Here is a 120,647-nt window from a genome sequence, read left to right as displayed (position 1 = left end):
CGTGCCTGATTAGTACGTTCAAGGATTTGAGACCCATCGTTTCCACTGGGCACAGTGGCATATACCTGTAACCCTAACACTCAAGTCTCAGAAAGACTGCCGTGAGTTTGATGCCAGCCAGGCTGCACAGGTAGACCTTATCCCCGGGACATTAATCAAAGACAGCTGCTCACCCCCCAACCCCGTGCTCTGTCCCCCAGCATTTGACCCACCGGTGCCTACTCCTTCCAGCTAAACTCTTTCACTGTTCATCCTCATGAACAATCTGCATGTGCTCCTCTGCACCTTGCTCTCCCCATTTAACATAACTTAGAGATTGCTCCATTATATGTAGGGTACACAACTCACATGATTGTCGAGTAGCCTGCTGTATGCTATTACATTGCTATATAAAGCAATTTAATCAATTCACTGTAGGTGGTCATTTTAGGTTGTCGGTGACCTTTTGTCAACCTAAGCAAAGATATAAAGAATATTCTACACATTCCGATTTTCCCTTTATGCAAACGTGTAGAATAAATTCCTGAATATGAAAATCATAGTGCAAAGCTAGGCACAGTTAAGCACACCTTTAATCCCAGCACTCTGGAGACAGACGCAGGCAGATCTCTGTGACTTCAAGGCCAGCCTGGCCTACAGAGTGAGCTCCAGGACAGCCAGGGCTACACAGAATCCTCATCTCGAAAATACCAAAAGAAAATAAATCAGACCATATGAGGATCTGGGCCAGCTAGGAACTCTATAATCCCAGGAACTCAGGAAGCTGGGTCAGGAAAATTACACGTTTATGGCCTTTCTAGACTACAGAGTAAATTAAAGGTCAGCCTGGGAAACCCAGCAAGACCCGATGTATCAGGCTGAAAAAGTAAAATACATCGAAAAGATGGTGATATAACTCACTGGTAGAGAGCCTGCCTAGCTCTGATGGGCTCTAGATTCAGCCCTCGTTTTGAGATAAGGATTTAACAAATCTGGAAAACAAAAACAAAAAGAAAAACAAAACAAAACAAAAAACAAATCCTAAACCAAATGGGCTTGTGATTTTGAGGGGTAGTCCCAAATTGCTATCTCTGGGTTGCTGCCAAGATTGCTTCCCACCAGCAAACAGGTAAGACAGGTTTCCCCACATCTCCAATATGCTAGGAAACTTTGGGCATTTTACTATGTTGGGGCTACAGAGCTGGCTCAGGGGCTGTGCCTGCTGTTCTGCTGGAGGACCCAGGCTGGGTCTCCAGTCCCTACCAACCCAAACTCACAACTTCTATCACCAGCTCCAGAGGATTCAGCGCCCCCTCTGACCTGCTCAGGCATCAGCACATGTGTCCTGCTTGGTCACACAGAGATAAATACAAACCAATCTAAAAATAAATTAACTACACGCAATTTTCATTCCTTTCATGATGGATAACATGAGGCCTCTTCATATGTGTAATAGTTCTTTTAACTCCTAACCTGTGAAATGCCTATAAAATTATTGTATGATTGTAAGTTGTTTGTACTTTTCCTCCAGACTTACAGATCTTTTGTGTCAACATTAACTTTTTCTCTACAAAATGATCTACAAATACTTTCTCAAAATATCGCCTTTTGCTTCCTTTTGTCTGTTTTTTACTATGCATACGTTTTGTTATTCGTTTGCTTGTTTTTATCGACAAGTGTCACCTAGTCACTGGCTTCAAACTTAAATCCTCCTGCTTCACCCTCCTGAGTGAGCAGCATGTGCCACCATCCCTAACTACTGAGGTCTTGTGCTAAAGCTTAAACTCAGAACCTAGTGTGTTCTAGGCAAACACTACCTCCGTGGGGTACCCCATCCCAGCACTCATCACAGACGGTTAAATGTGCCAGTATTCCTCTAAGGCTTCCATGTTTCTTGTCATAAATATAAGTTATATATTTATACGCAAATATATAATCTACTCAAAATCTATTTTAAAAACTACCCAGGGGTTTGGGGATTTAGCTCAGTGGTAGAGCGCTTGCCTAGGAAGCGAAAGGCCCTGGGTTCGGTCCCCAGCTCCAAAAAAAAAAAACAAAAAAAAAAAAAAAAAAAAAACAAAAACAAAACTACCCAGACTTGAGTATGGCAGCACACACCTGTAATCTCAGCTATTCAGGAGGCTGGGAGATTGCTTTAGCTTGCTTTCTGTTTCTGTGATAAAACGCTGACTAAAACCAGCCTGTGAAGAAAGAGTTTATTACAGTTTACTGCTTCAGGTCATTACTGAAGAAAACCAAGGTAGGAGGAATTCAAGGTAAGATCTGAAGCAGAGACCATGAGGACGACAGAGCCCCTGCCTGTTGGTTCGCTTCCTGTCATGCTCAGACAGGACTCTTACACAGCCTGTGTTCGTGTGCACATGGGTGGCGCTGCCCACAGTGGGCTGGTGCTCCTGTGTCAGTTAGCAATGAAGGAAATGCCACCCAGACGTGCCCAGAGGCCCACAGGCCAATCTGATGGAGGTGACTCTTTCCAGTTGAATTTTCCTCTCCAGGAGACTCTAGACTTAGGTTAACAGCTGAAGTTAGCTCTGACACGGATCACAGCCTAGGCTACAGAGCAAAATCCTGTTTCAAAGAAACAAAGACAATTCTAAGGGCTAGAGAGATGGCTCGGCAGTAGTTCCTAGCACCCACGTCTGGCAGTTCCCAAGCACTGGTAACTCCAGCTCCAGGACATCCGATGCCTTTGGCCTCTGTGGGCACCTGCACCCACGTGTACACACACATACGAAGATGCATACACATAATTAAAAATAAAGCTTGAAAATAAAGAACTAGGTCAGGTAGGGCAGTGGTGGTACACGCCTTTAATCCCAGCATTTGAAAGGCAGAGGCAGGTAGGTCTATGAATTCAAGGCCAGCCTGGTTTACAGATCAAGTTCCAAGCCAGCCAAAGATAGTGGTAAGACCCTGTCTCAAAAGAAAAAGTCCGAAGGGGAATTAGAAAAGCGCAGAAGAACCCTTTTAGAGCAACTGGACGATGATCAATAAATTATACCAAATATATAAAAAAAAAGAAAGAAAGAAAAAGTCCATAGCCCTTTGAATATTTGGTTTTGAGGAAGGGTTTCCCTATGAAACTCACGCTGGTCTTGAACCTGGCATCCTCTGACCTCAGCCTCCCGAGTTCTACTGAGAAAAAAAAAAGCTTGCTCTCTATAGTAGTGAGAAGGGCCCCCTGTGAAAGCTGCCAAGTTGCTCTGATATGTAGCATGACAACAGAAGCCGGAGTTAAAACTTAACTTGGCAGTGTTGGGAACACAGAGACAGGTAGATAAAAGGATTTGCAGCTGGCTGCTCGAAACTACTCTACACAGGTAGGACGACCAGACTCCAGAGGGCAGGGCAGCTGTCCCTCCCTGCCACAGAGCATTGAGGAAATTATGTAAGACACTATCGAACTTCCATTCACCCTTACGTCTAATGCAACTGTTGTTTTGGTTTTTTGAGACAGGGGTCCCCTGTGTAGTCCAGGCTGTCCTGAAACTCTCTCAGTAGACGAGGTTGGCCCCCAACTCTGAGATCTGCTTCCTCTGCCTCCCAAGTGCTGGGATCAAAGGCATGTGCCTCCTCTACTCAGTTTGATGCAGCTAATTGTAGCAGGCTAAAACTTAGAGATGTCTTCTGAGAAGCTTCCACTGAGGAAACCACCTCAGGTTGCCTTACAAACAAGGAGCTAAGTATGAGGTAACTAAAAAAGACTGCAGCCACACCCTGGTGACCGGGATAGCACTCTTTGCTGCAGTAAAGTTACAAGCAGATCATGTGGATACAAGAACAAAGACAGCACAGTATAATTAACAGCACTTGCAACACCCGCAGGGTCAGAGGGTAGGAATCCTGGCCAAGTGACTGTCAGCCAGCAGAGAGTCCAGGTCAAAGTTGGAGTGAGAGGTGGTTCTCTCCTTCCACGATGTGGGTCCCTGGTGAACAGGAAAGCGCTTCTCTACACCAAGTCATATCACCAGCTCTGAGGCAGGAGAACTGAAAGGTCCCTGCCAAGTTGGTTATATAGCTGGGCTGTGTCGGAAGAACAATAAAGTCAGTTCTTGGGGATGGGGAAATAGAAAAAGAATTGTCTAAAATTTAGGACTGGGACAAAGAAAGGGCAAAGTGAGGTAAGGAGGAAGGGTGGGGTGCAGACAGAAGGACCCATGAGTCTGAAAGAAGATAGAAAGTTCATTGTTTTTCTCATTTCAACTCTGTCACAGGGTTTTAGTTTTTGTTTGATTTTGATTTCACGTGGATACGTGAGTTCAGCTCTGGGTATTAAAGTAACAAGAACCAGTTCCTCATCCCCAGAGAACCCAACCTGTGCTCTTCCTTTGAGGCAGTGACTGTGAGCCCAGCTTTCCTAGTCCCACTGAGCATGGTGTGCTAGGATTAGACGTGACTGGAGGCTGGATGTTTTGGTCACACTGACACACTTTGAAAGAGGGATCATCTTACTTCAGAATTTGTTTTGGGGGGAAGGGTTCTTGTAACCTGAAGTTTCCCCTCTTTTTTATTCTGTTTAAAACTCTATTAAAGCATTATAGTATAGGTTATTTAATATGCAAATTATTGTTACTCATAAAACAAGAGTATTTTTTTTCGGAGCTGGGGACTGAACCCACAAGAGTATTTTTATTTAAAAAACTCAATTCATTGTGTTCAACCAGGGTTAGTCAGCATTCTCTGTTGTTTTTGTTTGTTTGTTTATCTGTCTGTCTGTTTTTTCCTGACTGAACCCAGGGCCTTGCGCTCGCTAGGCAAGCGCTCTACTGCTGAGCTAAATCCCCAACCCCTTTTCCTGTTTTTTTAAGACAGGGTTTCTCTGTGTACCCTGGCTGTTCTGGAACTAGCTTTGTGGTACAGATCTGCCTGACTCTGCCTTCCAATTGCTGGGATAAAGGGGGTGCACCATCATGCCCTGACAGCTTTCTCTTGCAAGGACAAGGTGTCTGAGGTGTATAGAAGAAAGGGTTATTTTTACTTAAGAGGTTTGAATCCGTGCTCACTTGGCCTGGTTGCCTGGGGCCTGTGACAGCAAAGTAGATCACGTCTGCTGCGTGCACAGAAGTGGAAGCTGGCGTATGAATATCCCCTCAAGGATGCGTTCCCTGTGACATCATTTCTAAGTTACTCCCTCTAGTCTCCACCTCCTGAGGGCTCCCAGTGGAGCCACAGGCTCATGCCCAAGGCTTTAGTGCCCAGCTTTATTATTGCTGCTGCTGGTGCTGCTGCTGGTGGTGGTTTTTCAAGACAGGGTTTCTCTGTGTAGGCCTGTCTGTCCTGGACTCACTTTTTAGATCAGGCTGGCTTCGAACTCAGAGATCTGCCTGCCTCTGCTTCCTGAGTGCTGGGATTAAAGGCGTGTGTCACCACCACCACCTGGCCTCAGGTTTGTTGTTGTTGTTGTTGTTGATGATGATGAAGAGGAGGAGAAAATGGAGGAGGAGGAGGAGGGAAAGGGGGAGGAAGGGGAGGAGGAGGAAACAGGGTCTCCTATAACCCAGGCTGGCTTCAGACTGCCTATGCAGTAGAAGATTACTCTGATCCTCTCGCTTCCATCTCGAATGTTCTGGGATTACCAACAGTTAGGACCACCATGCCTATTTTAACTAAAAAAAAATATTATTGGTGAATGGAGATGACTCAGTGGTTTAGAGCACTTGCTGTTCTATCAAGAGACTCAAACTGGATTCCCAGCACCCATGCTGGGTGGCTCATAAGTGCTTATAACTCCTGCTAAATAGACCCAATGTCTCTGACCTATGAGAGCATCTCCACTCAAGTGCACACATGCAAACACATACAAATAATTACAATTAATAAAAACAAATGTTTAAAGTTATTATTTTCTTGTATGTGGGCATACATGTGTATGTTTGAGGTTTGAGACATGGTTTCAGTCTGTACTCTAGGCTGGTCTTGAACTCAAGTAATCCTCCTGCCTCAGCTCCAGAGCACTGGGATTAGAGGTTTAAGGCAGCAGAGCAACCTCATGGGGTAGATATATTTCAAAAGTCCCAGAGACCATGTGTTAAAGCAGGGCTTCCTAAACACTAATCAAGCATTTCCAGATAATCAAAAATCAATGATCAGAGTCACATATGATCATGTATCAAAAGCAATACACTTTTTCTTTTTGTTTTTTCAAGACAAGGTTTCTCTGTATAGCCCTGGCTGCCCTAGATCTTGCTCTGTAGACCAGGCTGGCCTCAAACTCACAGAGATCCATCTGCCTCTGCCTCCTGAGTGCTGGGATTAAAGATGTGTGCCATCCACTTCCACACCTGGCTCCAACTTGTTTGTTTGTTTTTTCACTCCGGATTTTATTCCACTCCCAGTCCACCCCCTTCCCAGGGTAACCACATCCCATACCTCCTCCCCGCACCCCCTGCACTCCCTACCCCCCCAAACTCCCACCCTGTCTCCATAAGGATGTCCCCACCTCACCCACCCCACCAGACCTCTAAACTTCCTGGGGTCTCCAGTCTCTAGAGGATTAGGTGCATCTTCTCTGACTGAACCCAGACCCGGGAGTCCTCTGCTGTGTATGTGTTGGGAGCCTCATCTCGCTCATGAATGCTGCCTGGTTGGTGACCCAGTGAATGCTGCCTGGTTGGTTACCCAGTGTCTGAGAGATCTCGGGAGTCCGGGTTAATTGAGACTGCTGGTCCTCCTACAGGGTTGCCCTCCTCCTCAGCTTCCTCCAGCTTTTCCCTAATTCAACCAGAGGGATCAGTAGCTTCTGCCAATGTTTTTTAAAATAACATCCTTAGTATCCACTAAATCCTACTTATTTAGTTCTCTTTCTAGATTTTGGTGTATGTTGCATTCGCCTGTTTAATCATGAAATTGTACTTCACTGTATTTTGGGGTTTTTCTTTTATACTTTTATTGCATTTGTCACATTTTATTTATGCATTTGTGTGTGGATGCATCATTGCACACATCCAACAATACATGTGGGGGTCAGAGGTCAGACCTGGTCCACTCCTTCCTGCTGGGTTTTAGACCCAACAGGAAAGGACAAGCCAGTTGAGGTGCATATTTTGTATACCAAAGAAGACCTGGCCTCAAAGTTCTCCCAGCATCCCTCGGTCCCTACCTGTTACAGGGCACGGCTGGCATATCCTGACCTCCTCCTTGGACTTTTCAGCCCAGCGGTTCCCCAGAGTCTCTTCACTATATAACCCCGGTGTTTTGCCCCCCACCTCTGCATTTCTCTCTCCCTACATGCACATGCTTCATCCCCCCCCCCCATTTCTCTGTCTGCATGGCAACTTCCCTGACCCATCCTTGGGACATGTGAACCCTCCTGAGAAATCTGCCTTTATATTTTAGTTTGGCTTGAATTGGCTTATTTCATTGGTGGAAAAATCCTATCACTTTCTTTATGTGGGTCCTAGCAATTAAACTCAGGTCATCAGGCTTGGCTGAAGGTGCCTTTAACCACTGAGTCATTTTACCAGCCCCTACCTGCTTTTTATGTTTTAAAAATGTCTGTCTATCTATCTGTCTGTCTATCTACCTACCTACCTACCTACTTACCTATCTTATTTTTGAGACAGGGTTTCTTTATGTAACCAGCTGTCCTAGAGCTTGCTATGCAGACCAGGATGGTCTTCCAACTCTCAGAGACCTTCCTGCCTTTGCCTCCTGAGTACTGGGACTAAAGGCGTGTGTTAACATTTCTGGTCATTCTTTTTTTTTTTTTTTTTTTTTTCAGAGCTGAGGACTGAACCCAGGGCCTTGCGCTTCCCTAGGTAAGCGCTCTACCACTGAGCTAAGTCCCCAGCCCCTCATTCTTATTTTTTTAAACTATGAGTTTCTCTCTCTCTCTCTCTCTGTCTCTCTCTCTGTCTCTGTCTCTCTCTCTGTCTCTCTGTCTCTCTCTGTCTCTCTGTCTCTGTCTCTGTCTCTGTCTCTCTCTGTGTGTGTGTGTGTGTGTGTGTGTGTGTGTGTGTGTGTGTGTGTGTGTATGCCCACAGTGCTGGTGCCCATGGAGGCCAGAGGTAACATGTCCCCCTATAGCTGGAGTCATAGGTTGTTTTGAGCTGCATAATGTGGGTACTGGACCCCAGAACCTGGGTCCTCTGCAAGGGCTGCACCAGCCTTTGCCCTCTGAGCCATTTTCTAGTGCACGTCTTCCTCACTGTTTTAACCAGTTTATTTCATAGCATTTTTTAAAATCAGAGTCTGTGGCGGTTTGAATAGGGATGGCCCCCACAGACTCATGTATGTGAATGTTTGGTCCATAGGAAGTGGTACAATTAGGAGGTGTGGCCCTGTTGGAGGAAGTGTGTCATGGTGGGGGTGGGCTTTGAGGTCTTAGAAAGTCAAGTCTGGCCAGTGTATCTCAGTCTCCTTTTGCTGCCTGAGGATCAAAATGTAGACCTCTCAGCTCTCTCTCCAACATCATATCTGCCAGCATGCACTGTGCTTTTCACTATATCAATTGCACTAAACCTATGAATCTGTATCCCAGCCCCAGTGAAATGTTTTCCTTTTTTAAGAGTTGCCCGTGGCTTCTCCATGAGATAGGAATAAAATATCACTCATAGCAAGAAAAAAAAAAAAAAAAAAAAAAAAGAGTTGCCCGTGGTCATGGTGTCTCTTCACAACAGTAAAACCCTTAGACAGAGCCTAAGTTTCTCTTTCCCAAATATGCAGCACAAGTCCTGGCTTGCCAAGGTTTATGGTTGAATTAATCACTGGAGCAGGGAAGATAGGATGCTGTTATTGGTCAGGTTTAGGCTGTCTGGCTACCCTTGAGGAAACAAGAAAATGAGGAGATGGGGGTGTGCCAGCCTCTTACTAGGACAAGCATGGATGCTGAAGAGGGGAAAACAGAACATGCCCCATGATCCGTGTCAACTCGCTGGCAAAGGTCCTAAGGAGATGTCAGAGAGCTGGGATTCTGGTCCCTCTACCCCTTCCCCATGAGGACCATCTCAGTCTTCCTTAAAATGCCACCAGAGTGTCTGTGAGCTGACATTAACCAGTTTGGCCCTTTCATAGGTGGCTGTAGCACTCTTCCACACCCCATAAAGTATTTATTACTGAGAAGTAGCAAGTTCAACAGAAGCCAGACAGCTGCTTCTCAAGCTGCGTGATGCCCAACCCCCAGCCTCACAGGAAACACACCCACAACAGACTTAACACCCGCACTGAAGGTGCCAGACAACTACAGATCTAGAATAAAATGGCAGGAGAGAGAACCCTCAGGACTCGAGCCTTAGAGCCGCTTTTGAGTGCCCTGAGGTCTATAGCTGGGCATGCTGGCACACATCTTTAGTCTAGCAAGCAGGAGGCAGAAGCCAGCAGAGCTGTTGAGTTCAAGGCCAGCCAAGTCTATATAGCAAGTTCTGGGACAGCCATCGATCCTTAACAGAGAGATCCTGACAAGTAGTCCTCAGGTAGAAAGTCACTAACGTCACAGCAAATGAAAGTCTTTGTCAGATGCTAACTGATAGGTCCTCTGGTGTTGAGTTGTAGATAGCTGATGTTTGCAAGTATAAATGAGGGGGCTGAGGCAGAAGGAGGGTGACTGACTTTTGGTGGCAGGGCAATGTCTGAGTTCAGAACTGCTGCTCCACAGTTATAGGAAAAACAAAAGCATCTAGTTGGTGTTTGAGGACTACAGAGGTGACTGGGGATGGGAGGCTAAGAATACACTTCAGTTGGGAGAATGCTTGCCTAGTACGCACTTGACCTTAAGTTTCATCCCCAACACCACAAAAGCTGAGGGTGGTTAAACAATCCTCCACATAACTCCAATGCTTGGGAGTCAGAGATCGGAGGATCAGATGTTCAAAGTCATCTCCGCTATACAGCTAGATCAGGCAGTTCGGGATACATGAGATCTTGTATTAAAGCAAAAAGAAAAGAAGGGGTGGACTGCTGGTGGTAGTGGGACTGGAAATGCTATGAAGTCTTGAGTTTGATCCTCAGTCCTGCCAGAGGAGGAGAAGGAGGAGGAAGAGGAAGAGGAGGACAAGGAGAGGAAGAAGAGGACAAGGAGACAGTAATCACCAACATAAACAAGCCGAGAAGAGAGCTAAAGCCACACAAGTGACTCTGGGTTTGGGTACAAAAAGTGGTCGGTAATGGGAATTTTCTTGGAATGGTTACAGGTATGCCTCTGGGAAAGTACACGCTTATGTATATAAGTTTATTATATATTTTAGTGCACAATAGAAATAATAGGGGTTGGGGATTTAGCTCAGTGGTAGAGTGCTTGCCTAGGAAGCGCAAGGCCCTGGGTTCGGTCCCCAGCTCCAAAAAAAAGAACCAAAAAAAAAAAAAGAAATAATAGTATATTCTTCCTATGGGCGGCAGTACCTGGGAGCAACCCTATGGTCATGCTAGTTAAACGACTATAGCTGAGCTGTAACTCCAACCCTACAATATTCTTATTTTATTTTTATTATTTTACATGTATGAGTTATTTGCCTGAATGCATATCTGTGCTCCCAGTAAGTGCCAAGTGTCATGGTGAACAGAACAGGGCATTGGATCCCCTGGAACAGGAGTAAGCTGCCGTGTAGGTGCTGGGATTTGAACCTGGATCCTCATAACAATTGGACTATCTCTCCAGCCTTCTATAAGATTCTTTAGTGTAAATTCTATGTTTTTGTTTCACTGTGCAGTCCTAGCTATCCTAGACTGGCCATGCTGTAGAACAGGCTGGCCTCAAATTCAAAGATCCACCTGCCTCTGCCTCCTGAGTGTGACAAATCTCTTTAAAATTCTATGAAATTCTGTGGTGATTTTTGGCACACATCTTTAACCTCAGCACTTGTGAGGCAGAGGCAGGTGGGTTTCTGAAAGTTTGAGGCCACGCTGGTCTATAGAACTAGTTCCAGGACAGCCAAGATTACACAGCGAATCCCTGTCTTGAAAAACAGAACAAAAAGTTCTATGAAATTATTGGCCACTTTTGTGTATTTGTATGAATAAGACACAAACCATGAAGGTAGAGGTTTCTGGGTTACCTGAATGACTTCTTGTTGAGTGGATTATGCTGATTTCAATGTAACACAGTTCCAACAATCTTAGGACTAATCCACACTGATGTAACCTTTGCCTGATCGTCTCTTTCTTTCTTCCTTTCTTTTCTCTTTTTGAAAAAGAGCCATGCTGGGATTAAAGATGTGCGATATCCTTCCAGACTTCTATTACCTTTTTAAATTTTTTACTTATTTTATTTTTTTAGGGCAGCCAGCTCATGTTTAATTGTGAATTTTTTTTTTTTTTTTTTTTTTTTTTTTTTTTTGAGCTGGGGACTGAACCCAGGGCCTTGCGCTTGCTAGGCAAGCGCTCTACCACTGAGCTAAATCCCCAACCCCTAATTGTGATATTTTTAATTGTCCAAGTTTTAGACATCTACCTTCCCACCACATGTGTATGTAGTGTCTTTAAATTACAGGAACATGTCACTGAAAGGTAAGGAATGCTTGAGGAATGTATCGCCCTTGCACAGAGGCCACCGGAACCCTCTGTGTCCTCCAGTTTTGGTATCTGTGCTGCTGAAGTGAGCCTGTATGTGTATATAAAGCCATACAGCCCGTGTACATATAACCTTGGGAAACAGAAGCCAGTGACATTTCCGAGGTAGATGAGATGGACTGACAACCAGGAGACGGTTATAAGGAAGCTTTGTACAGGCTTCGCACTCAGCTCTCTTAAATTCACTGCTTATAAAAGTGTTTTGAGAAAGCTTTGAGAGATTTGCCTACAAAAAGGAGCAGATGTTCTGGGGTCAAAGGGATCTGTACTTGACAATCCGGTTAACAGAGGATAGTGCTCAGCATTCGGCTGACAGAACTGCTTCAAGTCTGCAGCTGCTTGGGGAATTTCTCAGGTTGGGCTCAGCCTCCATCCTGAGCTGCTCAACTACCGCCCTCTTCACAGCGTTGATGCTGGAGGAATGCAGCGGGGGACTTCAAGAGCTGGGCCAATTTGTCCATCCTTACAAGGGGCAGCAAGGTCCTCTTGCTTTGTTGGGGGGAAGGGGTCTTACTCTGCAGCCCTGGCTGGCTGGAATTCACTCTATAGGCCAGGCTGGCCTTGAACTTGTGGTGCTCCTGCCTCTGCCATGCTGAGTGCTGAGATTGTGGACATGATCACCGTTCCTGGCTTCTTTAAGTTTTTAATGCTGAGGATTTTACCGAGGGCCTCAAGGCACAGCAAGTATGCACTGACTGGTGAGCTAGCTGTGTCTCCAGTGTAAATATAACCTGCTTAATCGCAAGTTCACACTGCTTAATTTAAATAAGAGTTATGTTTGGCAACCTGTCAGTAAAGCTCCCGGAAAAAGTAATTTTTTCCAAGTTCAGTAAAACACATGCAAGGGTGTGGGGGTGGGCTTCTCACAGAGCTGTACTTAAGTTTCTGAGCAATAGCTGAGACATATGTAACATTTTGGTGGCTCTCAAGTTACAACTTCAAGCTTTGCTACGAAACTCCTAAAATCTTTCTTTTGGGGGGGGGGTGGTGGTGGAGGGGAGGTAGCATGTACCACAATTTACAGGATTAAACAAGTCTGGGAATGCTGGGAAACGTCTCTATATGCCCAAAGCTGAGTATAGGTCATATCGCATCTATTTTCTCAGTATTGTTTTTTTTTTTTTTTCTCAGTATTGTTAATAGGGCTTTGCCTACGGTAAGGAGGTCATTGAATTGAAATGTGGGTATGAAGGCAAGAGACGCTTTAGGTCATAGGGTTAAGGCCTCATCAGAAAGTATCTCCTGGTAGACATGAGGAGGGGCCAAGGTTGCTTTCCCCACACTGAGCCTAGAGTGCTTTCTAGAAGCCGGGCAAACAATCAGCAGCAAGGCACTTGTTCCCATAGAAATAAGGTCTGAGCAATCAGTCAGTCATATACACAATTACTAAAAGCACCTTAAAGCCATGGCTCTGACCAGTGTTAGGAGAAATTTCAGAAGCACAGGATAAAGTTCCTAAAGTCTATCAGTCAGCACATGCGAAATAAATATGATCGTCAGAGAATCAGATAGGAGCAATCAGGATGTTGTCAGGTCCTGATTACACGGAAATGCTAATCAGCAGATCATGCAAGCTCCAATCATCATTTTCTATCTGCCCTCCGAGAGGAGGAACAGGTAAGGATTAACCTCCTGACGATAAGGGACAAAGGGAGCCCATTCCTAATTAAGTAAAGACATTCCCTATTAAAGAAAGGGTGAGAATATGGCAATTTAGCACGAACCCAATGACCTATAGTTATTGCAACTCAAGAGCAATATCTATTTGCAAGTCGCCTGAAATATTTTATTTTTCCATTCAGCGCAGAAAGAGAGAAACAAAGTTCTCCCATAATGCTCTGCTCACATACAGCAAATTAGAAGCCCTATGTGAGGTTCTTATTTACATATTCCCGCCCACTCACTTCCGCCTATTTTGTACCGTAAAAATCCAAATAGAAGCCTAAGCTACTAGCTCACGTACAGAAGGCTAGAAAAAAGCCTTTATTTACATCAGCCTTTTGATTTACCCAATGGTCTTCTGACAAATAGTCTAAGCCTTGCTCTTATTATAAAATGAATTTTATTACAAAACTCTAATAAAATTATAACCCAAGATTTGTGAGATCTTATCCCAACATTGCCATTTTCTGTTTAGACGCAGTTGGGAGGAGCAAAAGACTAGGGCGAGAGAAAACTGAAGCCTCTCCCTTTCTTCTTCCAGCAATGGGAGGGAGTTCATCACGTTTCCGGCTTTGGTCCCTTCATCGGGTTGTGATCAGAAGGGTTTCTTTTTCAGCCCAAAGACAGCGATGAATAACGCAGTTTCAGTGACAGCTGGAAAAGCGCTGTGGAAGTAGGGGGTGGGTTTAGAGCCCCTTCCGACCCAAACACTCAAACCTCCAAGCCTTATATGTGAGTGGGTTAGCGGATGGGTACGACTCTTCAAAACTCTACCAATTTCACATGTGCAGGAAAGGTCTAGGTGGGGGAAACCTTCAGATTTGGGATAGACTTTCCACCACCCTCCATTCCAGAATAACCTGCAGAAGGCAAAAATGTACCAGTACGTGGTACATTCCCATCGCTCGAATATGAAGAAAGATAGGGCCACAGACGCGCTACAGTGGGCTGCAATGGCTTAAAAATACAGCAGAGTCAAGGAAAATAATAGGTAAGTGATGGGTCCCTTTAGTACTCGGACTTGGGCTCAGCTTGTTCCCTTCCCTTAAGACAAACGCCAGAGTTGGCAGCCATGCCTTCTGAATTTGTGGACACTTATGTGTAAGAGGCCAGAGCTGAGTTTGTTTTGATAGGACCTCTCCCTGTACACTTTTGGGAGTTAATGTCACATATGCCCTAGGCCTCACAAGAATACCTACAGGTCTGATAACTGTGGGGATTTCTCCAGTGCTCTGGTCCTCCTTGTCCACAACTCAGAGTCAACGGCTATCTTTTTTTTTTTTTTTTTAAACAGGGTCTCTCTATGTAGCCCTGGCTGATTTGGAGCTCACTATGTAGGCCAAACTGGCTTCGAACTTAGAGATTCACCTGCTCCTGCCTCCCTCGTGCTAGGATTAAAGGTTTGCAGCATCACATCCGGGTATCGAGAACCTTCCTATGTGTTTCATTTTCTTGGTCCCTTTTGAGTTCCCACAATGGTTTGTATTTTGCACACTCCTACAGCATACTGTTTAATCACACTGATTTACAGATGTTTATCCATCTCTTCCTCAAACAGGATAAAGTGGTTTTACTCCCATTCATGGATCGCCAGAACCTGGCTCACATCAGGGTTTAAGGTTTGAAGTCTATTAATTCCCCAAAACTGTCTAAAACCTCTCTCTCACCTAGAGAGATTCGCTTTGCCACGTAGGGCAGAGACTTGTGCCCAAAAGGCCTACAGAAGTGAGTGAGTGGTGATGATGTCGCATGGGGACGCTGGCCAGGCAGAAAGGATACAGAGGAGGCTCTGGGTGCTATTAAACATGGAGACTCCTGAGAGGAAGCCAGCCAGCTCCACTGCAAAGAGGCCCAGGGTGAGGCAGAGCGCTGCTACCAGTCTGCAGAGAGAAAGGGTGATGGACCAGGGTTTCCGGATTGCGTAGAAGACCCTGGCACTCTCACCCCGCCCCAAGAGCTCACTGGTTGTCCTGCTTCTCATATTCCTCCGGGGTGAACTTGAGAGGCAGGCAAGCCTGGATGTTGCTTTCCTGGTGAGCCGGGCAGAAAGAAAGAAAGAAATGTCAAAAGAGGGGTGGGGTTGCGGGGGACGGGAGCAACGGACCCAGTGTGGGTCTGTGGGAGTGGACTGAGCTGAGCTGGGTCCACTCTAAGGCGAGAATGGGAGGGACAAGAGGACACGCGCGCGCGTGCCCTGTCCGCGTCTTACCCGGGACCAGAACAAAGTGATGACAATCACCAGATGAGCCAAGAGCGTCAGGAATCGAGAGGGCACGAGCCCGGAGATCCGACCCATGGCCTCGGGGGCCCAAAGCGGAGGCCGTAGAAGTCTGAGGAGGGTCACTCATCAAGTCTCCCAGAGCAAGCAGGCCAGACCTCTCTACTTAAGCCTCCTTCCCGCGTGCTCAGGCGCCGCCCGGTTGCCATGGTAACTGCGTCCTCAGGCGCCATGCAGCTGCCTCCGGAAGTCTCGCGATAGTGCTGCGCCCTCTGCAGATGTCCATAGGCCGGGTACCCGAGCCGATGCTCACCTCCTGGTGCTTGTGGTATGAATCCGGGAGGATGCACCCGTAACCACCAAACCCTCCCTTTTCCTGTGCTTCCCACTCACTGCCTTGGGCGCCAGGAGATGAGGGAACGAAGGAGGAGAGCTTCAGCACCGAGCTTTGTCCCACAGTCTCGCCAAGCCCCCCCCCCCCAGCCCCTGGTTGTCAGAGGGCTCCTTCTCCCACCCAAGACCAAACCTTTGCCGATGAACGACTCTAATTTCTCCCTAAATAACTTGTATCGGTTTCATGAAAGATTTGCCGAGTGCAGAAATGAGCAACCTTGGAATGGGTAGAATAGGATGTGGGTGGATGAGGTGACTGCCTCCTCGGGATCCCAGGGGATCTGAAAGGGTGAAGAATGGAGTGGGGGACTAGAACAGCTTGTGCACCCCTGGGAGGCTTAAACCAGGCTGATTCACCACCGATTTCACTCTCGCTTTGAGTTGCCAGGCCCCGGACATTGCTCAGTTACAGACCCAGAACCTCTTCTTAGGGTGATGTGACTGATTTGGGGCTCCGGATGAAATCCCTGCGATCGGAAAGTTCTCACTACCATCCCAGTTCACAATCAAGTCCCATTGACAATGGACCTCTTCCTTTTGCACCCCCTCTTCTCTCATTTCTCTCTGTGTGTGTGTGTGCCTCTAAACCAGCCTAAAAGACAAGACCCAGAGGGATTTCATTCATTCAACAAATATTTGATATCTCCCAGATGCCAGGCACTGTGCTTGACTCAGAATACATCGATAAAGTCCCTCCAGTTTATATTCTAGGCAGAGAGACTGATAACAAAACAAACAAACAAAACAAAACAAACAAATACACACACACACACACACACACACACACACACAAAACCCCAACAAAACCCTGCAAGGTAATGTATGCTGTAAATTTAAAAACTTTAAAGGGTAACACTAGAATAATATCAAAGGAAAGTTTTGAAATAGATAATTCCTAAATTTTTGTTACAAGGAATTGGGGGGAGGGAGAGAGAGAGAGAGAGGAAATGTTTCTGTCTCCCTAAAGTAATACATGGGGTCCCCTTACCTAAACCAGTGAGTAAAAACATTTAGAATGCAGAGTCAGCGTTTTTTACTTAAAGGTCATGAAAGACAGGCTGGAGTTCTTCCCACTGAGTGGGGGATAAACCTAACCTAACATGAGATCCCAAACCAGACAAAAGACACCCCCACACACACACACTCACACTTTCATTATAAAAGACTGGTGGAATGTTTGACAAACAGTATAGTGTTTGTAACTTAAATAACAACATCGTAGATTTTTTTTAATTATTTATTTATTATATATGAATACACTTTAGCTGTCCTCAGACACACCAGAAGAGGGCATCAGATCCCATTATAGATGGTTGTGAGCCACCATGTGGTTGCTGTGAACTCAGAACCTCTGGAAGAGCAGTCAGTGCTCTTAACTGCTGAGCCATCTCTCCAGCCCCCATGTCCTGATTCTTTTCTTCAGTATTGGAGATAAGCTTTTGCATATAGGTAATAGGTAAGCACCCTCCACTGAGCTATACTTCCACTTTCCCTTCTGAGTCTTATAGTATATCTTCATCAATGCATAGAGTGGCGTTCTAAGTCATTTGTAGCATTGAATGTTCTTATTTATTGAAATTCCCCCTTCATATTGCACTGGGAATCAAATGCAGAGTCTGGACCACATGAAACAACTGCTTTCCTACCGAGCTCCACTCAAGCTACTACATGGTGAAATTTTATAGTAACTTTTTCATATAAATATGAATCTTAAGCTGGATAAGGGGAAAACACCTACAGTCCCAACACTTGGGAGGTAGAGGAAAGAGGGTCAGAAATTGGAGATCATGCTCAGTTAGTCGGTTCAATAAAACAAAAAACTAAAATGACTTTACAAACAAACTGTAGAGGTGGCTCAGTGGTTATCCCAGCACCAGGTGTTAATCCCAGCACTCAGGAGGCAGAGGCAGTCAGATCTCTGTGTTCGAGGCGAGCCTGCTCTACAAAGCAGAACAGCCAAGGCTACACAGAGAAATCCTCTGTTGAAACAAAGATCACAGAACACTCTTGTTAAATTCAGTTCCCAGCACCCGTATTGTGTTGCTTACAACCTCTTGTAACTCTAGAGATTCGGTGCCCGCTTTTGGAAGCTGCACACAAACACACACAACACACTCACAACACACACTCAATGCATACACACACTCATACACACATACATATGGACTCACACTCAATGCACAAACACACTCAACACACACACACAGACTCACATTCAATGCACACACATACACATGGGCTCACACTCAATGCACACACACACTCATATACATACACACACGAACTCACACTCAATGCACACACACTCATACACACACAACACACTCATACACACACGCATGCATACACACACACAGACTCACACTCAATGCACACAAACACACACACCACACTCAACACACACACACGGACTCACACTCAATGCACACACACATATTCATACATACACACACGTTCATACATACACAAACACACACACACACACACGGACTCACACTCAATGCACACACACATTCATACACACACACACAGACTCACACTCAATGCACACACTTATACACAATTTTAAAAAGAAATTGTCAGGGGTTGGGGATTTAGCTCAGTGGTAGAGCGCTTGCCTAGGAAGCGCAAGGCCCTGGGTTCGGTCCCCAGCTCCGAAAAAAAAACCAAAAAAAAAAAAAAAAAAAAGAAATTGTCAGGCCTGGTGGCTCATAGCTTTAGTCCCAGCACTCAGGAGGCAGAGGCAGACAGGTCTGTAAGGTACATAGTAAGGGGGTTGGGGATTTAGCTTAGTGGTAGAGCGCTTGCCTAGCAAGCGCAAGGCCCTGGGTTCGGTCCCCAGCTCCGAAAAAAAAAAGGTACATAGTGAGATCCTGTCTCAAAAAAAAGTCTTTAAAGATACGTCAGTTAATTAGTTTAATCAAGTCACCTCTTAGCTCCATATGGTGGCACACTGAAGACAGCCAGGGCTAACAAACATTGTTGGTTTGGTTTTGAGACATAGTCTCATATATAGCTCCATCTTTCCTAGAATCCACTATGCAGATCAGGCTGGTCCGCCCAAGAACTCACAGAGACCCTCCTGCCTCTGGGTTCAAAAGTGTTCATCACCATTCCTAGCTACATTTATTTCCTTTTTTTTTTTTTTTTTTTTTTTTTTTTTTCTCCATCATAGAAGTCAGGGTGCTGTAAAATATGCCACTGAGCTTAGGGCACAGACAAAATGAAGGAACGGAATAGTTCGAGTCTTTTCCCTGCCTCTGACTTGTGAGGCTGAGCTCGGTGACGACGTAGCTGGCGACTATCTCCAGGCAAAAGAAGCTGTGTCAGAGGACTGAGTGAGGAAAGGCTCGGGCTTGCGTTGGAGGATTTCTAAAGATCTAAGGGCAGGAGCCGGCCGCTTGGAGATCTGCGGAAACAGCATTCCAGACGAGGGAGGAGCCAGGCCTAGATAAGCCTGTGTGTTTGCCAGACAGAAAGGAAGCCAGGGATTCTGAAGCCTAAGGAAGCAGGAGAAGAGATCAGATCGATGTTGGAGAGGTGGACGAGAGCTAAGCTTCCTCAGCTTCTACAGATACAGAGAGAGGCATAGTCAGATTTGTCCTCTAGACTCTGGTTGCAACATGGAAAACATTTTAAGGAGAAGATGAATGAGGAAGATGGGAAAGAAACGTGTAGAAGGGGTAGATTGGGGCTTGAATCAGGATCGACTCGAGCAGGTGGGCTGGAGTAAGGGAATCAAGAGATCAAGAAATACTGACTTTTTACATTTAAAGACAGGGCCTCACTCTGTGGTTCTGACTGGCCTGAAGTTCACTGTGTGCTGTAGGATGGCCTTCTACTTGTGGCAGCTCTTCTGTCTCAGCCTCCCAAGTTCTAGGATCTCTGGAATGTGCCGTGAGGCCTCTCTCTGAGAGATATTTAGAGGAAAAAAAGTCAACCTGGCTGTGGGATTCAGGGTTAGATCTAGCGTTTGGAAGTTTGGGGTTTTCTGCTTATAGTAGGCTTCCAGTCTAAGAGGCCTCCTAGACGGTAGAAACTAGGTAGTCACACTTCATGTTATACGGTAGTGAAATTAAGTGAGCTTTGTATGTTGGTCCCGACTTTTTCCAAGACCTTGGGTCTCAGAAGCCTGCCCTAGAAAAACTGTTTCTGAGTTTCAGTGCCACCCTGTGGCAATAGGAAGTACTACAGGTGACCCGTGTTCTAGAAAGACTCAGAGAGGGGAGGGAGGGAGATGAGTATCTAGGATTATAAAGACAGAAATCAAGAAAGTGACCCCAAATATTATCTGATAGTTCAAATTTCCCCTGTTGGGAGGGAACAAAAGAGTATAAATCACTGAATGTGGAGCGATGCCAGTGCCTGGGAACCTATGTTTCCTTCTCAGACAGTGGCTGTGGAGTTCAGGTACAGGCATTCCATTCAGCACATGCTGGTAGTGTGTTGGCAACACATGTTGGGCACCAGCTTCAGTCTGGGTTTAGTGGGTTGGTCCCCAGATCCGTTGCTAGGCACGGATTCACTTTGGCAGCCTGTCCTAGAGCAGCCAAACATCACTGTGGAGGCTTACGCAAGCAACAACTCCAGGAAGACCTGTGCCACTGTGAATGACCCGGTCTACCTGGTCAGAGACTTCCCGTGCCGCGCTGTACTTGTGTATGTTTCCACCTAGGTTGTCTTCCTGCTTTGGCCCGCTTGTCCACTACTGCTCCAGTGGTGGTGGCAGCGACCCACAGTAGGTGTTCCTGTACCTCCTCTGCTTCCTCTAGGCTCAGGGGTGCTGAGGACCAACACACAGGGTAGGGTAGAGCTGGCGGTTCAAGAGGGACTGCCCACAGAGATCGGCATGAGCTGCTAGCACATCATGGGGCTGTCTGCAAACTGGCACGCGGTCTGAGTCAGGTGCGTGCTTCCAGTCTGCCATCTTGACTTTTCAATGTCATTTTCTAGTGCTATTAAACGTGTACATGGTTCCTAAAGCAACGTTTACAAGGTAGCGTCATCTAGAGATCTCTGTGCCTCTCCTTTATTGCACGTGAATCATTTTATTAGTTTTTGATTTACTCCTCCATCAAAAACAAGCAACCTGGTCCCAAGCTTGAAGTATAACCCAGGCTAGCCTTGAAGTATAGCCAAGGCTAGCCTTGAAGAAATGATCTTGACCGTAATATTGGTATACCGCCACCACAACAGGAGTTTTGTTTGTTTGTTTTTGTTTTTGTTTTTCTCCAGACAGTGTCTCACTAAATAACCCAGGTTGTCCTTGAGTTTGAGATTATCCCCCTCACTTTTCCCTGATGCTGGCTTTACAAATCTTACCACCACACCCAGGATTTTAGTCTTCACTCACTATTATTGTAACAGAAAAGAAAAGGTTGTTTTTTTGTGTTGTTTTAAGACCAAGTCTTACAATATGGCCCTTGGAACTCATTGTATATGTATGTAGACCAGGCTGGCCCCAGGCTCAAAGAAATCCCTGTATCTGCCTCCTGAGTGCTGGGATTAGAACATGGACCAAGGGCTGTTTCTTCCAAAACAAAAACAATTTATCAATAAAGTCTAAATGATCATAGTTTGGGAGATAAAGGTGTTAGTAGTCATATGGTTTTCATTATAGGGAAAAGAGCTGTGCTGCTGTCTTCTAAGAAAAGATTTTATTATCTCTCTATATTTTTTGAGATGAGTCCTTAGTCTGTGAACTTCTGACTCTGCCCAAGTACTAGTGGTGCAGGTGTGAGCTACTTCACTCAGCTCGCGCTCTCTCTCTCTCTCTCTCTCTCTCTCTCTCTCTCTCTCTCTCTCTCTCTCTCTCCCCACTCCCTCCCTCCCTCCCACCCTCTCTTCTCTTCCCCTTCCCCCTTGACAGAGGATCTCATGTCTCATGTGGTTCAGGCTGGTCCCAGACAACTAAAATGTAGCCTTTCTAGCAGGGCCTGATGGCTCAGGCCTGTAATCCCAGCTCCCAGAGCAGAGAGCAAGAGAACTTCAAGTCCAAGGCCTGCTTGGACTACAAAACAGATTTAGAGCTAGCCTGGGCAATTTAGCAAGAATCTCAGCACCTGAGAGCATGAGGCAGCAGGATTGTCAAGAGATCTAGGCCAGTGGGCCACAGAGGGAGACCCTCCTCAAAAGAACACAAGGAGTATTTTAAATGCCACTGTGGGCTCAAGGGGGAAAGGCACCGCATGTGGGGAGGAAAGCTGCTGGGAACTGACTCCTGAGTAGTATGTGAGGGTCAAACAATGAAGAAAAAAAGAAAAGAAAAGAAAAAAAAAAACAAAACAAAAAACAGAAGAAGAAGAAGGATTTTGAAAGACCAAGCAATACCATAGTCCATGGCACACAGACATTTGGGGGTTTAGGCATTTGAAAAATGGATCAGCAGATGCTAGGGGTGTAGCTCAATGGCCTAGAGTGGCACCTAGTTCACTCTAGAACAGAAGAGGGGAAGGAAAGGGAGCGGGAGGGGAGGGGGGAGAAAGGGAGGGGAGGGGGAGGAGGAAGGATGGAGCACAGGAGGGAGATAGAAATTAAAGACAAATACATAAACTGGTAGTACATGCTTGTATTCCCAGCAATTGGAGGCTGAGGCAGGAGGATTGCTGAAAATCAAGGCCATTCCTACATAGAGAGTTCATGCCAGTCAGAGCTATAGAGTAATATATATATGTATGTATATATATATGTATATATATATATATATGTATATATCCTGTCTCAAAAAACAAATACAAAAAACAAAAACCAAAACAACAAAAACCCCAAAACCCAGAAAGCAACCAGGACTTTAAAGTTAGTTTTAGTTCTGTATTCCTGTACTTCTAGCACGGGGAAAACGGAAGCCAAAGGAATCCAAGTCCATTGCCACCTTGACCATTGTGAGACTCTGTATACAAAACCAAAAAGTCAGTAGGAGTTGGAGAGATGGCCCAGTGGTTAAGAGCACATATTGCTCTTCCTGAGAACCTGAGTTTGGTTCCCAACACCCACATCAGATAGCTTACAACTGCCTGTAACCACAGGGGATCTCCTACCTCTGACCTCTGGTGGGCACTTGCATTCATATGCCCCTCCCATTAAAATAATACAAACAAATATTTATTAAAAGTAAAAATTACATAAATGTAACTAGCCTGTGTGAATCTTACACGAAGAGCCCACACGCGTTAACAACTTAACTTCTTGGCCCTGGGGACCCATCCATGAAGGTAAGGGTTGATCTGACGTCCAAAGCGTCTTTGATTTCAAGCCAGTGAGCGGTGGAGGAACTTCTATGGCAAGCCAGCACTGGAGGCTGAGAAAGGAACGTTCGTGGCATTGGCAGGGTTCCTGAGGGAATGGATCGGGCGGGACTGGGGAGCTGGAAAAGAAATGTGAGGGAGAAGAGAGTCCAGAATGAGTCTCCCTTTTCAGTTTGGCCTGACATGGCAGATGCAGAAGACCTAGGAAGAAGAAATGACTAGTCTAGGGGACAGGAGCAAGCATCTGGGGCAGAAACTATGAGGATGATTCAGGAGCCCACAGGTACAGTTGAGGGAACCTGGGCAGCCGAAGGAGAGAAGATTCACCCGATAAAACACTTTTAAGAGACTGATGGAGGGAGAAGACCAACAGATTGATGCCCTTCTGGATCCAGTTAAGACAAGGCTTTAACAGTATGATCGTGGAATAAGACCGGTGCTTGCCCTTGGAGCGAGAGAAGTATCTTTGATCTCCTACCACTTGGCCTTGCACAGGACTCCAGGGACAGAGTGGGAGGCCTTGGAGCAAGAGGTGTGAGCTGCTCGCTCTGAGGAGTTTAATCTGAGGGTCTTCCTTCCGGGGAGAAGTTTCGTTCTGTGGGTTTCCAGGAGCATTAAATCACTGAGGACCGGTGAGTGGATGGGGTGGCTAATGTAGTAGTCATGAGGTGCCCTGTCTACAGCCGTGGCCGGCCGGCCTCGTGGCGCAACGGTAGCGCGTCTGACTCCAGATCAGAAGGTTGCGTGTTCAAATCACGTCGGGGTCAGCTCCCTTTTGTTATTTTCAGAATTTTATCTTTTATTTTTGCCCCAATGATCAAAGAAGAAACAGTTCTTAAAAGAACAAGAACGGGAAACCTCAGGAGCCAAGTCTTGATGCCTCCCTGTCAGTATATCTCGCAAGTATTTTTTCTTTTTTTTTTTTTTTTTTGCGGTAATCAAAGTAATTCTGGGCAGAGAACAGGACTCTCAAGGCCAGCCAGCCGCCATTGGAGCATTCAGTGTCCCTGGCCGCTGGGAGATAGATCAACACTATTCTGAGTTCACTCCGCTGTTGTGAACTGAGTTCATTCTACAAACGCAAGAAGGCCCAGCCCAGCAGGAGTAGGATTTGAGGTCTCAGAGAAGTCAAACTAAACTGAGGAGGCATGGACGAGGTGGCCGAGTGGTTAAGGCGATGGACTGCTAATCCATTGTGCTCTGCACGCGTGGGTTCGAATCCCATCCTCGTCGTGTGTAGCATGTGATGTCTACATTCAGTTTTGTACTTTAGAAACAAACAAGGGTTTCTGTCATCAGATACAATTTCAGGTTTACTAGTCAGATTCCTCTACCTTCCTCTTCATTCGTTTGTTCGTTCATTCTTTTCCAGCAATGCCAAGAAATACCTCCATTGTTCATGTGCCCTGAAATTGACCTGGCCAAGTAGTGAAGGCGTCATAATGTCACGTAGGCGCCGTGGCTTAGTTGGTTAAAGCGCCTGTCTAGTAAACAGGAGATCCTGGGTTCGAATCCCAGCGGTGCCTCATGGCCTTTATTTTATGGAAAATAGAAACGTAAAGACACTTCTCGAAACTCTGGATCTCATGTTATATCACGTCCATCCACTCACTGCTCAGTCTCTGGCGTCTTGTGACTTCGTATTTGAGAGTGACTACTAGAACATTTTATCCAGTCTTGAATATCATATTTGCGCTGCGACCAACAGTCAAATGCCAAAATCTCATCTCTTGGGCTTTATCAGAATTTCTGCTTGATTGCTCACTTGGGCACTTCATTTGATTAGTTTGGGTGTTTTATTTTTTTCATTTTACAAAATGAGTTTCCTGGGCAAAGCGGGTATGCATATATATTTACATGGCTTTAGAAGAAGGCATTCTTCACATCTGGCCGGTTAGCTCAGTTGGTTAGAGCGTGGTGCTAATAACGCCAAGGTCGCGGGTTCGATCCCCGTACGGGCCAGTATCCTTACTTTTAAATAAAAAGCTCTATATGATTTTAAATTGGAAGTTCTATGTGATTGCTTTTTCCTTAGCTACTATGATAGAAGTATCGAATTCGCTCAGTTTTGATTTACTCATGCTCACCTCTTAGCAAGGTGGCCTTGCCAGCTTTAATCATATTCTCAAAAGGAGACCTTTCTAATACTGAAACAATTCGAACTAAACTAATGTCCTGGAACGCTGTAAAAATGTGGGAATGTCTTGGAGTGTGGGAATCGTTACTTTTGTGATCTTGGATATTTTGTGATCATAACATATAGTTCCTGAATGTACTATGTAAATTGTAAGAAGACAGCCTTTGCGACTGGGACACAATTGTCTCTGTGCTAATCAGCACAGAGAGGTCAGGAGTTTATATTTCCTCCATAACCAAGACAACCAATCTGTCCAGTGTCTACCTGTGCATCGGGAGCAGAGAAGCCCTTTCCCCTCAAGACCCTTGCTTGTGTTTGTGCTGTAGTGGCTCTTTGAGCCCTTTATGAAATTATCTTCCTCAGCTCTGACACATATCCTTCTCCATCTAGCTTGATTCTTCCTCCCCCACACTTCCCGTTCCCACTCCGGGAGCCACAGGGGTCTTCATTCCCGATCCTTTGGCTTCTCAACCCATCCGACCCGCACAAAAACAGGCTCAGCCTCAGCAGCAGCAGCAGCAGCAGTAGCACTTTAATTCCACAAAAACTCAGAAAGCCAAAATTGATTAGAATACTCCACAACAGGTGGGCTTCAAACCCGGTAACAATTCTACCTGAACCCTGAGAGCAGTGAGACACTCCCCCCACCACCTCTCTCCCTCCATCCTGAAATGTGCTCCCGTTAGCTCCACCCCGTGGCATTTTAGGGGACCAGAGGGAAGAAGCAGGAGGTTATGCAGATGTGTACCCTCGCCCTCGCATGGTTGTGGACAGGGATCATTCAAGTTCCTAAAGCCCCCCGGCACTTGAGGTATGACCATTGGAATCCGGATGGCCGCAGCGGGGCTGGGGTCTCCTCTGTTCTCTTCTGATCACACATTAGGGTCTGCCCCACCCTCCAGCAGAGATCTAAGGGCCTGTATTCCCGTGGACGGCGTTCTAGCTTAGGGAGAAGAGTCAGGAAGAACAGGGTAGCTACGGATGGCCAACTGAATAAAAGCAGAGCTACATCCTTTCCCACCAGGAAAATCCTCAGAACTTCCCCACTCACACTCCTTAGGCTTAGAATGGGCACAGGCCCCCTAAATGCTTGTGGAAGAACCTGTAACGCATAGGCCTCCCCTCTGCAGGCAGTTTCCACCAGGGCTCTTTGACGAATCCTGAGGGTCCTGTTGGACCACGTTCTGGCCAGGTTAGGCATGGCCTCTCCTCTATGCTCCTGGTCACTTGCATAGGGCCTCCAACACCTCCAGAGTGCGTCGGATATCTCGGACTTGGCGTGCCAGCCCCTGAACCGGTTGCAAAGCCCGTTCCAGCTCCTCGCAGCGCGCAAGCAAGGTGTACATGCCCTTGATGCTCATGTCCACGGCTTCACCTAAGGAGTCCACCGCGTCGCGGTAGGTCTGGATGCAGCCCACGCTCAATGCCGTCAGCTCCTGCACCGCACCACCCAGCCCGCAGAGCAGACGGTCCACCCTGCCGCCCAGCTCGCGACTCAGCCGCTCCAGATCCCTCAGTACGTCCGGGTCGATGGGAGGGATAGTGGGGGTGGGTGCGGGCGTTAGGCAGGGTCTCCCAGAGGCAGGAGGAACGGGTGATGGGGCGCCACTCAGTCGGATCTTGAGTTGTAGGTTGTTGGCGACAAAGTGAGTAAGGTCGCCGTGGCGGCTCACCGTGCCCTCCAGCTCTAGTGGGCTGGAGATGGTGGCGCGACGTCCTCCGCCCGCGCCGGCCTCGCCACTGGAAGAAGATCCCCCTCCGCCGCACGCCCCACTCAGTCCGTCCAGGCTGCGGCTGTCCTGAAGGCGGCTGGGAAACGAGTGGCCAGCCCTACCCGCCGCCGCCGCCTCCTCGTCGTCGCCGTCGTCGTTGTCGTCACCCTCTTGCTGAGGCAGCTCCACATTCATCTCAACGCCTCCGGGGCTCCCTCGACGGCAGACCGTCAGAGCGGAGGGCTGATCCTCGCTGGGCTCGGGCTCCGGGTACCAGGAGGACGGGGGCGGGGTGTGCTCGGAACCTGACGTCCCCCGGCTGCCCCGGGCCCCTGACGGCGTCGCCCGGGCGCTTGGCTTGTCCTCCCAAATGTCCAGCTCCGGCCGATGGGCGATGCTGCCGCTCGAAGTCTTCGGGGACGGTCGGGGGTGACGGCTCGCGACCCCAACGCTCTCAGCCTCTTCCTCCCCGGACAGCGTCCAGGCTGAGGGCGGTTTCGAGAGCGTTCGGGACGGCCTGCCGCTGAAAGTCACAGCCTGGTGGTCCGCTCCGGTCGAAAGGTCCTGCTCCGGCCCGAGCCGCCCCCGGGCGGCCTCCATACTGAGGGTGGGGGCCGGAACCGCGAGTCGTCCGCCCGGCTCCCCGGCAGCGGCGGCACCTTTAAGGGGCGTTGGCGGAGGCGCGCCGATTGGCAGCCGGATGATAATGGTTGGGACAGGAAGGACTCTGTGATTGGTCGTCACCCCAGGAAGTTCCGGAAGGAGAGCTGTTATTGACCTGCAGAACACACGTGAAAGCCAGTCGGGTGGCGGCTCCGAGGTGACAGCTGTGCGCGGGGCTCCGCCTTTTCGTAGAGTCGAGGGGGCAGATCTTAAAAGACCCGAGCCCTGAACCTCCCGAGTCCCACAGGGGCGGAGCTTAGGCTCTACTTCCCCAGTGGTGTCTTCCTGAATCACCGCCTAACAATCACACACAACCCGGGATCATTCTTAGGATTTCTAGAGGTTCTTGGATGCTCAGGGTTGGACTGAGCCTAGCTAGATGACCGAGAAAGAAAAACAGCACCAAGGGAGAGAAAGCCAGAATTCCCCGGCTGTCCTGGCACTAGCACTGGCCTCGAACTCACAGAGAGCCTTCTGCCTCTGCCTCCCAAGTGCTGGGGTTAAAGGTAGAATGACACACCATGCCAGACTTGTTCCCTGTTTTTGAAACTGAATCCTGTGTGGAAAGTATGTACAATTACTGTGGATAGTAACTGCAGAATCTTCCCGTTTTCGCTAGCACTAACCATGACTTTTGCAGTCCCCTCCACCCTTTATTTTATTCTTGTGTTCCTTGCTCATGCCTTGAGGTCTTTTTCCTTTGAAAGAAGCAAGTCTTTTGTCTTCTACTACTATTACTACTGCTACTAATATTACTACTGCTACTACTATTACTACTGCTACTACTACTATTACCTAATCCTCTTCCTCTTCATGCCAAAGGTATGCCTTGCCACCACCAAAATGGATTTTAAAATTTTAAAAATAGGGGTTGGGGATTTGGCTCAGTGGTAGAGTGCTTGCCTAGCAAGCACAAGGCCCTGGGTTTGGTCCCCAGCTCTGAAAAAAAAAAAAAAAGAAAGAAAGAAAAAAAAGAAAACCTCATAAAAATTTTTTTTTTAAAAAATAAAGATGACGGGGCTGGAGAGATGGCTCAGCAGTTAAGAGCACTGACTGCTCTTCCTGAGGTCCTGAGTTCAAATCCCAGCACCCACATGGTGGCTCACAACCATCTATAATGAGCTCTGATACCTTCTTCTGGTGTGTCTGAAGACAGCTATGGTGTACTTATACATAAAATAAATAAATTAATATTTTTTTAAAAAAAAAATAAAGATGACCTTTAGTGACAATGGTGGTTTTACTTGGTGGCATAAGGTTTAGTTGGAACATTGTCTTCCCTACTGTTTGGTGACTCCATTTAAATTCCTTTCATATATGTACATATTTTAGGAAACTTCTTCAGTAGGTTTCCATTTTATTTTCAGATGATGTGAGATTTATTACTGAACATGATTTGGTAGGGTAGAGGAGAGCACTGTGGAACATCAGGAATGCAGGGCTCTCCACTTGTCCAGAGGACCACGATTGGGGACACACTTGACACCACAGCCATCACAGCCATCAGGAATGAGCCACTTCTCAGCAACCATGTCTTCAGATTCATCTGCATTAAACTTGGAGAAGCCCCACTTCTCTGAGATGTGGATCTTCTGGCAGTCAGGGGACTTGAACTTGGCTCTGTGCAGAGCCTCAGTCACAATGTCCCCTATTCTGCAGCTTGGTGCAGATGGACATGATGACCTGGCCAACGTAAACCGGGGCCAGTGGCCCTGGGGCTTCCCAAAGGCACCGTGCATACCTGTCTGGAGCCTAGATCAGGGACAGCATTGTGATCAGAGACTTGATTATGGTTCCTTGAAGCCACCCATGTAGACAATGGGCTACATACACTACTGTTTGCAGCCATTGCACACCAAAGTCCCCACAGGGGTCCATAGATTTTTAAGCTATTTAATCCTCCTAGTTTCCCCTTTGTCTCTCCATAACAATATATTCTATTTCTCTGTCTAGGTACCTGTCTTAGTTTGAGTTTCATTTGCTATAAAGAGGCACCAGGACCACAGCAACTCTTTTTTAATGTGAATACTGTTGCTGTTTTCAGACACACCAGAAGAGGGCATCAGATCCCATTACAGATGGTTGTGAGCCACCATGTGGTTGCTGGGAATTGAACTCAGGACCTCTGGAAGAGCAGTTGGTGCTCTTGACCACTGAGCCATCTCTCTAGCCCAACTTTTTTTTTTTTTAATGCTCTTTTCTCCTGTCTTCTCAGTCACTACCAGCCCTTATTATACTTTCAAACCCAAGCTGTTTAAAAAAAAAAAAAAAAAAAGATCCAATTTATGTATATCAGTACCCTGTAGCTGTCTTCATACACACCAGAAGATCCCATTACAAATGATTGTGCGCCACCACCAAACCACTGAACTCAGGACCACTGGAAGAACACTCAGGGCTCTTAACTGCAAAGCCACCTCTACAGCCCCCTCATGGCAGTTCTTATTTAATTTAAATTAAATATTTAATTGGGGCTGGCTTACAGTTGAGAAGTGTAGTCCATTATCATCATATCAAAAGCGTGACGGTGCGCAGGCAGACCTGGTGCTGGAGGAGTAGCATCACCATGCCACTTCTGATCGTAATGCACGCATGAACGCTTAAAAGCTAACATCCACAAATAAAAGGAAACGCATGATCTTTGTCTTTTGGGGCCTGGGTTATCTCATACAGGGTGATTTTTTTTTTCCTAGCTGTATCCATTTACCTGCCGTGTCAAAATCTTTTTTCTTAACAATTGAATTTATATTCCACTGTGGAAATTGACCACACTTTCAGTGTCCATTCATTGATCGATGGCTACTTTCAATTCTGTTATGGATGAACATGGATGAGCGCCTGTCTCTGTAGTAAGATGCATGGTTCTTTGGTTATATGTCCAAGAGTGGTATAGGTGGATCTTGAAGTACTTCGATTTCCAGCTTCCTGAGAAAGGATCGCACCGACTTCCACAATGGCTTCACCAGTCTGCACACCCACCAGCAATGAGTGTTTCCCTTTCCCCATCCTCAATGGCATGTTGTCATTCCTTTCATTGATCTTGTTGGCTAGTTTTTCACCAGTTTGTTCCACATACCATTGCCTTCCCAGGGTGGTGGAATCTGGTGCCTTTGTGCTAGCCTGAACCACATCTTAGAATCTCCTGCTTACTCTCCCTGTCCCCTTTAGCAATTCCCAAACATGAAAACTCAAACCGGTTAAACAACTGCCTTTCTACGCTCACTTTCCCATTCTCCCCTTCTTCTAAGCAGTATAGCTAAGCCTTGTGGCCCATGCTCATACACTCTAGGTTGGCCTTGACTCAAGATCTTTCTGCCTCAGCCTCCCTAGTGCTAGGATTCAGGCATGAGCCATCATGCTTCCTCTTGCCTTTGTGTGTATGTGTGTGTGTGTGTGTGCGTTCAGAGCAGAGGAACAAATAGTTTTTTACCCTTAAGACACAGCTGATTGTGAGATGTAGATTAGCCCAACAATCGGAGTTTAATCCCCAGGGCCCACATGGTGGAAGGCAAGAACTTGCCCTTTGACCCCTGCGTATGAGTCACGGTGTGAGCAAACATGGACACACTCTCAAAAGAAATGAATACATTGTGTGTGTGTGTGTGTGTGTGTGTGTGTTTGTTTTTTAAAGAGTTGACTCTCTGCTCCTCCCTGCTCTGTGTCCTCATAGTTCCACCTTGACTCTGAAAGGTCAGAATGCATGGGTCTGGCTGTTTGGAGCACCTGTTCACCAAGGTTGTCTCCCACTTTAAAGGTATCGCTAACCTCAACTCCACAGTCTATAGGTTCCAATATGATGCCATCCATGGCAAGTCCCACAACAAAGGCAAGGCTAAAAGTGAGAAACGTGTCATCAACAAGAGTCCGTCGCCAGTCTCCATCTTCCAGTAGCTAGCTCCTGCCAGCATCGGAAGCTGCCAAGTCTGTTGCTTTGCCTGCTTCCGTCTCCACCACCACAGAGAAGGCTGGGGCCCACTTCAGGGGTAGAGCCAAAAAGGTAATATCTGTACCTCATCTGCTCCCGCCATCATGGTTGTGATGGGCAAGAGCCATGAGAAGTACGATAACTCAGAACTGTCAGCCGTGCCTCCTGTGCCACTGTCTTAGTCAGTGTTCTGTTGCTGTGAAGAGACACCAGGACTACGACAACTTTTTTTTTTTCGAGACAGGGTTTCTCTCTGTAGCCTGTAGCAGGCTCAAACCTTGATGGTGTTGCAGTCACTGCTACTTATGGTTATTAAGAGGTATTAGATCCTACAACACAGAATATGATAAAACAATTTTGCTGCTATTGAAGAGAGGAGTGGGCCAGCTCCACCAAACTCAAGTAGCTGCAACACAAAGAAAAGTAGCTGAGGGGATGACCACAGTGTCTATTCCATCAGGGTCAGAAGCTGTGTCTCACAAGTTGGACCAGCTTATGTGGTTCAATTATGTGACCTGACCTTTTTTTTTTTTTTGGTCATGGTTTATCCGTGCAGCTCTGGCATATATACACACCAAGCTGGCTTCAAACCCACACAAAAAACTGTCTGCTTCCCCCTACCAGAAGCTGGGATTAAAAGCAGGTGCCAGCACCACTTGTCTCAGTAAACTGGAAACCAATAACAGCTTGGTAAGTGTCCTGTCCTATAACCTACCCTTCCCTACCCCAATCACATACAATTATGAAGTTCCCTTGTTTGTTCTAAAAATATAATTGTATTCTGGAGTGAGCTTTCTTACTGAGGGCATCACATACACTCCTCCAGCAGAGAGATATGGGGTAAAATGGCACAGACTGGGCGATAGTGGTGCACACCTTCAGTCCCAGCCTTTGGGAGGCAGAAGCAGGAGGATCTCTAAGTTTGAGGCCAGTCTGGACTACAAAGTGAGTGCCAGAACAGCCAGGCCTACACAGAGAAACCCTGTCTTGAAAGAAGAACTGCATGATGTATGTACATGGTATACTTCCACATATGCAGGTAAAAAAATTTTTTTAACAAAGAACAGCATAGTAATTCATCGGAAGGTGTTATGGCTTGAATTTTTGTTGTCCCCAGATTCATGTTCTGGGTTTTTGATTGGGTCCTGACCAAATGGTGGGATAGATTTAATTGTGGCATTTTCAAACCTATTGTGATGTTTTGGTCTTTAAATTTTTTTATTCATGTGCATGGGTAGAAGCCACAAAAAGGTGTCAGAGCTCACAGAGGAGTTGCAGTTGGTTGTGAACTGCCTACCAAGGGTTCTTAACTGCTGAGCCACCTATCCAGACCCATCATGCTTTGCTCTTATACGATCCACCCCACCCTCCAGACCCCTCCCTCGCCGCAAACAGCTCTCCCTTCTGCTTTCAAGGCACATACGTTCCACGCCCTTTTCTTCCTCTTTAGACCCTTTCTTCCCATTTCACATTCTACACACACACACACACACACACACACACACACACACACACACACACACACACACACACACACACACACACACACACACACACACAGGTGTGTATGTGGAAGCAAGAGGAGAATAAACTCTTAGCAAGGAATCCATTCCCTTCTCCCAGCAACCATATGAATCCCAGCTTCATCTCAGCCACAGACCTCAGGGGTCAGTCACTTGGTGTTAACCTGTACTGGCTGGCTTTGTGTGTCAACGTGACACGAGCTGGAATTATCACAGAAGAAGCCTCAGTTGAGGAAATGCCTCCATGAGATCCAGCTATCTAACGCATTTTCTCAACTAGTGATCAAGGCGGGAGGGCCCAGCCCATTGTGGGTGGTGCTGTGCCTGGGCTGGTAGTCTTGGGTTCTATAAGAGAGCAAGCTGAACAAGCCAGGGGAAGCAAGCCAGTAAGTGACATCCCTCCATGGCCTCTGCATCAGCTCCTGCTTCCTGCACTGTTGAGTTCCAGTCCTGACTTCCTCTGGTGATGAACAGCAATGTGGAAGTGTAAGCTGAATAAACCCTTTCCTTCTCGGCTTGCTTCTTGGTCATGATGCTTATGCAGGAATAGAAACCCTGACTAAGACAGCACCTCCAACTCACAGTCCTCAAAGGCACTTTTTTTTTTTTTCGTTTTTTGAGACAGGGGTTCTCTGTGTAGCTTGGGCTGTCTTGGAACTCCCTCTGTAAATCAGGCTGGCCTTAAACTCAGCGACCCACCTGCCTCTGCCTCCCAAGTGGTAAAGGCGTGCACCACCATTGCCCAGCTTACTATGCAGATTTTTATAATTTTGATCTCACTCTGTGGCCTAGGCTGGCTTGGATCTCACCATGTACACCAGGCTGGCTTGGCTCTCATGACAGTCCTGTTGCTTCTATTTCTCAAAGGCTGAGATTAAAGGACCACTGCCCTGGGCTTGACATGACCAGGACATGAGTGGTTTTCCTGTATCTTATGTCTGTGACTGGTGCCCTCCAAGGCCAGGATACCATGGAGCTGAACTTGCAGATAGTTGTGCCCTGCCAGAGAGTCTTTAGAGGGGCAGTTATGCCTCACACCCCTTAACATTTTATTTTTGTTTTTTGGACAGAATCTCACTCTGTGGTCTTGGCCAGTCTAGAACTTACCATATAGACCAGGATGACTCAGATTTGCCTGCTTCTGCCTCCTGAGCACTAGGATTAAAGGTCTGTGTCACACTGACTGGCCATATTTGACTTTTTTTTTAAATAATAATTTTCTTTAATTGAAAGAGATTATTTGGGCTGGAGAGATGACTCAGAAGTTAAGAGCACTTGACTGCTCTTCCAGAGGTCCCAAGTTCAATTCCCAGCAACCACATGGTGGCTCACAACCATCTGTAATGGGATCTGATGCCCTCTTCTGGTGTGTCTGAAAACAGCTACAGTGTACTCGTATAAATAAAATAACTAAATCTTTTTTTTTTTTTAAAGAGATATTATTTTCTCACACAATATATCCTATTATAGCTTCCCCTCCCTCTACTCCTCCCAGGTTGTCCCCACCTCTCTTCACCTCTGGATCCACTCCATTTCTGTCTCTCTTTTTTTTTTTTTTTGGCTCTTTTTTTCTTCGGAGCTGGGGATCGAACCCAGGGCCTTGCGCTTCCTAGGCAAGCGCTCTACCACTGAGCTAAATCCCCAACCCCTCCATTTCTGTCTCTTATGAGAAAAGAGCATTCGCAAGGCTTTGCTTGCATAGCTGTGGTACCTGAGTTTGCTATGTAGACCGCACTGTCCTTAAACTTGTGGCGATTATTCTGAGTACCATGCACTGACATGCCAAACTAACTTGGTTTTTGGCTTCAAAAATACCCCAGACAGGGTTTCTCTATGTCTCTGGCTGTCCTGGAACCTCGATCTGTAGACCAACCTGACCTAGAACTCAGAGGTCCACCTGCCTCTACTTCCCAAGTGCTGGGATTAAAATCGTGGATTACCACCACCATAGCTTCCCAATGTTGACACAACTGTACTAACAATCTTTCACTTTCAATACAGTATTTGTTTTAGCTATGGTTTCCACTGCTGTAAAGAGACACCATGACCACAAGGCAACTTTTATAAAGGATAACATTTAATTGGGGCTGGCTTACTGGTTCTGGGGTTCAGTCCATTCTCATCATGGCAGGAAGCATGACAGTGTCCAGGAAGGCATGGCACTGGAGGATCTGGGAGTTCTGCATCTTGTCCCAAAGGCGAACAGAAGACTGAATCCCATGTGGCTAGGAGGAAGGTCTCAAAGCCCAACCCCACAGTGACACACTTCCTCCAGGGCCACACCTCCTAATAGTGCCACTCCCTGGTCCAAGCATATTTAAACCATCACATTCCACTCCCTGGACCTATAGGCTTGTTCAAATACATCAGTCTATGGGGGTTATACTTAGGCATAGCATAACGCAAAATACATTTAGTCCAACTTCAAAAGTCCCCATAGTCTATAGCAGTCTCAACAATGTTAAAAGTCCAAAGTTCAAAGTCTCTCTTGAGTCATGTAATCTCTTAAATGTAATCCCTTAGGAAGCTAAAATCAAAAAGCAGGTCACATACTTCCAACATTGGGGGATATACATCACCATTCCAAAAAACATCATGGTGAGGAAATACTGGACCAAAGCAAGACAGAAAACTGGCTGGGCAAACTCCATGTCTCCCATGTCAAACCGTTCTTCAGGTCTCCAAATCCTTTCACCCTTGTTGATGGCTGTTGGCAGATCTGGCATTCAGCAGCAACAAACCTCATTCTCTTTTTTTTTTTTTTTTTTTTTTTTTTTTTTTTGGTTTTTTTTTTTGGAGCTGGGGACCAACCCAGGGCCTTTGCTTTAGGCAAGGGCTCTACCACTGAGCTAAATCCCCAACCCCTATTCTCTTAAGCTGGTTCCACTCCCTGTTAGCAGCTTTTCTTGGTAGGTATCCCATGGCTCTGACATCTCTAATGTCTTGGCATATCCAAGGCAACTTGTGTTACAGCTTCTTGTTCCAATGTCTGGGATCCACACATGATCTTCTGGGCTCCTCCAAAGGGCTGTCATCGCTTCTCCAGCTCTCTGTAGCACTCTAGGCTCTGGTTCACAGCACTCCACTGCTGCTGCTGTTCTTGGTGGTCATCCCATGATATTGGCATCTCCAATACGCAGGGGACTTCCAGTGCGACTAGGCTTTACGAACGGCCTCTCATAGGTTCCCTTCACGGTGCCACGGCTCTTTGCATGACCCCTTCAGTCCTGGGCAGTCACCTGCAACTGAGGCTGCACCTTCACCAATGGCCTTCCATGGCCTCTCACAGTGCCAAGCCTCCATGACCCCTTCATGCCTTCAAAACCAGTACCACCTGGGTGACTCTTACACATTACCAAGTCCAGCTGCAGCACAAGGTAAAACTTTGGTGATCTCGAACACAGCTTCTTTGTGCTCTCAGAAAATACTTTCCAGATTTCACCTCAGTGATGCAATGTCTTTCTTAGCTCCAGCTAACCAGCACCAATTGTCCCAGTGGTCCCTTCCAGACTCTAAAGCCAGAGACACATGGCCAAAGCTGTTGAGTTCTGTTCCTTGCTGGGGATGGGACATGGCCCCCTTGTTCTATTACATCATCACCAGCTTTCTGTCTTCCAATTCCTTCACTGCCTAAGCTTGGCTGTCCTGGAGCTTGCTCTGTAGATTGACCTTGAACTCAGAGATCTGCATGGCTCTGTCACCTGAATGCTGTGATCAAGCTGTGTGCCACCACACCTGAATTTAAGGTTTAGTTCCCCTAGAACTTGCCTGTCTCCTGGGATTAAAACTGTGCCACTATGTCTGAGCCAAAGCTTTCCATGGCTACTGTTCCTCAAGGTCTGGGTCAGACGCCTGTGCTCTCCAGTTCTGGACTATAGTTCGTTCCAACAGACTAAACATCCAACAATAACCAGGTAAGAACCCCTCACAGGATAATAACCATCCCTTGTTCAACTGTGAAGCTTTAGTTTATCTGGGTGGGATCTTGCCCCAAGGTCACCACTCCCTTGATCCCATTTAATAGCCCTGCACACAGGATTTAGCTTCCTTCCACTTCCTGGTGCCCCTTTACTCTATGAACCACGTTTTATGCTTCCTTTCTAAGCTTGCTTGCTTCATCAAAACGCTCTTCATGAGAGTAAACCAGAGGGCAGTCTCTGCTGGGCTTTTTTGAGACTTGTTTTGCCGACACAATTAATCTAAATCTCTTCACCTTAGCCCTCGGACAAGGGCAAAAAGCAGCCACATTCTTCACCAAAGTATCACAAGAACAGACTCTAGGTCAAGTTCTAAAATTCTTCTCTGTAACCTCTAGAGGCAACAGGCCTCCACAGTTCAAATCGCCCTTGGCGCCACCATCTTCTGTATTCTTACTAAGATGGCCTAGTAGAACATTCCACTGCTTTCCAAAGTCCTAAGACACACATTCCTCCAAACAAAAGCATGGTCAGGCCAATCACAGCAATACCCTAGTCCCTGGTACCAACTTCTGTCTTAGGGTCTCAAAACCCACCCCACAGTGACACACTTCCTCCAACAAGGCCATACCTCCTAATAGTGCCACTCCCTGGGCCAAGCATATTCAAACCATCACAGAATTCAAAAACATGAACTATTTAAGACTTTATTATAAAATATGCTTTATTCTTCATAATTTTCCTGAATTTAAAACAGACTAGGCTACACCATGTTTCAGAGAAATTGTATTACATGCATTTTTGGCTTATATTATTTTTAAAATAATGTTCAACATTTGACAAATTCTTTCAGTCAGACTAGAGGGTTTAAAATTCTGTGCATGGGTGTTTTGCCTGCATAGATGATACCACATCCATGCCTACTGCCTGCAGAGGCTTGAAGGCCTCGATACCCCAGGACTAGGTGTTACAGACAGTGGTTGTGAGCACCATTGTAGTGCTCAAATTGAACTCCTGGTTCTTGGGAAGAGTAGCCAGTGCTTTTAACTGCCAAGCCATCTCTCTAGCACTGTTTGTTTTTTAACTTTATATGTTTGGCTTGCATATATGTGTACGACATGTATGCCCAATTTTGCCTGTAGAGAATAAGATCCCCGAGGAATAAGATTCCCTAGAACTGGGGTTAGGGATAGTTTCCAATCACTATCCCCTTCTCACGACACATACACAGACATACAAAGAAAACTGAGAAATGACAGGAACAAAAATCAAGAAGCAGGCTAAAGGGCAGAGGGAGGCAGAACCCTCCGTGAGTTGGCCCGGACCCAAGGGTGAGCCGAGACCTGCTCCAGAGGCAGTCGTTGTGAGGGATTATGTTTGAGCAGCTTGGAGATGAGGTCCTTGGCCCCCAAAGGCATAGAAGAGGGGAACTTCAGGTCTACCTGCAGGTAGAAAAAGGAAAGGTGTCATCTGTGTTACTCCGACCACATTCTCCTTGACTACTTATTCCATTAGGAGACAGAGAACACCCAGAGAGGTGTTATTGCCAGTGGATGGCAGCCGGGGGGGGGGGTCTTATTTATTTATTTATTTTGAGAGTGTGGATACAGGTAGGTTGCTGGTGCTCATGCAGGTAGCACTAACTGTTCTCAGCAGCTATAATAAGAAAGCGGATGAGAAAGTAGGCAGGGCACGTGTTGGGGAGGAGTCCAGGGATGTGAGTGACAAGTGTCCTTAGGGGTAGTTATGGTCAAGGTTCGTTATATACAAGTTGTCAGAGAATGAATGAAAAGTATTTACAAAGCAGGGACATTTTTAAAGAGCCATGTACATCCACTCTGAGTGTTCCCAGTCCCCAGACCCTGGCTTCTACAGTACACAAAGCCTATGGGTCCATCTCACCTTGACAATCCGACGATATGTCTCACTGTGGCTAGGACTCTCAAAGGGTGGGTTCCCCACCATCAGTTCATAGCAGAGCACTCCAATGCACCACAGATCCACCATCTCATTATGCATCCGCCCCTCAATCATCTCTGGGGGCAGATAGTCCAGGGTGCCGCACATGGTCTTCCTCCTGGTGGGATGAGGGAAGAGGGTAGGGTCCCAGATGTCAGACAGCTTCTCTTTTCTCTTTACCTGACAATAGGTAGCCCAGAGACCCCAGGATGCGCTTTGGAGTAGGAGACGGTAATGATATATAAGCCAAATGGCAGAGGCGGGCATGCATGGTGCCAGCATGGTCACACTCATGAATTATCTTAATCAATAAAACAATCAGAGACAAGGGCAATGCTTACGTCAAAGAAAAAACAGAAGACACCAACGCCCACCAAGCATATGCTACTTACATTTTACTGTGCAATACCCTGAAGAATAAACAACCAAGGGATCACCGGAAACCCACTCAGATACACATCTAATCCCACCAGGGCTTGGTGTGTTTGGCTTTGTTTCTTTGAGGCAGGCTCTCTCTCTAGCCTTTGCTGGCCTGGAACTCGCTGGCCTTGACTTCATCTGTGTTACCCTGACTACCACTGCTTACCACGGACTGACTCCCGACGGCTGGATTTAAAGGTGTGTGTCACAACGCCTGACTTAATCCCAGCACTTGGGCAGCTGACATAAGATTGTCAGTTTGAAGCCATTTTGGGCTGCAGATAAGTCAGAGAGCCAGCATAGAGCCCAGCATAGGCAAGCCCCTCAGTTCCACCCCTAATACCGTAAAACCAAAGCAAACCAAATAAAACGTGACGGAGTAAGCAGACATGGTAGGGTAGGGTATGCCTGGGATACCAGCTGCTCGCTTGAGCCTGCGCCTTTAAGACCACAGAGTGAGACCATACCTCCTTCCAAAGAACAGAGTTTTGCGAGGGTAAACTTGGCATGGTGATACATTCCTGTAATCCTAGTACGTTTGGAGGTAGCAGCAAGGAGAATCAGAAGTCAAAGTTCTCTTTGACTATATAGAGAGTTTGAAGTCATCCTGTGCTACAGAAGACCAGACCCTGGCTCAATCAACCAATCAACTATCAATCAGTCTATAGTGTGGGAGTTTTCTCAACAATGTAGACTCACTATATTTAATTTTAAAAAAAAGTAGAAAATCTAGGGCATGAATTCTTGAGTCACCTATTTCTGTAATGATATCACTATGTCTATACTACAAGGAGAAAACCCCCAAAAGCTCCTGAGGAATGTCACAGCCTCAAGTCGGGAACAGCCCCCCAAGTCCCTCCATACCTCAGGGATGGGGCATGCACAGACCAGCCAAAGTCCGCAATCTTCAGCTCTCCCTGTAGACCTAACAGCAGGTTCTCGGGCTTTATGTCTCTGTGAATCACCTTCTTCTTGTGGCAGTACATCAGCGCGTCTGACAGTTCCTCCATGATCTGTGAGGGCCCATACAACAGGAAATCAGGCCCTCGGTCTCCAGCAACAGCCCCGGCCTCACACCTGACACCAGGCCCTGACCGTGGCAGTCCGCTGCTCATCGAAGGTTCCGCTCTTCTGTAGTTCCTTGTAGAGCTCTCCGCGGGGGGCGTATTCAAGTATCAAGTAGATCCTCTGCTGGTCATAGAAGTAGTTGTACAGCTGAAGAATGTTGGGATGTCTGGGGCAGGGAGAAAAGAAGCTTCAGGCTGTATCTAGAAGCCCGGACAGATTGCAGAGACTTAACTCAGGGAGCAGGAAGAGCTGGGGCAGGTGGTCTAGGTGGAGTGAGACCGGGCTGGGATTCCCAGCAACAGTGAGGTGTTGGGGTTAGCAGAGGGACTGGGGTCAGGGGTGACAGCATACTTCAGGTGCGCCTGGATTTCGATCTCTCGGCGGAGCTGGTGCTCCACCCCCTCCTTTTCAATCTGAGACTTGAAGAGGATCTTTAGCGCCACGATGAAACGGCTTTTCTTCTCTCGAGCCAAGTACACATTTCCAAATTTGCCTTTGCCCAGAGGACGCCCAATCTCAAAGTTGTCAATGGTGAAAGGCTGCCTGATTAGACAAGCAGGGGGAAGTTAGCTGGCTCAGTGCTAGCTGGCTTAGACTCTAAAGGCAGCCGATCTCTCACAGTCCGTGCTCCCCTTACCCTCCTCCATTTCTGCCTCATCACTGTTCAAGTTCCCCTACCTGCTCTGGGGTCCTTGCAAGGCAGTGGCGCCCTTGTTCTCAGTCAACTTATGGCCAGGGACAGCTAAGGAAAGAGCAGCTCTGTTGAGTCTCCCCCTTTGCCATTCCCAGCTTACACCCTCTCCCTATTGTCCCAGGTACCTGTGGACTGGCTGTTGGACCGGTTCATGAGGGCCTGTGCAGGTGTCATGGCAGGCTCCTTCCGTAGGACTCTTTGGGGCAAGGTGTTCAGGCCAGACTGAGACTGAGAAGCAAAGGGTGACTCTGAGGACCTCCTGGTCCCTCAGAATGTGCTACAAGCCGCACTTCAGCTACTTGTTAAAGAACCCATGCACTCACAGTTCACAGAACAACAGTGATGCACCGTGGTTTGCCTGCCCAGCCCCAGGAATCTGCTCACTGCTCCACGTGAAAAGGGTTAAAAAACAACTGGCAGCCGGGAGTAGTAGCCCTCGCTCACAGGCAGAAACAGGGAGGTCTCTGTAAGTTTGAGGCTAGCCTGTTCTAGTTTCAGGATGGCCAGGGCTACACAGTGATATACTGTCTCAAAAAAACAAAAGTAAAAAAGAGAAATTAAAATAAATAAAAATTAAAACAACCCGAGGTCCTGGCACACATCCATAACTTAGGAGGTGGGGGCTCCTGACTAGGAGTTCTAGGCCAGTGCAGCCTGAGCTAAATTAGACCTTGTTTTAACATTGCCCTCCCCACAAAAAAAAAAAAAATTAAAAAGCAAAGTAAATGAACCAATGAGAAAAAACAACCCAAGATAAGAGGCAAAAGACTGACTATACCAACTTAACAATTCCCCTGACCCTGGCTCACACCTCAAGCCCATCACTGTCCGGTCTGGATAGTTCTAAACACATCACCACCTTCGCCCAGGCTTACAGAAGAACCTGAACGTGTGAGGTCGACGACATCCTTTATAGGAACAGACCATCAGGGATACTGATGGCCTTGGGGGTTGCAGGATATTTGATCATACCGTGAATCTCAGGGATGACAATTAGGACAGGAGAATAAAAGATATGTTTACACTTGGACCACTTCACTTTCAAAGTTCTCTGAGTAATAAATAGCTCTTTTCCTGGGATACCAGTCCGGGTAAAAGTAACAGGGTTGTTTGGTCCAGACCCCACTCTTACCAGTTTGACTCAGTTCTTCAGCCAAGAGAGAGCCCCAGTGTGCCTACAAACCTTCCTCAGTGATGATTGGTATAACTTGACATGTGCGTTCATGCACGCACACACAGCATTTCAAATCTACTTGGATTCTTACTTCCCACCGCTCATTAAGATAAGTTCCAGAGCTGGAGTGTAGCTCGACCGTACATCAATACTTGGAAGCTCTGGGTCCATACCCAGGATCGTATTTAAATATTTAGATCATTTTGGACCTTTTCACCCGTAACTTTCTAACCTATAATCTATTTTCTGTGTAGTTAATGTTTGCCGACTTGAGAGTGGGACTCCCGACCCGAAAGCACAATGAAGCTTGCTCGGGCCCAACTATTACTTGTATGTGACAAGCAGGATCAGCTCTACGGAAGCCCTCAGATTCAGGTTGGCAACATCTGCTACCGTAAGACTGCAAGTGACCAGACTGAGTTTTGCAAGCAAACTCTTGGAGCCACACGTCGGAAACACTTAGCAGTCCGGCCATTTGCAGGGCCCAACATCTATCTCCATGGACTCCTCTTCCGGGGGATGTGGGGCGGGGAGTGTGGCTAGGACCTTACCGTCTTTGAGCCGTAGGGCCACGGGTAGACGTTCTCTTTCTGAGCCATTCTCCAGGGCAAAAGCGGGAGGGGAGCTGGGCAGAGAGGGAAACAACAGTGAAGGCAAGAGGTGCAGAGGCAGATCCCCGGGGAGCGCAAGCCTGGGCCGGCGGAAGGAAGCGAATCAGCACGCAGCCAAGGTCGGGGGCACTTCTGCACCTCTCCTTCTAGGCGGATCGGCGGGCACGTGGACCCGCCCAACGGAACCCGACCCCGAGGATCACTGCGGCCTCCGGAGTCCCCGGAAAAGCCGAAACCTAGTCCGATGGGCGCTCGTACACCGGAGAACCTACCCCGCGACCCGAACACTTTCGAATCTCCCGCTCTAGGCCCATTGGCTGAACGCCACCCAAGCCCGCTCTCATTGGCTACGGTTTTTGTGACGCAATTACTGAGCCAGAATGAAGGTGTGGCTTAAGAGGCTCCTTTTTCTTTAAAGATTTATTTATTTATTATATATAAGTACACTGTAGCTGTCTTCAGATACACCAGAAGAGGGCATCAGATCTCTTTACAGATGGTTGTGAGCCACCATGTGGTTGCTGGGAATTGAACTCATGACCTCTGGAAGAGCAGTTGGGTGCTCTTAACCACTGAGCCATGTCTCCAGCCCGAGGCTCCTTTTTCTAGGTTGAGACTGTCCTAGGATGTGCACGCTTTTTTTTTTTTTTTTTTTTTTTTATATATATATATATATATTAAAAAAAGTTATATATTTAAATTGGGCGGTGGTGGGGCACGCGCCTTTAATCCCAGCACTCGGGAAGCCGAGGCATGTGGATTCGTGACTTTGAGGCCAGCCTGGTCTACAGAGCAAGTTCCTGGTCAGCCAGGGTTACACAGAGAAACCCTGGGGGAGGTAGGGAGCCGAAGAAGATGGTGTGTGGGGAGGGTTGGGGTGGGGAAAGGAGAATAAGAGGGCGTGGGGATGAAAGGGAAGTGGTGTGTGAGGAGCAGGGAGTGGGGGATTTATCTAAGACGCTGTGGAATCCTGTCTCAAAGACCCTAAAATAATAATAATATAAAATAAAAGATATAAATATTAATATGATCGAGTTCTTTCCGATGGCATTGGTTAAGTTGTCTGGTTTACACAAAAATTTAAATGCTGCCCTTAAAATAACCTTTGAAACTACAATTATTTTTCAGTGTCTTTGGTGTATTGCCCTTACAAAGCCCCATAATACCCAGTTCAAGTAGATGCTCAGGTCTATTATAGAAACAGGCATAATATTGTATAAGACATAGTATTTGCATAGGGCTCATAATTCTCTAGGGTTCGTTGATTAATTCCTAGATCACCTAACTACCTAATATGACAAAAATACTGTGAGAGAAGTAAGTCCTTGGTTAGGGAATATGATGGGAGGAAAGTCTACTACTCAATACAGATGGCAATCTTCTGATTGGATGGGTAGATGTGTAGGTTAGAGAGACAGACAGACAGGCAACAGTTAGTTAAACCTGTGGGTGTAGAAATCATGAATATGGAACTGCATTTCTGGGTTCTCTATCCTACTTGTCTGTTTTGTATCTGGTTTTTGTTTATTCAAGACAAGGTCTCTCTGTTCAGCCCATGTTGGCCTTTAATTCACTAAATATAACCCAGGCTGGCCTTGAATTTCTTTCCTTTTTTTTTTTTTTTTTTTTTTTTTTTTTTTTCGAGCTGGGGACTGGCCTTGAATTTCTAATTATCTCACAACACCACTGCCAAGCCCATGTTTCTTCCATTTGTACTTTCTTAAGAATCCTGTTTTCCTAGGAAGAACTTTTCAGCCTGTGGCATGGTCTACATTCCTGGGTGAGGCACACTCAAAACCCACTCTCCTGCACGGTTTTGCTTATGTGTCCTTACTAAATTTTTCTTTAAAATCCCAGAAGGTTCTAATTCTATCAGTAGGCTTGTAATTTCAGCAACTCTGGAGCCTGGGGCAAGAGAATTGCTAGGAGCTCCAGGCTACTACAATGTGAGCTGTATATATAATATATATATATTATATGTATTACATATATATATAATATATAATATGTTTTCGAATTCTATAAGCTAACAATTTCCAATGAGTTAGCTCTTGATTTTCCTTGAGTCATGGTAGAGACGGACTTGTGGACTCTGTTGGCCAAGTCACACTGAAGGTGTCCATGAGACATATTGTTACCGTTTTCACCCTAAGGGCTGACATTTCATGTGGCCAGGAAGATCATAACTATTCTGGGACTCCAGAGCGTTGGCGTACACAACCTCTGCAACAAAGACTGCATGCCACTGTCTCAATCCATGTGACAAAGTGACTGGTCTGGCATAAGAACCAGGACGGAGGGAAGTAAGGGAAACGGATTCTAGTTGACAGGGGTCTGCTGTGTGGGTCATATTCTGAAGCCCAAAATCCTCACCAGGAACCCCTGCCGCATTGACAGAGTTGCAGCTGGTGAAGCAAAGAAGGGTTTAGATAGGAAGCCATCTTTCTGGGAAGACAAGGCTTGTGTGTATTTGTGTGTGTGTGTGTGTGTGTGTGTGTGTGTGTGTGTGTGTGTGTGTGGTGGGGGGCAGAAGAGTTTGCTAGCTGGGGTTTTTCTTTCACTTCCTGTTTTGTTCTGCTTTTTTTGGTTCTTGTTTTTTTTCCTTTAAAAAGTGAATTAAGGGGCTGGGGATTTAGCTCAGTGGTAGAGCGCTTACCTAGGAAGCGAAAGGCCCTGGGTTCGGTCCCCAGCTCCAAAAAAAAAAAAAAAAGAACAAAAAAAAAAAAAAAAAGTGAATTAAAGGCAGTCTAGGCCCCCAGGGAGAAGTTGGGAGAAGTAACGTTTATATGCAATACTCCGAGTTCTGCCCAAAGTTAATCAGAGATGAACAAAAGCACTTTTTTTTTTTTTTTTTTCGGAGCTGGGGACCAACCTAGGGCCTTGCGCTTGCTAGGCAAGCGAACAAAAGCACTTTAAAAAAATTCAGACCCACTCCATAGTGGCTCATTCACACCTGTAATCCCAGCATGTTGGAGGCAAAGGCAAGGGTATCACTCCAAGTACAAGACCAATCCGGTTTGTACATAAGATTCCAAGCAAGGATTACAAAAGAGTAAAATAAAAATAACAAGACAGAAAACCTTAGATTTTATTTTACTTTATTTTGTTTCATTTTTGACTTTTCAGGGATTTTAATAGTCAAATGCAGAAGTCTGGTTTATTTCAATTCCTTCACTGCCAAACCAGGGGCAGGGACTGCCTCAGCCTTCGGCCTTCTTCTTGTCTGTGATGACCGGCTTACAAAGATAAAGCAAACCTCAAACCTCATTCTTTGTTCTCCATCCTGAGGGATTTGACATCCTTCTGCCCCGACTGTGAGCAGAAAATTCTTGATTTCCTCAGTTTTCTGAGGCAGAGTGAAGGGGACTCAGTGCTGGCAACCACATCCCAAAAACGCACAACGACAAGATTTAAATATTTAAATACAAGACAACACAACACTGGTGGGAGTGGGGTGGGGATAGAGGTGGGGGTTAGGACAAGGAAGAGAACAGTTCACTTATGCTTGAAAAGGTTTCGTATCCTTTGAAGACAGTAGGACAGCTAAGAAAAACCTTTAACCCCAAACTGAGATCCCAGGATTTCACACCACAGAGCTTATTCAATAAAGGTAAACAGTAAACAAACAAACATGAACTGGGAGCGGATCCTGTAAAGTCAGTGCCTGTGGGAGTGCAAAGCGCAGGATTAAAAATAAGGTCAAGGGGCTGGGGATTTAGCTCAGTGGTAGAGCGCTTACCTAGGAAGCTCAAGGCCCTGGGTTCGGTCCCCAGCTCCAAAAAAAAAAAAAAAAAAAAAAAAAAAAAAGGACAAAGTCGGCTACATGAGGCTCCCAGGCTAGCCTGGGCTACAGGAAAAGCTCATGATAAAACAAAAACCCCAACAACCCTCCAAAAACCCAGGTCAACATACCAAGCAAACAAGCAAAAGGGGCTATTGTGGTGGCCAAATATTAAATAGTAAGAAAAAAAGTGTAGATTAGACAGCCAACCTCAGAGAAATTGCCTAATACTCTACATAACTGGAAATCCAAAACACTTCTGATCTTTCCAGCTGCGTGAAAATTCAGCCTGTGGTAGGAGAGAGAGAGAGAGAGAGAGAGAGAGAGAGAGAGAGAGAGAGAGAGAGAGAGAGAGGCAAAATTGTGGACACCAGTAAACATGAATTAATCAGTGCAAATTGGGACAATATAAATATTATTTTTAAAGTGATAAACTATTGCTACACTTTTTTTTTCAGAATGTTTATTGCCGTTTATTGTTTATTTCAGAATGTTTAGTGCATTAGCTAAAGAAGAGTCGGGACTGTTCATTAACAATTTGTTAGGTTATTTAAATATATATTAAAGGCATGGCTATTTTGGCAGACACGGGAAAAAGGTGTAAAACTCTCGACACGTTTTAGCAGCTCTGAAGATAGAAAAAGTCTTGATGTAGTGGAAAGGGATTTTCCCTCTTTCTTTAGTGTACTTGGTCTAGACAATAAATAAAGCAGATGACCCCGACGTGATTTGAACACGCAACCTTCTGATCTGGAGTCAGACGCGCTACCGTTGCGCCACGAGGCCTCCCTCCGGCCAGCGCTTATGGGTGTCGTGGACAGAAGCTACAACCGCAGTGAGCAGGGATGATTTCCTTCAGGCTGGGACTCGGGTTTTACTCTCACGGTTCTCAGCTTCGGAGAGGCTCGCACTCACATGGAAAGTGAGTTAATTATGGTAAAACGTTGAAACGTTTCCTTGGCACTGGGCAGAAAGGCTAACTCTTTAATTTTGAGCCTCACTCAAAGAAGTGACTTCTATGTTTGGAACTTTTTTTTCCAGAGATGATGTTATACTCCTAAATACATTTTACATTTAATCCCAGTTGTGTTAATGACTAAAACAAAATGAAACAGAACAATATAGCAAATCTCGATTGGTTTCTCTGGATTTTGCTTTGCTTACTTCTATTTTTCATGTTATCACATATTTCGACATAGCTACATAAATAAATAAGATAAAATCGAGTATTAGCAGGAAGATACATATAAATATGATCACTGCAAACCTTTCTTTCACCTGCGTTGGTGGTATAGTGGTGAGCATAGCTGCCTTCCAAGCAGTTGACCCGGGTTCGATTCCCGGCCAACGCAAGGTTAACCTTTTCTTTTTACCAAAATCAGTGCGTCTAAAATATCCAAAGAAATCTTTTCCTTCAAATCTAGGAGTCAACATAGACATCATCACCACTTCTCCACAACCCCTGGTCATTCGCCCTGATGCTGCAATGTTCGTCTTTTATTCTTTCTCCGGTGTATGTACCCTATGACGTTATCTGCTCGAACTTCAGACTCTGCGCTGGTTGCAGTGTAAATTCAAACCCAGAAACCCTGTAGCCAAAGCAAAGCTAGAACCTGACCTTTGCATTAAACTGCTTGGTACAGCTACGAATGGCTGTGTCCATTGCTTCTGCGAAATTAAAAATAGCAAATAAAAGTATACTTTCTCCCCGTCGGGGAATCGAACCCCGGTCTCCCGCGTGACAGGCGGGGATACTCACCACTATACTAACGAGGAGTAAGCTGAAGCAACCTTTCTCTAGATCCCTGATCTGGGTTCTAGATTGAAGCTGCTTGGCTGGGCTATGCGGCCTTTTCTTCCTAGATGTTCGGAGTGGTAATGTATGTATGCCGGTCTCCAGAAAGTCCGAAAACAGCAGGAGTGATCGAAGAGCACGGATGGTCTTCAAGGGTGTCGAAATTCGAGTTCTGACGATCCCTGGCTCTCCAAGAAGACCCAGGATATCTCCCGCCCCTCATCGCCTGTCATTCACAATCCCAAAATACAACATCCGTCAATCTGATACCAACTTCTGGATTCCAAGCTGAGGTACCTAGCAAGAGGGGAGAAATCGAGCGACCTGCCTAAGAGTGGACGTTGTTTCGCTCGCGCTCGCGCTCGCATGACAGCTAGGACTGGCGCTGACTTTCCTGCCGCCGAAGTGCTCATTCAGAATGAGAGAGCCTGCAAAGAGCTTGCTTGCCTACGTGCTCAAGGAGGCAAAAGATAATATGGGGCTCGTCCGGGATTTGAACCCGGGACCTCTCGCACCCGAAGCGAGAATCATACCCCTAGACCAACGAGCCGACGTGTGACCCAGTCTGCGGACGCCCATAGAGGTCGTAAGACTTTTGCGGCGGTCCGCGTGACACCAAGCCAGGCGGGAAGGCGTGCTGGGCGACCACCTACTGAGAAGCCCTTCAGAGCAGAATTTGGAGCCCAGCTGCTAGGTGCCGACCCTCGAGTCCCGACTCCTCCCTGGAACTAAGAGGTGTAGGCTCAGCTGTCACTTCGTCTCTTTGCCACTAGAGACCGCGCTTTCGCTACTACGCCTGCGGTTCCCTACCCTGAAGTCTGCGCTCTTCCTCCTCCGCCCGGGGTCCTCCGGTCCAACCTCCAGTACTGAGCGTTGACTTTAATCAATGGAATGGCTTGGTTTGGAAACGCTCCTGCAGCCGCGTTCTGAACTCCAAGGGTGAATTACAGCTTTTCTTGCCATCTCTACGTTAGTCTCACTGCAGTGACGGACCCGGAGTAGATTCTTCAGTAGCCCACCATCTATCCACACTGCCTATCCACACCCAGCTAGAAGTCAGAACAAAGAGATAACAGCAAGAATTCATCCAAAGAAAGTGTTGCTAGCACTGGGGCCCTGGGTTCCCAGCTCATATTAATCAGATTCCACCACCTACCCTTCTGTTTAGCTTTCTCATTTTCTCCTCGGGTTAACTGACTACGTGCCGCCAGAAACACGGACAAAAACCAGGAATTGAATCTTTATTTAGAGTCAACGTCTGAGAAAGAAATAAATTAACATCCTAAAAGGTCTGTTTCTCACCCGGTCGTTAGCCGGCGGATTACACGGGAAAGAGTAACAAAGGCAAGCGCTTCAAAGCTTAGCCTTGCTTCACGGACCAGCCTCTCCCTGAGATTCAGGGCGTTGGTGTTTTCGGTCTCCTTTCTCATTGTAACAGGAACAGGGTTCACATACATAAAGGCCACTGAGCTATACATTCCTCGTTAGCTTCCTACTACACGAAATACAAATGTGTGCCCTTACACACTGTGAAGTGCCTTTATCTCTAGACTTTGATGAAAACGTAACATTTTAAGACGAGCCAAACTTCACACTGACATTCACTGCTGTAGGGTTTGACTTTGGGCTGCCACACTTGCTTGCTGACTGCCATTTGGTAAGACAAGAGGTGTTATTGGTGCACTGCGGTCCCTGGCTGGTCTACGCCTGGAGCCTACCTACCCTGCAAGAGAGTTTCTTCATCCACACCCTCTCAGTTACTAAGACATATTATTTTTCCTAAGCATGTCTAGAATTCTCTTCCTGCAACCCCCTTGTGTGTGTGTGTGTGTGTGTGTGTGTGTGTGTGTGTGTGTGTGTGTGTGTGTGTGTTGGCACCTTACTAAATCAGACTGGCCTTGATCTCACTTTTGTAGCTGGGTTGAGGATCCCCTTAAACTGAAGAGCATAAGCGGGTGCCACCGTCCCCACCTAAGGATTAACACTTTTTTCAATGCGTATAAGATGTCTTTCACCTGTCACCTGATGACTGTAGAGACCAGAAGAGGGTGGTCACATCCCCTGAACGAGACTCCTCTGGAAGAGCAGCCAGTAGTCAACCACTGGGTTGCAGTTCCTCTCACTTGCGTTTATTTATTGTGCCATCCCTGCCCCGGGCTGCCTGTTTTTCCATAGAATGCACAGCAAGTTTCTACTCTGTGTCTAAGGTTTTGCTTACGTCTCACAGAAAGCTGACCCTGCCCAGATCACCTTCATTCTGATGCAGGATGAAGTGCTACCTCTTTCTCAGGCTCTTGTACATGCCCCTGTTCTTCCTGTCTTGTGTTGAGAGATTATCTTCCCAGCATCGTGAGAAAAAAATCGGCCTTACTCTGGGTGCTCTGAGTCTGTTATGTCACTAGTTTATCTGTAGAGAGCAATGCTTTCAAGACCACATTTTTATTCAGACATGGCCAAATGGGAATGGTCTAGATCTGTCCAAGGAGGTTGTAGGCCCTGTCAACATCTCACTGTCCTTCCAGCATTCATGTCTACCCAGCCTTAGTGTGCCAGGAAGACTCCCCACCAGTTCATGTGTGGTTCCCATCGCACAGGACCTCTCTTTACTTCCCACCCACAGGGTCTTAGCCCTTCAATGGCGGCAGGCCTGTTAAGTCTGATTCCTATCCTCACTTGCTCCATGTGGGGATAGATGGGTGTGAGTAGTAACTTCACATGACAGGCCTGCCTGCTACAGAGCTGCATCTGGAATCCGCACCAAATTGTAACAGACTTACATACCATATTCAAAGTGTAAAACGATGAGTCCTCAAAGTAAAAGAAATAACAAATGGAGACTTGATAGAAAATTGGGAAGGATGGTGAGAATGAGGTCACAGGGTAGGTGGGCTGTGAGACTCGGGGAATTGTGCAGGAACAGGTAAGGTAGGAGGAACTTCTGGAATCCTCTGTGCTTGCTTTTATATAAAATTTGTAAAGGTTAATTAAGTCTACTTAAAAACGTTAGAGACTGCGAAGGAAAGAGGTTATACAAAGGCACCGCTGGGATTCGAACCCAGGATCTCCTGTTTACTAGACAGGCGCTTTAACCAACTAAGCCACGGCGCCAATGCCAAGAAAGTCTCTTGCTAGAATGTACTACAAGAATATACGACTCGGAACGCAACTTATCGGCGTAGTCTAAAATACACTTGGTTTATTTCGTCTGTCTATGATGTTACCTTTCATGTTAAAATATTCAACATTTAAGGGAGATGCACGATTAACCCTAGATTCTATATTCTGAGGGGATTTTTTTGGGTGCTGCACAGCTTCTACTAGGACAGAAACAATCACGATTTAGTCGAAACCTTCAAAAACTGAAGAAAAAAAAAAAAGTAACCAGACGTAGTCGGCAGGATTCGAACCTGCGCGGGGAGACCCCAATGGATTTCTAGTCCATCGCCTTAACCACTCGGCCACGACTACAGAACCTCTGAAGTTGCTTTTATCCAAAGCTTTTGTTACTCTTTACACTCTTTGTACACCCGTAATGTTTTTACTTCTGGATGTGTTAAATAGGAAGGTAGCGCGAAAGCCAGAGCTGGACATAAACAGATGCTTTGGCATTGCACCACACATCCTCAAACCCTCCTTCCAAATCCTCCCCAAGTGTTTGGTCTCCAGTAAAGATCACGTGGGAAAGGAAGACGCAGCAGTGGCGACCCAGACTATTCCCTACGTTCTTGATTCTGGAATGTATTTCTTCCCACTTACACAATGCTAACAGTTCAGGTTTTAAGAGATTGCAAATGATGTGTTCTGCCATTAGAAGTCTCCGGAACTAATCCTTTAGGAAAATGTATTTCTTTAAAAAAATATTTTGAGGACTTGGCCCGTACGGGGATCGAACCCGCGACCTTGGCGTTATTAGCACCACGCTCTAACCAACTGAGCTAACCGGCCATCCACGGTAATGCTACTGAAAAGATACTCCCAAGTCTGTTTCGAAGGAGCTCCAAATTTACAATAAAGAAAAGCAAGTGGTATTCCAGCCTCCTGGTCCTTTGCCTTCACCCACTATGGCTTGGCTCTTCACTGCCCCTAAGTCTGTCCTATGTTTCCAAACATTTGACATGAACCCCACTCCTGCCAAATGTTGCTGAGACCACTTTTTAGCCATGTTCTTGAGACCCTGTCCCCACTCCCTAATTGAGACTCCTGGTGAGGTCTGGCTTTCATTTCTATCATTCCTCTGTTGGACCAGCAGTTCTGTAAACCACCTTCTGCCACCCACCTTGGTAGTAAACTAGCAACGTAAACCTTGGAGAATGGCAGGTCAGCCTAGGAAGTGAGTCTAGGTATGGTACCTCAGAGATGAACACAGGTCAAAGAGTCCTCAGAGAGGTTTATTGTGGCCCAAAGGGCTATCATAACAACACAGTCATAAGGGGCAAGTTCTTTGTTCTGCTTTCTCCCACAAGGCAGAACCCAAGGTCAGGGCAGGCCACCTCTGAGTGTAGGTGTTCTAAGCCAACTGGAGAAAACACCATTATCATGCCGCAAACTGTTTTCAGTGTTTCCAAGGCATGCTGACACCAGAATAACTAGAAATCACAGCGGGGCAGGAGTTCCTGACTCCAGCATCTGCGGTTCTGGAAGCGCTGGGAGGCCACCTTAGGCAGTGTCATTAAGAAGCAGCAGCAGAAGCTTGTGGAGGGCTGGGGAGCTCTGGCTCCTGCAGAGAAAGGCAGACCAATCGGAGCCTGGGATTCACTCTGGTCAGCAGAGGGAGCTCTCCACACTGGAACTGCTGCAGCCGGGGTGGTTCTGCGACAGCAAGAGCAAACATCCTGTGTGTTCTGTTTTTTAGTTCCTATCTACCATTTTCCTCCCCAGTCTAGAAAGCCCCTGTCCAGCCCCCACCCACATGCCTTTGTAGGACCTATCACCTTGTCCATACCTATTGGGGTAATATCACAAGGTCTCCTTTCAAGCGCAAAGGAAAGCTTAATGGGTCGGAGGACAAAGGGGCTGGTACAAAGTGTCTGGAGGAGCAGGGTCAAGGGTTCACCGGTTTTGCTTGCAGACTAGAAAGGAAAACTCAGGATTAATTGGAACCCAAGTTTCTAATCCCGCGCCAAACCCCCAAGAACGTGAACATCTGTCAGAGAACTTCTTACCTCTGTTTGGGCTCCTGGCCCTTTAAACTGCAAGGCCACTCTCCCTGGCCCCCTTGCACGATCTAGGACATTGGACCACTCACTAGGACTCAGTCCTAGTGTTGTCGCCACATGATGATTCCTACAGGTCACTGTGGCTTCTGCGGTGCCATCTTCTACCAGGAGCCTAAGGGAAGGGAAGCAAAATTGCCCAAGCAAACCCACATGGACCATCCGTCCCCAGACCTAACAGACCCTGACCACAGCACTTCCACTTTATCTTCATTTAAAAAAGGGAGGTAGGAGTGCGAGATGGGGTCTTGCTATGTAGCCCATCTGGCCTGATATCAATATGGAGTTCCTCAAACTCACAGCAGTTCTCCTGACTCAGCACCACCCTCTACCTGATGCTTGGATTACAGATATACCACATACCCCACATTCAAGTAGTAAGCAACTTTCATGAAACAAAAATCATGCTACTCAGACATCAGAAGCCGTATAACTAGGGAGTAGCCAGTGTAACAGGTTGCCTACCTGATGCTGGCCTGGCTTATAGCCCTCTGAGATGGACAACTGGGATCCTGACGACTACACTTCCCCTGGGATAAACAAGACACAGTTGGAAAAGCCCCCCTTCCTCCAATGGCGCCACTCTGGCACTTGACACCCAGCTTAGCCTGTCCTCTCCCAATACCTGGGGACAGATGCTGGTGCAATGGGCACACACCCACAGGATCTGAAGGCTCAGGACATACACAATATGGCAAGAGGCAGTGGCCTGGAAGGGAGGCCGGTCACCTTGGAGAAGTTCAGCCAGGCAGATGTGGGGCAAGGGAGCACTGAGGAGAGAGAGCAATGAGTAGCAGACACAGAAGCTGGGCGTGGGAGACACACCTAGATCCCAGAGTAGGCTTTAGGCTGCCCTAAATTAAAAATGAAGGCTAGGTGGACAAAATAGTAAAACAATCTCAAAACCCTAAGTCAAGTGTACTCATATAAATAAAATAAATAAATCAGAAAAAAAGAAAGTAAGGTAAATCTAACTGGCCCTAACAAGCACAGGGATGGGGATAGGGACAGCCGTGAGTTCTACGCACGCCTGGAAGCACACAGCCCTTGCCACACTCTGGTTCCTGATCTCCAGGAGCCACCAAGAATTTCTCGGGCTTGAATATCAAGATATTCATCAGGAACAACATCCGTGCAAAGAGAAAAGCCTTAAAGAGCTTAGGATCTCAAGTTTTTCTGGGTAATGGGTATTTTTTTCTATTTGGAGCATATGAAATCCTTCTGACTCAAAAAAGCATTCTTTTGTGATCAGAGAAGACTGCATCTGTGGCAAACATTCTAGGCCAGGCACGTGAGTAAAATGTCAGTGCGAAGTTGGGAAATGTAGACATCAGAGCCTCAACACTGACCTGGCTTTGGTCTCTGGGGGGAAGCTCAGGACCTGCACAGAAGTGGTTGACCGGAAGCAACAGTAAACAACGTTGGATCTGCAGAGAGAAGGAGTCGGGATGAAGACAGAGCAGTCAGGAAGAGGAAGGAGGAGGAGGTCACGCCTCGCAGGCTGGGCTAACTCTTCTACCCCGGGGCACATCCAGCTCTATTAAAGCAGAGAAGACGGCAGACAACAGACAGCAGACTAACAACCAAAGTCACAGCAAAGCTAAGCATAGTACTCCCAGCATCTGGACACAGAGGCGGAGGCAGGAGGGGGGCTGTAAGTTTGAGGCTAGCCTGAGCTATATGGGAGGTTGCAAAATAGCTAGGACTACAGAGTGAGACCCTGTCCTAAAACAAAACAAAAAAATAGTAAAAGCAAAGAAAACATGTCCTGTGGCACAGTTAGGTGGGGGTGAGTATCCAAGACGACATCAGTAAGCAAAGAAGGTGTGGCCATATGATGTAGGTCTTCACCTGGAAATCTTTTTCTCCAGCTGGCTAAAGTGGACTCGGGCTCCTGGAAGGAGTCCTATTGGGGGAGGCAAGTGTGGATCTTCGATATATATGTCCAGGTGAGGGGGATAGTCACAGTCCTCCATTTCTAGAGCTACTGTTAGCTTCACACCTGCTTTAATAGCCCCAGCATTCCCTATGGATAGAGGGAAGGGTGGCCAGTGATCAGCCAGGACTACAAGGTCCCATCTGTCAATCATACCTTCTTCCCCAGAGGAAAGCATTTACCAGGTTTTATCCTGCGAAGGGCTAGAGGTGGTTCACACAGTATCCGAGACAAAATCTCAGCAGAGAAAGACACCAAGAAATTGGGGGAGCTGAAAAAGAGAGAGATCCATGAGGAATCACATAACTGAGAGATCAGCTCACAAGACAGAGAAGGAGCCATCCCCAGCTAGACCACCCTTTAGTCTATGCTTCCTGAAGAAGCAGGTTTCTGGAAACAGTCATTTTGACTACAACTCCTCTTCATTTCTCCTTTTTTTTTTTAATCCTTTGAGACAACTGTCTATAACTCCAGCTCCAGAGGATCTGGCACTCTCTTCTGGCTTCTGAGGACCTTGGTGCACAGACAGATGCAGGGAATACACTCATACACATAAAATATCAGTCTCATAAAAATTAAACACAATCCTCCTTCTCTTGTTTAGTTTTTAGACAAGATCTGTCTTAAAACTAACGGCAGTTCTCTCCTAGGCTGGGTGTGCTAGGATTACAGGTGCCACCTCCACCCAATTGCTTTGTCTTCAGCTTTTATTTATGTGCACGGGTGTGCTCCCTGCCTCTGTCTGTGCACGGGTGTGCTCCCTGCATCTGTCTGTGCTCCAAAACCCCCAGAAGCCAGAGGAGGGCGTCAGATCAGCTGGAGATGGAGTTAGACAGTTGTGAGCTGGCTGTGGTCCTCTGAAACGACAGCCAGTTCTTACTTACAGAGCCATGTTTCCAGCCCTCTGCAGTCACTTCCCTTCCTCTTCTGTGACGGTGACACACCATTTGGCCCTGGACGGCCTGTACTCCGTATGTTGACTAGGCTGGCCTCAAACTCAGAGATCTGCCTGACTCTGCCTTCCATGTGCTTGGATTAAACATGGATACCACCATGCCCAGCTTATATTCAGTTTCAGTAATAAAAACCAATCTCATAAGAATTACACATAATCCAGTAAAATTTTTCTTCACACGAAAACAGCTTTTCCTTTGTACTCAGCTACAAAACCATCTATGAAATACCATGTTTCTGCATTCATCCACTGACTGCACCCCACTGAACTCAGGTCCTTCTTGGCACTGCCATCTTCTTCCTTGTATTTTCTATCTGTTTTCTTTTATTGCTAAAGCCTTTCTTTAACTGTGGGTTGAGCGACAGATGCTCAACAGCATTTAGGCGGTAGAGCAGGAATCAAAGGTCATCTTCAGATACATAGCAACTTCCAGACCAGCTGAAAGACTAGATCCTGTCTCAACAACAAAAGTGTGGAGGGGAGGAGGAGAGGAGGAGACAGTTTGTGACTATTCCACAGTGACAAGAAAGACTGAAGAGAACCCCCCTCACACTGACATCACACTAAAGAACTGTGTAAAGCAGAGAACACAGTGCTCAGTTAGCCCTGCCAGCACAGAGCAGAGATAATGGATGACACTTACTTGTCACTGAGCAGGTGAGCCAGTGAGGACTCAGACAGTATTTTAGGGACCTCTAGTACATTAGGTATGTCCTGAGAGCTCCCAAGTTCCAGGGTCCAGTCCTCTTGGATAGTGAGGCAAGACACATAGTCAGTCAATTCCAGAGGACGGTGAGGTGTGCCAGATGAATGTTTTGTCTCAAACAACCCTGGTGTCTGCTGAGAAACATGAAGACAATTGCCTCTGCATGTGCCTAGGCCACAAGGAAGTTCCCTAAGTTCTCCAATGCTGACTTCTTCCCAGAGCGCAGTGAAGAAAGGGATCCCAACAGATGACTCAGTCCCCCTAAATTCTGCCTCTTCCAGGAGACCTAGAGGACCCAGGACTAGCATGCCTGCTACAGACTTCAATCCAACTAGCTTTCTGATGTGCAAGAGGAAAGCACTCACTGAGTCAGGAGCCACGAGCCGGTAGACTTGGTTTGGGTACAAGAACGGAAACCACTGAACTGAAGAGCCAAGGAAGATGAAGAAGACCTATGAGGAAGGGCAGCACAGCACTGAACTGCAGTGTGAGCACAGGGCACAGGAGGTCAGGCCCAGGAACCCGGAGTCCCAGTTACCTTTTGGTCCTTGTTCTCTGCGGCCAGAGACTCAGGTGGGCTCCATCCAGAACCCTCCCTCTTCTGTGTGCCACAAAGCCAAGTTCCTGACACACGGAAACTCAGGGTGGGCTCTGCAGGTCGTGAACTATCTCCCGAAAGGAAACAAAAGTTACGTTTCATGAGGGCCTCCTTGTAGAACAGTAAGAACAGCCGGCTCTGTCCCACCTGGGGTCCCTCTGGGCAGGAGGCGGCTGTCTCAGATGGTTCTAAACCAACAGTGGGTCTGGGCACAGGCAGGACCAGGGCATCAGCCAGGCAGAACTGGACATAGGCTCTGTTGGAAGAGGCAGATCTTTAGTGATATAGGAATTGGGTGATTCGGATCCCAAATCCACACACACCAGGTTCTTCCTTCCCCTCAGAGCCAGGAGGATAAGTACTGTTCCGGAGAGCTGACCTGGCCTGCTTCTTCTGGATGAGGCTTGCCATGCCCAGCTCCTCCCAGGAAGGGAAGCTGCTCCTGACTTCTCTCTCTACAACCAGCTGGAATTTCTCTACCCGCACCAGGCAGCCTAGATGAAGAGAGTTTTCTATCTTAGAAGGAAAGGACTGTGGGAAAAGAAGTGAAGCAGACCACTGGGCAGACCTGTGTCATCCCAGGCCACTGCCGTCTTCTGAGGTGGACCTACACACCTCATCACCTCAGCCCCAAGGCAACCACTCCAAGCAGAAAATACTCCATTTGCATGTGCAAGCCTGCCCTAGCTCTCAGGCCTTGTTCTTCCCCCCAAAAGTGTAACGTGCTTTTTTCTGAATGTAACACATTTTTCCTCTCTAGGATTTCCCTTGTTGTTTTGTTTGTTTGCTTTTTTGCCTGTTTGTTTTTGTTTGTTTTTTTGAGACAGGGTCTATTATATAGTTCTGGCTGTCCAGGAACTTACTATGTAAATCAGGTCGATGGTGAACTCACAGAGATCCAACAGCCTCTGCTGGGATTAAAGGCTAGCCCACCATCCCAGGCTCCTTTTTACGAATCTCAGTAAGTCCAATAAGACCAATGTTCTTCCAGATTGTGAATGTAGGAAGCAGGAAGGTAAGTGTTTAGGAGCCATGGAGTGTAGGAGGGATGATGTTGGGAGCTGTAGCTGATCGACGTCCTTAAGAAAGCCCAGCAGACACTCCCTCTCTCCCAGCTCCCTGCACTAAGCTCTCCTCCCGCCACCATCATCTTTCCATCTCTCAACTCCGCACCTATGAGCTTTGGGTCAATGAGGGGCTGTGAACTCTCAGGCAAGGGTATACAGGGCAGTGAACCTCTTACGTCCCGAAGCTGCAGACAACCTTTATGAGACGAAGCCACCAGGACCCCAAGTAAAACCTGAAGGAAATAAAAGACAAGCTATTAATATTTATTAAACAAACAGCAGGGACTGGGTGTGAGCCCAGAACTTGGAGACAGAGGCAGGACTGTTCTAAGTTTGAGGCTGTCTTGGTCTGTATTATGAGTTCCAGGCTAGCCATGGTTCACAGAGAGATCCTGTCTCTCTAAAAATAAAAAAGGTCGGGGTTGGGGATTTAGCTCAGTGGTAGAGCGCTTGCCTAGCAAGTGCAAGGCCCTGGGTTCAGTCCCCAGCTCCAAAAAAAAAAAAAAAAAAAAAAAAGAAGAAAGAAAGAAAGAAAAAGAAAAGAAAGAGGGCTGGGGATTTGGCTCAGTGGTAGAGCACTTGCCTAGCAACCGCAAGGCCCTGGGTTCGGTCCCCAGCTCCGAAAAAAAGAAAGAAAAAAAGAAAGGAAAGAAAAGAAAGAAAGAAAGTCGGTCCACTGAGCATCTACCATGTGTCGTGTGCTGTTTTAAACATTATCAGCAACAAAGGCAAGCACTTACACAGCTAAGAGTACGAACTAAATTGCTCTCTTTTTTTTTAAAAAGATTTATTCATTTAATATATATAAGTACACTGTAGCTGTTTTCAGACACGCCAGAAGAGGGCATCAGATCTCTTTACAGATGGTTGTGAGCCACCATGTGGTTGCTGGGAATTGAACTCAGGACCTCTGGAAGAGCAGTCGGGTGCTCTTAAGCGCTGAGCCATCTCTCCAGCCCTAAATTGCTCTCCTGAACATGGTGGTACATCCATACTCGTAGTCCCAGTGATCAGAAAGCCGAGGTAGGAGAACCTCTGGGAGTTTGAGGCCAGCCTGGGCTATACAACAAGACTGCCTCAGGTTTAAACAAAGCAAAACACCAAAGCGATAACAAAAACAAAGCAAAACCCAACAGAATTCTATATTCTAAGCTACAGTTTTGGGGGCTTGTTTTATTACATGTATTGGGAGTGTCATTTCACTTTTGTGGAGGTCAAAGGACAACTTCTTGAGGGAGTCAGCTCTCTTTTCTCACCATGCAGATTCTGGGGATCAAGCTCAGGCCACCACTGTCACTGACTTTTTTTTCTTAATGGATGAGTTGCTCTGTCTGTATGTACACCTGTATTCCAGAAGAGGGCATCGATCCCTTTATAGAGAGTTGTAAGCCACCATGTGGTATCTGGGAACTGAACTCAGGACCCTCTGAAAGAGTAGCCAGTGCTCCTAACTACTGAGTCATCTCTCCAGGTCTCCCAACCCCCCTTTTGTTTTGTTTTATTTTGTTTGTTTCTGAGGCAGGGTCTCGCTGTGTATCCCTAGCTAGCCTGAAACTAGATAACCTGTGTAGCCTGAAACAGGCTAAGCACCATGCCCAGCATGGTTTTAGTTGTTGTTGCTGTCCTCGCTGTTTTAGACAGGGTCTACGTAGTCCAGGTTGGCCAACTCAAAGAGATCCATTCATTTCTCCCCCTAAGTATTAGGATTAAGACATGTACCACCACGGCTGACCCAAGCTACAATTTCTTTCATTCTTTCTAGTTGCTATAAAAAGAACAAATTGATGAGGGGCAAAAACAAATACAGCAGTCTAATTAGAAAGCAATAATCCCAGCACTTGGGAAGCAGAGGCAGGCAGATCTCTTGTGAGTTCATGGCCAGCCTGGTCTACAGAGTAAATTCCAGGACAGCCAGGGTTACACAGACCCTGTCTCAAACACCCACGCATGCACGCACAGATGCACACAAAGCCAGCACAGTCAAATGACAAAAACAAAAAAACAACAAAAACATGTGATCTGAATAAGTATTGTGATGAAACTGGCAACAGGTAGTTCCCTGAACCTTCTAGAATTCCCTTACCGGGGCTGGCTGGAACATACTGGATGGCAGACAGAGCCAGGACCAGGCTAGGCGACGATTCAGTTGACAGCTTGTCAGGTGAAAGGCTTCTGGGAAAGGCAGCAGGGCCCTTGGGTCAAAGGTAGCCCAAGCCCTGTGCTGCCCTTCCTCTGCCAGGGCAAGTATAGTAGGGAACGTGTAGGGGGTCTGCAGCGGAGTATACTGTGAGGAGAGAGAAATGATCACTACGCTTGTTACCTGGGGTCCTCAGGCATTAGCTCTGATGCCAAGCGTCCCCACATCCTCATACCTTCTGAAGGGGACAGTTATGTGGTTCTTCCAGGATCTCACTGTGTGCATGCCGAATGGGGCTGCCAGGTGGAATAAGAACATCCCAGGAGGGAGCCAGGAGCTGCAGTCCCAAGCTGGGCTTCCCAGGAGAGGAGTGCTTCAGGAACTGTTGACATCTCAACACATGGGGACAGAGCCTTGGCCAGGGGGAGAAATACAATCATTTCCCCAAGATCTGTCTCTTCCAGGATCTTGCTTCCTCTACAGAGAAATTAACATCCTCCCACCCATCTCCACCCCAGACCCTCAATCTCCATCCTCCTCACTTGTAGACCAGCTCCTCCAGGGCCTTGGTAGCCCATAAGTATAAGGGAAGTCCTAACTGACATTTCCACACCAACTGCTCATACAAGGAGGCACCATGAACTTTGTAGGACGGCAAGTTCTGAGGCTTAAGACAAGAAAAGCCTTGCAGGCGAACAGTGCCATGGAGACAAAGGGCCAGCACAGGTTTTGTTGTTCCTCCACCCAGGCCCTGGAGGAGATGAACATCACGGAGCTGCAGGGAAAACAGAAAAGCAGAGGTAAACAGAGTGTGTAGTACACACCTGTAGGATGTCATACAGGTACAAGATAGAACAAGGCCTGTCATTGGAGATGAGAAGGATAGGCGGGAGAAAAGTTTTAGAGAGAAGAGGAGATGGGAGGAGGCGGAGGAAGCATCGGATAGAACATGGAGGCTGATGTTAAGATTCCTCTCTGCGGGGTTGGGGATTTAGCTCAGTGGTAGAGCGCTTGCCTAGCAAGCGCAAGGCCCTGGGTTCGGTCCCCAGCTCCGAAAAAAAAAAAAAGATTCCTCTCTGCACATTTACAGGTTGTTATGAATATTGTTATGAATATTCTTATGGGATGGATGTGTACAGATTTGTGTGTGTGTGTCTAGACGAGAAAATTATATACTATTAATTAGATAGAGGTTATTGTGTTGTGTGTTCTTTCATGTGGTGATTTAAGTTTAAGAGAATTTGTGGTGGTGGAGACACTGGGCCGTCACAGAATTGAGATGTATATTTCTGGCATGGTGGCAACCTCCCTTGGGAACTAGATGGGTAGCCAGATTGTTGCCAGGCTCAGAGAGAAGCCATCAGCAGTGTGATATGGGAGAGAGCTAAGCGGGTGAGAGGCTTTGCTGACTGAGATGAAGACATCTACCAGATATCTTGGAGCACTATGGTGCCAGACCTAGTGTGGGGTAAAAGAGAACTATTTCTAAAATTTTATAGCCACACATGCCTGTGAATCCCAGCACTTGGGAGACAGAGGCAGGAGGACTCGGAGATAAAAAGCCATCTTTGGCTACTCAGAGGCTTGAGGCCAGCTTGAGCTACTAAGATGTAAAAAGGCAATGCTTGTGACTGCAGTACTCCAGATCAGAGGCAGGGGGTTGGAGGTTTAGGCCAGCTTAGTTTATATAGCAAATTTCAGATCAGCCAAGGCTTCACAGTGAGACCCTGTCTCAAAACAAATAAGACAAAAAACTACCTAAGGGCTGGAGAGATGGCTCAGCAGTTAAAAGAAAAGTACTACTCAAGCATAGGACTCAAGTTCAGTTCCTACTACCCACTACGACTGGCTCATAACAACTAAACTTTAGAAAAACCATCTCTTGAACAAGACAAAACAAAATAATCTAAAAACAACAAGGGTAGAGGTGAGACCCCCAGCTTAACCCCTGCAGAGATGGCTACTGTTTCTCCACCCCAGGTTCCAAGAGAAATTCATGTCCCCCAATGTTGCCTATCTCATTTTCCATCAAAACTCATTTTCTCCGAGGTCACCCATCTCCCATAAACTGAGGGTCTTCTCATCTCCACGTCTGATATCTGACATACCTCCAGACAGACCCCTGGTCGAATAACCCGCCTGAGGCCATGGATCTTCTGGTATGCAAGGCAGAGAATCAGCTGCCCATCAAGAATGTAGAGGCTGGCAGACTCGTTCAACACGTCAGTGACTGTTCCCTGCACAGGGGACAGAGGTCCGGTTGGCCACTATTTCCTCCTCCTTCAGAGGCTCACAGTGCAAGTGTCACGACCTCTAGATCAGTACCTCTCACTCACCAAATAATGCAAGACTTTGGAACCACGGACAAGCCCCTCTTGGCCTCTGCTGTCTCTGGAGCTGGTGGGCTCGGGCGGCGGTTTATGGCCAGTGTCTGCAAACGCTACGTCCAGCTCCAGCTCTTGCACATAACCTGGTCTCAGTGGCATCAGAGTTGAAGATGGAATGGTTGTCCAAATACAGGAACGGTGACCCCGGGTCTTGGTTATTCGCAATTTTGTCAGCACATAGGCCCTACCAGGCCGGAGGACTCGGTGCCACACCATCTGAGCAGGAATCTGGCTTAGGCAGAGGGAGGTAACATTATACAAGAGACCCCAGCCACTACCCATAATGCTGCCTGTCTGCTAAAGGCCCTTCCCACTACAATTTGACTCCAAAGACCTCATGACTTTCCTTATTCTTTGTCTTCTGTTTGTTCGGTTGGCTTTTGTTATTGTTTTGTTTGGCTCTGTTTCACACAAGGTCTATTGCCCAGGCTGGCTTTAGACTCACTATGGAGCCACGACTAGTGTTGAACTCTTAGTGTTATAAGCTACTGAACTTTAAGGATCTCTCCGCATTAACAGGGAATGCTACATATTTCATAAACCTTTCATAAAGATACAAACCATCCCTGAAGTTTCCTTCCAAATAATAAATATCCCATCAAGAAAATCATGTTCAACATGTTCTCTCTCACCCCAGAGCATACAAGCCAACCGTTTATTTCATTCATATGAGCTGAGGACATGACTCCAGTATTGAGGCAGATGTTACATCACAGGTTATTCACTCCTCTTTACCATGTTTCAGATCATGGGAAGACAAAAACTCAAGCAATAATACAGAGACACGTGATCATGCATCAAAACAATACACATTTCCTTTCTTTCCTTTTTGTGGATTTCAGGGGTTTTTTGGGGATGGGGGTGTTGTTTTGGTTTGCTGTTTTTGGTTTTCCAAGTAGCCTTGGCTGTCCTGAAGCTCATTTTGTAGATCAGGCTGGCTCTACCTGCCTCTGCCTCCTGAGTGCTAGCATTAATGGTGTGCTACTACCTCCCAGAACTTGTCTTTCTTTTTCTAAATGTATTTATTTAAACTCTGTGTAGATGGATGTTTTGCATGCATGGACATCTATGTACCACTTGCATGCAGTGCTCAAGTTGGATCCTTTGGAACTGCAAGTATAAATACTTGTGAGGTGTCATGTGGCTTCTGGGAACCAAACCTGGGTCCTCTGGAAGAGCAAAGCTACCACCCCTCCTCTCGTCTCTCCCTCCCTCTCCCTGAGACAAGGCCTTACTACATAGCCTTGGCTGGCCTGGAACTTGCTATGTACATACATTAAGTTGTCCTTGGCCTGCCTCTCTGCCTCCCAAGTGTAAGGATTAAAAGCATGAGCCACCACCCCAGCATCCATCTTTCTAGCGTGTGTGTGCAGGTGCACATGTGGGCAGATGCCCTATGCCCATTCACGTGATGTCAAAATCAACTGTAGATATCATTTCCAGGGCTCTGTGTCTTCCATTGCACTGTCACTGAGGTTACAAGCCATGCTCCTGTGCCCGGCTTTTCCATAAGGATCAAGGCCAGGCTCTCATGTGCATAGGGAAAGGGCTTTCCTAAGCCATCTCCTTAGCTTTGTCTTTTCTCCCATCATCCTCTCTGCCTGCCTTTAGACTGTTTCCTTCCTCCAGTTTTTACTTCCATATTTTATGTATTAATCCAGATACACACATAAGAAACTTGAAATCTGTCCTCCTGTGTCCGGCTTACCTCTCCCTGTGTTCTCTTGGTTGTACCCCTCTACTCCCATATGCCCCACTTTACCCTGGTCCTCACCTGGACAATGACGGACACCTGGCTGCCAGCTTGGGCTAATTCACCAAGTGTCATGATGAAGTACCTTTTGTTCTGAGTTACCATCAGGGCACTCAGATGGACCAGTTTTCCAGCAAGATTTAGCTCCTTTATTTTGCATTTCTTTCTAAGGAAAGAAGAAAAAAAGACATTTTGATTTCTTTCCTTTCCTACAAGTCTTCCCTTCCACTGTAAAGAACAATCTTGTAGCAGTGTAAATTATCAATAATTCTAAGCTATTATCTAAAAACTGTCCAACCCATCTTGACCTCACACAGGGTATACGTCCTTGGCAGGCAAAGGCAGCTTTGGTGGGAAAGATGTTTTCTGCCAAGGATGAGGACTGGATTTGATCCTGGGAACCACAGAAGGAGAGAACCGTCCCTCGATTGTTCTTTGACCTCTGTGTGTCTGTGTGCTAAGATGGGATTTTCATAAACACACACACAAAGAATCCTCTTGGGGACTGGGAGAGAGTGCTTGTCTGACTTCTAAATATAAGCTCTACTGCTAGAACCAACTTTTTAAACAGCCAGTGTGGTAGCATAATCCCTGTGGTGGGAGATGAGACAGATGGGGCTATGTGACTAGTGAGGTCAAAGAGGGCCTATTTCTCCTATTGTCCGAGGAATGACACTTAAGGTTATCCATATGCATGTAGGTACACACACGTATACGAAAGCAATTTGGTTTCTTTAAAAAAAAAAATTATCGGGGGCTGGAGAGATGGCTCAGCGGTTAAGAGCACTGACTGCTCTTCCAGAGGTCCTGAGTTCAATTCCCAGCAACCACATGGTGGCTCACAACCATCTGTAATAGGATCCAATGCCCTCTTCTGGTGTGTCTGAAGACAGCTACAGTGTACTTGTATATAATAAATGAATAAATCTTTAAAAAAAAAAAAATGAAAAAAAAATTATCGGAAGGGTTGAGGATTTAGCTCAGTGGTAGAGCGCTTGCTAGGCCCTGGGTTCGGTCCCCAGCTCCGAAAAAAAAGAAAAGAAAAGAAAAAAAAAATTATCAAGCCAGGCATTGTGGTGTATGTCTTTAATCCTAGCACTTGGGAGGCAGAGGTGGATGAATTTGAGTTCAAGCCCAGTCTGTTGTACAGAGTGAGTTCTAGGACAGCCAGTACTACACAGAGGAACCATATCTTGAAAAGAAATCTTATTTTATGTGTATGAATGCTTCCCCTGGAACTCACTACATAGGCTCCACAGCCTTCCTGCTTCAGTGTCCTGAATGCTGGGATTATAGAGTAAGCCACAACCAGCTCCAAGCTTTCCTCACGACTTTCTTGATATTTCAAACTCTACTGTTCCCTTGTTCCATCTATCATATATATTACTACCAAAATGTCTTCCTCCATGGAAACTACCATCATCCTCCAAATTTCCCAGTGTTCCTTTCTTTCCTAAGAGTGGAAAATTACCTGTATCTGAGCAGGTAGGACGCCTTTTCTGGGTAGAGGACAGGGATAGGCGTGAGGGGGCCAGGACTGACAGTCAAAGGAAATACTGGCACAGGTGTACCCCACAGCTCCAAGTGCCCTGCCCCCAAGGAATTCCTCTTGGCGGGAGGGAGGTAACTCCAACTGGGGAACAGGAAGAGATGGCCCAACCAAGAAAGGTCTAGATCTATAAGCTAGAAGAGATCAAAGCCACAGGTTAGCCAGGACCTGAGCACCTAACTTTTACAGCTCCTGTTCACACCGTAGGCAGATGGTCCCCATTCTACTCACCTCACAGTCCAAGGTTCCAGTGTTATCTCTCACATACAGGCCTCCACTCCTAGACTCTTGTTCCAAATCTCCTAATAGGTCTACCAGTGTCCCTAAAAGTAACAGCTGCTCCCGGGGCAGGACACTGCCCCCTGGCCCAGCTCCTCGGGTCCAAGCCTGGTAAGCATTGTCACTCCAGGACAGGTGGCTGCAGCATGGGAGATGCTGATGCGTCTTCAGATTCTGTACTGAGACAAAGCTGCAAAGTGAAGAAAGCAGTTCTGCACATCAGTTATGGTGAGAAAGACTCAACCTAGACACAGCACCAAGCACCTAAGGAGGGGCTGAAGAAGAGCTGGACTAGGAGATGCCTGCCTAGGAAATTAAGGATAGGGTCTGGGTCTAAAGGCCAGGCAATGTCTCTAAGGGAAACACAAAGCCTTTGATGAATATCTCGACAACAAAAGACCAAGAGACATGAAGGAGACTTCAGGAGCAGTCTGAGGAAATAAGTGTTCACAGAGAACACTAAAGACTCCACAAGGGGCTGGAGAGGTGGCTCAGAGGTTAAGAGCACTGGCTGCTCTTCCAGAGGTCCTGAGTTCAAATCCCAGCACCCACACGGTGGCTCACAGTCATCTATAACAGGATCCTATGTCCTGTTCTGACAGCTACAGTGTATATGAATAAAAGTGGTTTAGATGTAGATTCTCCAGTCATTGAATACATCCAGGTGAACAGGCACCTAAGATGCGCAGACGAACCTACAGAGCTCACGGCCGGATTAACCCATCCATGAGCTCTCCTGCCACACTGAGATGATCTTCACTGAGAAGATCTTCCCAGATTGTTCCAAAGCCAGAAGAGGAGGTTGGTTGTTCAGAAGAAAAAGATATCCCAGAAGAAACTGAAGAAACAAAAACTCATGGCACGGGAATAAATTCAGCATAAAATAAATGTAGATAAAGGAAACAAACAAACAAACAAACAAAAAAACAAACCTCCACACACAGGCTGGAGCAATGGCTCCGCAGCTAATTAAGAGGCAATGGTGCGCACTTTTAACCTCAGCTTGGGAGGCAGAGAGGTAGAGCTGAGTTCAGGTGGTTAGCCTGGTCTACAGAGGGCGTTCTAGGGCAGCCAGAGCTACCCAGAGAAACCCAAACCCTGTCTCAAAAAACAAAACAGGGGGTTGGGGATTTAGCTCAGTGGTAGAGCGCTTGCCTAGCAAACGCAAGGCCCTGGGTTCGGGTCCCCAGCTCCAAAAAAAAAAAAAAAAAAAAAAAAAAAAAAAAAAACAAAGCAAACAAACAAAAGAGCACTATTTGCTCTTCCAGAAGATCAAGGCTGAATTCTCAGCACCCACAAAGTGGCTCACACTGTCTGTAACTACAACCTGAAGGAATCCGATGCCCTCATTTGGCCTCCAACATCTCTATATAAATATATATAAATATATATAAATATATATAAATATATACTTATACCCATATAAATAAATTTAATTCCATAACTTTTTAAAATGCAGTTATATGAATAGACGGTAAGATATCACTGAGAACTGAGACTGAGGGACCAGCATTTCCTTCAGGCTGGTGACTACCTCTGAAGTGATAAAGGAGGATCAACAAAACAGTTATCAGGAGATCTCGCTAACGCCCTTCCATCACATCTTACAAAAAGAACAAAGAAATACAGCAAAGCACTAAGTTTTAAGGCAGGCAGCAAGAACAGGGCATACAGAGCACTGCCTGTACACGTTATATCAGCTAAGTCACCTTCCTCCTCTCCCCTCCTCTCTATAAACACGACTCAAGCCACGACAGAAGGACTTTGTGAACAAAGCTGAATGGAGACTAGGAAATTCTGCAGAAGAGGGTATGGGGGTCCACCTTCTCCACTCACTCCTCCAACCTTCCCCACACCCACCAAGCCCCACCTTGCCGTACCTGTAGCTGAGGGGCAGGGTTAAGTCCTGGTTCTCCCCCTGGGACAGCCATGTCTCCTTCACACAGTCAATTACTGAGCGAGTCACCTGTTCATTAGGCTCCTCGTCCGCTGGACAAAGGGTCTCTTGGACGAAGGCCTGGGCAGCCTCAAGCCAGGCTTCCTCCTGAGGAAAACGAAACTAGTGAAACATCTTCACAGTATCCTGCCCACCAAAAGACTTTCAGAGGATAAAGTAGACACAATCAATCAATCAATCCAGACAATCGAAGGATGAATGTCTCGAACCCAGAAAAGTTTTAAAAGTCAGTCGGAGGCTGAAGGCAGACTCCATGGAGAGGAGGGCTTGCCACAGCAAGTCTAGCCATAGTTAAACAGGAGCCATTTAGCCTAATATTGTCCCCTCCAACAAACCTGTACTGATCCTTAAAATGTCCACTTAAAATTTGGACTCCTGAGGGCTGGAGTGATGGCTCAGCAGTTAAATTTTCTAGAGGACCAAATTCCAATTCCCAGCACCCACATGGTGTCTCACAACTGTTTGTAACTCGAGACCCAGGTGATCTGACACCCCCTTCTGGCCTCTGTGGACACTGTATGCACAGGGTGCAGATATACATGCAGGCAAAACATCCATAACACGTTATAAAAAAGAAAGAAAAAGAAAGATACAGAGAGATTCCTCTGTCAGCCTTTCTCTGGCCATAGCAAGTCAACTGCCATTCTGACCCTGGGAGCTTCCACAGTCTCTGGCGCACCTGGCTAATCCATTACACAGCACTGGCCCCATGGTTAGGGTTAGCTCATCTTATATTGATTCTGGTTCTAAGTCTGGAAGCGGAAAAGTAAAGATGGAAGAATTGCTTTAAAAAATCCACACCTTGGGTTGGGGATTTAGCTCAGTGGTAGAGCGCTTGCCTAGCAAGCGCGAGGCCCTGGGTTCGGTCCCCAGCTCCTAAAAAAAGAAAAGAAAAAAAAAAAAAATCCACGCCTTTAATCCCAGCACTTGGGAGGCAGAGGTAGGCAGATCTCTGAGTTCTAGGACAGCCTGGCTATAGAACAAGTTCCAGGTCAGCCAGAGAAACTCTTTTTTTTTTTTTTTTTTTTGGAGCTGGGGACCGAACCCAGGGCCTTGCGCTTCCTAGGCAAGCGCTCTACCACTGAGCTAAATCCCCAACCCCTAGAAACTCTTGTCTTGGAAAAAAAAAATTCCTTTAAAAATTTGTTTTGTTTTTTTATTTTTATTTGGGGTGTGTGTGTGTGTGTCAGATGTGGAGCAGAGCCATGGCTCAAGAAGTAAGAGCACTGACTTTCAGAGGTTCTGAGTTCAATTCCCTGAAACCACATGGTGGTCACAACCATCTGTAATAGGATCTCATGCTCTCTTCTGGTGTGTCTGAAGACAGCTACAGCGTACTCACACATCAAAAAGTAAATCTTGGGGCTGGAGAGATGGCTCAGCGGTTAAGAGCACCCGACTACTCTTCCAGAGGTCCTGAGTTCAATTCCCAGCAAACACATGGTGGCTTACAACCATCTGTAAAGAGATCCGATGCCCTCTTCTGGTGTGTCTGAAGACAGCTACAGTGTACTTATATATAATAAATGAATAAATCTTAAAAAAATAAAAAAGTAAATCTTAAAAAAAAAAAAAAGTAGGGCATAGTATGTGATTCAACAGTGAGACTGGATTGGAGGATCTTGAGTGTGGTGCCAGCAAGAGACACAGAAAGTAACAACAACAAAGGTGGTGGGGGACAACCAAAACCACAGTACTAGGAATAGAGATGGCAGTGGTGAAGGGTTTTTTTCTTTTTTTTTCTTTTTTTTTCGGAGCTGGGGACCGAACCCAGGGCCCTGCGCTTGCTAGGCAAGCGCTCTATCACTGAGCTAAATCCCCAACCCCGTGGTGAAGGGTTTTTACAGAGGACCCAGGTTCAAGTTCTAGCACCACATACATGGCAGATCACAAACATCTATAACTCCAGTTCCAGAATACCCTACGCTCATTTTGACCTTTACAAGCTCCAGGCACACATGGCACACATATGTGGACAAAGCACATAGATAAAATAAATCTTTTTTTTTTTTAAAGGCAGGTGCACATAAGATTTCCGAGACTGTGACAGCATGTACAAGACCTACACTATTTCAAGCCAGACAAAGCTCCAGCGAGAAGGGGAGGTGGGCACCAAGTCTCATGCTTAAGATGTGTGTTGGGGGATGGAGATGGCTCAGCGTTTAAGAGCACCGACTGCTGGGGTTGGGGATTTAGCTCAGTGGTAGAGCTTGCCTAGGAAGCGCAAGGCCCTGTTGGGTCCCCAGCTCCAAAAAAAAAAAAAAAAAGAAAAAAAAAACACCGACTGCTCTTCCAGAGGTCCCGAGTTCAATTCCCAGCAACCACATGGTGGCTCACAACCATCTGTAAAGAGATCCGATGCCCTCTTCTGGTGTATCTGGAGACAGCTACAGTGTACTTATATATAATAAATGAATAAATCTTAAAAAAAAAAAAAAAAAGAAAAAGAAAAAGAGAGAGATGTGTGTTGGGAGAAGGAAACTCAGTTTTCTCCAGTAGAGTGAAGATATATCACACAGACTCTAAGGCAGGCCCCAGTCTCTGAATTGTTTTCTTTCAGGTTAGTTTGGTTTTGGTTACTAGTCCTCTGATGCTCTGTCCATTACTTGACAACCTTTGTTTCTCAAAGTGAAATGGAATTTGGTTTTTCAGGTTTTTTATTATTATTTTTACTTTAAGCTCTTCAGCTTTGATTTTTGGTTTGGATTTGGGTCTTTATTTCTGGGAGAGAGAATATGAGGTTGGGTGAGTAGGATCTAGGAGTTGATGAAGAGGAAAGATTAAGATCAAAATATATTGCACGAAAAAAATTTAAGCCTCTAAAAAAAAGTCACATTACTCATGAGTGTCTAATAGAACACAAGAAAGAACACAGCGAAGGGTCAAGGATTATTTATGGATGTTTTGCCTGTGTAAATGCTGGTGCCCATCCCAACTCCTAAGACTGGAGTTAAGGATGGCTGTGAACCACGTGGGTGCTGGAATAGAAGCTGGGTCCTCTGAAAGAAGAGCCAGTGCTCTTAACCATGAGCCATCTCACCAACTGCAGCTCACCTGTTTTTGAGACAAGGTCTTCCTACACAACCCTGGTTGGCCTATTGTATCTGTCCTTCCTCACAGATGCCCCTGCCTCTACCTCCTAAGTGCCAGTAGGACATAGGAATGGACATACCATCATGACTGTATTAAATCATTCCACTTTTTTAATCCAGTATATGCACTTGAGTCCCTATAAACTAAATATACCCAAGATATAATCCCACTAGATCTGATCCTTGTTCTGCCTTTTCAGCTAATTCTAACCATCACAGCTCCATCTCTGGCCAATATCCCATATTCAGCACATCCTTACCACCTTGAAAAACTACTCTCAGTGTTCTAAATTATTTTAGCATTCTTGTGGACAGTCCTACTGACATAAACCTAGGACATTCTCTTTGCACTCGTATTCAAGAGTTTTGGACAGTGGAACGATCCAGACATACTTCACCAATATAGTCAAAGCCTAGAAGCATACTGTTTTCTTTCAGGTTAGTTTGGTTTTGGTTACTAGTCCTCTGATGCTCTGTCCATTACTTGACAACCTTTGTTTCTCAAAGTGAAATCAAATTTGGTTTGGTTTAAGAGGGGGATGGGAGCAGGCAGATATCACTCATTTTTAACCCCATTACTCAGGAGGTAGAAGCAGGCAGACTGCTGTGAGTTCAAGGCTGGCCTGGTCTGCATAGTGAGTTGCAGGAAGCGAGGGCTTGTGGAAAGACCCTGCTCGTCTCCTGATAATCCCCCCAACCCCCCAAAAAAGACCAGGAGGAAGTTTCTTAGAGAAACCCCAGAGCTGAGCTCAGGAGGTTCCTGGTTCAGAAGCAATGACAACATAGGTCCTGACAGAGGACTTGGATCTCCAAGGACAGGACTCTGATGGTAATGAGGAAGCAGTCCTAACTCACGAAGAGCCAACTGAAAGGCTGGAACAGACCTTTTGAAGAAGCTCATTTAAGAACAACAATAAATAAATAAATAAATAATAAACGAGCCAGTAAGATGGCTTAGCAGGTACAGACACAGCAAAAACGTGATTACCCAAGTTTTCTCTCTGAAACCCACATAAAGATGAAAAAGAGAAATGACTCCACAAAATTGTCCTGTGAACTCAACATGTTAGCTGTAGCACATACCCTACACATAACATCATAGACACACACGTAATACTAGGACATGATAAACATCATAGACACACACATAATAAATACTAGGACATGATAAACATCATAGACACACACATAATAAATACTAGGACATGTGGTTTAGTGGCAGAGCATTTAACCAGCATGCATGAGGTTCTGAATTTAATCTCCTGTGGCTGGGTTGGGATTGGTTGTGTGTGTGTGTGTGTGTCTGTGTCTTTATCCCAGCAATAGATGCATAAGCAAGAATATCAAATTCGAGGCCATTGTGGGCTGTGCAGTGCATTTTGAGGGCAGCCTCAGTTACATAGGGAAGACTGTCTTTTCCTGTTGTTTGTTCAAAGGAAAAAGGTAGACTAAGGGCATTTATTGAATCAAATGAAAAAGGTCTGTATTTTGAATAAGCCCCAAGATTCATTTTTTATAATGTAACTTAACACTATACACTTTACCCTCAAATACTTGAATTGCCTACCTTTGTTGCTGCTGTTGTTTCTAAAACAGGGTCTCACTACGGAGTCCTGCTCCCCTATAACTTGCTAGGCCTGCTGGGATTAAAGGCTTAGACCACCACGCCTGGATGAACTGCCTACCTTGAACAGCCTTTCAAAGATGACTTGTCCAAGGATCTCTACTTTAGCTGAGTTTTCTCTCCTGAGATCTGGTCCTATCACTCTGCCCAACACAGGCCAAACAGCACATATGTCCCCTTACCACCACTCCAACACTAAAGCTATGTTCACTGAGCAAACAGTTAGCTTGAATCCTTGACTACTCCGTAACTAGCTCCTTGTCTTTTACAATATCCACCCCTTTATATTCTAATGTCTTACTCTTTTTTGGTTTGTTTGTTCTTCGAGATGGGGTTTCTCTACTCAGCCCTGGCTATCGTGGAACTCACTATGAAGACTGGTGTCAAACTCACAAGAGATCTGCCTGCCTCTACTCTGAGTGCTGGGATTAAAGTTGTAAATCACTGTGCCTGGCCCTTTTTCTTTATCTCTGGTACCTCAATTCTGCTGCTGTGGATGAAGTACCATAGGTTCTGTTTCAACCACAGTCTTTCAGTTCAACTGTCCACAGTACACTTCAGTAAAGTAAAACCCAAATCGCATCAAATCACTCCTCTGTCCAAAAAGGGCCAACAAGTGCAAGACAGGCATAGTAGTGCTGTGACTTATGTGATGTTAACGTGACGCTGTCATAAAAAGACCACTAACAAGTACCAAGAAAGTGTTGCAAGTCGAGACAGTTCACTATTCCTTCTGATCCCTCCACCTCCACCCAATGGAATTTAGTTTTTCAAACGATGTTTGCTCTAACTCTTGCTTATCAACATGGCTCTGCTGCCTAGTACCGTTTTCTGATGCTTTCCCGCCTAGCTAACCGGGATATGCACCCAAGGACTGGGGCGTTTCTCCTTTTCCAATCCAGCTAAATCAGAGGGCCCCAGTAGCCACAACAACCAGCAGAGCTAATCTCCAACAGAGCGTAAACCTTCGACAGTGGGCGGAGACGTATTCCAGGCTGGGTCGGCCCTGGAACAAAGGGCCGGAAAAGCCGCCACTCCCCAGGCCGAGACCACAGACAACGGGTGGAAGGAGTACAGGAAGAAAAGAGATGCAGGACAAGGAGGAAAAACAAAACAAAAAACCCACGAGAATCACACAAACAGCACTCACGGAGGTAGGTGGTTGTGCTCGGCAAGCAGCCATGATGAGCCAAACCCCTACCCTGAAGAACGCGCGAACTCCCGGCGCAAATGCTCACGGGAGAGAGCCTGTGACGTCAGGGAGCAGCACTGGCTCCTCCCCTAGCACCCACCAGCTGGCTACCCCACCACGGATCTTTCGCCTAGAACTGGCCGCAAGGAGCACACTGGCCTTAAATTTGAAGCGACCTTTCCACTTCTATCACCTAGCGGGAATTACAGATGTGCGTCACCAGATCTGGACTGTTTCCCTTCTATAGTGGCAGCGCATCCGGATCCTAGTGTTTCACGTGGGGTGGGTGGAGTGGGGCGGGGCGGGGTTGGGAAAGGATGGGAGACCGCTGGAGCACATAGTCACTTGGCTCATAACTTGTAAAAATTTCAGTCTCCCTAATCTTACCAAGCAAAGATGTACATTTTAAAAGTAGCCACAGGCTGGATGGAGTGGCGCATATGCCTTTAACTCTAGCAATCCGGGTGCAGAATCAGGGTGGGATCTCTGTGGGTTTGAGTTTGAGCTAACTTGCTCTTCATAGTGAGTTTCGGACTAGCCAGAACTACAAAGTAAGGAAAAAATAAAAAAGGCTCCAATTCAAGAGTCTTTTTTCCATTTTTTTTTATTCTAATGTCTAGAACTGTCTTTACTGCTAAAGAACTTAGTGGGCATATGTGGCTCAATTAATGAAAGCTTTTGCTTTCCCTAATTCAATCAGCCAGGCAGTCAATAGCTCAGTACTGGTGGAGTAAATAGAATTCATCTATGTGCCAGGCACTGTTTTAGGATCTGGGTATATTCACGGAAGAAAACAAAAATCCTCACCTTGTTCTAAGACAAGAAGATTGACAGGGGAAAACAGGCAAAATATAAAGAATGAAAAAGAAGGGGGGGGGAGTAAAGCTAGGGGGTTGTCTGACATTCCAGTTCCAGGGACCCAGTTCCCTCTTTCGGGTAACTGCACATGTGGTACACATATATCCATGCAAGTAAAACACTCAAACACATAAAAAGAAAGAGAGAGAGAAAAAAAGTGTGGTGGTGGCCATAACCACAGCAGTCAGGAGGCAGGAGCATCTTCATGAGTTTAAAGCAGCCTGGGTTAAAAAAACAACAAAGTATCCCTTCATTCAACTTCACTTTTGATGCAAACACTTTTTTATTTCGTGCACTGTGGTGATGAAAAAGAAGTAGGGGCAAAAGCCCCTACCCTAGTGGCCATGTCACAATAAGATTTTGTTTTTTGTTTTTTGTTTTTTGTTTTTAAATTTATTTATTAAGTATAAATGTAGAAGAGGGCACCAGATCCCGTTACAGATGGTTGTGATCCACCATGTGGTTGCTGGGAATTGAACTCAGGACCTCTGGAAGACCAGCCAGTGCTCTTAACCGCTGAGCCATCTCTCCAGCCCCTTTTTGGGTTTTTTTTTTTTTGGTTTTTTTTTGTTTTGTTTTGTTTTTTTTTTTCTTTTTTTTTTTTTCGAACTGGGGACAACCCAGGGCCTTTGCGTTTTGCAAGGCAAGCGCTCTACCACTGAGCTAAATCCCCAGCCCCTTGTTTTGTTTTGTTTTTTTTATTACTTTCTTTTAAGATATTCTTCAAGCAGGCCTGTTGATCCTGACCTTCAAACTAACTAAAGGGAGGAAAGACTCAGGAGCTTCATGAGGAAGGAAAAAACAAAAACAACACATAAAATTCCAGAACCACTTAATTTATCCTACCTAGTCAATGATTAGCATTGCCTTCAATATGAGTTTTTTATGAGTTTTTGCTTTGTCTTGTTGTTTTGGTTTCTGTTATTTTGAGACAGGTGCAGTGTCCTAAAGACACCTTTTTGGATCTTGAATTTGCTGTTTGGCCAAGGGTGACCTGAAACTCCTGAACCTTCTTTCTCTCTGAGGAGATTATAGGCTGTATGACCAGGATAGGCTCATAAGTTCTTTATAAAAGAAATATTGCTGGAGAGATGACTCAGTGGTTAAGAGTACTGGCTGCTCTTTCCGAGGCCCTGAGTTCAATTCCCAGTAACCACAGTAACCACAGTAACCACACGGTAATGGGAACTAATGCCCTCTTCTGGCGTTCGGGAGCTCATGCAAATAGAGCATTCATAAGCATAAATAAATCTTAACAAAAAAAAAAAAAAAAGGAGAGATGGTTCAATGGTTAAGAGCACTGACTCCTTCCAGAGGTCCTGAGTTCAAATCCCATCTGTAGTAAGATCTGATGTGGTGTGTCTGAAGACAGCTACAGTGTACTTATATATAATAAATCTTTAAAAGAAAAGAAATGTTTGGAGCCAGTGTGGTGGTAGTTTCAGCCACCTAGAAGGATTAGTTCAAGGACAGCTTAGCGATACAGTGAAAGAATCTAAGAATGAGAACCAGAGATGACAGTGTAGCTCCACAATCAGCACTTGGGAGGTGGAGACAAGAAGATCAGGGATTCAAGGTCAGTCCAAAACTCACAAAAACGTGGAACTTTTTTTTTTTTTGGTTCTTTTTTTTCGGAGCTGGGGACCGAACCCAGAAAAACGTGGAACTTAAACTAAATGTTTCATCCCAACTATTTCCCTTATTATGTCAGAGGTGCGTTTTTTTTCCCTCTTTTCTCCAATACAGGAAATCCCTCCCCCCAATATTAAAGCCTCTTTTACAATCGCACCAGCCTCGTTTATTAAAACACCTATCAAAATTAACCATCCCTTTTTCTTTTTTCTTTTTTTTTTTTTTCCTTGAGTGATGTTGCAGAGTGTCTTCCAATCACCAGCTACTGAGCAAACTGGGAATGGAATGGGTACCTCTGCTAGACTTGTTCTCCCTCCAGCTTCTGAAGCTGGCAAAATACTAGCCACTCTCCAGACGCGATCCCAAGAGGTCAAAATTAACCATTTCTTTTGCTTTCAGCATTTCCCTGTCACTGTTAGAACCACTTCATTTATCCTGTTAGGGTCTGGGAAATGCTGCCCAAACCACTCAGACCCCTATCTCAGTTAAATAGAGCTGGTTTATTGAACACACACCAAGATAGATTAATCAGACTCCGGCGCTGTAAGCTACAAGCTAAAGGTACAGCTTTGTAGGGGGAGGAGCTGATACACAAATCTGGCTCCCTAATTGGTTCTTGGTTTGGTCAATAAAAAAAAAAGTAGAAGCCAATTGCTGGGCGTAGGGTAAAGGTGGGACTTCCGCGTCCCATTAAAGTATCAGACACCAAAAGAAGAGAGCTTCCACCAGACCTTGGAACAAGAAGGGCACAACAACCAGTAAGGTCTTGTGGAGGCTAAAACCCGCGGCCCCCGCCACTGATGTAGGCTAGCTGATAAGGTTAGGGCAGGAGATTCTTTGCCCACCAATTGTGTTATCTGGTTAGTTCTAAGATAATAAAACAATCAATGTTTTTCTTCCTCGGAGCAAAGCTGGGCAGAGAAAGGGAAGCCAAGCCCGTACCTTGGTGACGCTAAGCCGGGAGGGGCTGGGGTAGTGATCATAGCTCCCAGGAAAGACGTCAGTAGGCTGTTGACAGAGCTAATTCGGGAGTGGGAATGGCAGCAGCCGATCTCCGAGCTAAGGCCGGAGCGCAGGCCGTGGCGACATCGTGTTTTATAAAATTAAATGCAACACAGCTTATATGCGGGGTTGGGGAGAGGTAATGGGGGGAGAAACGCAATGAGTTCATATGTGGCTGTAGGGAGGGCTGCAGAGTGGCCAGCCTTTTTCCAAGTCGTTTAGACACAGCCTCTATTTTGATGGTCCTGAGTGAAGGCTACAGTTGGGGAATGTCTAAAAAAAAAAAAAAAAAAAAAAAAAAAATAATAATAATAATAATAATGTCTCAGGGCTGCTGGAGGTGGCTCAGCGGTTAAGAGCACTGACTGCCCTTCCAGAGGTCCTGAGTTCAAATCCCAGCAACCACATGGTGGTTCACAATCATCTGTAATGGGTTCCGATGCCCTCTTCTGGTGTGTGTGAAGACAGCTACAGTGTACTCGTATACATAAAATAAATAATTCTTTTAAAAAATTAATAAGCCTCAGAATATATGATTAACTTGACCTTGCTATGAGCCAAACTACTTTTCTGTGTCTATGGTCAAGCTGCTTTTGTGTCAGCAATATGGGATGGCTGGCAGGCATGAAACAAAGCTAGCAGCTTCATCAATGGCAATGTGCCCTGAAACCTGGGATTCACCTTTGAGGATTTGTAGATAGAAATGATGGATTGGACTGCGTCCTCTCCCACCATCCTGTTGGTATGGTTTAAATTTCAGGTTACTTTAACGTTGGTGGAACAGGTCAGAAGCAAGCAGCGGTAGAAAGAAGCAAAGCACCAAGCTGCTGTCTGAAGCAGCTTTACCTTTCAAGGACCTCCACTCAGATAAGACTGGTCCTTTGCTTTATCCCGTAAAGAATCTGAGCCCTGAGGGGGTTGGGGATTTAGCTCAGTGGTAGAGTGCTTGCCTAGCAAGTGCAAGGCCCTGGGTTCAGTCCCCAGCTCTGGAAAAAACAAAAAAAAAACCCAGGGCCTTGGCTATGCTAAGAATCTGGGCCTGAGCCAATAATGAACCAGAGCTGGCTATTATGTTTGTTTCCTTTTGTGTTTTAAGATAGCATTTTGGCACTTAAGAGCACAGCAGGTACCTCTTACAGAGGACCCAAGTCAGTTCTCAGCACCCTCATCCAGTGGCTCACAAGTGTCTGTAACTCCAGCTCCAGAGAGAATCTGGCCTCTGAGAGCTGGGAGCGCCTGCATCCAGGTGCAGTGCACTAGCTCACACAGATAGTCCTACACCAAGCCCTCTCACCCACTGATCTAGCGCCACCCACAGGATTTTTAACAGCTTTCACCATCACACTCACTAGCTCTAAGTCTTGTCATTCACAAACATCTTGCAACATGTTTACAATTTTTTATTTTGTCCTTGCTGTTCCTTTTAAATTTAGTAAAGATTCCCTCCAGTTTTTAAATTTTTATTTGGTTTGTTTTAGGTTTTGTTTTGTTTTTTGTTTTTTCAGGGGGGGGGGCCTTCATGTAGTCCAGGTAAGAATGACCTTGAATTTCTGATCGTCCTGCCTCTACTTCCCAAGTGTTTACAGGAGTGAGACACCATGCCTGGGCAACATTTTATCATGTAAAAAGTCTTCTTTATTAAAAAAATATATACGCCCATAGCCTTTCCATATATATATATATATATATATATATATATATATATATGTATGTATATATATATATATATAGTCTTTACTGTCAGAAGACAGAGCAATATAAATAAATTTACCAGCTTAATAAAGAAAGGAGGGCTCTTCCAGAGGTCCTGAGTTCAATTCCCAGCAACCACATGGTGGCTCATAACCATCTGTAATGGGATCTGATGCCCTCTTCTGGTGTGTCTGAAGATAGCTACAGTGTACTCATATACATTAAATAAATATTTAAAAAAAGAAAAAAGGAGGTGTTGGAGAGATGGCTCAGCTGTTAAGAGCACTAACTGCTCTTCCAGAGGTCCTGAGTTCAAATCCCAGCAACCACATGGTGGCTCACAACCATCTGTATGGGATTTGATGCTCTCTTCTGGTGTATCTGAAGAGAACAACAGTTTACTCATATACATAAAATAAATATTAAGGGCTGGAGAGATGACTCAGCGGTTAAGAGCTCCGACTGCTCTTCCGGAGGTCCTGAGTTCAATTCCCAGCAACCACATGGTGGCTCACAACCATCTGTAATGAGATCTGATGCCCTCTTCAGGTGTGTCTGAAGACAGCTACACTGTGCTTGTATACATAAATAAATCTTTAAAAATAAAAAAGGAATCTAATTTCCAAAGGAGAAAGGAGTCTCATTTCCAAAATCTGTTTAAACATTGTCTCTTGTTTCTTGTGTTACAGGTCTTAGGCTGTTTTGTGAGGGGGCGCAGTTGGTTGCTCAGGCCTATAGTCCCAGTCTTGAGTCTCTGTGAGTTGGAGGCCATCCTGGTCTACAGAGCTAGTTCTAGGACAGCCAAAGCTACACAAAGAACTCTTTGTTTTTGTTTTTGTTTTTTTAAAAAAAAAAAGGCTTTCAGGGGTACTTTCCCCTAGATTTCACGTGAGTCTGAGACTGTTACATTCCATGGAGGAAATGCCTCCATGAGATCCAGCTGTAAGGCATTTCTCGATCAATGAAATAACATTTTCTCAAATGATATTTCAAATTCGAGGCGTTTTTCTTTTTAGAGACTTTTTTTGTTTTGTTTCTTTGACAGTGTTTCACTGTACATCCTTAACTGGCCTAAAACTCGCTATGTAAACCAGACTAATCTAGAACTCAAAGAACGTCCTGTTACTGCTCCGGCCTCCAAGCGCTGGGATTACAGGCTTAGACCTCCACAGTTCACGTTTGTGACTCAAACTGCACCAACCCACAGCCGGGAGCGGCGGCACCGCCCAAAGTAGGGGCGTGGTCGTTCCGACCCGCGCAAATCTAGTCTTTGGCGGTGGCGCTCATGGATGACGTAACAGCGCGCCAAGTCGTGGAGTTCAGGCACGGCGTGAACGGCTTCACGTGAGTAAAACTTGGCGGATTCTTACCTGAGTTCGCTCCCTGGCGTGGTTCCATTGCTCACACATTCAAACCGAATCCAGGCCGTGTCGTTTTCCCCGTCAGGCCCGGCTGGGTCCAGCTGGAGCCACGTGCCTTAGGTAAAGCATCCTTCTAGAGCGCGTGATCTGCAGACACTAGGTGTAGGTGGACGACCAGACTAAAATAGCCTCCTCTCACGGTCCTATTCATTCATTCACACTCGCTTTGCTCTTTCTTTTAGTTTTTTTTTTTTTAAAGGAAGACTGAGTGTGTATTGGGATTGGAGGAACTGGGGTACGATGGGAATAGAGAGTTCATTCATTTAATAATAACTTGTTTAGTTGGTTGGGGTTTTTTGTTTGTTTGTTTTGAAACAGGGTCTCATACAGCGCTGGTTGGCTTGGGACTGTATAAATCCTGGAGATTCACCTTCCTCTGGGGTTTGGGGCCTGCACCACCATACCTGGCAGCGATAGGTGCTTACCCATTAAGCCATCTCACCAGTCTAGAAGTGATGATCTTTACACTATCTTAGGGCAAATAGGATGTAGTTGTGCAGTAGTGGAATCAGACCATTGAAGAATTCAATGCAACTGGGTGTGGTGATGCCCCTAAGCCCACCATTAAAGGCAGTGGCAAGAAGAGTGATTTCCAGGCCAGCCTGGGCTATATGATAACCTGACTTTCTCATAAAACAAAGGATAGCAGCAAAGAAAACAATACATTGATCAGTCCAAATGAATGATCATGGTGACTTGGACTCACGAGGTAGTAGACCTGAAAAGGCAAGCGTTTTAACATCTGTGTGGATTGGTAATATGGAGAGGCTGAGGGAGAAGAGCAGTTAAGGTCGGGGGATTAACTTACTTTTACTTTTTCTAGTTCTGGGGATTGAACCTCAGGCCTTGCACGTGCTAGGCAAGTGCTTTATCACTGGATCCTATGCCTGGGCATTCAGTCGAGCAACTGTTAGGATGGTAATCCTGTTCCCTGTAATGGAGGAGAGGCATAGCAAATCTGCCTGATGGGGGTCCGGGGGGTAGGGGGTACTACAATTGCTGCCTAGCTTCCAGCGCCCTTCCCATGAATTCAGTAACTATGCCTCTTGAAAGAAGAAAAAGGGAAAAAGAAAGAAGTCTCATATAAGTCTAGGCTAGTCTCAAACTTACTGTGTAGCTGAGGACAACACTGAGCACAGGATCCTCCTGCATCCACATTCTGTGTGCTGGGATTACAGGTATATGTGCCACTTTGCCCAGTTTATTATGGTCCTGGAAGTCAAACCGGCCCAGGGCTTCATGAATACTAGACAAATATTTTGAGTTAAATATTCAGCCCTTGTTGGCTATATGTATGACACCCTTATGTGTAGATGTGATGGTATTTAGGTATACTAATCTGGAGTTTTAGAGATTCACTGTTGGGAAAAGTTATAGAATATTTTGGCAAATATTAGTTTGAATTAGTGTTCAAATTGGCGTTTTAAATCAACAGCAGTTGAATGGTGGCAGTTTCATTGGCCGGTTTTACTAGGTAGTCTTTAAAGCACCAGACTGGATGAAACCACTTCACACAAAGGAAGAGAAATAAAGGCAGAATCCTGGGCACCTAACAGCTAGAAGCTGAGCAAGAGAATAGGAGTCAGCTCGAGTGACTCAGGCTCAGCCAGGGAAAGAGCTTCAGAAGAATCTTGGTGTCCTTAAAGCCACGAGAGGAGAGTGAAGAAGTAGAAAATGAATTGCATCACTTGCTGCCGAGAGGGCTTGTAAGACCAGTTAAGTACCTTCTGGATCGACAGCTGCACAGTACTGGTCTTGAACAGTATACTAAAAGAATTCAGTTTTGTTATAAAGATTTTTGTCACCAATCTGTGATCAGGTCCATCATCTTAGCACACTAAGTATTCAGCCTGTATCTGAGTTCTCCAAACACTTGAAGACAGAACAATCTGTGAAAGTTAGCTGTCTTCTTCCATTAAGTGGGTTCCATCTCACTGGCCTGTGGAGTAATTTATATATAAACTGTGTAGCATTGGCTGGTCTGGAGTTCACTATATTGACCAGGCTAGCCTTGAACTCACAGAGATCCTCCTGCCTCTGCCTCCAGAGTGCTGGGATTAAAGGTATGTGCCAGCATTGCCCAGCAACATTGAGCTTTGAATGAGTCAAGTTGGAGTCATACAAGTAGAAATGTGAAGTAAAATTTCCTTCCCTCCTGCCTCCCCTGGAAGAGGCAGTGCACATCTGTGGGCTGCTACTTGTGTGGCCTGTGTGTGGGCTGATAGCCCTGAGCTCTGAGGGAGCTTTCTGGAAGGGAGGTATGAGCACTGGCAGTGAGGACATCCCAGAGCTGGTGTAATGTGCTCATCTTGAAGAATAGAGAGACTCAGAGTTGGTGAGCAAAGGCGTGCTCCTGCTGTGAAACAAGGAGTCAGAAATTGGTACGGATTTTATCAGGCTTTGGGTATTTTGAAAACAGTGAAGAAGGACCTGATACTCAGGGTCACCAGCCAGGTCTAGTTCATTCTCATCCTCCAGATTTGTGCCTCAGATAAGTGATCTAATAAAGTACCATAGACTGTGCGTCATTAATAACAGGACTTCTCATAGTTCTGGAGGTTGGGTGTTTGAGGACAAAGGGTCAGCATGGTCATTTTGGTGTCCAAACATCCAGAGCAATCCAAGCGGTCACAAGAGTCCAACAGGGCAAGATCTTTATTTGAAGTGACCAGTCAGGGACACCAGCACAGACTTTGGAGCTGACTGTGTCTTTGAACATCTTAGAAAGTATTTAAGCAGATGACAAAATTTTACTGCACTCAGGCACTACTGATCCATCAGGGATGCAGACTCTGGAGCTGATATGACCCCGAACCAGAATGTACAGAGTTTTTAAGCCTGAAATCCACAAATATTGTGCCAATTTATCCCACTAGTCAGGATTTAGGAACGTGTCTTTGTGGTACACTTATCTGTTCTCATTGGTTGGGTGATTCAACTGTGGCAGGGTGACTTGCATAGCGTTTATGTTTCAACTTGCCAACCAGGATATCAGTTATCCGTGGATGTGTCTCTCTCTGCCAAGCAGGTTGTCAGTTACCCAGGGAAGTCTTGAGAACTTAAATTTTATTTGACCCCTACTCAAAATGGAAGTTTTATTCAAAATGGCTTCAGTTTGGTTCCTTCTTACAGTCATTTTCTTGTAAACACTTTTCAGATTTCACACCGCTGGCCTTGTATCTGTGCCTGGTAGAAGAGATCTAACTAATCTTAGGGACTAATTCCATTCATAAGGGTGAGATCATCCTTACCACCCTAATACTCCCAGAGACCCCTTTTCAAACATTGTCATATTGAATGTCAGCAGGGGATAAAAAACATTCAGTTCATGACAGGTGACATTTATCCTAGGAAATTCTTCCTATCAGGTTGGCGTTCCTATCCCTTAATGTTAGCCACACTGAACTGAAATTGTATAATTTATTTGTTCATGGTAGCATTCTTTTTTTCTTTTTTTTTTTTTTTTTTTTTTTTTTTTTGGAGCTGGGGACCGAACCCAGGGCCTTGTGCTTGCTAGCAAGCGCTCTACCACTGAGCTAAATCCCAACCCCTCATGGTAGCATTCTTAAGACCTTGCCTGGGCCAAAGGAAGTGCTTATATGCCTCACTCCCATGCTGTGAATGCCTTAGTGTGTGTGTGTGTGTGTGTGTGTGTGTGTGTGTGTGTGTGTGTGTGTGTGTGTGTTCATGCCTGGAGGTTGTGCCCATGGCTGTACTGCTAAATCATCCCATCCCAGTCTGAAGAGCCTACATTTTTCAGGATTAGTTAAAAAGCACCAGGTTCTGGTTACTGTTTTCCTGAATCCCCCTGTAATGTCTCCCTTCTCTATCTCCAGTGTCTGGGCTGGCCATGAAACTTAAAATCAACTAATGCTATTTTTTTTAGGAACCTAATTCATCTCTAGAAGGACATCTGCAGAAATGGCCCCTGTCCTTCACTTTTATGTCCGCCCCTCTGGCCATGAGGGGGCAGCATCTGGGCATGTTCTTAGGAGACTACAAGAGAAACTGCCAACCCTTCAGAATGTGGAGACTGAGCTATGCTACAATGTGCACTGGGCAGGTGGGGCCAGATGCTGGGTTTAAATTTTCCACCATGTGGTTTCCTGGGGATTGGGATCGGGTTCGTGTTGTCAGATTTGGCTGAGGTACATTGGGTGTATGTGTGTTTTACCTGCATGTTTGTGTACCATGTGTGCCTACATGCATGTCCCTGTACCATGTGTACAGAGGCCAGAAGATCCCCTGGAACTGGAGTTACAGATGGTTGTAAGCCACCAAGTGGGTACTGGAAATTGAATCCAGGTCCTCTGGAAGAGCGGCCATAACTTCTGGGTTTGTCTCAGCCTCTGCGTGTTGGATTCTGCCTTTGTTGTTTTGCTTTTAACTTGAGATAGATCTCTCCGTTGTAGCACCAGCTGCTTGAAATATAGACCAAGCTGGCCTAGAACTCAAAGAGATCCTCCTGTTCCTCTTGCCATAGCGCTGAGACTAGGAATTGGTTTCTTAAAAGAGGCGATCTGGTACCTGAGGCAGTGTCTTGAGGTGCCCTTTTCCTGTCTCTACAGCCGAGACCCTTCCATGGGCAGAGGAGATGAAGAAGTTGCTATGGCTGTTTGGCTGCCCTTTGTTGCAGGATGATGTTGCTCGGGTGTCCTGGCTGGTCCCTGGCTCCAATGATTTGTTGCTGGAGGTGGGACCCAGGTACGTGTCAGGTGTCTGCCTGGGCAGCTTGTTCCCACCTCTCAGACACGCCTCCCTACCCGTGCACACTCACTACCCGCCCCTCAATTCCATTCCTTTCCCTTTTAGTCTTTGACAGATTTCCTTTGTTCCATCCTTCTCTCTGCCTAGGAGTCATGAGAATATTCTCCCTGTGTGGGCAAATGTCCTGAAAACTGAACAGGCTCCAAGTCTGTTCTAGAGACAGCAGCTTACACTCTGAGAACTTGAAACTGCACTAGTTCCTTTCCATTCCCCTTTCCATTGACCGTAGAACTTAATGCATGCAGAGTAAGCACTGCACCACTGGACAGCCTTTCTTTCAAAACATGATGTCGCTAAGTTTCCCATCCTGGGTTTCTGTATGGGTCTGCACCTGAGTGTAGTGCCATGGAGGCTAGAGGCATCAGATCCCCGAGAGCTAGAGTTTCAGGCAGTTGTGAGCCTGACATGGGTGCGAGGAACCAAACTTGGAGCCATCTCTTCAGCCTCTGCTTAATTTTTGAATGCGGGTCTCCTCGGCACCCAGTAGTGTATTAGGTAGATAGCAACGGGCAAGATCCACCTTCCCAACTGGTTTTTTCCAAGGCCCTCAGACGTAACCATCTAACTCTTTCCTCAGGCTGAATTTCTCTACTCCAGCATCGACCAACATTGTTTCTGTGTGCCAGGCTGCTGGGCTGAGAGCTGTGGATCGGGTAGAGACCACCCGGCGCTACCGGCTTTCGGTGAGGTGTTGGCTCTGTGGTGGGAGATCAAGATTAGCAAGTGGACTGGAGATTAGCTCCTAAACTCCTGCAGAGTCATGGGAGAAGCAGGGGAAGCTCTTCTTGGCTTTCGGCCTGTCATGTGTGCTCAGGTGGTTGGGTTGTTTGCTCCTTTTTTTTTTTTTTTTTTTTTTTTTTTGGGGTTGGGGTTTGAACCCAGGGCCTTTGGCTTTGCTTCGGCAAGGTTCTCTCCCACTTAGCTAAATCCCCACCCCCGGGTTGTTTGCTCCTTGAAGGTTCCTGGTTGAAGGAAGAATGGGTCAGCCTGACTGCCAGACTTTCTCTGTGCATCCTTTTAAGTCTGAACAGAGATGCGCTATGGGTCTGAGTATGGATAGCTCAGTGGTGGGATTTACCTAGTATATACAAACCCTGGCCTTGATATCTGCACGAGAATGGAAAAGCACTGCTACGTGGTAGTGGTAAGGTAAATAACTTGGAGGTTCAGAGTGAATCCTTTCTCTCTGTTCTTCAACCTTGTCTTTTTGTTTTCTTATGACTTTATCTTTCCACCAGTTTGCCAAGCAGCCTACAGCTGAAATGGAAGCCATTTCTCTGGCTGCCTTGCATGACCGGATGACAGAGCAGCACTACCCTGACCCCATTCAGAGCTTCTCTCCTCAGAACATCCCAGCCCCACTCAAGGACTCCATCAATATCCTAGCCGAGGGTCGGCCTGCCCTGGAGAAGGCCAACCAGGAGCTAGGTGAGCAGGAGTCCTTGGAGGATGAGGGGAAGGCCTGACCTAGTTCAGTAGGACCACTGAGACATGGACCGTGGCGGCCTGGAACATGTTGTCAGCTCTTCTAGGGTTTGTCTCCTAGGTTTGGCTCTTGACTCCTGGGACCTCGATTTCTACACCAAGCGCTTTCAAGAGCTGCAGCGAAACCCCAGTACAGTGGAGGTCTTTGACTTGGCTCAGTCCAATAGGTGAGGAGGAATACCGTTGTCTGCTGCCTTGGCCTTTGCAGTCAGAGGGAAGACCACAAGTGCTCTCCCTGCATCTCTTGATGCAGGCCTCCTTACCCTATGGGAGTCTACTGTTAAATCTTGCTTTTCCCTTACTTTGCTTCTGGACAAGCCACAGTGGCAGAATACCTGATGCCTTTCTATCCTAAGTATGAATTGACTGTGATGCTGTGGAAGCCATTGGGAAGACACAGCACTGAGATGACCATGTACCTTCCCTTCCCCACATCTCTCCTGCAGTGAACACAGCCGACATTGGTTCTTCAAGGGCCAGCTCCATGTGGACGGGAAGAAGCTAGCACGTTCCCTCTTTGAATCCATCATGAGCACTCAGGCATCCTCCAACCCTAACAATGTCCTCAAGTTCTGTGACAACAGCAGGTTGGCTGTGCCCTGGGCTGCAGGGATCTTGGGTGGAGACAAGGGAGGCCTTGGACCCTGGTGGGACTGGCATGGTTCTTGGGGAAAATAGGGTATAAAATGACTGTGTCCTCAGTGCAATCCAAGGGAAGGAAGTCCAATTCCTGCGGCCTGAGGACTCTACACGACCAAGCTGCTTCCGGCAACAGCGGGGGCTTAGACATGTTGTCTTCACAGCAGAGACACATAACTTCCCCACTGGTGAGTTAGGTCCCAGGCCTCAGGGCTGAGCCTCAATTGTTCTTAGGTCCATGGAGTTTATTGGGAATGGTTTTATCTCTGTATAATCTCCTTTGCTTTTCTCTGCAGGAGTGGCGCCCTTCAGCGGTGCAACCACAGGCACAGGTGGCCGCATCAGAGATGTCCAGTGTACAGGCCGTGGAGCCCACGTGGTGGCTGGCACTGCTGGCTATTGCTTTGGGAACCTGCACATCCCAGGTATCTTCTTCTCTACCCACATCTCCTTCCAGATTCTCTGTCCTGGCAGGTACCAAAACTTACAGCTCTTAAGTCAAATGTCATCTGGGTATCTATTCCTGGGAGGGAGAGCTTCAGAGTAATACCACACTGACTGAACATGAGCAGTATATATAATAGGAGAAGTTGGAGGTAGCCAGACTGGCTTTGAAGACTTAGAATTTTCTTTAGAAACCAGCATTCACTTAATAAAAACCATGCAACTGGGTTATCTTATGATCAGTGCTTGTCCACTAAATCCAGTTTTTTAGAAAACCTTAAGAGACTAAGGGGCTGTCCGTGACAGAACTTTTCTGAGGAGATAAAACATACACATCTGCTCTCCACAACAGACCGAAGTGTGGGTACCACCATAGTCGAACTTGGTGAAACAGTGATTTTTATTGGAGTTACTCATAAAGAATATGGTTGAGGGGCTACAGACAGGAACAGAAATGGCTCAGGGACAGCTGCATTACCAAGGCCCACCTCAGCGTGGGTGATGTGAGTGACAAAAGCTAGGAAACTGAAGCATGTGGCACAGCCTGCAGGCTGCAGTGTCCTTCCAAGTGGCTCTGGTCCAACCATTTCCAGGCAGCTCCTCTGGTTTCTGTTTCTTCTAGGCAGCTGGTCTGCCCTTAGACTCTTCAGCTTGGCTCAGTTAGTATTCAAGGGACTCTTTATTTATTGCTTACTCTGTTGGAGAGGGGCCTAGTGGATCTGGTCAGTTTCAAACTTTCTGAAGCTATTTTCAGTTGTTTATCTTCCTAGTTAAAGGGCATCTCTGTGGGATGGAAAAGGAAATTTACACAATGGGCTGGAGAGATGGCTTAGTAATTAAATGTGCTACTCTTGCAAGGATTTCTGTTTGGTTCCCAGCTCCCTTGTTGGTTGGTTGGTACAGAGGTCCCTGTGTGACTAGTCCTAGGTGGGGATCCTGTACATCTGGTCTCTGTAGACACTCACACATATCCAAGTCATTTTAGAAAATTATAAAAATCCTTTTTAAGAAAGAAGGGGTGCTGGGCGTGGTGGCACACATCTTTAATCCCAGTACTCAGGAAGCAGAGACAGGTGGATCTCTGAGCTCAAGCAAGTCGTCTACAGAGTAAGTTCCAAGACAGCCAAGGCTGCACAGAGAAAACCATGTCTTGGAAACCAAGAAACAAAAAAGAAGGGGCTGGGGGGGTTGGGATTTAGCTCAGTGGTAGAGCGCTTGCCTAGCAAGCACAAGGCCCTGGGTTCCATCCCCAGCTCTGAAAAAAAAAAGAAAAAAAAAAAAAAAGAAGGGGGCTGGAAGGATAACATGAGTTAAAATTATCTACTACCTATAGAACACCCCAACCCCCAAGTTTGATTCCCAGCACATAACACATTCTAGGTGGCCAACACACACACACACACACACACACACACACACACACACACACACACACACACACACACACACAAGTGCCTTTGTTGGGGACACTTAAGCAGAGTCTGGTTTTAAGCTGAGTGGTAGAGTTCTTTCTCAGCATGTGCAAGGCTCTGGTGATAACTAGCATCACGAAAGGATAAAAAGGTAGCATAAATACACTATGTAGTGGCACAAGGTTTTAATCCCAGCACTCAAGAAGCATGGGTATCTGTGTGCGTTCCAGGCCAGCAAGGGTACATAATGAGACTGTCTCAAAAAGACAAAACAAAATAAACAAATAAATCCCAGTCCTACCACGAGACAAGGAAAGGCAGAGAGTTTGGAAATGGGAAGCCACCACAGGGTGGCTTCAGTGGCCCGGTGTCTTCTCTGGATATGTGTCCTCCATCGTCCACTTTCTTTCTCTTAGTGCTGCAGATCAAACCTGGGGCCCTATGCATGCTAGACATGCTGAATTACTGAGCAATCTCTAGCCCTTGCCTTCCATTCTTACAGTCTGTTGAACTTTATCTTCCCATCTCAGGTTATAATCTGCCCTGGGAGGATCCAAGCTTCCAGTATCCTGGGAACTTCGCCAGGCCTTTGGAAGTTGCTATTGAGGCCAGTAATGGAGCATCTGACTATGGCAACAAGTTTGGAGAACCAGTGCTGGCTGGTGAGTAACTGAGGCTCCAGAGGGACTTGTGGGTGTGGTGAGACCCAGGAGCTGGTGTTAACAAACATTGTGGGACTTAACCTCTTTCCACTTCCACACTAGGATTTGCCCGCTCTTTGGGTCTCCAGCTTCCAGATGGTCAGAGACGTGAGTGGATCAAGCCCATCATGTTCAGTGGGGGCATTGGGTCTATGGAAGCCAAGCATGTAGGCAAAGAACCCCCAGAGCCAGGTAAGAGCCACCATCTTACTCTGCATCCAGCCGGCTTCCTCTCTAGCATAGGACAGCCACAAGAGGGAGGCCGAGAACTGAATCCAGGTCTTCTGAAAGAGCAGCCAGTGTTTTTAAGCCCTGAGCCCTCTTTCAACACTGTGGTGCTATCATTTTATTATTGTCACAGTGTCTTCCTCAGGTTATGAGGTTGCTCTTCCTTCTGCTGAGTGGACTGTTGTAGTCCTGTTCCCTCACATCAGCCTCTTGCTTTTATGTTGCTTTGCTTTAACAGCCTTCTGCGTGCCTTCTGGTTCTGGTCCAACCTTCCTTCCTTTCTTGCAGGCATGGAGGTTGTGAAGGTCGGGGGTCCCGTCTACAGGATTGGAGTTGGGGGTGGAGCTGCTTCGTCCATTCAGGTGTGTGAGAATTCATGTCACTGGGCCCCCTTGTGGGGTACTAGGGTTGGTTGAGCTTTCAGGCCCCCCTAAGACGAGCTATCCCCTGTGCCTCCTCAGGTTCAGGGAGACAACACCAGTGACCTGGACTTTGGAGCTGTGCAGCGGGGAGATCCGGAAATGGAGCAGAAGATGAATCGTGTGATCCGGGCTTGTGTGGAGGCCCCAGGAGGAAACCCCATATGCAGCCTCCATGACCAGGGTGCTGGTGGCAATGGTGAGGACAAGGTCAGGACAAGGGACTCAGTCTACTTGGTCTTCACCAGATTTGCTTTAGAGAGAAGCACTAAGGGCTTGCAGCCAACCACTAGGCCCTGCTGCACCTTCTACGTGCTGGACAGCCTGGGCGGAGGGTAGAGGCTGCTGCTGCTGTGGGAGGCGAGACAGTAAGTGTAGAGCAGCAGCTCATCCAGGGACACGCAGAATCTTAGGCTACTCTAGAGACCAGAAACTCCTTTGTTTTCCTGGGACTGACCACAACTAGGTTGCCCCTCTCCCTGCCATTCCCTCAACAGGCAATGTCCTAAAGGAGCTGAGTGAGCCAGCGGGAGCCGTCATTTACACCAGCCGCTTTCAGGTGCGGAGTCTCGTCCCAAGGCCTGGCTCCTCCCCAATTCCTAGACACTGAGGCGAGGCAGTGCTCATTGACCCTATTTTTTCTTCCCTACATGTCTGTGCAGCTGGGTGATCCAACCTTGAATGCACTGGAAATCTGGGGGGCTGAGTACCAGGAGTCAAATGCACTTCTTCTGAGGCCCTCTGACCGGGACTTTCTGAGTCGCGCCAGTGCCCGGGAACGCTGCCCAGCTTGTTTTGTGGGCACAATCACTGGAGACAAGAGAGTGAGTTGGCCCAGTGATCCAGAGCAGATGCTGTAGGCAGGCTTGGGCTACCTGTCTGTGTACATGGGCTTGGGGGAGAAATGGCAGGGTAGCCAAATGAGATAAAATGAAAAGCGCGCATAAGAGCAGGTAGGAAGGGGTTGGGGATTTAGCTCAGTGGTAGAGCACTTGCCTAGCAAGCGCAAGGCCCTGGGTTCGGTCCCCAGCTCCGAAAAAAAAAAAGAGCAGTTAGGAAGAGTTAAGGTTGGGAGAGAGGAGGAGCTCCCCAAGGAAGCCAGACAGGGTGGGGACATTTTTTTCCTGATCTCTAGGCACATTCCCTGCCATGTTCATTTCCTTTGGGGGCTATCCCTGGGGTCTGCAGATCGTGCTAGTGGACGACCGTGAATGCTTGATGAGAAAAAGTGGCCAAGGAGATGCTCCCCCGACACCTCCAACTCCTGTGGACCTGGACCTTGACTGGGTTCTGGGAAAGATGCCTCAGAAGGTATGTGAGCCAAGCATGGGTAAATGTTTTGCAGTGACCTTTCTGACATACTAATTTTCATTTGCCTTTGTTTGTTACACAGTGTACCCTGTCCTTCCCAGGTACTTACATTTGACCACTTCCATTTCAGGAGTTCTTCCTCCAGAGAAAACCCCCTGTGCTGCAGCCTTTGGCCTTGCCCCCCGACCTGAGTGTGGGCCAGGCTCTAGAACGGGTTCTAAGGCTGCCTGCTGTGGCCAGCAAGCGCTACCTCACTAACAAGGTCCTCCTTGTACCCCACTTGGCTGCTTTAGCCTTCTGCATTGTTTCCTGTCATTCATCCTGGCTCTCTTCCTGCATTGGGGTTTCCTAGGCTCTGGGAATGAAGGGGTAGGGGGGCAGAGCACCCTCAATGGCCTACTGTCCCTGCTACCCACCCACTTTCGGTATGTTCTTACTTTCAGTTCAAGGGCTACCCACCCCTCGGCTAAGCCTTGCCTTCTTCTCGGTTGCTAATTGCATCTGTGTTCCATAGGTGGATCGCTCTGTGGGTGGCCTTGTTGCCCAACAGCAGTGTGTCGGGCCCCTGCAGACTCCTCTGGCTGATGTGGCTGTTGTAGCACTGAGCCACCAGGAGCTTGTAGGGGCCGCCACAGCCCTGGGAGAGCAGCCAGTCAAAAGCCTGTTGGACCCCAAGGCTGCTGCCAGGCTAGCCGTGTCTGAGGCCCTCACCAACCTGGTATTCGCTCTGGTCACTGATCTCCGAGTGAGTCCTCCATAGCCTTTGTCCTGCAGTTCTGGGCCTCTGCATCCATCAATCACTCACCCTCTTTCCTATTGTTTTTGACACATAAATTTCCAAGCCTTCTGCATCTCTCTTCCTCTCCAATGTCATGTTTTCATCCCCAATGTTCTCAGGATGTGAAGTGCAGTGGGAACTGGATGTGGGCAGCCAAGCTCCCGGGTGAGGGTGCAGGGCTAGCCGATGCCTGTGAGGCTATGGTGACAGTGATGGCAGCACTGGGTGTGGCAGTAGATGGTGGCAAGGACTCCCTCAGCATGGCTGCCCGGGTCGGCACTGAGACCGTGCAGGCTCCTGGTAAGGATGAGGCCTTTGTGAGAAGGAAAAGGACCTATGGGCCTGGGCTGGTACCTCACTTGGTCTTATTTCTCCTTGCTTGGTAGGGTCACTGGTCATTTCAGCATATGCTGTCTGTCCAGACATCACAGCCACTGTGACCCCAGACCTCAAGCATCCTGGAGGAAAAGGTATGGCTTCACCTCCTTGTGTATATATTCTGAGCTTGTTCCTTGCTTTGAGATCTACATTATGAGTCCTGGTCCCTCTCATCTCAACCCTGAGCTGCACGTGCTGCTTTCTAGCACTGCTGTGTACTGTGAGTGTAGTGATGGGAACACTTTGAGGCGGGGTCTTGAGCTGCTGTCCCCTTCTTTGCTTCCTTAGGTCATTTGCTCTATGTGCCTTTGAGCCCCGGGCAGCACCGGCTGGGAGGAACGGCTCTGGCCCAATGTTTCTCTCAGCTCGGGGAACACCCTCCTGATCTAGACCTTCCCGAGAACCTCGTGCGTGCCTTTCATATCACCCAGGGGCTGCTGAAAGGTGAGTGGGGCCCTGGTACATAGGTGCAGACATGTGAGGGGCACTTGCCTCCTGAACAGGTGAGTGTGAGGTGCCTACAGGTCAGACTCTAAGCTCCTGTGAGTGCCCGCTTTTCACACTCACTTTCCAGATGCTGTGGAATAGGCTTGGTCTGAGACGGCTGAACTTTTTCCGTGTTCCTCCAGATCGCCGTCTTTGCTCAGGCCATGATGTCAGCGATGGAGGGCTTGTAACCTGCCTTCTAGAGATGGCCTTTGCTGGGAATTGTGGGATAGAGGTAGATGTACCTGCCCCTGGGATCCATGGTGAGTTGCTTGGCTCCAGCCTAAGGAGCCTCCTTTACTTGTAATGGTATCTCTGAACCCATCTCCCGAGTCTTAGCTGAGTCCTCCATTGCTATCTCCATGTTCTAAACTGTGGCCTTCTAAGACCTCTCATAGTCCCTGGTGCTACTTCCATGAGCTCCTCCTCCAGATTCCATCCCACCTGAGTCCTAGCCCCTCCGAGTCATCCTGACTCACCCCCATCTGTTCTAGCATTGCCTGTGCTGTTTGCGGAAGAGCCAGGTCTGGTGTTGGAAGTACAGGAGGCAGATGTAGCCGGAGTACTGCAGAGGTACCAGAGTGCTGGCCTACACTGTCTGGAACTAGGCCACACTGGCGAGGCTGGACCCCAGGCCATGGTGAGGAAGCCAGGGAGAGTGTAGTGTTACTGTGAGCCTATCAGCAAATAACACTGAAAACATCATGGGGCCACACTTTCTCCCGGCCCTCATCGGTTTCCCCTCTGCAGGTCCGAGTGTCAGTGAATGGGACTGTGGTTGTAGAGGAGCCTGTTGGGCAGTTGAGAGCCCTCTGGGAGGAAACAAGTTTCCAGCTGGACCTACTGCAGGCAGAGCCACGCTGTGTGACAGAGGAGAAACAGGGCCTGAAGGAGCGGACAGGACCTAGCTACTGCCTGCCGCCTACCTTTCCTGTGGCCTCTGTGCCCTGTAAACCTGGTAAGGGAGTGTACACAGAGGCTTGAGTGCTTGGGTCTGCCCTGAGGAAGATATCTGGGGTTTTAGAGTGGATAGGAAGCATTCTGCTCAGAGACACATATTCCAGGTGGTCCCATCCCTCGAGTTGCCATCTTGCGTGAAGAGGGCAGCAATGGAGACCGAGAGATGGCTGATGCTTTTCACTTGGCTGGCTTTGAGGTAAGCCCAGTGTCTAGCAGAGCTGAAGATCCTGATTTTGTCATGGCTGTACGTCCTCTAACAGTTTCCTCCCTGTCGTGTTAGGTGTGGGATGTGACCATGCAGGACCTCTGCTCTGGGGCCGTCAGGCTGGACACGTTCCGTGGTGTGGCCTTTGTGGGTGGCTTCAGCTACGCAGATGTCCTGGGCTCTGCCAAAGGTCAGTGTGTAGACTACTGCATCTGCCATTTCCACGTTCTTTGGTAAAATGTCTTTGGCTTCTTCTGCCCAGGCTGTGGCTGACTTGTTGCCCCACAAAGTCAGGCAGAGTGCTCTGGACCAAAGGCCAGCAGAAGGAGAATGTCTGAAATGAGGTGGCTGGTTTTCCAGAGCTGTAGAAGCCGAGAGGGCATGGTGCATCTGAACAGTTGGCTGTTCTTCAACTTGATCAGATTGTCCTATTCTCTGGAAAGATGGTTCAGCACTAGATCAAGAGAGGGCAAAAGGTCAAGCTCCCCCCATCCCCCCGGAGCTGAGGACCGAACCCAGGGCCTTGCGCTTGCTAGGCAAGCGCTCTACCACTGAGCTAAATCCTCAACCCCAAGCTTTTTGTGTGTGAACTCTTTTCCTTTTTTTCATGAGATACGATTTCATGAAGTGTGAGCTGCTCAGACTCAAAGTAGCCTTGGAAGACATCTTATCTTAGCCTTTCAAGTATTGGGATTTACATGTGTGAAATCTTACTGTTGAATCTTAGACAACTACAGAGCAGTAAAAGTATACATTTTGGGGCTGGAGAGATGGCTCAGCGGTTAAGAGCACTGACTGCTCTTCCAGAGGTCCTGAGTTCAATTCCCAGCAACCACATGGTGGCTCACAACCATCTGTAGTGGGATCTGATGCCCTCTTCTGGAGTGTCTGAAGACAGTGACAGTGTACTCATATACAAATAAATAAAATAAATTTTTTTTAAAAAAGTATATATTTTGGCTTAGAATAAAGAAATTCATGGATCCCTGTCCAGCCTGATTGAAGCAGATCAGGCTGTTTCTTCCCTCAGGTTTGTCCCAGGGTCTATAATAGAGGGCTGTTATATAATAGACTCTAGAATAGAGGGCTGTTAATTCCCTTCACTCCTGCTTCTGCTTTTCTTGGGCCTTTTACATCTCACCCTGGCTTACCTATTCTTCCTAGGTTGGGCAGCTGCAGTGACCTTCAATCCACAGGCCAGGGAAGAGCTGGGCCGCTTCCGCAGGCGGCCGGACACCTTCAGCCTGGGCGTGTGTAATGGCTGTCAGCTGCTGGCTCTTCTGGGCTGGGTGGGAAGTGATCCCAATGAAGACCAAGTTGAGCTGGACCACGACTCCCAGCCAGCACAGCCAGGCCTCCTTCTCCGTCACAATCTGTCTGGGCGGTTTGAGTCCCGATGGGCCACTGTACGTGTGGAGCCGGGGCCAGCCCTGATGCTTCGAGGCATGGAAGGCTCTGTGCTGCCTGTGTGGAGTGCTCATGGGGAAGGTCAGGCTGAGGAAGGCAGGGGGGATGTGCAGGCTGGGGCTGGACCTGAACGAACTTGGCCTTCACTCTTCTCCTTCACTTCCAGGTTACATGGCATTTTCTTCTCCTGAACTTCAAGCCAAGATCAAGGCCAAGGGCTTGGTTCCTCTGCACTGGGCAGATGATGATGGGAACCCCACAGAACAGTACCCTTTGAACCCTAATGGATCTCCAGGGGGTATAGCTGGCATTTGCTCCCAAGATGGTCGCCATCTGGCACTCATGCCACACCCTGAGCGGGCTGTGAGGCTTTGGCAGTGGGCATGGCGACCCTCTCCCTTTGATGGTCTTTCCACCTCCCCGTGGCTGCAGCTCTTCATCAATGCTCGGAACTGGACCCAGGAGGACAGCTGCTGAGGAGGCTGCGTGACCACCTTGGCCCACAGCTCGCCCTCTGAGTCTTGCCTTTCCCATTGCCTTCAGTAGTATCTCCATGTGATTTCCCAAAGCGTCTAGGACAGCAAGAACCACAATGCTGGGAAGATGTCAGCTGCATTGTTGTTTTAGCCTTGCCCCTGCAGGAGCTGCTTTCAGTTCTTGAGTTTAACATGAATCTCCAGCAAGCAAGCTCCGAGGACGGCTGACAGTTTGGGGGGCGGGCAAACATTTACTGGCAATGCTTCCCCGTGACCATCACCTGTCATCCCTCATCTTCCTGCTTAGAGCTCGGAGTGAGGTTTTATGTCCTCTTTCTTTTCCTTTGGCTTTGTGAGACCAGCTTTCAGTCTATAGCCCAAGCTGGCCCTAAACTCAATTTTTTTAGCGTAGCCTCTCTGGTGAGTGCCAGGATGCTTGGCGTTGGCTTAGGGTCTAGGAATGATGTGCATCAGCCCTTCCCTCCAAAACTCTGCTCTCATCAGAAAAGAGCAGCTTTCTGGATCCCTTTTCAGACATGCTCTGCCAGTTGTTAGGAATTGTTGCTTCTGGCCATGCTTAAGGGGCTGACCTGTGCCTACTTCAGGTCACATTCCTGATTCTTGCTTCTCCTAATTTAGCAGCCACTTTAAAGTAGCTAGAGCAGAGCCCTGAGCTACTGGAGTTTGTTTTTGTTTTTGTTTGTTTGTTTTGTTGTTTCATTTTTTCTTTTTTTTTTAAGATTTATTTGTTTATTAAATGTCTTCAGACACACCAGAAGAGGGCATCAGATCCCATTTTAGATGGTTGTGAGCCACCATGTGGTTGCTGGGATATAAACTGTGAGATTTGATTTAGTCTCTTCAAGACTGGCTTTTTTTTGTGTGTGTGTAGCTCTGACTGTTCTGGAACTTACTCTGTAGACCAGGCTGGCCCTACACTCAGATCCATGTGCCTTCCGTGTGCTGGGATTAAAGGCTTGTGGCACTACCACCTGGCCATTCATTTTTCTTGTTCCTGGATCAGTGATGGTGCCAGGCACTGGTACTGCCCTAATGGAATTTATAGTCTTAACACAACTGAAATAATAAATGACTACTCAGCTTGTACCACCAAGCTAGGTACTGGGTAATTTATGTCTCACATGAAAATTAAGGTATTTTAGGGGTTGGGGATTTAGCTCAGTGGTAGAGCACTTGCCTAGCAACCACAGGCCCTGGGTTCGGTCCCCAGCTCCGAAAAAAAGAGAAAAAAAATTAAGGTATTTTAAAGGTGTTTTCCAGTTAACAAAGGAAAGTTTAATAATAAACTGTCTATGATTAGTTACAACTTGAAAGGGACAGCAAGGTTCCTTACCCACCCAGCTATATCTTCTTTTGATAATCCTGCAGTCATAGGTCATGTCTCTTGGTAGCAGCTGGTTTTACTGACAGCCACCTCCCACCCTCCCTTGCTTCCTACTTATATGTACAGTAGACTCAGGTATCCCCCTAAGAAGCTCTACATCACGATTAAAGGAGTTTCCTTATAAAAAACAGACTAACATGTTGGATCTCTGAATATTTCAGGGAACATTCTTGTGCTTCTGCAGAAGTAGCACCCCAGAAAGATAGTGATTCTGAATGAATAGGGGTCAGGTTGCAGGTTGTGTGTCCATCTGAGTGGTGGAACACTTGCCCAGTAAGTGTATGTTTCCTGAGTTTGATCTCCCTTCAGCACCACAGAAGAAGACATTTGGAGATGGGAAGGCAGATGGTTCTCCTTACTGCTTTGCAAGGAAACTTTTCCTAATGAGTGATTCTAAGGATTGTGTTTGTATTTGAGACCTGTATGTTGTCCTGGCTGGCTTTGAACTCCTGTAGCTAAGAGTAATCTGGAAATCGTGGTCTTCTACCAAATGCTAGGATCTGACCTAAGTACCATTTCATCGTGTGAACATTCCTTTTGATGCTGTAGAAGAACATATATTTTGTTTATGGTAGTACATGCCATTAACCCCAATATTTATAAAAGTTTTTTTTAAACCTGAGTGGGCAAGATGGCTTAGTGCAGAGGTTTCCAGCCTCTGATACTATAACCCTGTAATACTATAACCCTGTAATACTATAACCCTGTAATACTATAACCCTGTGATACAGTTCCCTATAAGATTTTGGTTGCTATCTTATAACTAACTTTGTTGCTGTTGAAAATCAGAATGTAAATGTCTATTTCCTGTCAGCCTTAGGTGACCCCTGTGAAAGGGTCATTTGACCCCATCCCCAAGAGGGTCATGACCCACAGGTTGAGAACCGCTGACTTACTGGGTAATGGTATTAGCCATCAAGCCTCATGGCGTGAGTTCAATCCCTGGAACTCACATGGTAAAAGGGAAAAACCAACTCTCCACAGTTGACTGATATCATAAGTGTCATGGCATGTGTGCACAAGCCCACACATCTGTTAGCACATATGTAGCCAGGCGTGGTGATGCATTCCTTTAAGCACATAACTGATCTGTGACACCTTACTCTTTGTTAATGGGAAGTTTCAAACTAGTGGAAAAAGATCCATGCCCACTAGTGAACACCCTTCACTCCTCACCTAGCTTCAGCCAAGGCTGTTTCTTCAGCTGTAAGTATTTCAGCAAATATTTCTAAAGATGAGACGTTTTTACAACAACCCACTCAGAAGCTGGGTGTGGTGGAGGCAGGCAGTTCTCCGAGTTCCGGGCCACCTTGGTCTGCGGAGCGAGTTCTAGGTCAGCTTTACTAAGTGCTTGATTCAGAAGTAAAGGATGGCTGGCTCATGAAGTAACCAGCCTGCTGTCATGTCAGCCTGTATTTATTTTGAGAAGTATCATCTCTGGCTGGTGCCATTGTTCCTCAATTATTCAAACTTCCCTGCTTTGCTTTCCACCTAAGTATCCTGGGTTGTGTCAGTGGCCACCCTGGATTTACTGTCAGTAGCCTCCATTGTACCTCATCTTTAGTCTTATCATCATCAAAACTTGTACCCCCACAGATTCAAGAGCCCGCACCTGACCATCCCCTCCCACAGCTCCCAACGACCTCATGTTCTTTCCTCTTTCTCACTCAGAGCCTTTAACTTGACCTGGACGTCAGAAAACAAGTTCTCACAAATTCATCATTCAGCCAGGCAGAGTGAGCCATCTTCCCAGCCCCATAACAGATTTCTAAACAAATCCTTGCTTGTACACAAGGCTGTCACAGCAGTGCAGACACCTCAGCCCAAGTCACTGTCACTGTTGTGATCCCACCTTAAACAAACCTTTCTCCCAAGCACAGTGTTAACTCCACGGTCCCAGGAACTCTGTTCTAACAGTGTCTGGCGCCTACCAGGTGGCCAGTGAGTCTATGTTGAACAAATTAAGTTACATTTATCTGTGGTGGCAGGGGTGAGATAGAGGCACAAATGCCATACAACTCAAGTGACTGTCGGAAGGCAAGTTGCAGAAGTGGGTTAGAGGCTAGTACTTTTGCACCGCTGGGCAATTCCAGATTTATTTTTTCCCAGATGGTTTGCTTCTCTTTGCAACTCTGGCTATACTATACTTGCTCTGAAGACATGTGCCACCAACACACAGTTAGCATGGTTTTTGTTGTTTTGTTTTTAGATATTTGTCCTTGGGGATGGAGAGATGGCTCAGTGGTTAAGAGCACTGGTGCTCTTGCAGAGGATCTGGGTCCAATTCCCAGTAATTCCCAGCACCCATGGCAGCTCGCACTGTTACTCCAGATCCAGAGATCTAGTACCGTCACACAGACAGACATGCAAGCGAAACACCAATGCACATAAAAGAAAAGTAAATAAGCATAAAGGTGTAATGTAAAATAAGCCATGTAACTTTATTTTTTAACATTTATTTATGGGGACTGGAGAGATGGCTCAGCAGTTAAGAGCACTGGCTGCTCTTCCAGAGGTCCTGAGTTCAAATCCCAGCAACCACATGGTGGCTCACAACCATCTGTAATGAAACCTGATGCCCTCTTCTGGTGTGTCTGAAGCTACAGTGTACTCACATACATAAAATAAATAAATATATTTTAAAAAAAGATTTATTTATGTATATGAGTGTTCTATCTGCATGACAGAAGAGGATATCAGATCCTAGGAGATAAGCTTGTGAGCCACCACGTGGTTGCTGGGAATTGAACTCAGGACCTCTGGAAGAGTAGACAGTGCTCTTAACCTCTGAGCCATCTCTCCAGACACCTGTATGGCTATTTCCTTTTTTTTTTTAAATAAGGATTTTGGGGGTTTTCCTTAATAGAAAGTGGTGTCAATGGACTGGGTTTGTAGGTAGATCGGCTCTTCTGTCTTGGTTGGCTTGTCCAGTGGTTCTGTGTCATCAGGCCAACAAAGTACACTAACTTGACATTAATTTCTCTTTCTTGTCCTTTCTCCCTTTGTATCTCTCTCCTCTCTCTCTACTTTGTCTTTCTTCAGTTTTTTTAGGAGGATAGATATATCGCAGAATTAGACACATTTCTGTCCCCAGATGCTGGTAGAGGGCACCACTGCAGGGATGGCAGGCAGCCAGCAGGAGGCTTGCGGACAATAGGGCCCAGTGTGTACTACCATATGAGAACTGCTTTCTCTAGGAAAAGGACGTGGGCACTAGGAAGCAGTGAACCTGTGGACTGAGAAGATGTCGCCTCCAGGAGCCGTGCCATGGTCTGTCTAACTGTTCTTGTCTCACACCTGATGTTCTTGGTGTTAAACAAGCAAGAACGCTCTAGTCTACAGTTGGGCACTTGGGGGCAGCAAACAGCCAGAGGTGAAGCTAAGGAATTGCTGGATGGGCCTAGGCATCTCTAGGGCTTATCTGGGTAAGCTAGCTATTAGGATTGCCTTTGGCACAGGGTCACAAACACAGACACGAGTGACAACATCTCTCTCTTTGGCTTCAGGAACAGGAAGGGTGAGACAGAAGGTTGTCTGTCCACCAGGTAAGGGTTGTGAAGAAACTTGGCATTGTGGCACAGTGGAGGGAAGCTGACTTGGAATAGGTGATTTCTTTGTTTTACTTTGAGAGCTCTCAACAGCAAGAGTCCTGGAGGCATGAGCACAACGGTTTGCCTGTTTAAAAGAGCAGAGAAGGTGTGGTAGCCCTGTAGGAAAACATTTGCAGAGCCTCGGGCTGGACAGGGTATGCTAACTAAGGAACGGAATGGTTGAAAATGAGTCTGTCTGGGCCATAAAGAGCAAACTAGAAAGAGACCAGGCAAAGACCTAGCAGAACATGTTAAGGAATCAGGATAAGACCCAAGAACAGTGGGAAAGCACTTGAAGAGGTAGATTTAGGGGATGCAGGTATGAACAGATTTGTGATTTGGCTGTTTTGAGATAGGGGCTCATGTAACCTACACTGGCTGTAAACTCACTGTATAGCCAAGAATGACCTTGACCTCAGCCTTCCATCCTTCACCTCCGGAAGGCAGAGGTGTGGAATGCACTACCACAGCCGGCTTCATGTGATGTTCAGAACCGAGCTTTGGACTGCATGCATGCTGGACAAGCATACTGAGTTATACTCTCAGCCCAACTCGAGACCTAGAGATTACAGCAGCTGCAGAGAAGGAAGGAGGACGGGAGGTGGAGAGAGTCCAGTGTAAAAGCTATACAGTGCCCACAGCAATAGTGTTGGCCTGGAAGAGTAGTAGGTCTTAGAAATGGGGAGAATTGGGAGGATTGAGAACCAATGGAAACAACCAGAAAGTGGACAGGGGCGGAGGGGTAAGTGTGAAGAGGGGATAAGGAAAAAGGCGGTGGAGAAGAAAGCAAACCAGTAATGAAGCCCAGAGCCCTGGCCTGCCCCCTGGATCACTGGGTATACAAACTTTTCACTATTTGCAAGAGGAACACATCACATTTGGAAGCTAAGTTTAGGCTTTGCTTTGAAGTTATTGAGTTCAAGAGGTCAGTGGGTCACACTGGTAGAAGTATGTTAGAAGGGATATCCAGAAGGCAGTTAGAAGAGATTGAGGCACTGGGATGTGGGTAGATGAGGAAGTTTATCTAGGGAGAGTATGCAGGTCTGAGAGCTCAGACTAAACTATAGTCAGGTCTAACTGGTAGAGTGGCTTTGTGTTGCCCTAAGTACCCTAAGATGCCCTGGAAGGTATTCAGGGAGACAGAAGAGAGTGTCCTCTTCCCCCTGGCCACTGAGTCCTACGGAGCTCCGCTCGGCGGGCCAAATCTTTGCCCAGAGGCAAAGTCCTCTCTGTGCCACTACAATGTGGTAGGCCCTCCCCACTCTTCCAACATCTCACCTGTGAGAACTTGCAAGGAATTGACCTTGGCCAAATAAAACGGGTGAGAAGGTTCAGTTGTGTGTAACTTTATAGACTGGATCCTGTGGGTTTCCAAAATGGATAGCACCTAAAGGGTTCCCAAAGAAAGGACAGATACAGCCACTGGCCAAAGAACAAGTATCCTGGCTTGGGCTGTAGACCAAGGAACTCCTATTCACTCTGTCATGGTGGGTCTTCCTTCCCCATTGAGGCCCATGGGATTTTGAAGAGTTGTGACCGTCCTCAGACCCCAGCAGGCCACCAGGTTGCAATCTGATACCCCACACCCTATCACTCATTAGCTTGTCCAAATCTTGTCCTCTCTGCACCTCGTGAACATGTGTCGAGAGAGGTAAGAGGCTAGGAGGAGGGGCACGAACCTGACGAGAAGTCTCAAGAAGGGTTTCCAGAACTGATTTGAGGGGATTCTACAACTTGCTTTGGAGGTGGTGGGGATCTGAACTGTTAGCTGGCTCCAGACCCAGGTTCCTCATGACAAGAGTTACAGAGCAGTAGCCACTGAACAGCTGTCTCTGAATTCGTGGCACTGCGTTGTGAATGGGCTTGTCCCACTGCTACTCATAACGAAGCTTGGACTCCAATGCTAGGAGGTGGGACTCATGACAGGCATTAGGGTCATGGAGCTAAGGCCCACAATAGTAAGTATAAGGTCTTCAGCATTTCTCCCTAGTCGTGTAACACGGCAGATGAAAAGAACAACTTTTTGAGGGAGTGGGGTTCATGTTTTAGCTAACTTGAAACTTACTCTGTAGCCTAGGATGGTCTCAAACTTGAGATCCTAATTCAACCTCCAGAGTGCTGGAAATACAGGCCTTAACTAACCACACCTGCATAAAAAAATATGAACTATGATGTTTACCTAGTGCTTAGAGGAAATGAAAATAAAATTATCTGAACTAGGGCGCTGCCAGGGAAAATGGCTCGCTTCCTTTTAGGTTGGCTTTGAAGGCAATGTAAACAGAGTGGGGGAAAAAAGGTCTGTTCCATCTGCCTTCTTTCCCCTTATCTTTCTGCCTAGTGGTAAGGGTAGAACATAAGGACCTTGTTCACTACACTGCGTCCTCATCCCTGCCAGGGCTCCATGGCTTTGCACTCACTATGCAGCCAAGGATGGTCCCGAACTCCCTTTTAAACATTTATTTTCATGGGGCTGGAGAAACGACTCAGACCCTAAGAGCTCTTGTAGAGCACCACCGGTTTGGTTCCCAGGACCCACGTGGCAGCTCATGACCATCTGTAATTCTAGCTCCAAGGGATCTGGTGTCCTCGCCTGGCCTCCTCAGGTACCACACATACACTGTATACACACAGATAGGCAGGTACATGCAAATAAGATAATTTTTTAAAATTAAAGATCTGTCTTTCTTTTGTTCCCTTTTGGTTTCATATACCTGGGGGGTTGATAAGAATGACCCCCCCAGGAGGTCATATATTTGAATACTTGGTCCCTAGTAGGTGGCTGGGAAGGATTAGGAGGTGTGGCTTTGTTGGAAGAAATATCTCGAAGAGATGGAGAGATGGCTCAGTGGTTAAGAACCCTGACTGCTCTTCCAGAGGTTCTGAGTTCAATTCCCAGCAACCACATGGTGGCTCACAACCATCTGTAATGGGATCTGATGCCCTTTTCTGGTATGTCTGAAGACGGTGACAGCGTACTCATATACATACAATAAATAAATTTTTTAAAAAAAGTATGCCACTGGGTTATGCTTTGACGTCTCAAAAGACGCTGGCCATTTCTAATTAGCTTTCTTTGCCTTCTGCTTTTGGCCCAAGATCTCTTACTTCTGGCTCCAGCCACCCACCTGCTACTTCTCCACCTCCATCATGAACTCTAACCCTCTGAAGTCCTAAGCCCAAAAAACTCTTCCGTAAGTCCCCTTGGTCATATCTTAGCCATAGAAAAGTAATTAATATAACTGAGTTCTGTTGTTTGGAGACAATCTCGCTGCATAGCCCTGGCTGTCCTGGAACTCTGTGTAGACCAGGCTGGTCTCAAACTCAGAGATCCACTTGCCTCTGCCTCCTGAATGCTAGCGTTAAAAGACCAGGGGTTGGGGATTTAGCTCAGTGGTAGAGCGCTTGCCTAGGAAGCGCAAGGCCCTGGGTTCGGTCCCCAGCTCCGAAAAAAAGAACCAAAAAAAAAAAAAAAAGACCTCCACCACTACACCTGGCTATTGAGTTTATTTTTTTTTAATATTTATTTATTATATATAAGTACACTGTTGCTGTCTTCAGACACACCAGAAGAGGGCATCAGATCTCATTACAGATGGTTGTGAGCCACCATGTGGTTGCTGGGATTTGAACTCAGGACCTCTGGAAGAGCAGTCAGTGCTCTTAACCACTGAGCCATCTCTCCAGCCCCTATTGAGTTTATTTATTTATTTATTTATTTTTGGTTCTTTTTTTCCGGAGCTGGGGACCGAACCCAGGGCCTTGCGCTTCCTAGGCAAGTGCTCTACCACTGAGCTAAATCCCCAACCTTGAGTTTATTTTTAAGTTGTCTCTGTGTGTGTGTGTGTGATACACACGTGAGTACAGGTGTCACAGAGTCCAGGAGAGGGGGTTGGATCTTCTAGAACTGGACTTTCAAGTGACATTGCTGCCTGAGATGGGGGCTAGGAATCAAACTCAGGTTCTCTGCAAGAGCAGTTATCCATTCAAAAGCACTGAGCCCTCTCTCCAGCCCCAGCCTCGAGCTTCCTATCCTCCTTACTGCGTCTCCCAAACGCCACCATGACTGGTTTATTCTGTGGTATTACTTTCTCTGTAGCCTGAGCTGGCCAGAAGATCCTCCTACCTCAGCCTCTTGATTGTTGGAATAACAGAAGTGAGCTTACGAGCTTGATTAAACTGACTTTATTAAATACTAACAAAGACGTGAGCTTTGGCTAGGACCACTTCTTGGAACTTCCAGCTGAGTGGTCAAAGCTCTGGCTTTATTTATTTTAAAGATTTATTTATGTTATGTGAGTACACTGTTGCTGAAGACACAGAAGGGGGCATCAGATCCCATTACAGATGGCTGCGAGCCACCATGTGCTTGCTGAGAATTAAACTCAGGACCTCTGGAAGAGCAGTCAGTGCTCTTAACCACTGAGCCATCTTTCCAGCCAAAGCTCTGGATTTTGATGAGTGTGTTTAAGCATTTTATTCTACCTTAGTATAATTCTAGCACTCTCAGGAGCCCAGGGAAAGCCATCTGGGCTAGTCTGAGTAAGATCTTGTCTCAAAACTAAATAAGTAAATGAAGAATATATATTTTGGGGGGGGGGGTAAAATAAATGGCTCAGCCATTAAGAGCACTGGCTACTCTTCCAGAGGACCCAGTTCAATTCCCAGCAAGCACATGGCTGCTCAGAACTGTCTGTAACTCCAATTCCAGGGGGTCCATAGCAGTAGGAATACACCTAGTGCGCGCGCGCGCGCGCGCGCACACACACACACACACACACACACACACACACACACGAAGACAAAATATTCATAAAATAAGTCTTTTTATTCTGTTTTGTTTTTTGAGACAGGGGTTCTCTATATAGCCCTGATTATCCTGAACTCACTCACCTGGTCTTGAACTCAGAGATCCACCTATCTCTGCCTTCTGAGTTCTGGGATTAAAGGTGTATTCCATTATGCCTGACAAAATAAATACTTTAAAATGTTTTTAGTGAGGCATGGTGACATGCCTGAAATTCCAGCACTTGTGAGGCTGAGATGGAAGTAAGCACTATTTCAAATTCAAGACCAGATTGGACCACACAGCAAGACCAGCCCAGTCTCAAACAGAAGCAGGGGGCTGGAGAGATGGCTTTCCCATGGCGCTCACTGATATTGCAGAGGACCGGGTCCAACAGCATCCCACCTGGTGATCTGTAACTCTAGTTTCAGGGGTTCTGATTCCCTCTGGGAATATATACAGGCCATACGTACAGGTGGTGCACATACATACTTGTAAATGAAAACATCATTCCCATCAAGAAAAATGTAGAAAATTTTGAAAAGCAAAACGCTGCCATAATGGAGCTAGAGAGATGACTCGTTGACTAGGTAGATCACAAATGCTCGGAACTCCAGCTCCCAGGATCCATACCTTCCTCTGGCCTCCAAGGACACTTGCACATGACTAGCTGGTTGGCTGGTTGGCACACACACACACACACACACACACACACACACACAGAGTACACATACATTCAGGACAGACAGATGTCTATGTTTGGAGCCAACCTGATCTACATATCAAGTTCCAGGCCAGCCAAGACTACGACGTAATGAGAAGCAAACAAAATAAGCTAGTTGTCTCGTGTTCTTACACACTTTATTTCATGATTTACAAACATTTTTCTGACCTTCACCAACATTTCAAAGAGACTCATGGTAGGACTGAAGGCTTAAAGCTGCAGCATACAAGAAATGTGTTGCCTTAACTCTTCCATAAAGGGATGTTTGGCACTGATTTCCCATTTGGATTTATATATTTTATTTTATGAGCCTGCACCGATGCTTACCACATGTCTATCTGGTACCTGTGGAGGTCTGAAATGGGAACAAGTTCCCCTGGAACTAGAGTTGCAGATGATTGTGAACCACCCTGTAAGTCCTCTACAAGGGTAACATGTGCTCTTAACTGCTGAGCCATCTCGCCAGGCCCCTTGAAGTCGATCTTTTGGCTCTTTCTTTTTTTTTTTTGGTTCTTTTTTTCGGAGCTGGGGACCAAACCCAGGGCCTTGCGCTTCCTAGGCAAGCGCTCTACCGCTGAGCTAAATCCCCAACCCCTCTTTTGGCTCTTTCAAAGGGCAGGGACCGTTCCAGAGCACCAAACCGCTTGTCCCAGTTGTAGGTGTACTGCCTCCAGCCGACTGAGCTGGAGACACTCACACAATGAGAACAGATGTGTGCCGTCTGACATTTGTCCCAGGACACCTGTCCTAGCTGCAGCCTGGCCAAGGTTTTCACTGAACTCTGGCTCCGGGACGACGTAAACAGGAGAGCTTGCCAAATAGGTACTTTCAGATCAAATGACAACAAATGGACCCAGGTAGTTCCGGTTTCGAAGGGAGTTTGAGTTTGAACATACTGGGGTGTCAGCACTGAGAAGAGCAGTAGAAATGGCAGACACCAAGAGAGGGATGGTGAGCCAACAGCAGGGATATAGAGATCTGCCAAGACAAGCTGGCCGTCCACCACTCTCCAAGGAGAGATCTGCCTTGGCACATTTCTGTTCCCCACTTCCTATCCCAAGAACTCAGAGGCTGGAGAAAGGCCTACTCCACTGTGGAACATGAGGTATGCCAGGAACGCCAGAGGGGAAAGCTGAAGAAACTTTCTCCTCCCTCTGGTTCATTATAGGTCTCCGTCCTTGGTTCTTAGTGTTATGAACTTGTTGATAGCATTTATGTCCTTGGAGGTCTCTCCCCAAGGATTTCTGATCTGCCTGACTGCGTACAAAGCTATTTGAGTTGTTGCTGCTCCTGGTGGGGAGGAGAGACAGGCATACATGGACAAACCGAAGACCTCCATGGGCAGCTCCTTCTATCCCATGGGGGCCTGCCATACTCCTTCTCCTACAGAGACACGGACACCGACATCTCAATTCTCAATATATAACCCTGGCTGAGCTACAGCTCACAATGCAGAACAGGTTGGTCTCAAACTGTAGATCTGGGGTTGGGGATTTAGCTCAGTGGTAGAGCACTTGCCTAGCAAGCGCAAGGCCCTGGGTTCAGTCCCCAGCTCCCGAAAAAAGAAAAAACAAAACAAAACAAAACAAAAAAACTACAGATCTGACTGCTTTTGCCTCTTCAGTGCTGGGATTAAAGGCATGAGTCACCATGCTTGGACACATTTCACTCCTAACAGTGCTTAAGAAAAGAGGAAAGGGGGTTGGGGATTTAGCTCAGCGGTAGAGCACTTGCCTAGCAAGCGCACAGCTCCGAAAAAAAGAAAAAAGAAAAAAAAGAAAAGAGGAAAGGTTCAGAGAGAAGACCAATGCCTAAGAAGTAAGGTATCCAAATGGGGTGGGGGCACACTTAAGTGCACTTAAGAGGCTAAGGTTCAGTTACAGGGAGGGAGAGAGGGGGAGGGGAGGGAGGGGGGAGGGAGAGGAGGGGGAGGGAGGGAGAGGGGGGAGGGAGGAGGGGGGTAGAATCTAATTGTAGAGGCCCCTGGGCTCGATCCCTAGCATTGCAAACAATAAGTAAACACGCAACATCCTCCATCCTTAACCACCTTCACAACTCCCTGACTCTGCCTACCTGCCCTCCCCCATGCATATTTGTGCCTCCTAGGTACATACACACTGTGGTCTCTAAGTTTCTACACCTATGTCCTGGCTAGAACACCCTTTAGGGTGCCTTCAAGAGCTCTGTAAATCAAACTTTAAGCAAGTTGCACTGATGCTTCTACACCTTGGTGAGGCGTACTTTTGTATTGTCAGGCTCATGAAGGAAATGAGCACCAACAGGCATGCAACCCTCGGCTCCATTTCAGTAAATTATGAGGGTTCATTTGGCCAGGGTGAGAATCCCCAAGCGGTTCTCAGCTAGGAAAGAGATGCTATGTAAAATCCGTGAGGGTATGGGTGGCCTCGTGGCTTCCAGGCATTGGCACTAGTAGATTTATTCAGTAGTGCAACAATAGACCACCAGGCCTATTATGTGCTAAGCGTTTTGCCAGGTGCTAGAGATCAAGGATGAAAGGAGAAATTAACTGGAAGGATAAAAGTTCAACAAATACTTAAAAGAACACTCTAAAAATCCGTAAAGGAAAAACAATGGTTTAATCTGTGCTTTGGTCCAGGTGTACTAGGAGAGGGCTTCCCCTTGCCCTCCCAAGGGGAAGATTTGAGAGGATTAGAAACGTAATCCTCGGGTTAGGTTATCAAGCCTTGAGGTCTGAATCTTAACCCAGTCCCACACCTGGGCCTGTTGTTTCCCTAAGTCCCAGCATTAGATCCTGGAATTAGTGGTCTGCATGTCGGTCCATTGGAGCCAAGTGGCCCCACAACCTGCCATCTAGACAAGCCCTTTAATTGAACGACTGTCCTTAAGGACAGTCTCGAGTGATCTTCTTAGAAGGTACGACTCCTTAAAAATGAAGGAGCAAGTGGGCACGAGGGATTAACCCATCACTAGCACCATGAATCCTAAACCCAAGTCAGACTGCAAACCAACTCTGCCAGGTTCCTTCCCAAGAGCCTGAGACCAGCCCCCCAGAATAGCCCCGCCCCCAAAGCGCGGGCGCCTATTGGTCAGCGTGCTCGCAGGGCGTGACCAGATCTTAAAGGTCCAAGAGCTTAGTAGGACCGGAGGAGGTAGTGGCTGCTCCGGGAACACCAGGGGAAATGATGCCTCGAAGACCCGTGTAGGTTTCTTTAAAACCTCGCTAATGTCCAGACTCAAGTACTAGATCTATGGAGGCCGCCAGAAACTGTCCACTGTTCGGAGGCGCCTTTTCCGCCATCCTCCCCCGAGGGGCCATTGATGTGAGGTGAGAAAGCCAGCCGCCCTGGAGGCCGGTCGGATGGGTTACCGGAAAGAGCCAGAGACTAGAGTGTCCCTGTCCTTCTCCAGTGACCTCCGACCGGTGCCAGACAACCAAGAAGTTTTCTGCCATCCTGTGACCGACCAGAGTCTGATCATAGAACTTCTGGAGCTGCAGGCCCACGTGCAGGGCGAAGCGGCTGCGCGGTGAGAAAGCTAGCCAACGGGAGGCCGGGAACCGAGGAAGTGGGCGGGGCCTGTGGCTGGACGGTTATCCAGGACGAAAACTCCAAGGGCAATAGCAGCAGGCCAGGCTCGAGGGTGGGACTGGGTTATTCAGAGATGCCCCTCCCTACTCATGTTCCTCCCATGCCAGGTACCATTTTGAGGACGTTGGCGGGGTGCAGGGGGCTAGGAGTGTGCACGTGCTATCTGTGCAGCCTCTCTGTTTGGAGAACTTATCCCTGAGAGGCTGCTGTCAAGATGCCTGGTTCCTTTCTGGCAAGCAGCAGGTAGCTAAAGAAAACCAACAGGTGAGGGCCACGGTGAATGGGATGCCCTGGAGCTGGGAAGGGATAACTCCAGGTATCCTGGTAAGCATGCCGATTCTGATCCCTTTAGGTAGCAAAGGATGTCACACTGCATCAGGCCTTGCTTCGGTTGCCCCAGTATCAGACTGATCTTTTGCTCACCTTCAATCAGCCCCCGTAAGAACGAAGGAGCGGGTGGGAAGCTTGCAATTGGGTCCCCACGACAATTAAGTTGGATGGGTCAAAACTCCTTCAGGGAAGCAGTAATAGGCCACAGGTTTGGGGGTGGTCAGGGATTCCTGGTTTTCTGGGGAATAGGAAGTGTGATCTTGTGCACCTCAAGCTGGACAATTTTCCTTCTCCCTCTGTTCCCTTACCCTAAGGTGTCACAGCAGGCCTCTTGGCCCTGAAAATCTGTCATGTCCACCTTGGAGCCTGGGTAACTTTGAGCAGCTGGTAACTAGTTTGACTCTTCATGATCCCAACCTCTTTGGTCCCCAGTAAAGATGGTTGAAACACAGCGTGCTGCTGAGGACTCAGGGGCCCAGTTCTGAGAGGGGGAGTTTCTTTCTGCTGCCTCCCTGGATGTGAACATAAGACACCTCCTCGGCAGAAATAAACTTGCTTTATGAAGAATATAATTTCTGTGGCTTCGAATCTAAGAGGACACCTGGTCTCCCAGTTCCCTTTGGTCTTGGAAGGGGGAGTTTAAAGCTGTGCACAGGAACGGGGAGTCGGGGTGGGGGCACCCATGAATGGCAGTAGAAATACACTTTGGAGTGACTGATTCAACCCTGAGATGGGTGTGAAATATTTCAGGGGGACTTGTGGGGAAATTTAAAGCAAGACCCATCTAGTGGCTCAACCCTAGGAGAACAGAGGAGTGGACGTGGCTGTCCCCCTTAAGTGCATTGAAAAGTCAGATCGGTCAGCAGTCACTGAGATACAGGAAGCTGTGGAGGCAGAGGTGCCCAAAGAGTGTTGATTTGGAGTACAAGAGAGTGAGCACTATTTAGCATATGTGCTGTAAAAGGAACGCAGCTGATCCCAGAAGAAGAGGGAGAGGATAGTGTGGGGGCCGAGGCGAAAATAGGAAGCACCTATACCCTTGTACATGCCAAAAAGGCCCTCTGTCCGAGCTGTCTGCAGCAGAGCGTCCAAGATCCCCCGGTACATGAGGCCCTGGAGCATGTCGGAGAGGAAGGGAGAGCACAGGAGGAGCATGTCAGAGCCCACCAGGGTCAGACGCCTTTCTAGGCAGCATTTGAGGATCCGCTTCTCCACCCCCAGCTTTTCTTGTCAGCCTGAACCCTACAGTACTTCCTTACCTTGCCTCGAGTATCAGTGGGTTGGTTATAAAGCCTTGTGCTGGCCACATCAAAGGGTGTCATGGCCAGGACTACTGCCACTCCACTCACCATGGCAGCTGCCAGAGCCACCTTCCAGCTCTGGGGAGGAAAGATCTATAAGAAAGATAAAGGTTTTTTATCAACCACACAGTCATCTAACTTTAGGGCAGGACAGGCCCTGCCCTGGGCACACAACTGGTAATTCTGGGAGCTTCCATACCATCAGAGATAACACAGTGATAACTGAAGGAGTGGCCAGAGGGCTTAGGTACCCCTTCTAGTATGAGGTGATGACAGAATCTGTCTAAGGAATCACTGCTCCTAAATCATCCTACAATTCCCTCACTTTTGAACCAGGGCCCACCTCCCTTTTTCCACCCTTGTTTCCCATTCCAAGGATGTCCCCACCCGTTCCCAGGAAGTACCTCCCACTGGCTCAAGAGGTCCTTGGTGGATGAGAAGGTGCACAGCTGGGTGGAGGAGCCGATGACAACTCTGGGCAGGCCGCCCACGGCCCCACGCCACAACCCCACTAGACCATGTTTCTGGCCAATCTCGGTTAGTGCCTGAAACATGCCCTGGGGAGGGGGGAGACCATGTGGTTGGGGTTCAGTCACTGAGCATTGGGGACTGCCTTCTGTTAACACTGTCAAGTGCCATGCACCTGTGGTCCAGACAGCAAGTCCAGTGTGGGCTTAGAGCCAGAACAGGTGCCCTCAGGTGTCTGCTGACACTTGCCAACCCAGAGTTCAGGCTGGAGGTATGGAAGTGCAGACCTCAGCAGGGCAAGAGAATGGGGCAGGAGAAACAGGTGCAGGAGAGCTGAGGCACAAGGGCATAAGGGTCCGGCTGGGCTCCAGGGTCTGACAGAGCGGGGCTTGAGGGGGTTGGGCAAAGCAGGGGCTAGAGTTGGAGCTGCCAGGCATAGGCAGAAAGCTGGGAAAAACTGGGGGAGATGGTTGGGTGCGCCAGTGGTTTGGGGAACCCTCACCTGATGCTTATACTGGTGCCCTACAGCAATTTCAGAGGCTGCCTGTGCCTGTAGGTGTGTCTTCACCTGGAGACAAGAAAGTATCATAGCCTGTGTCTCAGGGGTCACCTTCCCACCATGGAGACCAAAACACCCAAATCCCTCACACTTCCTCTAGGGTATTAAGCAATGAATATATTCTTTTAATCTGGTAATTACTGTTTTTCCCACTTAACAAATTGGTCATGAGGCTCTGTCCCTTGGCTGCAGTCCCAGGGGACAGACCTCAAGATACCCTGCCTCCCCTCCACATCCTCCTTCCCTTGGGACTGGGGGTTGGGAGTGGAGGTAGGAGGATGGTAATATTTCCTAAGACTTCGTGTTAGGCAAGCTCTGGATGTCTAGCCTCTTATGCCAGCTCCCATTCCAGAGCAGATCTCAGCTGTCACCTCCACCAGCCTCCCTGTCAGACTACCCAAAGGGGCTCAGCTGATATTTGAAGATGCCTTTGTCCTCAAATCTCGCACTAGGAGTGAGACCGAGTTGGCTCTCCTGTAGATCATCTCATTTCCCTCAGCTACACTAAGCCAGCAACAAACAGCTGTGCGACCTTGATCAGGACACCTACCATCTCTGGGTCTCAGGCTCCCCAACCCTTCTCCCCTATCTGATAACTCCCGGGAGTAAACTGAAAGTGTGATTCTGTAATGGCTGGGACTTTCCTGACGTACACTCAGTGATGCATGTTTCTCAGGTTCCTCATCCTTCTACACAAAGTCAGCCTCAGTAATAAGACAATAAAAGCTACACAGCCACTAGGCATGGTGGCACATGCTTGGAGTCAAAGCATTCCAGTGGCACAGGCAAGGAAGATCAAGTCAGCTTGGGTTCATAGTGAGTTTCAGATTAGCCTGGGCCATATAAGCCAGGCTCTATATCAAGGGGAAAAAAAGAAAAAAGGAAGAAAGAAGGAAGGAAAGAAAGGAGAGGAATATTGTCAAATGCCTACCATCTGCCAGGACCTATATATCACATGAACATCCCATTTGTTTCCTTCAGTCCTCTCAACTCCACAGAAGACTACAATTATTATTACTGTCTTACAGATGTGGCAACAACGAATACTTTCAAAGCCAGGGTTGAGTTCCCGGAAGTCTGCTGTAGGCAGCTAGGATGCATACCTGTTAACTGAGGCACTGGGAAGGCTGAGTTTGGGTTGTAGTTAGAAGCCAAGCTGTGCTACAGAGGAAGTTTTGATACTACAATATGGGAGACCCTGCCTCAACAAACAAACGACACCCCCAACTCAAAGGAATTCTCCAGAAGCTAAGTCTGTAATCTTTATCAACACACTGCAGAGTCAGTTGGGTGGCAGATCAGGCCTTGAAGCTTGCCAGCATTTTCCTGTGCTTTTTCCTGCTTAAGGGGCACAGCACCCTGTCACCGATGCCCTTGTGAAGGGCAGACTCCCACCCTATGTCCCCAAACCAGACCCCTCTTCTTACCATGTAGATTGGGCTTCCCAGATAAGCTCCCATGACCCCAGCAAGGGCCCCAGCTGCGGCGCTGCGGACAGGACTGTGCGTGCCTTCTTTAGTGCGCAGGTAACCCCCAGACTCTGCCAGCCCGTAGGTGCCCAGTCGGATGCCATTCATCAGGAACTGGTACAAGAGCGCAGGGCCCAGCCCCTTCTGCAGGGCAGCTAGGCCATCCACCTTGCCAATGGTGAAGAAGGCGTGGAAGACGTTTCGATAGTGGCGCTGGTAGGTGCCTGGAGCCTGCAGTTCTCCCTGCAATTGCATTCTGGTCTTCACAACCTCCAGGGGATTGGTGAACACACAGGCCCCGCAGGCTGCCACACCACTCATCAAGAAGTCCATGGTAAAGGTAGAAATAGCTTCAGAAAGCAGGGATGGATATCAGGACAACACCTGGCTTTTTGAAGCCTAGGCTGCAACAGGTAGGAATTTAGAGAGTTAAAGTGTCAGGGTCTAATGTCAAGAAGTCAAGTAAGGCTAGAGAGAATTTGGGGATCAGAGGGTAGCAAAAAGGAAAGAAAGAGGAGTAAAGGAGAGTGTGGCAACAAGGCCCTGTTGACCAAGGGAACTGAAATCAGGGAGGAGCAGAAGTTAGAAGCTGGCAGGTGGGGATGCCTAGGACGACAAATTAGGGGGACCAAATAGTATTTTAGGAAAACGCGGAGTTGCGAAATGGTAGCTGGAGAAGCAGGAAAAAGAAAAGCAACAAGAGGGAAAGAATCAGAGGGAAGACCCGAAGTTGTTCGGCGACAGCAAGAGAAGGGTCGTGAAGGAAGTTAGGATTCTGGCTAAGAATGAGCGTGGCAAGGTAGCTACGGGAGCTGGAGCACCTTTACCCGAGCTAGTCTGCGGAGGCCGGGCCGCCACTCTCGGGTCCCTGGAACGCAGCGCCAATGGGGACTCTCAAGAGCTACAGCCGAGCTCCTCAGCCAATCAGCGCAGAGCCGGCTCCTCAGCCAATGGGAGGCGCTGCCAGCGGCCGGGCCCTCAGCCTCAACTAGAACCGGTTTGGTTAACTCTCCTCACCCCGGCTCCAAGTCTTGAAATTGGGAGGGTGCGGGAGGCCCGCAGGTTTTTTGTTTTTTTGTTTCTTTGTGGTTTTTAAAAATCACTGTCCAGGAACTGGGGTGGGGCGGGATGCAGAGGCTGAGCGCGGAGGGTTGCGCAGCTCCTCCTGTGGGTGGCGGGCTCCCTGCGATCGTCCTCTAGCCCAGGTCATCTCTGTTTGCCTGACCACAGCCACGCCCAGCGCTGTTCGGATGCCAGGACCGTCCGGAAACTGCGGTCCCGCCTGCGGGGAAGACGGGACACACCTGCTGGAAGGCACCCACCTGCTGGAAGGCACCCATCCCCTAAGGCCGAGTAAAGTGTTTGTAGGGTCTAATACCAGGGTGTGGCCAGCTGTGGGCGCCAAAGAAGGGAGGCCTGAAGCCCAGCCAGGGAACAAAACTTGATCTTATTAAGCTCTTGTTCGTCACAATGACCTAGAGGAGGCCGGGCAGGTCAAGACAAGGATTTCCATTTCCTCTCCAGCGAGGTTTAGGTTACAGAGCAGACTTGTTTCTTGTCCTTGCTTCATTCGTATGGATAATTATGAAAGAGCCCATGGGAAAGAAACTGGAAAAGAGCTTAGAAAGCTTGGAGAGAAAAAAAGTAGGGGTGTAGGTGGCATTATCTGGGCGGCAGGAAGAAACAGAGGGCTCAGCTGAATAACAGTCAACCCTGCTTAGCGCTGAATTCCAATTAACATCTTCCTTAGTGGACTAATATCTTCCTTCCTACTATCTGGATGACTGTGGGCAAGTTACTAATCATCTCAGAAGCCCCTTGTAAAATGAGATAATATCTGTGGGACATACTCCAAAAGAGAGGTTGCCCGTGTGTTACACGTTCAGTAATATACTGAAAGTCTGGAGTTGACAGAACCCTTTCCAGTTCCTGAAGTTTCCTGCTCCTTTCTTTGGTGATGTTCAGGTCATGATGCACGTTGAGCATCTTCTGATGACTTTTCAAATTATCTGTATTCAGCCTCGAACATCCCTATTTTTAGGAATACCTCAAAAAAAAAAAAAAAAAAAACAACAACAACAAAAGAAAACCATTCCTATTGTTCTTAGATGTCTGAAACTCCTAGAAGCCTTGGGGGCCAGATCTGAGCCATATGTTGTCAGACAACCTTGCTGTGTGTAGTAGCCTTTAGGAGCCTCAAATTCAAAATCCTCCTGCCTCAGCATGTGGAGTGCTGAAGATTTCCATACTGCTGCAATACTGGGTGACAGGGTCACACCACACCTGGTTTCACATCCTGAGTTTAAAGTCTGTGGGTCTCAAAAGTATGGTTGCTATAGCAGCAGCAGTGCCTGGAAACTTAGAAATACATCTAGTCTCTCTGGAAACTTCCTGAACCAGAAACTTTCTGCAGGTGGACCCCTCCTTTTGTCTTTCACTAAGCCCCCCTGGGTACTTAACATCCAACATTACTAGCATACACTTTCTGTCTCTAATTCCAGATGCCCTAGAGATTGACAGATTTTTAAGGTGTTTTTTTTTTTAAGTAATTTTTTTCCCCCAAGACAGGGTTTCTCTGTGTAGCCCTGGCTGTCTTGGAACTCATTCTGTAGACCAGGCTGGCTTCAAACTCACAAATCCATCTGCCTCTGCCTCCCAAGTGCTGGGGTTAAAGGCAGCAGATAAGAGCACTGGGTGATCCTCCAGAGGACCCAGTTTTGTTTTGTTTTGTTTTGTTTTGTTTTGTTTTGTTTTGTTTTGTTTGAGATAGGGTTCCTCTGTGTGGCCCTGGCTATCCTGGAACTCACTCTACAGACTAGGCTGGCCTCACACTCAGAGATCCACCTGCTTCTGCCTCCTGATATTAAAGGCATGGGTCACTCTCTCTTCTCCCTCATCCCCCCTCCTGGCTTCAGAGAATCCAATTTAATTTCAGCACCCTCAAAGCAGCTGACAAACCACTAGTGGTATCTGATGCTCCCTTCTGGCCTCTGTGGGTACTGTATGCACATGTACACATGCATAGACAGGAATATATGCACATGTATACAGGCATAGACAGGAATATATGCACATGTACACATGCATAGACAGGAATATATGCACATGTATACATGCATAGACGGGAATATATGCACATGTATACAGGCATAGACAGGAATATATGCACATGTACACATGCATAGACAGGAATATATGCACATGTATACATGCATAGACAGGAATATATGCACATGTATACATGCATAGACAGGAATAATAAGAAAAAGAAATCTTTTTTAAAAAGACAAAATAAAGTCAAATAAAAATAAAACAAAAGGGCTGGAGAGATGGCTCAGCGGTTAAGAGCACAGACTGCTCTTCCAGAGGTCCTGAGTTCAAATCCCAGCAACCACATGGTGGCTCACAACCATCTATAATGAGATCTGATGCCCTCTTCTGGTGTGTCTGAAGACAGCTACAGTGTACTTATATATAATAAATAAATCTTTAAAAAAAAAAATAAATAAATAAATAAATAAAACAAAAAACGGGGACAGCTATTTCTTCCCTCCATGAAAAGAGAACAGCTACATGGAATTCATCTGTATGAGATGTCTGTTCCCACTAATACATTTATATACTTATTTATACATTAATTTATATTGCTGATATCCCTATGGACTAATAGATATTTGTTTTATATTTATGGTCCAACATACTTTATTTTATTGCTCAATTTGTTATACCCTTGTCTTTTAGAGCTTGTGTGTATGCGTATGTATATATGTCAGTCTCTTGTTTATTATTTTTATTGTTATTTTGAGACATAGTCTCATGTAGCCCAGGCTGGATTAGAACTTGAAATTCGGGTTGGGGATTTAGCTCAGTGGTAGGCGCTTGCCTGGAAAGCGCAAGGCCCTGGGTTCGGTCCCCAGCTCGAAAAAAAGAACTAAAAAAAAAAAAAAAAAGAACTTGAAATTCTTTTGCCATCTGGGTGCTGGGATTGCAAACATAGACTACCATACCTGGCTTAGATAGGCATCTTTGATTTAGAAATGTTCTTAATTTTCATTTTTTATTATTGTTGTTATTATTATTATCAAGGCAGAGTCTCTTATAGCTCTGGTTGTCCTGGAACTTGTTATGTACACCAGACTGGCCTTGAACTCACAGAGATCCACATGTCTTGCCTTGTGATTGCTGGGATTAAAGGCATGTGTTACCATGCACAATTTAATTCCTAACTTTTGTGGTTAGATAGACCATTTCGTTTGTTTGTTTTTGAGATATTATAACTATAAAGTCAAAGCTATTCTTGAACTGGAGAGCCTCCTGTCTCAGCTTCTACACTATCACAGTCATTTGATGACTAATTTTGTTTTGTTTTGTTTTAAGATTTATTCATTTATTATATATAAGTACACTGTAGCTGTCTTCAGATACACCAGAAGAGGGCATCGGATCTCTTTACAGATGGTTGTGAGCCACCATGTGGTTGCTGGGAATTGAACTCAGGACCTCTGGAAGAGTAGTCGGGTGCTCTTAACCGCTGAGCCATCTCTCCAGCCCGCTTTTTTTAATTTTTAAGGTTCTGTCCACTTTTTTTTTTTCGTTTTTTAAGCATGGTCTTTTTAAAAAAGATTTATTTATTTAATATATATGAGTATAGCTGTCTTAGACACACCAGAAGAAGGTATGAGATCTCATTACAGATGGTTGTGAGCCACCATGTGGGTGGTGGGTTTTGATCTCAGGACCTCTGGAAGGGTAGTCGGGTGTTTTTTTTTTTTTTTTTTTGTTCTTATTTTTCGGAGCTGGGAACCGAACCCAGGGCCTTGCGCTTCCTAGGCAAGCGCTCTACCACTGAGCTAAATCCCCAACCCCTAGTCGGGTGCTCTTAACTGCTGAGCCATCTCTCCTGCT

The 120,647-nt window shown here is 46.9% G+C and overlaps 7 protein-coding genes and 13 non-coding genes across 22 annotated transcripts; 7 read left to right on the top strand and 13 right to left on the bottom strand.

Annotated features, from left to right (window-relative positions):
* Positions 1-13,005: 13,005 nt before the first annotated feature.
* LOC116910652 lies at positions 13,006-13,141 on the bottom strand. Its single transcript, XR_004389186.1, has one exon. It is a non-coding gene; the product is annotated as a U8 small nucleolar RNA (small nucleolar RNA).
* Positions 13,142-13,457: 316 nt separating this feature from the next.
* Positions 13,458-15,615, bottom strand: Tmem107 (transmembrane protein 107). 3 transcript variants are annotated; one of them, XM_032913950.1, is made up of 5 exons: positions 15,374-15,615; positions 15,127-15,194; positions 14,944-15,044; positions 14,046-14,121; positions 13,458-13,829 (listed from the first exon to the last, which is right to left on the bottom strand). In XM_032913950.1, the coding sequence occupies exons 1-5, from the start codon at positions 15,458-15,460 to the stop codon at positions 13,760-13,762; spliced, it is 402 nt and encodes a 133-aa protein (XP_032769841.1). In that variant the 5' UTR covers positions 15,461-15,615; the 3' UTR covers positions 13,458-13,759. The 3 variants fall into 3 exon arrangements, with proteins under 3 accessions (XP_032769841.1, XP_032769842.1, XP_032769840.1); XM_032913951.1 differs by having other exon boundaries at positions 14,025-14,121; positions 15,404-15,613; XM_032913949.1 differs by having other exon boundaries at positions 14,025-14,121; positions 15,374-15,611.
* Positions 15,616-23,714: 8,099 nt separating this feature from the next.
* On the top strand, positions 23,715-23,786 carry Trnaw-cca. Its single transcript has one exon. It is a non-coding gene; the product is annotated as a tRNA-Trp (tRNA).
* A 384-nt stretch (positions 23,787-24,170) lies between these two features.
* On the top strand, positions 24,171-24,252 carry Trnas-gcu. The gene has a single exon. It is a non-coding gene; the product is annotated as a tRNA-Ser (tRNA).
* A 219-nt stretch (positions 24,253-24,471) lies between these two features.
* On the top strand, positions 24,472-24,545 carry Trnat-agu. Its single transcript has one exon. It is a non-coding gene; the product is annotated as a tRNA-Thr (tRNA).
* Positions 24,546-24,907: 362 nt separating this feature from the next.
* On the top strand, positions 24,908-24,981 carry Trnai-aau. Its single transcript has one exon. It is a non-coding gene; the product is annotated as a tRNA-Ile (tRNA).
* Positions 24,982-25,659: 678 nt separating this feature from the next.
* Borcs6 (BLOC-1 related complex subunit 6) lies at positions 25,660-27,630 on the bottom strand. The gene has a single exon (XM_032913460.1). The coding sequence runs from the start codon at positions 27,466-27,468 to the stop codon at positions 26,380-26,382; it is 1,089 nt and encodes a 362-aa protein (XP_032769351.1). The 5' UTR covers positions 27,469-27,630; the 3' UTR covers positions 25,660-26,379.
* Positions 27,631-37,594: 9,964 nt separating this feature from the next.
* Positions 37,595-41,890, bottom strand: Aurkb (aurora kinase B). The gene is made up of 8 exons (XM_032914169.1): positions 41,849-41,890; positions 41,163-41,265; positions 41,022-41,085; positions 40,695-40,886; positions 40,371-40,509; positions 40,140-40,288; positions 38,799-38,973; positions 37,595-38,338 (listed from the first exon to the last, which is right to left on the bottom strand). Exons 1-8 carry the CDS (start codon positions 41,888-41,890, stop codon positions 38,177-38,179), a joined length of 1,026 nt encoding a protein of 341 aa, XP_032770060.1. The 3' UTR covers positions 37,595-38,176.
* Positions 41,891-47,317: 5,427 nt separating this feature from the next.
* Trnaw-cca lies at positions 47,318-47,389 on the bottom strand. Its single transcript has one exon. It is a non-coding gene; the product is annotated as a tRNA-Trp (tRNA).
* A 494-nt stretch (positions 47,390-47,883) lies between these two features.
* Positions 47,884-47,955, top strand: Trnag-ucc. Its single transcript has one exon. It is a non-coding gene; the product is annotated as a tRNA-Gly (tRNA).
* Positions 47,956-48,307: 352 nt separating this feature from the next.
* Positions 48,308-48,379, bottom strand: Trnad-guc. The gene has a single exon. It is a non-coding gene; the product is annotated as a tRNA-Asp (tRNA).
* Positions 48,380-48,876: 497 nt separating this feature from the next.
* On the bottom strand, positions 48,877-48,948 carry Trnap-cgg. The gene has a single exon. It is a non-coding gene; the product is annotated as a tRNA-Pro (tRNA).
* Positions 48,949-51,432: 2,484 nt separating this feature from the next.
* On the bottom strand, positions 51,433-51,506 carry Trnat-agu. Its single transcript has one exon. It is a non-coding gene; the product is annotated as a tRNA-Thr (tRNA).
* Positions 51,507-51,784: 278 nt separating this feature from the next.
* Positions 51,785-51,866, bottom strand: Trnas-aga. The gene has a single exon. It is a non-coding gene; the product is annotated as a tRNA-Ser (tRNA).
* Positions 51,867-52,269: 403 nt separating this feature from the next.
* Positions 52,270-52,343, bottom strand: Trnai-aau. The gene has a single exon. It is a non-coding gene; the product is annotated as a tRNA-Ile (tRNA).
* Positions 52,344-52,765: 422 nt separating this feature from the next.
* Ctc1 (CST telomere replication complex component 1) lies at positions 52,766-75,061 on the bottom strand. Its single transcript, XM_032912721.1, has 23 exons — positions 74,802-75,061; positions 68,859-69,022; positions 66,931-67,168; positions 66,622-66,833; positions 65,172-65,316; positions 63,347-63,625; positions 63,119-63,247; positions 61,553-61,785; positions 61,246-61,423; positions 60,957-61,157; positions 58,980-59,106; positions 58,186-58,300; positions 57,747-58,062; positions 57,574-57,660; positions 57,146-57,342; positions 55,730-55,818; positions 55,463-55,637; positions 54,961-55,038; positions 54,237-54,381; positions 54,077-54,141; positions 53,561-53,726; positions 53,341-53,467; positions 52,766-53,207 (listed from the first exon to the last, which is right to left on the bottom strand). Exons 1-23 carry the CDS (start codon positions 74,832-74,834, stop codon positions 53,068-53,070), a joined length of 3,639 nt encoding a protein of 1,212 aa, XP_032768612.1. The 5' UTR covers positions 74,835-75,061; the 3' UTR covers positions 52,766-53,067.
* A 2,504-nt stretch (positions 75,062-77,565) lies between these two features.
* On the bottom strand, positions 77,566-77,705 carry LOC116910683. Its single transcript, XR_004389214.1, has one exon. It is a non-coding gene; the product is annotated as a small nucleolar RNA SNORA7 (small nucleolar RNA).
* Positions 77,706-78,049: 344 nt separating this feature from the next.
* Pfas (phosphoribosylformylglycinamidine synthase) lies at positions 78,050-99,737 on the top strand. Its single transcript, XM_032912376.1, has 29 exons — positions 78,050-78,091; positions 81,073-81,371; positions 85,335-85,511; positions 86,017-86,152; positions 86,793-86,898; positions 87,454-87,643; positions 87,762-87,867; positions 88,147-88,287; positions 88,403-88,527; positions 88,636-88,764; positions 90,726-90,857; positions 90,960-91,088; positions 91,413-91,486; positions 91,586-91,742; positions 92,041-92,102; positions 92,206-92,367; positions 92,732-92,854; positions 92,985-93,116; positions 93,369-93,599; positions 93,752-93,932; positions 94,019-94,102; positions 94,299-94,454; positions 94,640-94,759; positions 94,991-95,136; positions 95,247-95,454; positions 95,561-95,652; positions 95,737-95,851; positions 96,826-97,149; positions 97,235-99,737. The coding sequence occupies exons 3-29, from the start codon at positions 85,370-85,372 to the stop codon at positions 97,543-97,545; spliced, it is 4,014 nt and encodes a 1,337-aa protein (XP_032768267.1). The 5' UTR covers positions 78,050-78,091; positions 81,073-81,371; positions 85,335-85,369; the 3' UTR covers positions 97,546-99,737.
* An 11,406-nt stretch (positions 99,738-111,143) lies between these two features.
* Rangrf (RAN guanine nucleotide release factor) lies at positions 111,144-112,517 on the top strand. Its single transcript, XM_032913270.1, has 5 exons — positions 111,144-111,353; positions 111,437-111,553; positions 111,723-111,879; positions 111,968-112,053; positions 112,260-112,517. The coding sequence occupies exons 1-5, from the start codon at positions 111,277-111,279 to the stop codon at positions 112,378-112,380; spliced, it is 558 nt and encodes a 185-aa protein (XP_032769161.1). The 5' UTR covers positions 111,144-111,276; the 3' UTR covers positions 112,381-112,517.
* On the bottom strand, positions 112,483-116,944 carry Slc25a35 (solute carrier family 25 member 35). Its single transcript, XM_032913269.1, has 5 exons — positions 115,701-116,944; positions 114,217-114,282; positions 113,651-113,803; positions 113,205-113,339; positions 112,483-113,058 (listed from the first exon to the last, which is right to left on the bottom strand). The coding sequence occupies exons 1-5, from the start codon at positions 116,073-116,075 to the stop codon at positions 112,885-112,887; spliced, it is 903 nt and encodes a 300-aa protein (XP_032769160.1). The 5' UTR covers positions 116,076-116,944; the 3' UTR covers positions 112,483-112,884.
* Between the last annotated feature and the right edge of the window lie 3,703 nt (positions 116,945-120,647).

This window comes from Rattus rattus, chromosome 9 (assembly GCF_011064425.1).
Source record: "Rattus rattus isolate New Zealand chromosome 9, Rrattus_CSIRO_v1, whole genome shotgun sequence".
NCBI lineage: Eukaryota > Metazoa > Chordata > Mammalia > Rodentia > Muridae > Rattus > Rattus rattus.
This window is presented reverse-complemented; position numbering and strand designations above follow the sequence as displayed.

Coding starts and splice junctions, on each gene's coding strand:
- Tmem107 (XM_032913949.1), bottom strand. CDS start 15,460: ATGGGTCGGATCTCCGGGCTCGTGCCCTCTCGATTCCTGACGCTCTTG. Junction 15,195..15,373: donor TCACTTTGTTCTGGTCCCGG/GTAAGACGCGGA, acceptor CCGGCTCACCAG/GAAAGCAACATCCAGGCTTG. Junction 13,830..14,024: donor TACATTTTTGCCTTCTGCAG/GTTATTCTGGAA, acceptor CTACTTCCACAG/CGCTTTTCCAGCTGTCACTG.
- Borcs6 (XM_032913460.1), bottom strand. CDS start 27,468: ATGGAGGCCGCCCGGGGGCGGCTCGGGCCGGAGCAGGACCTTTCGACC.
- Aurkb (XM_032914169.1), bottom strand. CDS start 41,890: ATGTGTTTAGAACTATCCAGACCGGACAGTGATGGGCTTGAG. Junction 40,510..40,694: donor GAAATCCAGGCGCACCTGAA/GTATGCTGTCAC, acceptor TCCCTGCCCCAG/ACATCCCAACATTCTTCAGC. Junction 40,289..40,370: donor ATGAGCAGCGGACTGCCACG/GTCAGGGCCTGG, acceptor GGGCCCTCACAG/ATCATGGAGGAACTGTCAGA.
- Ctc1 (XM_032912721.1), bottom strand. CDS start 74,834: ATGGCTGCTTGCCGAGCACAACCACCTACCTCC. Junction 63,626..65,171: donor AGGTGTCCGTCATTGTCCAG/GTGAGGACCAGG, acceptor TGCCTAAGCCAG/ATTCCTGCTCAGATGGTGTG. Junction 61,786..63,118: donor GACCAGGGGTCTGTCTGGAG/GTATGTCAGATA, acceptor TTTTCCCTGCAG/CTCCGTGATGTTCATCTCCT.
- Pfas (XM_032912376.1), top strand. CDS start 85,370: ATGGCCCCTGTCCTTCACTTTTATGTCCGCCCCTCTGGCCATGAGGGG. Junction 91,743..92,040: donor CCAGGGTGCTGGTGGCAATG/GTGAGGACAAGG, acceptor TTCCCTCAACAG/GCAATGTCCTAAAGGAGCTG. Junction 97,150..97,234: donor GTGGAGTGCTCATGGGGAAG/GTCAGGCTGAGG, acceptor CTTCACTTCCAG/GTTACATGGCATTTTCTTCT.
- Rangrf (XM_032913270.1), top strand. CDS start 111,277: ATGGAGGCCGCCAGAAACTGTCCACTGTTCGGAGGCGCCTTTTCCGCC. Junction 111,354..111,436: donor CGAGGGGCCATTGATGTGAG/GTGAGAAAGCCA, acceptor GTCCTTCTCCAG/TGACCTCCGACCGGTGCCAG. Junction 111,554..111,722: donor CAGGGCGAAGCGGCTGCGCG/GTGAGAAAGCTA, acceptor CTCCCATGCCAG/GTACCATTTTGAGGACGTTG.
- Slc25a35 (XM_032913269.1), bottom strand. CDS start 116,075: ATGGACTTCTTGATGAGTGGTGTGGCAGCCTGCGGGGCCTGTGTGTTC. Junction 113,340..113,650: donor ACCTCTTGAGCCAGTGGGAG/GTACTTCCTGGG, acceptor TCTTTCTTATAG/ATCTTTCCTCCCCAGAGCTG. Junction 113,059..113,204: donor CCACTGATACTCGAGGCAAG/GTAAGGAAGTAC, acceptor GACATGCTCCAG/GGCCTCATGTACCGGGGGAT.